The sequence below is a fragment of the Myiozetetes cayanensis genome, unplaced genomic scaffold, assembly GCF_022539395.1.
Source record: "Myiozetetes cayanensis isolate MyiCay16 unplaced genomic scaffold, myiCay2020 scf4, whole genome shotgun sequence".
Lineage (NCBI taxonomy): Eukaryota > Metazoa > Chordata > Aves > Passeriformes > Tyrannidae > Myiozetetes > Myiozetetes cayanensis.
In genome coordinates, this window is record NW_026087631.1 from 1,404,560 (window position 1) to 1,548,738 (window position 144,179).

At 40.5% G+C, this 144,179-nt stretch overlaps 2 protein-coding genes across 2 annotated transcripts; one reads left to right on the forward strand and one right to left on the reverse strand.

Moving 5' to 3' along the window:
• Positions 1-9,010: 9,010 nt before the first annotated feature.
• On the reverse strand, positions 9,011-13,775 carry LOC126647029 (cryptic protein-like). Its single transcript, XM_050328880.1, is given in 8 exon segments — positions 9,011-9,417; positions 11,246-11,355; positions 11,469-11,583; positions 12,432-12,608; positions 12,723-12,772; positions 12,960-13,015; positions 13,018-13,250; positions 13,679-13,775. Coding segments are annotated over 8 exon segments (963 nt in total). The 3' UTR covers positions 9,011-9,292.
• Positions 13,776-60,175: 46,400 nt separating this feature from the next.
• LRRC2 (leucine rich repeat containing 2) lies at positions 60,176-114,496 on the forward strand. Its single transcript, XM_050329163.1, has 8 exons — positions 60,176-60,300; positions 70,599-70,809; positions 80,989-81,145; positions 92,756-92,892; positions 108,811-108,956; positions 111,070-111,225; positions 112,870-113,006; positions 114,447-114,496. The coding sequence occupies exons 1-8, from the start codon at positions 60,176-60,178 to the stop codon at positions 114,494-114,496; spliced, it is 1,119 nt and encodes a 372-aa protein (XP_050185120.1).
• Positions 114,497-144,179: the final 29,683 nt, after the last annotated feature.

Below are 144,179 nucleotides of genomic sequence, written 5' to 3' on the forward strand. Positions count from 1 at the left end.
CTTCAAGTAACACAGTCCCTGTACCCTGTGACTTCACATCTGTACCCATGATATGCTCCATTGTGTTTTGTACATACCTCAGCATTCTTAAACCTCACTAAGCAACAAAAGGGATTCTTCAGGATCTCACCACATACTATAAAGAAACCAGCCTCTCTTTTACAGATTAATCTTCTGGAGTGAATTTCCGGTCTTGTGGTCACTGTACAGCCACTTCTGCTGGAGAAATCTGGGGTGATTTGATTTTTTAACCAATAATTGCAAAAATGGTTAAAAATGTATTAGGTTCTGTGTTGTCATTCCTCACTGAAACACAAATGCTGGTAGAGAATAAGAAGAGGACCAAGGAAGTGTGCTGCAATCCACTGTATGGAGAAGCATAGACCCTTCAACCAAAACCAAGTCCTACCCACTGTCTATAAAATCATCTGTTACAATTTTCAACCATAGCTGAAAAATTCTTCCTGTCATGTTATGTTATGTTTCTGTTGACTGGATTAAGGATGGGGAGTAGCATTTACCAGGCTTTGAAGTATGATAACTGCTCCTGCATTTTTTTTCTTTCCCTAAACTGATCCTTAAATCTGCCCTTAGAAGAAAAGTTACTCAAACTCCTTTTTCGATCAGCTGGCTCTCAGAGCTGATCTTTGCCTGCCTCATCTTCAGGATGTTCCAGAAATCCATCTCCCTTGGCTCTTCTTTGTGTCTTTTCATTACAGAAGAGATAGAAATCAGATCTTGGGTCTTTTGAGTTTAATCTGAATTTGTAGTGGAGGGCAGACTCTGTAGGAGGTTTGTGAGTGTGTGTCAGCTCCATGTGCCAGCTGACAGCATTTTGGGCAGGAAACACTTTTACATACCAAGAATGAAGATGAGCTGAAGATGGTATTTGGAAATGACTTGTGGAATGTGTATGGGTTTGCAGGGAGATTGTGGCAGGGAGAGAACAAACAGGGAGTGAGACAGTATTATGTCAATACACCGAAGGTTCTTGTCTGAAGAGGTAAAAACCTGTGGGGTTTTCGCTGCCTTCTGTTTAATGGGTGCATAGGTGTGATATTAGCTTAGCTGTACCCTTAAGGATATTGTATGAAGACAGAAAATGGGCATCCAGCATAGGCTTTTCCTCAAGTCATTAAAAGAAAGCAATTAACTGCCCAGAGCACCACACAGTTTTTCCTGACCTTTGTGTTTCTGTGATTTGGGGTATGCTGGCAGAAGTAAAGTGCTAGTCCCATTTTACTCTTAATTCCTGAGGGCGTTATCACAGGCTGAGCCGTTTGCTCACACCTTTCTATAAGGTTAAAGCAGCCCTCTGGTTTTCCTATCAGCAGTGCTCACCAGTGTTCAGGAGCAGAAAGATACAGTGAAGGAGACCAGGTAGCATATACGACAGCTCCTGTCTCAATACAGTTTGAACCATTAAAGAAATATTTTTATTGTAGCTAAGATAATCACATATGCAGAATATCAAGGTCAGTGCATGAGAGTGTTAAGGAAAAAACAGTATGTGCAGCAGATAACTAATTTATCTCTTGGGAATGTTATTTCACGCACTGACACATTTTCCTCTTTATCATCCATCTATAGGGCTGAGTTCTGTGAAGTGCTTTAATTAACCTATCATGCTGTACTTATTTATGGTGTCTCCAAATGATATTATCAAAATACAATAGTCTTTTTTTTTTCCACCTCCACTCTATAAAACGCTCCAAGATCCGAATATTTATACGAAGTAGTGATTTTGCAAACAAATATTTTCAAGCCTATTTTATATGTTTGTCTTGACAAGCTGTCAAACTTTAATTGCCAGCAGTCGGGCAAAGCATATACTCTTGAAAAGTAACAGGTCCCTGTTACTTCTTTTCATCTGGCTATCTGATAAAATTCCTTCAAAATTAGTATTCAACACCTCAGAATCCATGCACACAGGGCTGGTTTAATTTGTCTTTCTGACACACTTAACCCAGCAAGTGGGTTCCTTGGTCTCTTTGATAGAGCAGTAAGATTAAAGGTAATTATTTCACTTTCTCTAACTCTTTGCACAGTGATACAAGAATCACTACTCATCCATGCACTAGGTCAGACTGAGCTTATTCACTCACTGCAAGTTTGATTTAATATGAGTAGAATGGTGATATGAAAGCCACTTGAAAAAAAAAATGCATATTATTGTGCATAACCTCAGTTCTGTGATAACATTTCTATAATTGTATGCTCCTTTTACCAGCCTAGGATTTTTCTTTCTCCTAATTGCCTCAGAAAAACTCTCTCTCATTGATTCCACAGTAACTGTAAGAACAGTCTTTGCTAAGTGTGGACAATATGTCCAGCCTTAGTACATAAAGGGAGTTACATAGTTAGCAGACAAAGCAGAAGATAACAGCAGCTTCATCTTTTGAAAATTATGTTTAAAGAATTCACACCTTGCATTCAAATACTTGCTGTGGTTTGCTTTGGTTTTGTCAGGTTTTATCAGTGCTGTGAGGCTCAGGAAGGCATTCATTAGTGCTGTATTCAGTCTCACACTTGTATCTGACTGCAAAGTTTGAGAGTCAGTGTTATTATCTTCTAATGATGCCATCTCCTGGTGAGTGGCGCCTGTGCTGATGGTGTGATCTGGGAGCAGTGCAGAGGAGATGGAAAATAGACCTCAAAACCAACAGGGCAGATAAAGTCATGACTGAAGTAAGAGTGTGTGCACACTGAGGGTTTTGCCTCGGAGTGTGGAGCCAGACTGTGTGGTGGTAGATCCTTGTTAGCTGTCAGAAAACAATCCATCAATGTGTCAGCTGCTGAGGGCACTTCATTCTTCCTGTGCACTTGTACAGCGCCCACCACAGCGAAACCTCAGCCTTGTAGGCACAATACAAACTGCACAGTACCAGTGACACAGCTGCCTTTTAACAGAGAGGTGCTGATTGCAGTTCACAAAAGTGACTTTTCGTGTTATCGTCTGCAGCGAATCACTGCGAACCTCGCTAATAATGCCTCATCTTCTTTGCTCCGTTTCTGTGGGATTTCTCCTTCTCCACCTGTGGAACCTTCAGTGGTTGTGGCATCACAGCCTGCTTTTCACTGTAGTGTATATTTTCATATCTTAAATGATGCCTATACCTTTTTTCCCAAAACCTCTACAAATTTCAATATCCTTTACGAAGTGAAGATGACAAAACACTATGTAGTAATCCATTATGGTGTCACTACTGCCAAGTAAATAATTGTCTTTTTCTCTTGTTCCCGTGGGGTGTTGTACTGCTCACACACTGTAATGGAAACTCACAAGCAGATTTTCTGCCTATTGGAATTTAATTTTTCCCATTGCCTCTGTGTTTCAGGATCAGATAACCTACAATCTTTCTAACTAATTAAGCTATTAACAATAAAGCAGTGATTGTTTAACCAGTTTTGGTTTGTCTGACTGTGGGCTCTCCTTCACCTTTGCTGCATGTCTCAGCTACATCCCTCTGTCAGCAAAGATGGTCCATGTGGAAACTAGGCAAATAGAAACAGAAAAGAAAGTTTTGGGTGGGTGACTGGACCTCCATGGCTGTGTCTGATACAGGTACAAAGGGGACAGCAGACAAATGCCTTCCTGGTCTTATTATCGACTCAAACTACTTGAGAAAGTTGTGACACTGGGTGTATACTTGACTCCTGGAATTCATATTTCTCACTTAGTTTTACCTGTACAGGTGATCCCCTGCTCTGGCTGTTGGACTGGAATTTGGTCTACATCTATTCCAGGACTGTGGAACTTCTCCAGTTGTTTTTGGTTAGCATGGCTAATGACAGGCATGTCATATGTGCTCAGATAAAACAAGAACACAGCATAGAAATGTTCTTGATTGGCTTTTGTTGTGTGTTATTATGCTGCTGGAGATGTTGTAATGCACACTGTTTCTGCACAAGCCTTTTTTTCCACAGAATCACTTCCCACATGTCCACACAGACAAGTGCTGGGGTTCTGTGAAGAAGCCTGTGTGGAGCTCAGGGGAGGGCAGAGACACAGAGCAGGAAGCCGTGGTTCTATATTTCTTTTTTCCCCTAAAGAACAATGTTTGAAGGCAATAGGAAATTCCCAGCTGTGTTACCAAAACACATCAGAAATGCTACTGACTTAGTCTGACAAACCAACACCAGCCTAGGAAAACAGAGCTCAATTCAGTTTAACATCACATAGTGTCCATGTACCTTCAGAGCTAATTAAGGTGTATACTGGCACTTTGCTTTCCAGCAGGGATTTCCTCCCTGTACAAGAAGCAGCTTTGGTACTGGTGCTGTATAATACAGGCTTGAGGGGAGGGAGCATAATGTAGAGACTGAAAGAACAAGGCTAACATGTAAGCATGGGATTGCCAGGTCTGTTAATCTTCCTTCTTTTTTTAAAGCTTTTGGTCCAAAAGTCCTTAGAAGAGTTCATGTACAAAGTCAGGTGGGAAGGACATTTGACACCTGTTCTTCTTTTTGTTCCTGGCTCTCTCCTTGTTCTGCTTTAAAGTGCTCTTGCAAAGATTGTCTTTCCAACATGGTACCACTTCTTCATCTTTAATTAAATTTTTCATGGAACTGCTTTCTATACTTTTTGTATAATCTTGTCTATGTGAAAACCAGAGACACAACTTTCCCCACAGAACTTTCTAGGCTTGGACTAGAGATTTTACAACAGTACAGGAGACAGAACTGTCTGTTTCTCTGGCCTATATAAGTAAGTGACTTTTTTCTTACTTAGAAATTTTGTAATGATTTATAAGTTGTATGAGTCATATGAAGCTTTCTGTTTAGTTGGGCAGACATCATATTGTAGACAAGAGGCAAAAGAATGCATTGCTGGTAAGAGATGCAGGATGTTATGTACCATTCCTACAAGGGAAGTCAATGTTCAGCACTGTTATGCTGTCCAGAAAACTCTTTATGGATGGGCTGAAAATGCCTCTCATAGTCCTACCAAACCCGGTCTTGTGATTTGAAGCATCGCAGGTTGTGTGTCTATTTCTGCTCCCAAACCTCTGTGCCCAGTGAAAGGTGACCAGCTGTGCCCCAGACAACATGCGAAGCTCAGAGAATTATCTCAGCTGGCAGAGAAAGAAACCTGAGTCCACAGGACCAGCTGCTGGAGGCTCAGCTGGAAAATGTGCTTCCTCTACCTGCAGCTGTAATGCCAATGCCCTCCTGACTGTTTGGTTTTGAGCCTTTCTTTACCAGTGCTTCTGCCCAGGCAGTACATCCCCAGCACTTCATCCCAACGTTGTCAAGCAAATAACACCTGAACTGAAGCCTTGCAGGCTGGATTATGAATCGTGGTTTTGTAAGGATGTGGTTGGGCTGCTGAAGAGGAAGACAGCTGCTAAGGAAGGCTATTGCTGTGCCAGCATGTACCTGAAGACAAATGCTGGGCCCAGCATGCATTAGGCATCTGGTTTTATTCCAGTGGCGTATGGCTTCACACCCTTATCAAGAAGACACCCTGACAGCAGCATCAGCCAAGGGCAAGGCCAATCAGCCAAATATGGAGGGAATTACATGTTTTAATATCTTCTCTGGCCAAGAATGTGCTTTGCAGTCACAAGGATAAGCCACAATGCTTGGGTAGTTTTGGATAACGCTCTTAAATATTGGATTTAAATTTTAGGTTCCCCTGTGTGGGTACAGGAGTCAGTCTTGGTGATCCTCATGGGCACCTTCCAGCTCAGGATATTCTATGATGATTCTGTGACTCACAGGGCTACTCAGTGCATGAGCCAGCTTGCTGTAATATATCACCCTTCCAATGGATGGAAGACAAAATATAAAGGTGTTGAGTATGTTCTCATACATATATATATATATTTGTATATATGAAACTGGTGGGTGTGATGGTCTGGACATATAGCCTGCTGACACACTGTTAGAGTCAATGAAAGATTAGTAGTGAAATATGTAGGGGTAAACAGCCATCACACATATACCAGTTAAAAAACAAAACAAAACAAAAAAACCACAAAACAACTCTGGATAAACCATTCTGGGAATTACTTCTAATTCTCTTTTGGCTGGCTGGGAAAAATAGGCCTTTTCCACTAGACTAGGGAAGGTTGCTGGCACCTTTGGCAGCTACTGGTACCATTAACACTTCGCAGGGGCAAGAGAAATCCATGCCTTCTTGCTAGGAGTGAAGTCACCTTGGGAGATAAGCTCAAAGAGGCAGATGAGTGACACTTTCTCAGCGTCTGGTACCTGCTAGTTAGCTTTCCAGGTTTGTAGGAGGAAACCTCGGTGCGATGCTCGGCATTTATGCAAAACAAATCACTTCCTTTAAGTGGGCAGCTCCTTAAGGGCAGATGGCAGAGTGCTCCTGGGGACATGTGCCTGGCACCAGAGCTCCAGCTCTAGGGGCTCTCGGCCATAGGGGAGCCCTCACACTGCTCCCAGGTGTGGGTCCTTATCAGCTGTGGGATGCCCCGGGGTGGTGGAGCCCGCAGCACTTGCAGGGGGCACAGCCTCAGGCTGCACCATTTGTTACAGACCCTACAGGTCTAGGGCTCTGGGGCCTGTGCATCATCTGATAAATATTTTCTCCTTGAGGGTCTTCCCCCTGCCCAAACGTGACTGCATGTGGAGAGGGCAATATGCATGAACCTGTAGCAACAGATGCCTACTTTGCTGGGACGTGCCGTGTTTGACAGAGTGGCCTGTGAGTTAGCGCGGGGCTGGAGAGCAAGCATTGCTGTTTGCTATAAACAAACCTCAGCAAAGTGCCTGTAATTGCAGTGTTAGAAGGCTGGCCAGGCCTAGATGGTAGCTGGGGAGGAAAATAATGCTTTCTTTTATCTGTTCTTGCAAACAGCTGGAGACAGATAAAAGCGGAGACAGTTTTAACCTAAGCAAAGATTGTGACTGTGTGCTTTCCTTTGTTCTCAGTTCTTTCTGTTTTCGTCCTTCTTAGTTACGTTTTTATTTGCAAACAACACTATGCATGGGACTGCTTCTGAATGCTTTTTCTTTCCCCCCTCCCTTCTTGTTTTTCTTTAACTTAAGGCGATAGCTGTTTCTCCTCAAACTCAACTCCTGTGGCTGCCTCTGCTTCAGAGGACAACAGACTCTGTGCTTCAAAATGCCTACTTCTCACAACTTCCAGAGCTCTGACACGAAGATGAGTCTCTGCCACAACTAACCATCACTGGGGGATTGTTTTGCCACAGTGTGGTTGATACAAAACCTTCCTGAAGCAGTAATTTTCAGATTTTTCCAGTGCAATGGCATAGGATAGGAAAAAAAGGAGATGTTATCTTAAGAACAAGCAAGGAAAAACCTTCTGTCACTACTTCTGGAGAACATTTTCAAAATGTAGGATGCAGTTAGTAGTAATTTGCACCAGTGTAATTAGAATTACTTACCCATCTAAGTTCCCCACACAGCGTTTTGCTGTAAGAACTGAACCACCCTGCATCCAGTTTGATGCCCTAGACGGGTGTTTTGGTGCAGCAGGAGAATGTTTCTTTGCTAGGCTTTTCGATTGCTCCAATTCTGCCAGAAAGACTGACCCAATAATAAATTAGCTCCATCAGAGTGACTGTTTGCAGGCACATAGGCTCATGTACATAAGGAGTTTTTCCAGACCAGCTTTTCCAGATTAAATCTTCTGTAGGTGTTCAATGCAACAGAAATAGCTGTTCTGTTGTAAAATCTGCATTTCCTTTTGCTAATTGCAGTCTTTAGTGGCTTTGTACATTTATCACATAGGGATAAAAATTTAAGTATTACTTCAGATTTATTTTCCCTGCAGTATGTATTTCCACATATCTTGCTGCTTTCCCTGAAAAAGTAAAGACAATTTGAAGCACATTACAAGCTGCATTGCCTACAGCTTCTCAGGTACCCTTGGTGGCAAGCCAAGACGTTTTCACAATGGCATTCCTGAAATTTCAACATCTGATAAATAAAGGCATGACTATTTTCCTCCAGCTGTTCTCTTTGATATTTAATTATCCTAAGCTGGTCCGTGGAAACACAGGCATACAGGTACACACCAGCTGAAGGGAAATGAGAATTTCTATTGCAGTGTACCCTATGTGAAGAGTCAGAAGCCTTCTCTTTCAACTCAAATCTAATGTGGAAAGGTGCAGTCTGAATCCTTTCCACTCTTCATTATGTTTTTACACACTGACTCCCTGTAAAAGTCTGTTTCTGAGTAGTCACAGATTTAAAGGCAGCCAGAATGTTATGTCATTTGTTGGTGATGATGTTGTTCTTTGCTTAATAACTGGAATGTCTTGATTTTTGGCACCCAATAAATAAATTAAAAATTTTAAGAATTAAATATATTGAACTTTTAAAAGACATTGAAGATTTTCTTCGTCAAAAATGTCTTCTTAGTCAACAAAATTATGAATTTGATTGTTTCTATGTGGTAGGTCCACTTTCAAAGCATAAAGGTACGTTTCAGGCTTCTCTTTCCAATTCTTTCAAAATAAACCCATTTCTGGTGTTTTATAAACTTGTATGAAGATGCATTTACATGCATTTTGTATTTTACAGCCATATTTAAATGATTCATAAATCGAAACAGCTTTGCTACAGAAAAAGTTAAATGATGTTGCTTTTTGCTGTCCTTTTAAAAAATAAAAGAGGTCATATTTCTAGCATGTGACATAAAATAAATCCCCAAAAAACAAATAACCATCAGCTATGTATTCTTAAGATACATGATTCCTTCCTAAGGTTGTGCATATGTACAATTTAGTTATAATAAATAATAATAAAACCTGAAAGACTATGTAACCTTTACAGTTCTTCTCTATATTAAGGTTTTATAGATATCTTTTCTTAAAACCCTCCTTATCTCTTCAAATTTTTGATTGTTCATTCTACCCTGGCATTTTCTTACAGGATATAATGACAAATGGTAGGTAAGACTTTCCAAGTTTAAATAAAATTAAACATATGGCTTATCAGGGATGAAATTAGCTTTATTTGTTAAAATACTTGTACTGTGTACAAAAGAAATTACTATAAGTTACAATACGTTGAGGGGGTGGTGGTGTTTGCTTCCACTGGAAGAACAGTATTTTAGAAATAGAGAATTGTTAGAATCAGACACTGACAGCAGTAATAATATAATAATATAATAATAAATACTTCACATTTATATAATCTGAATTTATAATATCCGAGCATTCCATCATTAACTAATACATCTTAATATGTCTCCAACTTGTAGGTAGAAGAGTCCTCTTTAGCTCATAGAAAAAGAAAAATGCATGACCCGTGGTGAGGGTTATATCAACCCTAATATATTTCCCCTTGTCCAGTTTCACAACTGCCAGCAGCAGAACTCCAGAAGCATGGTGAGCAGGCAAGCGACTGCAAACACTGTTTGCTGTAATCTTAACCCATTAGAATATAGTCTGGTAATTTCCTCCTTTTCTGATTTCAGTTCTGAAAAAAAAAAAAAATCGAGAACATAAGATGGTTAATAAATAAGTATGTAAATTTAAAAACAAAGACTTTCAACATTCTTGAGAAGTCCTCTGACATCTCACAGGTACTTAAGTTAAAGGTATCAGCTGTTAAAGCCAATCAAAGGGACTATTCTCAGGGGAGAGATGTAAATAGATGTCCCATCAATGATCGTTTGAGGAGCAACTGATAGCACTTATCAGCTCTTGCAGGCATTAATCTCAGAATAATCAAAAGTAAATACCGAGCAAAAGCAAGAGGAAGAACTTCACAAGGGGTATGCACTCGAGCCTGAATGTCGAATTTTAACCCTTCCCTTAACAGGAGGTGACTTCACTTGCGGCACAAGCGGAAAGCCAGACCCTCATTTACGTGGAAGCCACTGAGCTGCTGCTCAGAGGATTCTTCACTGACACCTTTTATTGTCTTTTTTAAGCTGAGTTCAAGAGCAGTAAGCAATAGACTGCTTTTACTGAGCATGGGGAGGCCCATTATGTCTTTTGCTCCTGTAATGGGAAACAATAGGGCTGATTCAAAGGTCAACAACCAAGCATTTAACTCTTTTGAAGAGTTTAATTAGCAAGCTGCATCCTTCGTATAATTGCTCAGAACAGAAATCTTCCGACGAAAAAGTGGTTCTGGTGGTAGGTTTTAATTTTTTTTTTTTTTTTTGGTTTGGGGTTGCAAGGATAGGAATGTCACCCGGGATTTTGCAATCTGCATTTACATATGAGCTCAGGAGTCATAGCTTCAAGTCATTGTTACTCAGTTAGGAATCTGGTCAGGAAACAAGAGGCTGCTAGTTCATCGGGGTGCAACTGAACCTTGAAACTCTTTAGGTCTGCTGTTTTCTTACCCTGCTAACTTACTGTGATATCGGCACAACTGAAGGAAAGCACAAGATGGCATTAAGACAAGTGGGAAAGGGCAAGAATATTTTATAATGATTTTGCCACTGAAGAGGAAATATTATTAAAGTCTTATTAGTCGTCTAAAGAGTGTTTAAAACAGTCTGGATCAAAGTAGCCAGTTCTCCATGCGAAATACCTGAAAAGCAAATCTTCAGGTCTTTATTCTAGCTGATTCAAAAATATTCAACCATTCATTCAAGGACTTTCACAGGCTGATGTAAAAACACTAGACTTAAATATAGTGCATTTCAGGAGACTGGATGACACCACTATACACTGATCAGGACATGGCTACAAGTTTTTTCTGTGATGTGTTCTCTGTCTTACAACTATGTATATGAACATTACGAAGATACAGATCTTAAAACAAGGTTCAGACTGGTTCTGTGTCTTTCTGTTATGACTGATCATTCTATGTTTGAAGTAGTTTATGTGAGAACATGAAAGTTTTCAGTACTTGTATCTCTAATATAATACGGTTTTTACTTACATCACCCCAGTTTACCCTACTGTCTTTTTTTTTTTTCCCCTTATCTAAGAAACATATTCTGTATACGTGGATGTATTTTAGTTGTACTGGTTACATGAGAAGTTATAGATGTGCAGATTTTGCAGAGCAGAGAAATGTTTAATCTCTGTAATTTTCAATTAGAACGGTGGGAAGGTTCCTACTGCACAGAATTATAAAGATGTGGGAGTATTTAATGGGATGCACTGTGCAGGCAACAGTAGTGTTATTTACTGTTTCACTGATGCATTCTCTGAAGCAAAACAGCCCGCTGTAGAAGCCTGAACAGGGCACACACAGCATCCTCCGAGTGCCCCACCGCTGGAGAAGGCAGTTCTGTCACCCACAGGACAAAAAAAACCATGTTTGATTTGGTGCCATTTCTTACCGCAGTTATCTTGCATTATTTGAGAGAGGCAGTTCAGGGTGCCGTAGCCGCACCGGCACAGCCAGCAGCCCTTCAGCACCCAGGCGCCGTGGGGGATGCTGCCGCAGTTGCTGTCAACGACAAGGGAGACAACATTTGGTACATCCCTGATCCCACCTCAGAAAATAACCATCCAGGCCGCACCACCCGCTTTTCCCCCGGCTTTGGTCTGCCTTGTTATTACCTTTGCCGCTCATCGTGTTCGCAGTATCTGCCAGTGAAATGCTTTAGGCAGGCACAGAAAGTCCCTAAGATGCAGGTCCCTCCGTTCTGGCAGCAGTGTCTGCTCAGCTTTTTGCCTGCAAGACAATATTACAGATGTTAACAAGCATCTCGGGGAGTTCCGGACCTCACCTTTTCCTCACTTCTCCCCTCGGGCCTCTTGCAGTTGCCAAAGTATCTTAAGGATATCTAGTTTTATTGTTTTCAGAGACAATAAAATTATATGCCTGTTAGGAGTGTTTGTTCAGCTAAACCCACTTTGTTTAGTTAAGGATTAGAAACAAACTACTAGGGATTACAGGACGGTGAAGAAGCAACGCCTGGCAATCCTGTAGCAGCAGCGGGTACTCAAGTGAAATATTTCACTTTGACAGACAGAGGTTTCAGTCACACTAAGAAATGAGGCAGTTACTGGAAAGTGATGCTTATTTTTGAATAAAGGATATTTTGTTACTGGGAAGAGTTACTTGGTTTTGAGAGTAGAGGGGAATACTCCCTTGAGCCTTCCTCAGACTCCTGGGATTGAACACCAATATAAAACTTTATATCTGTGGGAGAAAAAAGACTAATTTTTTTTTTCCTGTTAGTTACCGGTGCTTTCAGAAAGTTGCTTTCAAATCTTTTCCTTTTTTTAAAGGTAACTTTTTTATTGTCATGAATTATGGTTAATTTGAAAAAAAAATGAACAGAATGTTATGAAATATCAGAGAGGCTTTTGTAAATACAAGGGACCAAATCCTCCCTGATTCCTAGTATCACTCTCTTTTCATTAGCACATTTTGCAAGTGAGAAATCCCCAATTCTACTTTAAATTGTTATCACATTTCCTGAGTGGCCACGGAAAACCAACAGGCTGGAATCTTCTAGGACAACAGTTTTACAGAAAGCAATTTTGCGGATTGTTTACATAAATAATGTTACCTACTCTCTGTAATTCCAGTGAAAGGTACCAAAGACCTGGAACTCTGCTGCTTTCTGCTTTCATAACTCTGATTCATGTCACTGAGTCCATTTATAAAAGTCCCTTCGTTCTTGGGCTGCTGCTTTTGAGTTGTGGCATTGAGACTTTTCACATCTTCTTCAGGTTCTTCTTTCCCAAGGCCTTGACAAGAAGTGCAAATATGGAAGGGAACAGTAGTTTTTAAAGAAGAAATGTACACCCTAATTGTACAAGGGAAACACGACGGGGCGGCGAGAAACACTCAGCTTTCCTTACCTTTTCCTAGATGAACAGCCTGCCAGACCAGCGTCACGGTGAAAAGAATTCTACAAAAAAAACCAAAAAAAACCAAACCAAAACAAAACAAAAAAAACAAAAAACACATGAACAGAAATAAATTTGTGCCAATAAGACAAACCCTAAAAGGAAGGTGGGTGCCTGAACTTTCCCCAAGATTAAAGGGAAAGCATCCCTGCGCTAGAGCAGGTCCCCGGGCAGCTCAGGCAAACTTACCTGACGTGGTTTTCACAGTACATTTTCCTGCAGCCTGGAACGGCCGTGAGGAGCTCCAGGGAAGGTGGAGGACCCCCGAGGGAAGGTGTCCGGAGCCCCTCGGTGCTGCATGCGCAGCGCTCGCTCCCTGCCCGGCCACAGGAGGGGAGCGGGGCGGAGGGAGCTCTTCTCTGGCTACCCAGCTCCTACCAGGGTCCCAAAGGCACAGCCGGCAGCCTGCTGAGCCCTCACCGAGCCCTGGACCATCCCGGCCAGCCCCTGGAGGGTGGAGCAAAGTGGGGGCACCTCCAGCTGGGGGGAGAGTCAAGGAAGGGCCCGTGAGCGCACACAGCCAGCAGCCCAAGGCAGCAAGAACTCAGCTCCAGCCTGTTCCTTAACTAAAGGACTTAAATAAAGGACTTCGAACCACCTCATACTGCATGGGGAAAAAACCCCAAACAAACAAACAAACAAAACACCAAAAAACCCAACCAAAACAGGAAAACCACTGTTCTGCAAAACTGCAGTAGGTATATAAGAAACTGCGGGAGGCATATATAATGAAGGTTAAAAAAGCCTCAGCTCTACCTATGTGCCTTGTCTTCACCAGGGTTCTCCACCGGGGGCCTGCTTTATGAGATTGTACCACTCTGCAGCACAGATCCTTAGAGCCTAGTACTGCAGAAAGCAATATAAGGTTCTTGACAGAAGTTTGCTGTCTCACATGAGCTGTTAATAACCTTCTGAGACATCTTTTGAAACTTTTTTACTGTTAGTAAAATTGTACCCGTGAGTGAGCATTCCTAGTCTGAGTTCATGCAGCATCAGCAGGTACATCTGTATATGATGTAATTTGCCTTGCGTACTGAAATGGGCTGGGACCACTCACTCGACTTTACTATGACTCAGAAGCATCACGAAAAGACCTGCCTCTGGGCAGTGCTAAAAAAGCAGCTCTGGGCCATTTTTTCTCAGATGGCCTGTACCCCGAAGTGCACATGGCCTTCACTTAAGTTGTGGCTGGGAAATGCACCAATACAGCTTATTTTAGGTTTTTTTTGGTGTGTGGGGGAAGGGCATGTGAAGGAGAGATGCTTGCAGTGTGCCAGTGCAAAGGAAGCTGGTACAAGTAACGTCTTGGCTAGATACATGATCACATCAGACGTATGGATCAGACCTTCACTGAAGAAATGGCTGCACTGGCCAAAGACATTATCATCTCCTGTTTTGTAACTCCCTGTGGCTGTCATTTGTCAGATTTGCCCCATCTGAACTGTGATCATTTCTCATCCAATTTGGTACAAAGGCTGGCTTAATTTACAAAGAGAGCTGTCCTAATTAAAGTCAACCCTCCCTGGCACTGAAGCAGATGAAGGGTGTTTCGAGAACATACTCTCTTGCACCACTGCATGCAGCATGGGCAACAATCAAGAGAAGCTGGAAACCATGCAATTAGAAACCTATGACCTAACTGCTATCATGGAAACATGGTGGGACACACAACTGGAGCACTGCAATCAAGAGCTGTAAGTTTCCAGAAGAGAAAGGCTGGGAAGAAGGAGTAGAGGCATGCTCTGTGTAAAGGAACAGATTGTGAAGAGCTGTCTCTGAGAAACAGCCATGAGCAGGTTGAGAGCCTGTGTGTAAAAACCAAGGACAGGACCAGCAAAACACACCGTGTGGCTGTGGTCTGGTGCAGGCTGCCTGAGCAGGGGGAGCCTGCTGATGAGGCCTCTTGCTTCAGCTCCAGGATTATTGTGCTTGCAAGGGCCCATCCTGATGGACTGGCATGGATGTCTCCTGGGAGAGCAATATAGCCAGGCAGCAGGCAATCCAGGAGCTCCCTGGACTGCATCTGGGACCACTCCCTGGTCCAAGTACTGGGCAAACCATCCAGAAGACAAGTGTTGCTGGATCTGGTGCTCACCAGTGTGGATGAGCTCATTAGGAGGGTTAAGGTTGGAGCAGCCTGAGCTGTAGTGACTGGACCCTGACTGAGTTCATGATCTCAAGGAACAGGGGCCTGGCAAAGGGCTAGGTCAGGACCCTGAACTTTTAAAAAGATGAATTCCAACTGTTGAAAGAATTACTGGATGAGATTCCCGGGGAAACTGGGAGCACAGGAGCTGGCCAGAGGTGGCATCTGCTTAAGGCCACATTTCTTAGCATAGGAAATCAAGCAAGACAGCCTGGAAACTGGCATGGCTAAGCCAAGATTTGCTCCTGAAACTGAGGAGTGAGAAGGAAATGCACAGCTGGTAGCAGCAGGGACAGGTGACCTGAGAGTACAGGGTGTGTAGGGCTGGACTCAGAAAAGCTAAAGTCCTTTGAAAGTGAAGAGAAACAAACAGGTATTCTATAAGTACATAGGTCAAAAATGAAAGGCCAGTGAGAGTGTACCCCCCCTCTGATAAATGAGAAGGGAGAACTGTTGACCATGGATATAGGGAGGGTGAGGTACTCAACAAATTCTGCAGGGTACATCAGAATTAGTGGATAAGACATTCCCAGTGCTGGTAGAACTATTGACTCCAACTGATCTAAGCTTGCCCTTTTTCTTGGCATCTTGTTTCTTGCTGTATTTCATGTTTGCCTCTAATTTAAACTCATTTAGATGAAGCCATTCTTGTCCCAGACTCATACCATGTGTTTTAGGACTGAGTGTCTGTGATGCAAATTCGTGTGCAGTTCAGCTAAATCAGCACTAGGAGAACTTTCAAGCTAACACTTGTGGCTGAGATATTTAATAGACAAGTTGTTGTCATAAAAATCATGACATGTTAGTTCATGAAGGGATTTTGGTTTTCCTATCTTAAATAGCAACAATGCTGAAGAGATAGATTACTCCCACCATTATGCTGACTGCCTCAACCAGCTGTGATTGACGAGGACTTCTAAACTGAATGTGTTAGGGTTTAGGTCATTGCTTGAAAACTATCACATTTTTTAAAGTACTGCCGTAACAACAGATGATGTTCTGAATTAAGACTGAAAAATGTTTCAGACAAATAAAAGACAATGCCATTTTTGCATGTATTGACCAAACGTGTAGGTTATCAACATACGAAAAATGCTTACTTCTGGAAAATGCTTGCAATCCAAATAAACATTGTTTTCATTCATGTTCTCTAACTATAATGGGGCTAGTATCTGGAGTTTAAAAAGAACAGCTGTAGTTACAATTGTTCTATTTTTTTTTTTTTTTGGATAGTATATTGGGAACAAAATATTAATTTTTAGTCTGGTCTAACTGGTAGTATCACTTTAAGTTACAATATTCAAATGCTGAAATGCTGTCATTTAGTATTTAGCATGTTGTTTTTCCCCTTTCCATAAATCAAAGGTAGAAAGAAATTAAACAGAGATAAGTAAACACAGGAACATCACACTTAATGTTGGCTTTTTTTTTTTTTACTAAATGCAGTGTGACTGTTGTTCTCCTGGAGATCTTCTCCGGGGTATCAAATTCCCAGCCCTGTACTGGAGGTAATTTTCAAAACGGGGATACTGGCAAAGAAATACTGATCAATTTTCACACCCTGTGCCATTTGTTTAAGATCAGAAGCCATCCTGTAACTGCAAGACCTAACAACCTGGGGAACCGTAAAGCAGTTGGTAAACATTTCTCGCTTTTTATACCTTGTTTCTTCCTTCTCCCTGTAGCCTCAGCATCAAGGCACGCATGGGAATGGGAGCAGAGTAAATTGCTCAGATGCTGCTGATGCCTGGCTGCGCTATAGAGGTGAGATTGGTGTGACACTGCGGAAAAGTGCTGTTGTTTGTTGTTGACAGAATCTGCCAGAAAGCGATTGCTTCTGCCCAGGGATCTGTGAGGAGCTGCAGTAAGGATAGAAGCACTCCCTTTTATCAGCCTGGGGTAAGATAAGAGTGGAGCCAACAAAAGTGCTGGTCCTGAGCATTTCAATCAAGCCCTGTGTACACAGGGGATGGCTAACCATTAATTAGGGGTCTTCAGTGCTGTGAGTTCTGACAGCAGATCAAGCAGCCTGCGTGGGTAAGTGTGGTAGGAAAATGTGGTGCTGTTTTATGACTTCTCATAATTCCTCTTATGCTCACCCAGGGGACTGCAGGTCTGTGGCAGCTCTGCCAACATCCGAGTGAACCACTGCACTCAAGAGATGAAGTGAGGATCAACAGAGGCCTAAGGACTGGAGGTAGCATTGGAAAAATCAGAAGCAAGGATGAAGAAAATGTGAACGTCTTTAGCTTTCTGGGAACTGCTCTGAAAGCCTCTTCAGGGTTAGCTCCTCTGAGGTCAGTGCAGCTGAAAAATCTGCTGACTAGAAAGCCTTGGGTTCCAAAATTCCACCTTAGGGTTAGGACCAGCTCTCTAACCATACCGAGGCAGTGTTAAATCAGTTGTGCAGAACATTATGGAAAACCATGAAAAACAATGAACTTTATTGAAATATTGGAAATAAAGAATTCTATGAAAAAAATCCTCTCAGTCAGGGTGACCTGGAGTTTTCTGAGGAAAGGGCTGAGCCCAGGCAATCTAGAGTGGGACCTCTCGGAGTATGCTGACTCAAACTGACTTGAGGAAGTGATATACAGGAAAATAAGATATACAGGATAAGTGATATACAGGAAAATGAGAGAATCCAGATAGTGACTGCCACCATTTTAACTAATGCCACAGCTCCATGATCAGCTTAAGCAGGATAAATGGCTGCTGCTGCTGAAAGGGTGAGTCCCAGGCTGTCTTACACCATGGGTTATCTGTTTGTGTTGTCTCCCTCACACTGACATTACTGCTTGTGCAGCCATGAATGAGCTGGAGCAGGGAGTTTATCTGAATGAAAACTCGGCTTGGAAAAAAAAAGAAAAAATTAGTTTTCAGCTGAATTAGTTCCCTGATGTGGTTTGCCTCACGAGCACTAGGGCTGGCAGAAACAGAAGGCAGGGATAAGCAGCCATGGCTGTGTGACAAGCAGCCCACATTCTGTAGCAGAGCTAATTTATACCAGATTAAATTGACTGTGGAATCTGTAAATAGATTTCAGTCCCTGTATTGATACTGTTCTTCCCTTCCTGAGGAAACAAACCACAGGTAATATATCCACATGGTAATGACGCCACCTTCAATGCTCTCGTCCTGTTAGTGTTATATACAGTGGAGTAGAGCAGTCATCCTGCATCTCTCTGACAACATATGGATGAAGTTTAGTACAAATGAGATGGGAGCAGTATTACCAAATGGAAGGAAACAGCTACAACACTCCCTTGGAAAGGGAACCTTACACAGATGTCGTACAAAGATGTAATGCTCTGTTACAGCCCAACACGAATTTATAGAATAAACCCAGCCTCATAACAGAGCATTCTGAGGGTTTTCCTTTCTCTGAGTCTGATGGTTAGCCATTAAATATGATTCGAAAAATCAATATGGTAATGTGAATGTTTTGTAATGAAAATGAAATTGGTACATATGTTCGGAAAAAAAATGAAAATTAAAAAAAAAATCTGCCAATGTACAAGGGAATTGATAAAATCCCCATTATCTTCCTTTGAGGGAAAAGTCCTTTGGCAAATGGATAAATACTACACCAAAAGACTTCAAGGCTGAGACGTTTATGCTTCTTCTTCAAACATTTTTTTTTTAGTATTTTATTGAAGAAAAAAAAAGTACTGAGGGAAGAGAAACTTTGCACAACTATTTATTTTGAAGTTTGAAAAAGATGAATCTTTTAACTACCTTGGGCTCTGCAGGGAGCCAGAAATTATTTTTGGGATGTTGGTAGTGCTGTGCTCCACACTTTTGGCTGAATGCACTTCTTTTCCATATGCTATCAGGTGCATGTCTTTGTCTTGTCCACCACTCAGAAAGTTGTCTCAACACTTCAGGCTTTAGAATGAGCTCTTTTTGGCTGCATCAGGTCTTGCAGTGTCTTATTAGGAGGGCCATTTGTGGGCACGGTATTAGTGCAGTCATGCACTTAAGCTACACTTCTCTTGCAAAATTACCTTAGGTGTCCACCTGAAAACCTACCTTCACCATACACAAAACACGATTGCTGGAGTTTAATGGCTTGTTTTGACCTGGCTCAGCCATCTTGTTTGGTGCTGTCAGCTGAAACTAGAGAGAAATTTTTAACCCAGCCAAGTGATTCACCCCAGCAGTAAAGACAGAAGCAATTCAGACCCTGAACAGCTGTCAGGTGTTCCCCCACTGTTCTCCTTTGGAAGCGCTGCAGCGTGGCTCAGTCTGCTGTTAGCAACTGCTGCAGCAGGATGTGACCCCACAAAGTTCTCTGGGTTTATACGACAGGATACAAATCAGGGCTTTCATAGCAGGTCTTGAGGGAGTCCCAGCAGAAGAAGTGGGGATCCCACAGCCTAATTCAGGGATGGGGATGCATATCCCCAGGGGGCTGTGAATGGAAACCCCTGCACAGACCTTGCCTTTGGCCTTCTATCCAGCCAAGGATGCTGGCACTTCTTTAAGATGAAGTTACATGTTAGAGCTGGGCCAGTGTTAGAAGGCTAATTCCCAAGTCAAGCATATGCTGGGATTTGCGTTGGCTTTAGTGGCATTTGACCTCTGATGGAGACGAATCCGTTTGTTAACCTGGAATAAACCTATCTGTCTTTCCTGACTTAGTTCTCTGGCTTATGAATTGAAGCACCTGAGGAAGAGGTCCAGTGGGGGTTGAGGGGGTGAGGGGATGTGTGGCTAAGAACAAGACACTGAAGGGAGGACACCTTTTCGTGTCTGTACACCAGGAAAATTACATATGTCATGATGCTTGGGAAAAGATGAAAAGCCAAATTTTAATGTCTTCATCCAGGCATTCAGAGTGGCTTACCGTATCAAGAGGCAATTTTGATAGTTTCTAGACTGTGGGTGTTAAGGACAACCTGTGAACTAACTACTGAGAGTGCAAAAATCCCATGACAAGGAACAAACTAGAAATCCCATGAGCAAAGTCTAGAATACAAGGGTAATTTTAAGGTCCCTTATGGAATTCCAGAAGGAAGTGAGCCATCTCTCTTTCAGCAGTGATTGACTCCAATGTGCTGGAAGGCTCTGTGCTGGCAGTGGAATTAACTGGGGGAAAGCAAAAGCAAAAGTGGGATCTGTTCTCTTAAATACAGAGCACATCTCCCTGTACGGTTGACTTGAGGATTAGCCTTCTGGCATCATTTTGCCCTTTTGGTTTGGGAAGAGTGGTTACAGGTTTAAAGAAAAGTGACTGGTGTAGTTCCATAGTCTGTCACTAAATGCAAATAGTAAAGCTTTATCTTTTTTTTTTTATCTTTTTTTTTTTTTTCCCCCAAGCACAGCTACATGGTGAGAGGAAAGAGCTATGAGTGACATAGTTAATGATGACAAACTCTGCTTGGTGGCGTTTATTGAGAGTGGATAGATGCATTGTTTCTGCCTCCTCTTCAGGTTAGGAATGTAACACTGGCATGGTGGTGCAGTCACTCTGCCACAGGAACCAGCGGTTGTGGCACGACCATTGTCAGTGTAATTCCCTGATGGCAAGGGGGTAGAAATTGTCTGAGTCACCTAACAGGGCATATTGTGTGCACTTCTTACATTAATGATGTCACTGCTGTGACATCAAATGTTCTGAGGAGGTGTTTCTGGAACCCAGGAACGGCAAATTGAGAGAAGACTTTTCTGGAACACAGTTTTTCTTGGCAATGAGGACTGTGAAGGGTACGAGACAGGATGCCAGCTGCAGCTTCATGCTGTGATGTACACATGTATATTAGTGCAAATGTAACCTTTCTTTTTCTTTTTTTTTTTTTCCAGAAATGCTGATTTTTATAGCTTCCTGCCTTACTTCTCTCACAGAATCGTTTCCTCAGTTGTGCTGCCTGAATCATTCAGATCATCATTCACAGAAGAGAAAAGATTGAAGTTTCCAATCACTTAATTTATGTTTGATCCTTTTACAGATCAAACATAGAGGGCAGCATTGCAAAAAGGTTGAATTAATATGACTATTTAAATGAAACCTTCATCCGTGTGCTCAGTTAGTCTGAATATGGCATACCTGCATGACTGAAGAAAAAAACAAAACTTCCATAAATACGGTGATTTTTCAGTAGTATTTGCTTGTGAACACCTTTAGGGGTAAAAAAAAAAAAAAAAAGATTTAGCCAGTTTTGTAGATTACCACAGTGTCCTAGGTCTTCAAGAGGCACAGAGACCTGAAATGAGAACACAACGTGTGTGCATTTTGTTAATGTGGTTTTGTGTGGCTAAAGGTGAAAAAGAAATAGCTGGGGAATTCCAGTGAGCAGTAAACTTTATCCCAGGCAATGACAGTGAGAAAATATCTGTGAATTTGGGGTGACTTTACATCTTGAGATGAGTACGTGTTTAACATTTATGGTGAAACTTGGCCTGGCTTAATTCATTTCTACTGGTGCATAATGGTTGCCCTGGGAACACTTATAAACTTCCTCTTTAAGTGAAAATCTGCCATCTTCTCTGTTAAATCTTCCTGTTTTTACAGGAGCACAGATTTCTAGGAGCCTGTGATAGTTTATCTTTTGGAAAACTGCCCTTTGTTTCTACACATAAAAATTGGCAAGACAAAAATGCTTTCTTCTCTTAGTAAGCTGTGCTGATGTTCCTCTAGTGGTACAACATTTCTTCCTCAGTCCCTCCTCTGGTTATGTGTGTATTTGTAATAGATTAAATCTATTCAGCACAACAGATTCTGCTCACAAGAATAAAGCCACAAACATTTGTGGGAGAGAAACACAATGCCTGATCTAGGTGAAGGAACTGTATCATCCAGATACATCCTCTGATGTATGGAAGAGTTGTGTTAGCTGGGGATAGTGCTTGGGCAGCTGGGGCTAATCCCACTGAAGTACCCCTGCCCACCAGTCCCACAGTGATAAATCTGTATTGCATGTGTGTGTGTCTGATGTGCTCGTATAAAAATCATGGTTGCCATCTATAAACCGCAGCAAAACATCTGGCAAGAGGATTTGCAGCTTAGGTGCAGAGCTGCAGTGAGGAATATTTACTCTAGTATTCCTTTCTGGCATGTATTTTAGCACCCACATAATGGTCTGATCCGCTGGGCACATACACACGCCTGATCTTGAGTGATTACATCACCGTAATTTTTATGTGTCTTCACTACCATTTTATTCTGAAGGAGCTGCCTCCAGTTAAGCTTTTGTTTTCCCTAAAAAATACCACAACTAGGTATGTACATACCTGTTGAGGTGAAGCCACACTGCTGTGTTAACTCCTTAGGCACTGGCTGGAGTTCTGCAGAGCTCAGTTTGAATCGCGAGGGTGGGACAGTTCTCTTCTTTAGGCCCGTGTTGGGATCAGAGTTAGTGTGTGTGTCTTCCTGCACACACTAAAGGATCAAAGTGAGTTGTTCTGCTTTTTCAGCCCTTTCTGCAGTGACTGAGCTGTCAGACTGGAAGGAATTTATCACAGTAGATGAAGGTTCATGAGGATGTCCCGAGGTCAGCCTCCCGCCAATCAATATAGTTTGCATTTTATGTTTCTGCTGGGCATCACCACTGCTCAGTTTGGCTGCTGTCAGCCAGGGCCTGTCATTCTCTAGGACTCTGTTGGGATAGGTGCAGACAGCTGTTGACAAGTAAGAAAGTGTCTGCTCTGTAAAGCTTATAGGTCACTAGGTGCTTAGAGTAACTCCTGGCTTCACGGTTTACCAGGGAGAAGGGGGGAAGTGAATAGCCACTTTACAAAGCACTGAACTACCAGCTGCCTCTGCTTGACAGGCCTGATCTTCAGTGTGGTTGTTCTTCTTTCTCTGGGACTGAATCTCTCCATTCTCTCTCTCCCAGTCTTGCCCCAGTGCTAACATTTTAACGTCGTGCACCCCTCATCCCAGTTGTCCCCTCCTGGATGTTCCCACATTTCCTGGGCTTGTGCATGGGAAGGGAGATGCTGGTGAGTGCCTATGCCTGCCTTGCTGTGGTCTGAGCAGGGGAGCTCAGGAGGTTCTCAAAGCACAGGATTACCCTGTGCAGTGTCACTCCAGCTCTTTATTAGCAGCTGACAGTTCTGCAGCGTTAGGAGCTTTGGGGAAGCATCCATAACCCTCTGCAGATCAGAGGACCAGAGCAATATCTCATTTTATGTGAAACAGCTCTTTCAATGATCCGTGCCACATCTGTTCCCTTACATCCACTCTGTCACTTTCCAGCTAACAGGAGACTTTTACATATATTTACTTTAACGAGACAGAATACCAAGCATACTCGGAAAATATTTTGAGGGATTTGGTACTGCAGTGTTCCCCTGAAGGGTTTTTTCCTTCTACTTTACTGACTTTGCATATCTCCCTTCTCCTCCAGCTGTGAGAAGACTCCCTGTGCATAGATTGCCATCTCAGAAAGCCTCAGCCTAGCAGCTCCTAGTACTGGGTTGCAGTATTAGGCAACAAGAGCTGCCTGATGAAGAAACTGCACTTAAAAAAAACAGAAAAAAGGCAAATCACAGGGTCTACTGGACTACTTTAGTGAGGAATAGAAAGAAAATGGAAAATAGTACCTGTTCTGAGGTGACAAAAACAAGTAGCCTGTATGCAGTACTATCACATTCATCAGGTGTAGTTCCTTTGTCTGTTGTAGGTAAGTGATGCTTGATGCTCAGACCACACTGGGCAATGTCTACTCCAGCTTAACTTTCTATCTTGAAGAGAAAGACCTGCCTGTTAATTTTTTACCAAAAAAAAAAAAAAAAAAAAAAGGAGGCAGATGCATAAAAGATTTGGCAACGGAGTTTATTTTTCAGTTTGATCACTTTCTCCCATCTGGTTTACAGCATAGCTTCCCAAATACTTGAGTAGCCTGAGAGGAAGGTGAAGTATGCTGTGGAGATTGGAGGAAGGAGAAGGGGATATGGGAATATTGTTAGTTGTTATTGCTCCTGAAAGAAAAATTGAACTTCTAGTAGGGAGTAGAGGACAGAAAAATCACAACCATGCAGAAAAATGGTCTATTGTCAAAAAATAAAGAAAAGGGGTGATTTTATTTTTTTAAAACCAGAGTCCCACTGTCAGTGTAGCTTACTCTGTGTTAAGTTTTCATTCTCTCAGAAATTATGTCAATTCCCAAGTGCCCATTTAGCAAAAAGGAAGACTCATTTTTGGAAAGAAAGGAAGAAAAATAAAATGCTCTGTGTTTATGCCAGGTTGAATTTCTGGGCTTGCATAGAGATAGCTTCAGGCAACCATTCCAGGAGCCTGACAATAAGCATGCAATCCTGTAACTATGGCTTTTTGGAAATGTGACAAATTGGAGAGGGCCTGATTTCCAAATGAGATGCTGTGGAAATGTATTGTTTTGACAGAGTATTGTTCAGGAACAGGGACTCACCTTCAAAAAAGGAAAATAACTTGACAGTTATAGCTCTCAGTGGGGATTTTTGAGACCTAGGTTTGAATTCCTACTTCTTTGGATTTGCCAGAGGAATGGACTGGGACCTTCACAAAAATCTAATTGTAGTGACCTAACCAAAAGACTATTGGTTATTTCAAAACCTGTCCCTGTTCATCTCTTTCTGCTTTATTCTGTCTTTTGTTTTTCAGATTATTTTTCCTCTTTTTTTTTTTTTTTAACAGTAATAATAATAATAATAATAAAAAAGAAAGTAGAGCCTTAGCTTTGTTCCGATGCAAAGCAGGAATGTGTTTTACATCTCAACATTTGCAGGACAGGGAATCAATTTTCTGCACAGCCCTGTCTGGAATGTAATTATGGCAATTTTAATATCTTTAATTCTTACTATTGATCCTGTTATTGACCAATGACTGCTTTTTATTGTGTAAATGCTGACAAAGAAACTGGTAAAAAATAACAATTACCCAGTGGCATAAAGTAATTTTTTAAATTTTCTGAGTGTGGAAGGGAAGAAAGTTTTCAGTGTTTTTGCAGTGAAAATCCAATCCTCTCCCATTCTCTTCAGAGTTCCCACTGCAATCTTACCCTTTCACTTGTCTGCAACTATTTTCTAACTCTCCACTCTCACATTCACACTGGTGGCTAAGAAATCTGCCATGGCTTAAAAAGTGAGAACTGGGGATAGCATAAAGAAAAAAATGAGTCCTATGCGCATTTTGGGATCAGAATGTAGGGAAAAAAGCCTGTAAAGGACACTGCTCTGACTGCAATGATTTCCATAATGAGTTTGGGTTTGTTTTTCATATATTGCAACAGAATATGTTTGACTGGAAGGCTGCAGAAGTCAGGGGTGGAAAGGAGGTAGGATGCTGCCTTTCAGACTGTGTGTTTACACCTGACATAAGTTCTAGGCAGCATCTGGGCCATTTCTGAGCTTCTTCATCTCTGATGTCAGAGCATATCTGCCATCCAGGGCACACATATCACAGTCCTGGGGTTCAGTCTGTTCCAGCCTGCTTTGTGCACAATTAAATGGGTCGTGGGAAGGCTGTCTTTGTCAAGCAGCTCGTCAGGTTGGTTCTGCTGCACGATCAGGGTGAGAGAGAAATTTTCTGTGCCCAAGTATGCAGTGATACAGACACTTGTTTGACAGAAAGGCAGAGCCTTTTAGCTGGGTGAGTCAAAGCCCGTTCTTTCCACAGAAATTTAACTGCAAGTTAAATTAAACTGCTGGTTTGGATTTTTTTTTTTTAAATCATTTTATTCTAGCAGAACTACCCAATGCAGGCAAAAGGTCTTTTCTCCTTAGCAGCTAGCACTGCAACCTGTTTGTATCCATGGGTGGAAGGGAAGGGCTTTGGTGCAAGCAGTGTGTTGCAATCACAATGAATCAAACAGATGGAGGCTAGGTCACATCCAGGGGCAGATTTCCACAAAGGGTCTTTTTTTGTTGTTGTTGTTGTTGTTCTTAGCTTGTTGCTGCTGCCAGTTCTCTCCTGTGGTTGCCATATGCAGGTGTGGGCAGATGGAGGGAGGCAAAGCAGGTAAAAGGTGTGCAGTTCTGTGGTGTAATTGGCAGGCTTGAAGAAGACTCTGTCCTCTTTATGCTGGCACCTCATGTGTCCTTGGGGTTATACTGGGCAGTGGTTTTGGGGAAAGCCAAGAAAGATGCTTCAGCTGGGGGTGCTGAGACAGCCACAGCCTGCAGCTCAAATGGGTGTCTGTAGCCAGTACAGCTTATTTTTACTTACTGTACCCTGAAGATGACAAATTGCAAAAATAAAAGAGGCTCTGAACTTTTGTGGTTCAGAAATGTGGCGTTTTTTTCTGAAACCACGTGATAAATATAGCATGAAATAATAATGAAAACCCACAGAAGTTTTCGGGGGGAAAAAAGGGATGGTGTTTGGTCGGAAGTTTATCAAAAAGAGGCTTGAAGGAAAGCCCACAGGCAACGAAATGAAACCTCGTGAGTTCCCCTTCCTGTAGAACCTCTGGATCAGAGTTTCATTGTAGTGCTTTCCAAAGATGGAATTTTGAAACTAACTCCTTAATTATTTTGCAGGCTTCTGCTTCTTCTCTCCCATCATGAAGGGTTTGTCAGTTGTGCAGTGTGGTGACTGTTCTTGCACATATGTTCACTGAGATTTGCATTATTGACACTAAAATAGTTTTGAAATCCAGGTTCAACTCATTTTTGCACTTAAGATATTTGAAAGAGAGTGGAACAAAAAAAAGGCTTAAAGTTAGCACTTTTCATTTAATTTTTTTAATCCTTTTGAAAGTGTTGTTTGGACAAAACAAAAGATGACAAATACCATGAGGGCAGGGGGAAGAAGAAAATTTAAATATCTTGTTAGAAATTTGAAAAGCTTATGTCTGAGTCCAGCCATGAAACTTTACTTTCACAGTGTATGCATTACTTGGATGTGCCCAGGGATATTTTCTTTCTCCCCATCAGTGAAATGAAGAGTGCAATAGAAACAAATTACAAAGCCCTGGGGCTTCTTTGAGACCAGGTTGCTGTTTTCTAGGCAATTGTGTTAGTGAAAAGTGAGCACAAAGTCCAGGACAAAGAGAGGTGTAGTTTGTACTTTCTCCTTGTCCCTTCATCTGTGAGTCCATTTCTCGTAAGTGACGGTCTGAGCTGAGAGGGCCCCATCATGAACACAAAGACAGGAGGAAGGTAAGAGAGCTGTTGACCCTTGCACACCTTGCAAATGCCTTTCTTAGACCTTGAACCTCATCTGTCCTGCCAAATCTTATCTGTAGAACTTGTCATTTATTGTAATAAACTTCACACTCAGTTTAAAAACCTGAATTCACCAGGTTGTCAGGTTCTCCACCCAACACAGCTCCATACAGACAATGCCTTGTAAAGCATTTTACTCTAAGCCACGGCTTCCCTGAAAGTGGGAACACCAAAAACTTCAGGCTTGATTAATAATATCTTCTTTTCCTAAATGAGTTCAAATTAGAGGGATATAAAACGCACATTGCCTTGGGTAACCTAGTATTTATTGTGAGGTACAGACAGGGTCACAAAAAAATTATTACCTTATGGAATTGAAAATGTCTCTTTTTTTTTTTTCATCAGAGGGCAGTGGATTTCATATTCACTGCATAATCAGGACAAGTATCTGTTCAATTACAGTGAAAGATCTACCATGTGAATACTTATTACATGGCTTTCAGGACCCGACCTTGGTGTGGGAAATCACTGCCCAAAACGTAAGCACAGTGAGCATGAAATGATTGGGACACGCTGAACAACCTGTTCTTTTTATTTCAGTAGGAATAGGATGAGACCCTGAACAACTGCGAGACTAAAGGATAAATACCTTTAAATAGCAGCTGGTACTGAGGGACTTTTAACACTCTACTTAATTTGCTCTTTTAAGAGACAGATTTCAGAGTGCCTTCCCAGCTTAAATCTGCTTTTGTCTCATGGGCTGTCAGATTCAACATACTTGATCTGTGGGACTTTTGTGCACCACCTCCTTTCATAACGTTTGATTGATAAGAATTATGCTAGAATTTTAGACAGCAGGTGGCTGGAGACATGTATTCTATCCCAAGGCAATTTAAACTCGTGCCTTCTGTGTTTGGGGAGAATGTCCTTACCCCATAACTAAAGACTAAATTCAGAGAGTGGGTTTATACTTGTAAACCAATATTTTGAAGCAATATTCCTACGTACCAAAAAGTCCCATGGGCTATAGAGAACTGGGGGCATAACTCTGTACTTGCTGTGTGGTGACAAATGTACACATTTTTATCTCAGCTGTCTCTAAGTAACTGAGAATGAAATCTGTAAATGGATACTGGCAGCCCAGTTCTCTGTGCTGTGTTGTCTAGATTGTGTTGTCCTTGTCCTGTCTCAGAAAAATCGAATTTTTGAATTTCTCATGCATTCATTTTGGTGGACTCACTTTACCTTTTTGGGTATCTCACTTAGTACTTGCTTTTTAAAATAAGCATCAAACTTCTTGTAGAAGTAAACCCTTGGGCTGTCCTTGAGATATGAAAAAATATCATAGAAACTAGGAATTTATGAAACACTTGTTAATTCTGTGAGTGTAAGTATTCAGTGTTTCAAAAGGTCAAAGACTTAAGATTGTAATCAGTGTAAATTTTGTATATTTTAAGACCCAAATTCTGCTTCCTTTTCTGAATTTTCAGCCTTAGTGCTGAAATTAATGACATCTGTCTGGATTTATTACTTTGGTGTAATAGCTCAAATCTCTGAAAAAGTAATTGGAAGGGTGATGAAGATAACCAGTTTGTTATTTATAACCAGCTTAAATTTATACGTTCTATAGGAAGGGTTTTTAGTTGCAGTAGAATTCAGCATTTGAGTCTTTGCCATTTTCAGTTCATTGCCTAAGAGGGAAAAGGACTGAATTAATTATGATATGAATTATAGTATACAAAATTCAGAAGATGAAAAGGAAGAAAAGGCAGTTTTAGCTGAAAAATGTTAGTGTTTAACTACTAACTATTTAAAAAAAGGTAAGATGCATCACTGTGAAGCTGTCACAGTTCTTGAAAGTCATTTTAAGGACAAAGCAATCATCAGGCACAATCAGCATGGGTTCACAAAGGGAAAGTCCTGCCTAAATAATTTGATATCCTTCTACAACAAGGTCACTCACCTAATGGGTGAAAGGAAGGTGGTGGATGTAGATTGTCATGGTTTTAGTAAGGGTTTTGATACTGTCCCTCACAGCACCCTTCTGGACAGGCTGTGCAGCTGTGAGATGATCAGGTACAGAGTGTGCTCATGAACAGTCCCCAGGGGTGTTCCCTGGGACTTGATTCCAAGGCCAGTTGTGTTCAACACGTTTATCCAGGAGCTGGAGGCAGGAGCTGAGTGCATTAGAAGGGTGCTGATGGTACCAAACTGGAAGGTGCTGGGGACTCTCCTGAGGGACAAGAACCTTGCAGAGGGACCTGGATAGGTTGGAGCACGGGACAATTGTCAGTGGCATGAAATGCAACAAGGGCAGTGCTGGGTCCTGCCCCTGGGATGGAGCTGCTGCTGGACAGAGGTTCAGGCTGGGAGAGCAGAGTGTGGGAGCAGCCCCAGAGGGGTGTGGGGGTGCTGTGGGAGCAGCTCAGGGTGGGTCAGGGGGTACCCGGGCAGCCAGGAGGGCAAACCCCATCCTGGGGGATCAGACACAGAACCACATACATATTTGTGTCCAAACTGATGGAAATATACAGTGAATTTTGTTTTCAGTCTCTGAAGATCCTGACTGGGTCATATTGACTTAAAAGTACCGGTAGAAGCAGGTATTTAAGAGTAGATCTCTCAGGTTTTAGGGGGAGGGTCTTTGGCCCTCAACCTCTCCCTATTCAAACTTTTAAAACCTCATTAATGACCAGAATGAAATAGAATATGGATGAGCAATAAGACTACTGATATGGTTTTAGACAACATTTTTCCCAGTCTAAGAACAGATGAGGTATTCCTGGCAAGTTCAAGTGTTCTTCCTGAACTGAAATCTGACATGCACTCTGGGTCTAGTAAAATAACATAAAATGTGTAGCTCTGAGGCAGAGAATAAGTGCATCCACCTTCCCCTTCCCTCAAGAAAGTGTGAAAGACCTTAAGGAAAAGAACAATGCAGCTTTTATCAGCCTCAGTGAGTGGGGTGTAGCATTTTCACATTGGGGTTGCTACTACACGGGATAAGGTAGCCTGGTGAATCCCAACTCCATTATACATAATTACCCAATAAAAGCCTGCAGTCCTTGAGAAAACCTAGCTACAGAGAAAAAAATATACATCTCAGCAAGATAATTTTACCTGGCCTAAACTTTTAAGAACATTCTTGTTACAATCACGTGGGTGAGGGGTGTGATTGCCTCATATAAATCCTTATGTGCTTGTGCACTTACAGTGCAGTAAAGATATTCATGCTATAGAATTGTTCAGGAAGAATTATAAATGCTTTTTTTACTGCTGTAACTTGATCTGCTTTAAGTCACTGGTACTTTGCTTTAGCCTACCCGACTAGGTAACACATAAATATTAATATGACACTTCTTTCAAAACTGGAGGATAAATTATAATGACTTCCATAAGAAGGATTACATTTTTGGAAAGCCTGAACCAATCCATAAAGAGGTATTTAGAGTGATATAACTTGCAAAAATCTCAGCATATAACCCTTTTTCTCATTCTGGAGCAAAGGGTGAATGGGAGAGGAAGCCTCTTCTCTACTTATAAAATAAATCTATTGCTATGAGCTAAAAAAAACACCAACAAAACAAACTTTCAGTCTTAAAAAGGTCAAACAAACAGTTTATGTAAAGCCTTTAGACCAGCATCAGCAGTTCAAGATGATCACTCAGTTTTTTCAAAGAGACAATCAGTTGATGGATGATATTATCTGTAGGTTGACTTTAGAAAAAGATGCCACTCATTAACAGAACAACAACAACAACAACAAATTGTAACTGACCAGCAGAAAGAAAAATCACCCCAATCACACAACAAATAAGTACATCAACATATCACTCAGTTACAACGAAAGATTGAAAACGATGGAGGCAGTTGCCAAGGTTTTGCAGGGAGGGGGTTAATTTTAAACACATGGGGAAAAAAAAAAACGAACTTGGTCACAAAAAAATCCTGTGAGCTTGCAGCCTGGCACCAGCTCCTGCTGTGCACAGCAGGCATTTCCCCTCCAAACTAGAGCATATACTCACAAGACACTAAAGAGGATCAGAATTTCTCCTGATCCTTCTTTGAGGAACACGTATTACCTCTGGCTTTGTCAGGAGGATATAGATTCATCCTGAAATGGGATTGAAAAAAAAGCAGATATAAGCAACAACACAGACACAGATTCAATGCTAAAGGTGCTGTTCTCGAGTTTTGCTAGCAAAAAAGCTTCCCCCAGAAATTCAAGTGAACACAAGAAAAACAATCAAAGCACTGTGAAGTTGTTTTCCTCTCTTTCTGTCTTTCTTTCTCTCTTTCTGTATGGCTAAAAGTTCTGCTGATACAGAGATTTTTCTTAGAAATGTGGAAAGGAGAAAAATCCACTGTAGTTGTAATCATACCGGCAAAATGCTCTATTTTTTTTTCCCTTGAGAGTCAGTAAAATCCATACCTGTATTTTCAGCTACCTCAGAGGGAGACGAAGCAATACAGAATCCAGGCTGTGGTCAGAGCTGCAGTGAAAAAGTTCACAGACACTGCTGAAGGTAATTTTGTCAGGCAGCAAAACTCACAGGTCAGAATGAGAAATATCTGAGAGAGTTTTTTCAGCTGGACCTGTGCTACCAAAATTCCCTCAGATCAGCTTTGTGTTGCTTTGGGATGTCTTTGCAGTCACTTATCCATGCTCAGAGTGGGGTTGCTGCTGGCTTTCTAGCTGCTTCTTGATATTATGTGTCCCAGTGGTGCTTTTTGGAGAAGCACAAGGGGAATGGCTGAGTTTTGGCCCAGACTTTGGCTTTAAACCATTTTTGTACCCTTCAGGTGTGGGACTCTCAAAGGGTAGATTGGGTGTGGAGCATTAATTTGGGGTCCTCTGGGTTCTGTTCTACTTCATCACAACCTAATGAGGACTCTTACGAGGTACATCATAGTCAGAATCTCCTGCTACAGCTATATGTCCTGGAAGAAATTGCTGAAGAAAGGCTTACCATCACACTGTCTGTGGAAACCTCTTTGTTCTGGTTTAAATCAGGGATGCTGTTAAATATTGGGTCATTTCCCATAAAGCTTTCAAATCCCTCAGTGTTCAGTGTAAGGGTGCGTAGAAAATGGTGTTGTGGTTTCCTCCTGTTACCAAGGGACATCTGCAAACTAAGCCTAAACACACAGTGATATCTGAATGCCTTTGTGCCAGTGTCTCTGCTTCTTTTCCAGGGGTGCCCACCACTAAAAGGTCTCTCTGGGGACAACTGGGGATGCAAAGCCCCTTTTCGTTTCACGTTTTTTGGCTTGCTGCATTCCTTGACGTGATTTGTGGGGTCATCCAAAGGCATGCATATGCCTTTCTTTTCCACCTGAACTGAAAGGGGACCAAAGCCTAACCAACCCCTGAAGAGCATTTGGACCTATATCCATGTGATGCATAGGTAGGCTGTTGAAACTTTCAGTTCACCTACTTGAAAAGATTAAGTCTGACATTAATTAATAAGCAGTGGTCATTTCTTTTAATATGCCTCCACCTGAATACTTGTTTGTTTGTTTGTTTTTTCCTGTTAGAAACACTGGAACAGCAAACAAGAACCCCCTATTGCTGGCTGTGAGGCAAGATGACAGAACAGCTCAGAAAAGGGCCACAAAGCACGACCCTGTGTCCAGCCTGTCCCACTGGGTAAAGGTGCTTAGACCTATCATTTCGATTCAGGTCCCATCTTTAATTTAAACCTTCACTTGACTGCTTTAAACAGAAGGCTGATGCCTAGACCGATTTTCAGTGCTCCACAGCAGCAGCCTATTAACCTATTTAGATGGTATCTAAGGTAGTAATGAGATTAGACACTAGAAAGAAAACTGGGAGACAGAGAAGTCAAGAAACTCAAAAGCAGGTTAAAATTTTGGTAGTTTTTTGATGAAAGAACCCCAAATGAGGGTCAAATTGTCCCAGAGTGAGTCTGGCCAGCTGATATGAGGTAATCCTTTAGAGACAGTCATGTTCTAGCTAGATTCTAAATGAGGCCAATGCCAAGATAACACAAAACTATTAGAAGCTGTTTCGTGTTTCTCCCTGGTGACATCTCCTCACAGGATAACTGCAGCTCTTGGGAGCATTGTGTTTGCAATAAAACTAGTTTTTCTGGATTACAAAGATCTGAAAGCTGTACTTCCCAAACTTTCACTGAGGACATTTAGTGCAAACTTGTTTCAGCAATTAAATTTCCATCGGGCTCTTAATTTGACAGCCACTGCTCTAGGGCACAGCCACTGTTCTGGGTTTATAAAATCTAGTGCTACTTTCTCCTTTTATTTCAGAGCCATGTTGGATCTAAATCTTGCAGCTTTTAAACAGTGGTGATTTTAAATTTATCCCTAATTTCTTAATTTATCCCTAATTCCTATCTTTTATCCGTTTTGCCAGATAGAAGTTGTCATCTTCACAACAGCAGTACCTGTTTCTCCCTCTCTTTGCGCTGGACCAATCCTCGTGGGATCTTAATGCCGTTTGTAAGCAAAGTTATTGCAAAGCATGTATGTGAAATTTGTAGTTGCTAATTTGTAGGGAATTCCTTCAGGCCAGCAGTTGGGGACCTTACTGGAAGCCGGGGATCAGAGGGCTTCCACAATAGGTCTTTGTGGCTATATTTTGCCATTGCTTTGTTTGAAACAAAGGCAGACCTATCTAGAGCCCTGCAGCAGGAGGGAGTTTGTTTTTCATGGAAAACCACAGCCTATTAGCAGTTGTGAGCACAAGCTATTGCCCATTACAGCCATTCTTAGGAGAGGCTGCCTGTGTACACACATGGAAAATTCTGATTCACCGGACTATGCAAATCGCAAATCGGGGATGGCCGCGCAGAGATCAAAATCGACCGAGTTTAAAAATCTGCCGCTCAGCCAAAAATCCAGCAAGTGTTGCGCCGGAAAAATGCAGAGAAGATATTCTTGAAACACAAAGTAGGTATCAAGTGCAGACAAATGTGAGGTCTGAAAACTGTAAACAGCTCAAGGAGTAGCAGGGGAAACTGAAGCCTGTAAAAATGCTAAGCCTTTTTTATATTGGAAGTGCAAGCTTCCAGTAAGAGGTAAATGATTTAAGAGAGGGCCTGGGACAGGGTTTGAGCCTCGTTTATTTTGCCATGATTGAAGCTCAGACACTGAGGTGGCTACAGGAGCAGGTTACAACACAATTAGATTTGTGATTCTTCCACCACATTTGCACATGCATGGGCAGGAACGTTTCTAACCACAGAAGGAGACTTATACACATAAATATCTAAAGTAGGCATTCAAATTAAAGTTCTTGATGAGACAGAAAAAGTAAAATTTCCAAGGTGAGAAATAGTCCCCTCAGTTATCTGATGAAGAGTGGTAAGGAAAGTCACCTAGTTTCCTAGGGAAAAGAGGTCTAATAACTAGTTATTTGAGCTCTGTAAGTGGGTATTGCATTATTTAATTTGCCGTTTTATGTTTCATGTCAGTCATTGACACCAATATACTATACCCCTAGTATATTTCCTAAATACAATGTATTCTCCTTTACCTTGCAGTACTCGGGAGGAAAAACAGTGCTTTAAGAATTCCATTCCTCTCGGGGAAGATAATTTGGGAAACTGGAGACATACTAGCAGACTTGTCAGATGTCCATGAAAAAAAAAAACCCTATAGATAGTCAAGGAAACAAATATCTTCTGTAGCAAATGACATCCTGTGTAAAAATCTCTATTTGTGAATCTCCTCACCCCCTCCCCGCCCTCACAGAAGAGTGTGAAGATCCCCGGATAGTGACTTGAGATACACTGACAATCGGCTTGATCCCTCTGTTACACCTTCCACGGCGCCAGAAGCGGATCCCTGCAGGTACAGAAAACCACAGCTTCGGAAAGAACACCTCCTTCAGTTTCTCAGGGCTGTTAAAACACCCGGCAGAAGCCCGATATTGCCAGTTAGGTACCGCAAAAAGTGGTTTTTGCGAAAGCAAGCCCTGCTCCGAAATCGCACTTTTTAAGCCCAAAGGCGAGTGGGAAATTTCTGTCCTGCTTCCGTGCTGGAAGGCAGAGTGCAAGCAGCGTGAAAATAACCACGGATGGTTATTTTTCTGGTGGTAACACACTGGGAAAGTACTTTGAGAATCTCCTCTTCATCCTTGCTTTCCTCGGCAAGCCTAACTCCAAAGGAGGAATTCCAACATGCACATTTTCTCCTGCTATTGACAAAACTCTTTTGAGCCATTGGAATGCATTTCTGGCGGGCACTCAGGAGCACAGGAAATCTGAAAGGAGCTGTGAATAGCTGTTAACAGTTGCATTCAGAAGACAGAAGATAGTGGAAGCTAGAAAAGCTAGAGCAGCAGTTTGTTCCTTGCCCAGTTAGTCAAAAGATAGATTCTTGGATTTCTAGGTGGCTTCCCAAAATAATCTTTATATAAACCTAGATTTTTTTGCTTTTTCGTTGTTTTATAACCACAGGCCTTTGATTTATCTTTTCCCTCCTCAATTAACTAGGCAGTTGTCCTGTGGCATCAGGTTCCTCCAAGACGCTCTTTGGCATGTTTGTTGTTGTAGTTGTAGCGTTGATGTCAGCAACCTTCTGCAACCCAGCAGTTTAAAATCCTGCCTAGTGAGAAAAAGCGCTGTATATATCTGCTGTCTCAGGCTCTGAAGCTAATTTATTTACCACAGTCATTTTGAAATATGTGCTGTGCTATTCTGTGCACACCTGTATGGAGAGGAACCAATTCCTTTCTGCCAGGGATAGCAGCATCACAGACTCTGTTAAGCACAGAAAAATACAGTGTTGATTTAAAAACGAGCCTATTGGTAAACCAGTAGAATATAGCCTTCTTTTAAAAATTTCCTTTACGTTTTCTGTTCCTCAGTTACAGTACCAGCAACGGAAGTGTTTAGGACACTTAAAAAAAACCCCAAACAAACAAAACCCCAAGCTCCCCAAGGTACAAGTTCTTCATTTTTTGCAGCAAAGTTTAGCAAATTTAACAACTTGCTGGTGAAGTTTTGTTAAAAGCCATTCTCCACCCCAAAATCTTACTGTCACACATGCACGTGGTTTTTTTTTTCGTGTTTCATTGCATGAGAGTTACAAATAGTGACGTTCCTCCAACCATATTGAAAAAGCAAAGGAAAAAAAGAAGTAATAAATATTTTAAAATACAGAAATATTGGAAATGTCTGTTTTACAGGGACTATATTGCTTTTAGGTATTTTTCACCTTGTCCTGGACCACAGGGCAGGATGATAAGATAACCCCTTGGTGCCTTGCCTTCCCTGTTTTTTTTTGTGGCTGTGTAAAAAATTGCTTGATATTCTTTCAGCAGAAACTGAGAAACAGGATTGATCTTCAATACTATATTTTCCTCATCTTATTGCCTAACACAGGCTGAAGTCAGGCTGACAGGAGGAAATGGTTCTGTAACACCATTTTTAGTAAAGAAATCACCTGTCTGCAGTGGTCAGGGAGCTGTATTAATGTATTGCCAGCAACACTTTGGCAACGATACAGAGAAAACTAATGAGTCTTTTTTCAAATAAGAGTGAACCTTAAAAAAAAAGAAAAATTAGTTTAAGGGATTTGGGATATTGTGGAAGTTTTAAAATATGATTATAAAAGGCTAAGTTGGTTCCCTCACCCATTACTGGCTTTTTCCTATCAGGACCAAGTCTCTTCTAACATAGAAAAGGATATATTTCAAAGAACAGCATGTATGTTTCATTTCCCAAGTGACTTCTCCCCTTTAAAAAATATTTGCTTCAAGTGATCAGAAAATGGGTTCTTTGAAAACAGCAAGCTCTACTTGGCTTCCAGCATGGAAGGCTTTTAACAGCTTCAAGTAGAGACATGGCAAGGTTACACGTTTGAATTGCCATAACTGGTGGTCCTCCTTTATTGTAAGCTTTGCAAAGTGAGAAAACTTACTGTCAGCAGAAATACTTTCCAACAAGAAAGAAAACCCGAGAATTTTTGTTAGAATTATCTTAAATTAAGAACAAGTCGTCTAAATTAAGGACTAGGAACATGCAGAGAATTAGGGTGGTCAAATAAAACTTTAGAAATTAAATAGAGGTGGAGAGCTCAGCTTTTTTAATAACAAGTTGAGGAGTAATGAAATCTGTTCACAGACAATTAGCAAAAGAAGAGGGAGAGGAAAAGTCACCAAGGTAGTTAGTGTGAGTTACTCAGCCATGTTGCCACAATTCCTATAGCAGAAAGATTGCTCCAGTGCATAATTTTTAATTATAGGATGGCACAGGAACTTACTGTCTGTGAGGCCAAGGAGAGGTAGCCGAGTATACACCTTTTAAGATATGTTTGTTCCATTAATTGACTGCGGGGAGAATCCAGTGTTTCCCAGGTGTGGTTGTGTCCCTGTGCAACTGTCTGTCCATTTCTGTGGGTGTCTTCTGTTGTGCTCTTAATTTAAAAGAGTGAAAATATCGTATAAATAAAGACAAAGGGAAGATATTTTCAAATCTTCCCTAGATTGCTCGCAGGCTCTTGCCAAATACCAGGCCCAGCTTCACTGTGTCAGAGAACAGAAGCAGAGCACAAATGAATGCAAGGCACAAAAGGGAGCTCAGCAGAGGCATGAAAGGCAAGGCTAAGTTGCAGCATAGGTGAAAAAGGTGGAGGAATCCCTCCAAAATATAAGATTAATATATGATTAAAAGAAAAATTTAGAGAATGTTCACTTTAACTAAATTCATTCCACTGGAAAAGCAGAGAAATCTTTCCCTTTCAGTTACTAAAAAAATCAGTCAAGAGCACTAACAGCTGTAAAGAGGATCTTGACCTTTCCAGCCTAGTAGGGAAGCTCTTTACTCATTATCCTTCTGTACACTTTCAAAAGCAAGGAAGAAATAACAGCGTATTCTGTTATCAAGTTCGCCTAGCTATTGCTTACCGTCGTCTGTTTCAAGAACAGCTCACGGTGAGAGCTTGAAGCAGCTTTCCAAGTTATGTCATGTAAGGCTTAAATGCTGCTACCCCTGCTCTCCCGCCTAGCAAGCCAGTCAATAAGCAATTGAACGGCAATTATCGCCTGTCTGCCCCCCACTCCCGGCGCGGGTATCTCGGCTGCATCTCACCTGAGCGAACATATGTCACAGCAGATACAGCCTGACAGCGTTTCTGGCACATCCAGCCCCGGTGCTGCACACGTTTTGCAGCAGGTGTCAGAGGCAGATGTATTTTCACTGATACACGTGTGGGATGAGGATTTATTTATACCTACGGAAGGCCTAATTGCCCCAGGAACGCTTTGGAAAGCCAGCAGGTAGCACAGAAAGGTTTTTTGTAAATGAAAAAAAAAAAAAAACAAAACACCATCTCTAACACATTCAAGGAAATATCTGATTAAAAACTGAAACACTGCTGTAATTAGTTGAGTGATTTCTCATATATGAAAGAATTCCTAACTACATTAAGCCTAGGATGCCTAGTAAGGTTAAGTCATGCAGTAGCAGACAATTTTGATCCAATCCCTTCCTTTCCAAACAGGGGCCCTAGCCATTACTTTGGCATGAAAGCTGCAACCAACTGAGTCTTTAGTCCTGCCAAAGCCTCGTGAAATCACACCATCTCTAGGTAGGCTTAAGGATCTGCCAAGCCAGCACAAAACAGAGAGCCTTGTGTGCTAACCTTGCCTTGTATGCAGATGGTGCCTGCCTCGAGGAAATTTGCACCTGTAAAGTTTAAATGTGAACAAATCATCAGGTGAATGTCAGGCAGGTGGTCAAGGCTCTTTAAGTCTAACACAAGGTAATCAAAGCTTTGTGGGCATTGTAAATTATACAGAAATTGCCATGTCAAAGGGCCCAGCCCTTTGGGAGAAGTGGTTTGATGATATGGATTTATGCACTCATTTTGCAACAGGAGTGCACAGCACAAGGTCAAGGCAATAGAGAATAAAGAATTAGAAGCCATTCCCCCATTACATTAAAGAAAATTTCAGTCGGGGACTAATGATCAGTCAATTCCAGCACTGCTGAAATTAGTGGTGGCCCCCTGGGTAACCACTGCTTGTGCTTTGACTGCACCGTCGTCGGCAGCTATTTGGGATGGATCTCACAGGCTCTGTGCAGTTTCCTACAACAGAGTGATTGTAACTGCTGTCTTTGAGCAAAAAAAAAAAGCATCTGGTTTTTCTCACATCCAAAGCTATGTGAGAAAAATGTGTAATGGCTTGCTAGGTAACTTGGGGAAATGGTACTCAAAGGCCAAATATATAAATAGATGATTACTAAAATTTTACCCTGGGGTACTAACATTCCTGGGATGCTTATGCATGCAAGCACATACACATATACATTTTTATATATCAGATACATATATGAATATAAAACAAAAGGAGAAATCTACAGAAAGGGAGCAGCAATGTCTCTTCCAGGAAGTACTATCTTAAAGTCAGAGATTCCCTTGTAGCACTTGCATAGTTTATTCCCTACCTGTTTTTTTACTAGCTTCAGCTTCTTGGTGTTAAATTGAGCTGGCAGTGTTGCAGGCCACTTTAAACTGATGCTTGCAGAACAGCAAGAAGTGTGAAGCTGCCAATGAAGAGTCAATGAGGAGGCAGTGATAGCAGTTATCAGCTCCTCTTTCCAGATGTGCGAGCCTTCCCAAGTTTGATGAAAAAGGGATTAATGTTCTTTATATCTATCTATCTATCTCTATATATATTTATGAACCAGTGTGTGTTACAACCCTTCAGACAGGTATGCATTTGCATGTACCCCTTTTCCCTTGGTGAACTGTGATTTCAAACGGCTGTGAAAATTTTGGACCGGACATGCTCTTACTATTTTACAAGCAGTTTGCATCATTTCACTGTTGAGCCAGAACTGGAAGAGGCTGTGCTTCAGCAGTGAAGCCAGTGTGTTGGTTATGACATCATTCCTATCGTGCTGAAAGCCTATGAGGTCTCTCATGTGTGAGTCGGGGCAGATATTTGTGTTTCCCTTTGTATTCCTCACTATTGATGTGATGCAGTTCTTTCTGGATTAGGGAGGGCAGGTCATGCTGTTTAAGAGGGAATGTATGAGCTGCTCCAGTGAACTGCTCTGAGTCATTGGCTGATCACATCCTCTCATCCCTTCATAGAGAAAACTCATTGAATAACAAGACAAAATGTTTTGTTCTCTCTTTGGTCTGTGACTTAAATTGGCCCATCTGATAGAGCATTAGGTGTTTCTTGGTCATAAGCTGGAGAAATGGGAAGGGGATTTGGAAAAGAAGGCACAGCTTCTGTTGCCATCTTACCACCAACTCAGCAATCCCACTGAAATTAACCTTGGGAATCGAATTGACTAAATGTGTAAAGAAATTTGATCATAAAAACTGGGTCAGACACCACAACCTCTCTCATCTGCAATGGGATGAGAATACACAATTAATAAGACCTCCATGTGAACATGCTGGTACAAGGACTGCCCAGCAGGCCAACAGCTCCTTTTTAATGGATTGTATCTGCCAAAGTGTGTTACCATTTTGCACTAGACTGGTTAGACATTATAGATGATGGGTGTGTGCTGAGATTGATGGAAGTACATAAGTTAAGTCCCCAGCTATGTAAACTGGAATATAATAGAGTATGTTTTTCTCTGCATGCTTTCTGTATTCTTCAGGAAGCAGATTAAGGATGCCATGAATGTATCAAACATCAGCAGAAACTTACAGAGCCTTCAAATCTGTTTCTTCTCTTAGCTACAGTTATATTTAAAATTGCCAAGATATAAATCCAAGCAAAATAACCTGTCCCAGCAAATGGACTGTGAGTTTTCCCCTTATGTAATTGTAAATACGTTTAAATCCTAGGGAATGATGTGTACATGGAGTGTTAAATGATTCTGAGTTAGGTAGTAAAGTAACATGACTCCAGAGGAGAAACTGCATACACTTTCTTCCAAGAAGGTCCCAAGCATTTATGACTAAAGACAAAAGTAGTAGTGCAATGACATTCTTTGTCACCTCCCAGCCCTGTCCCCTCACCTCCCATTATCCAGCTCCTTCCCTTATTTTAAAGTAGTTTTGCACCCTGAAGAACTGGGTATGAAAACTTGCTTCCACTGATGGAAAATCACAGGGTGTGAATCTTGGGGTTGTTCTCTACAGGGCCAGAAGTTGGACTTTGATCATCCCTGTGGGTCCCTTCCAACTCAGGATATTTCTATTCTATTCTATTCTATTCTATTCTATTCTATTCTATTCTATTCTATTCTATTCTATTCTATTCTATTCTATTCTATTCTATTCTATTCTATTCTATTCTATTCTACCTGCCCCCTCTGCTGGTTTTAGTTTTCACTCCCTTCTGAGCAGCCCACTTGTAATGGTATGTGTTAGATCCAGAAACCCTTTTCTAAACTACTTTCTTTTTAATAAAATTTCCAATATATTTTGCTGGAACAGTTTCTTCTGAGTTATTTACAAGTTCACAGAGAGGAACTGGTTATTGGCAGAGCTGGTACAAGGTAAAGGATGGAAATATTCATCTCTGAGCAGAGAAGGAACAAAAACTTTCCTGGGATTTTCATATAGTTTGGTGTGCTCTTCAACTGAGTTGTCTCCAGGCTGAAATTTGCCTCTCCTCATCTCTTGCTTTGGACCTGAACATGTAAGGTAAAAATGAGCACAAAAACTTTCCCTTTGTAATGAAATTGAGCTCAAATCACCCTGTCTCATGAAATAATACCTTAAATGGTGTATTTGGGCTTGGGCTACGTGCCATTATAGAGAAATAAGGCCTGCAGACACCTGTATATGCTGCTCAGACCTTAGGTCTGCAGGCAAAAACTGCTGTGGTGTACCTTGTTCTCTTCCAGAACAGGTCACTGAAGACACAGAAAAAATTTTGGATTTGGCTCCCCAAAAAATAGGTTTTCTTCTTTTTCTAGCAGGTTTTATCTCATCTTCTTCTGCCTCCTATTCAGGGGCCTCATGTAGCCCTCCAATAGATTAAAACCAGGCTCTCCAGACTTGAATCAGTCACAGAGTGTCTCTTCACCTTTTAAAAAGCATTTATCTCAATTTCCATGCTCCTTCATTGCTTGCAGGTCTCAGATCTCTGAAATATGGTCTTCCACTTAGCCTTATCACATCAAATGAAAATCCATTTAAAACACAAGCTGCTTAAGAATCAGTGACAGTCAGAAAACAACTTATCATTTCCCATTTTTTTTTGCACCCACTGCTTTTGGATACAGAATAAAGTGCTTCTGAAATTCTTTTTTTTTCTTCTCCTGTACTGAGAAAAGCAGATTTTAATTGCTCTGTTTTTCTCACAGTGTGTATTTTCCCAGGTTCATTTAGTCCTGGCATCCTGTGTGTTTGTTAATTATCACAGGGGCAAGAAATCTGACTGAGGTGTCCTTTATTCATCTCCTGTGCTGTTGTGGGTCAAGGCTGTGCAAGCCTTTGCACAACCAGCACAAACTCTCTGTGAGTAATTACGGATAGGACACAAGGAGAGGGCTACTGACCTCCAAATGAATGAGATGTGGGAGCCTCTTTTTCAATAGCACTGGAGGAGCTTCATCAGCCAGTGAAAAACACAGTCTGACTAGTGCCTGCAGTAGTAGTGGACCTAATTCAAAAGACCCTGAAGTTAAAAGGGCCTTCTTAAAAGATGTTTTCACCACAGTGACTATCTATACAATGCCATTTCAATAATGCCTCTCCTTTTCAGGGTGTTTTGTTATTCCCCTTGTAGTACCTAAGCACTTTATATGATTTTATAAATCTGTGTTAGATACTTGTGCCCTACTATAAATGTACATTTATCTTTTGTTGGAAATAGTTAAAACCATAGAAAATATTTCCATCAAAATTTTTCTGTATGTCCCTGATTTTAAACTTTCTGAGAAATGGCTACCAGCCCTACTTATTAGTTCATGGTAATAGGATCTGTTCCACCCCAGACATTCATCTATAAATCTGTAATAGAATTATTAAAGCTGAGCTAAAGGTTGGGCTTATTAACGCTTCCCTTCCAAATCAAAATGATGAATTTGGCTCTTAATGGGATAGCTCATTTAAACAAATTAAACACCATTTAAACTCTTTTAAAAAATCCTTACATTCTACTAGGTTAATTATTTTAAAGTTATTTTTTAATATGTATGAATTGCCCAGAGAGAACAAGGGCCCTTCATCCTTTCTTGCAATTCATCATCTGCTGTGATAAACTGCTTTGTCTTCACCTGTAATTACCTTCTGTAATTGCCACTGCCCCCTCTTCTAATGTTTGCATGACAGACAGAAAGGTAATATATATTTAATGGTTGTAGCACCTTTAATATCTGCAGTTGTTGACAGTACAAAGCCCAACTACATAAAGCTGTACTGGGACCCAGAAAGGGCTGCTACAACCAGTGCCAGCAGCCACAACCCTTGGAACAAGGCACCTGCCACAGTCAGACCCTCTGTGGCAGGGGAGTGGTGAGACTTCTGGAACTGGGTGTCACCCACGTCCTGTGTGTTGTTCACAGAGCTCCCCAGGCCCCCCAGCCCTCCGTGGCACGGGGATATTTATCTTGTGGCTTCTGGCAGCGTGAAGATTTATAGGCTGCAGGGTCAGCAGACTTGGGCTCTTGTCCTTGCAGCGTAGAGGTTCTTTTGCAAAGAGCTCGTGCTCCTCTCTGGCTAAATATTTGATTCAGTGATTCAGCAGCATCCACCTCCCGAAAACTGTCCCCATGAGCTATGTGTAGAGGAGATGCCCGACTGTTTCTGCGTGAATCACCTTATCAATATTAATGTGTGCTAAGAATGTTCATAAAATTAAAGCTTCTCCTTGTCCACCTTCAGGACACCCCTCTTGTTCTTCGTGTTTGTCTCCTGTAAAGTTAAAACCTGGTACTCCATGTGAATGGAAACCATTAACAACCCATCAGACTGGCACAGTGAAGTTATTTCTTGTCCTTTCTGGGCTCTTCCTGAACTCTTTACAACTGCAGTTTTAAAATGGTGTCTTTTGAGACTGAGCTTTCATTTAGTGTAATCTCTTTCAGCTCTGTTTGCAGTATAGAGAATAAAATAAATTACAGAGAGAAGCCCTACAAAACTAGCTTAATTGTGATGGGACGAGATCTGCAGTGACCACAAACTTTTCATTACTACCCTAGATCGAGCTTTTTTGCCCTAGTTTGACCCAGCTTCTTATGTGTCGCTGTGAAACTAGAAATTATCCTCCTCTGATGGGTCACTCAGATGGGTTGAAAGAGAATGAAATTCACTCCAATATTGTAATGCTGATTAGGTCATGCCAATGTGGCCTCAATTTAATCTGTAATCAGTAGCATGAGTTGAGACTTCACTCAGTGATTTTTTTTTTGATGTGTTTCTCTGAAAGATACTTCTCTTGAAGAAGGTCAGTCCATATTTACATTTCCTCTGCTCAGAATTTGTAGGTATGGACCAAAACTGTTTTTCCCATGGCTCTGTCTTACATTGCAACATTATGATAAGAATCTGGCAAAAACTCAAAAGTATCGAGCAGGAAGGGGCAGAAGAGGTGGCTGGCAGCACATGAGCAAGAAACAGGTTTCAAAAACTCTCAAGGAAAATTTTCTGTTTAAGTCACCTGGCTTACACCTTTATTGTAATTAACTCTTTCTTTTGGCTCATGGGCCCCTCAAGAGGTGTCTCCTGAGTCAGCAAAACATTAAAACTTCCTGGTTTTTTTTAGGTAAAAGCAAAACTGGTGCCAGTCAACCTCAAAATACTGCTGCAAACATGCCTCAGAGACCCTTTGTGGTCTACTCTTACATCAACACAGCTGTGGGAAGCAGGCAATGGGCAGTGTCAGGGTGTTTGCTATTCTGGTAGGCAATCCATGGTCATGAGTCAGAATCCCAAAGTTCCTGTGAACTTTGAGTTCAGTCTGCTTTGGTTATCCGTGTGTCAGAATGGTGATATGAGGTCAGTTTACACTTCTTCCCTCTAAAGACAGGAGTGGGCACCTGGCACTGCAGGCCAAATTTGTTTTCTGATGTCACAGTTTTTCCTCACTTGCTGGCCTGACCCATGTGACAGTGTCATGAGTTCTCACTGATCTTTTGTTTGCTGCCTTTTTTTTTTTTTTTAATCCTTTGGTGACTCTGTTCCTATATTTCATCAAATTCAGGTTCATTCCCGGGGGCTCTGAAAAGGTCAGTCCTATTTTGTTGTTTTCTTTTGTGTTTTCTTGTGACAATTAATTCCAAGCATGAGATATTTCAGGAATGCTTACAAGGCACGGGGGCTACCAAAAAAAAAAAAAAAAAGTTAAATATCAAATGTTGTTTATTAGTGAACTTTTTAGCTTACTAGCAGCAGGTCATAAATTAAAAATAAACCACTTCTGGATTAGTAGACAGAAGGAGCTTCTCCTCTCTCTCTTTTCTATCTGTAGCTGGTACTCTTACATGCTGTTCATCTAGGAAAATTACTGTCTATAGCCCAGTAATAGAGACATAGAGCCCTGTGAGCTGCATGCTATGTGTGGATGGCACTACAGTGGGTCTCCTGGGACGAGGCAGTCATGCCAGAGCTCTACATGTTCTAGTAACATATCCTTGCACTCTGTAAGATAGACTGCCAAAGCAGGTTTACCTCTGAGGCTCCGTGTGACACGTGGGAATAAAGGAAAAAGCACATATTTGTGTTCATCTCCCTGTAGGAGTACAGTCAAGGGCAGAAAACCCCCAGGATTCAATGCTGCAAAAGCCAGAAGGTGGCTGTCCCTATAATTTGGACAGTAGGTGATATACCCTTTGTTTCACTCTTTAAAACATCCTGTTCTGCTGTGGTTTTGCAAAGCAGCAGCTCTGCACAACGGTGTGCGTGCTTCTTCAGAGCTGGCTCAGAGCAGGAGCACTGCTTTGTTTTCCTTAGTGTACCACAGCAGAGTGCAATGAGGCATGAGCCACAAGTCTGTGGTGATCTCTGCTGTGGTTTTCACAGCATGGAGAGAGAGTTGTCTCATCCTCTCAGACGCGTTGAATCGATAGGCTGCGTGTGCAGGGTGTTGCATTTGATAGCCCACTGCTCTGTTTGCTCCAGAGCTCCAGGCAGGCAAAAGTGGCTGTAAAGGGAACTGAGCTTCTTTCTGTTTCCCCTCCTTCTTCTAGGTTTAGTTGTCCTTGGAAAACTCTGAGTTTTGTCCCTCGGTAGTGCCTTATTACACCCTGATGAGGATATGCAGCCCTGGAAACAGCTTGTGCTGCTTCACTGACTGGGTCAGGGTGGAGGGATAGCTATGGCTGGCTCCCCTTAATGACACATCTAATGGGGCTGTCTGCTGAGCCTGGCTCCTACCAAAAAGCCCCCTGCTCTCAGCAATTGCTGGTCAATCAAACGTAACACACAACTCGTTTCTGTCCATTCACACCAGTGGGTCTGATGCCTTTAATTTGTGGCACAATTAAATGTAATGAGAGAGATCAATAGATAACATGCCCATTATTTAGTTCAGAAAATGCCTCTTCAATAAGGTGATTCAGTTCAAATCAGCTACAAGTGTAAGTAGCTCTAAGAGGAACCTGGGTTTGAGTAAAGCTGTGCTTTCCACTTACAAATGCGTGCATCTTTCACATGTAGGGCTGATCATCAAATGCTAATTCTGATATAAGTGCTGAGATGTTTTCACCTAGGGAACCCTTATAACCTTGTTAACAATCTCCTGGGAGGAACTCAACCAGTCACAGTCTCTTTGTCTACCTGAAGTCTGTGGTGTTTTGTAGAACTCTTTAGTGTAAGTGCTATATTTCTTCCTCACAGTGCCTCCACAACCCTTAATGAACTCTTAGACATTCCTTCTGTCAGGATTTGAAAGTCCTTGCACATTTACTGGAGATCAGCTTAGCTCTGGACAAACAGTCTCAGTGAGTTGAAATTATTTTCAAGACATTTATTAAATGCTGGGGGCAAATATTTAAGGACCTTGTGGTCCTTTGAGAGTTGCTTATTCCCAGATCTCTTGGGAGCTCTGACTCTTGAGGACTTATGTATGAAGTTAACAGGGCCTCTGACGAAGTTTCTAAACAGCAGCAGAAGAGGGATTTGTTTTCAGCAGAGCTGTGCAACCTCAACCCAAAAATACAAGATGAGCCATAAACTGAAGCACTTGTGTGCTGGCAGAGTGAAGTCTGCATGAAAAGCCTCCCAGCACAGGTAGGACAGCAACACAGTGTGACTCAGAGCCCAGAATTATGAACCTTGACTGAGACTTTGCCCATCAAACTAATGCTCCAGGCACATTTCACAGCGCTCATCTCTGGGCTGTGGCTCTGTCATGAGTTATAAATTGGATCTTTCTTTGGTGCATACATACTTAGATTGCAGCAGACAGGACTGACCCTTTAAGACCGAAAAGTCACAGATACAAGAATCTGACCTGCTGAAGTGATTTCCAGTGTGACTTATGGATTCTGCAATATTATTACAGCTATTCTGCAGCTCTGACAAATCAGGACTGAACGCCATAGGGGTAATGTGAAAACAAAGAAGAAAGCAAATGTTTTATTTTTGTTGAGCAGTTTTGTTCAGTACACAATAAATTTGTCTAGCAAGTTCTATCCTCCTTCAGCCTGACTTTGTGTAAGCCCTGGCATAGATTTTGCTTCGTTGTGTGTTTATAGGAAATGCATCCCTAAAAAGCTGTTAATTGTCATGTGTGTCCTTCTAGTAGGTGTTTTGATGACAGATGTGCTAGAACCACTTCTCTTGTCTTTTAGGTCTGAAGTATTGGTGTGAAGGTGCCCTACCTACACTAAATGCCCTTCCCACTTCTATCCATGCTAGGTCTTGGCAGCAGCTCGTGTTACCCAGACACTGGCTTGAATGTCCAAAGTCTTCTACACAGCCTAATTTAATTGCATATTATTATCTCTAGTAGAATAAACAGTGAAGATAGACCAGAAAAACAAGCATATTACTGCAATTGGTTATCTGAGGCAATAATTTATATGGTAGATTGTGGTGTTAGTGTCTTTGTTGCTTTTATTTTGGGAGTTTTCTATAAAATGGAACACCAGAAGAGATTGTTTAATTAGAGAAGATGTGCTCCAGCTAAAGCACAAGTGGAAAAATGTAATATCCTTGGTTTTGTTTGTTAGTAGTCAACTCTCACTGACCCCTGTTGGATAATTTGAGTTGAGGGTTTGTCATGTATCCTGGCAGAGGATCTGCTACCCTGTGGCAGAAGCAGGGCTGGGTGAGTACTCTGCTTCCTGCTGGAGGCTTTGCTTTCAGAAGGACCTCATCACTGGAAGCAGTGCAGCTGCTGCCTCCTGGAGCAGCTGGCTGCACTCTGACAGCCTGGGCACTTCTGCAGGCTGTTCCCAAGGCTGGGATGTCAGGGATTCCAGTGCTGGCTCCGCAGCCACTGGGCTTGGCTGTTTGCAAACAAGCCTTCTGCCTCTTCACTGGCCTGAGCAGTATCCTGTCTGCTGTTCCCTTGCTTGTGGTACTATCCTACCACAGATTTTCCTGCTGTTTGCTGGGATAGCAGCACCCCTGTTAGCTCCAGGAATGGACTGAGCTTCGACTGGATTTGTGAGACCATAAATGCAAGATACTCTTTGAATTAAGCTGATTTTGGAGACACACTTAGGTATCCATTTTTCATAATTACAATTTTTCTTATCCTTACTTTTTTTTTTTTTTTTTTTGGGTCAAGTACACTGAGATCTACAAGTAAACAATATTACGTATTCTGTTTTTCTTCTCTCTCTTCCCATGTTTTCAGGCACTTTTTATACCTCCTCTAAATCTTTCATGTCCTTCCTCATTTTTTTTCCCATCCTTAATGCCTTCTCCTTAATAGGACAGCCTTTTATTTTTTTGCTTTAATTAAGCCTATTTCACCAACTGATCCTTTTTTTTTTTTTCTCATTCCCTTCCCAGCAAACATCTCCCAGATCTCTCCTTCACATGGGCAGGCTATGACTGTAGTTTGAGGGATAGGGCATCTATGAGTCCTTGGCTAGGGGCAGGGAATTAACTGCAAGGTCAGCTTTCTCTTACTGAAACACACCTTGGTATTTCAGTGTTTAAAGAACAATGGTGGATCCTGAAAAAGTGGGATGGAGATCACATGTTTCTTAATATGATTGCTAGTTAAGCATTATTTCATGTTGTTGTGTTCTGAACAAACATGTAGGAACAGGTTTACCCAGGCACTGTGTGAGAAAGCAGAAATATGGACTGTGCTTTTGAACACTCTTTCCCTGCTCCAAAGTGTTGTCTCCATCACTGATTGCTTTGTCAGCTCTTGCAGCTGAAGTCTGATTAAGGCTCACTGCTGCAGGAAACTCAGACAGCTTTTTGGCAAAAATATGCAAATTTGTGGGTAGTTGGATCAGGAGATAAAAATGTGTTAGACAGCCTGGATGTGGTGATTCTTTTTTATCACTGGTGTTTGTGAAGAATAAGATGACTGAAGGGATTTTCCAATTCTGTTGGTATCAATGTAATATGATTTCAGCAAGGGCACTGAAGATGCAGCAATGTAAAACTGATACCTGAAGTTTCAACCAAATGCAGTTGTAGTAATTAATGGTTATTATTACTTGCAGTGATGAAAAATAAACAGGAATTGTTGAAAAATACCAGGTTTTTTTTTAATTTCAGAAAATTAAATAATATTTTCTTTGAAAATCTGAAATTTAGAAGGAAATTTAATCAAAAGTGATTTTGAAAACGTCAGACCCAAACTCTTCACTAAAAACACTTTAAGTGCTTTCTCTGGTTAGGTGCAAATCAGTTATTTTTTGACTAAGAAAGATTTTCTGTCTATAAATGAATGGGCTTATTTCATCAAAGGCACAACCAGAGAACTACAACCACTTGTGCTGAGTTGTCAGCGAGGGCCATGAGGGCACTGATGGACCTCTCTGCCCATGTCTGCATCTTCTCCACTGCACTCCTTCCCCCTGGAACCTCCCATCTGCCCGCGGCTCAGGATCCTCCTTCAGCCCCCCTGGCCCTGGCAACGCCAGCTGTGCAGCAGGGATGGATTCTGGCTGCCTCAGCCCTGCCCTGCAGGCCCAATAACAGCGTAAAAGCAGAATTTGCAGTGGGTCAGTCGCTCATGGTAGCTGCATGGGGATTGCCTGCATGTATATTTATCTCAGAATTGTATGGACATGGGAACGAAGAGATAATCTGTACCAGGGGAATGCACACTATATATGTACCTTTTTCCTTATTCTCCTTGTGCCTTCTCCAAAGAAAATACCTAAGTATGAGGAGCATTATCTCTGTCACACTTTCCTTGGGGCAAATGAGATGCTGCCCTAGCACTGCTGTTTCTCATCCTGTGTCGAGTCATGCACTGCAGACACTTTATCCTGCCCGTGCCTCTGCTGCAAGACCACAGATCATGTTATCACTTTACAAATATAGCATATTAGTACATCTGGAAGGCCAGTCACGCTGAGGGGTTGAAGCAGGTCTGGCTGGCCATGAGCTGTGCTGCTGCTATAAACAACCTCAGTGTCCCAAATTGAATAACCACAGAGCGCACTCAGGAGCTCTGGACGCTCGTGTTCCTTAGGAGTAGGTAAGTGACAGTTTTGCTGATTACTGTGTTTCTTCAGGCTGTGTGGGGTCAGGGTGGAAAATGGCAGGACAAGTAGCTATCATGCCTTTGTTGCTGCTTCTGAGCTGTGGATTTTTGCATGCTAATGCATAAGGGAAAAACTATTGGAACGTGGAGCGTTTAGTCCAGGGTAGTATGTTTGGTGGATACCTTTAAAGAGACTAAGATTCACCCCATACATAGTTTCTCTAAGTAGTTTTACACTTGTGACAAATCCAAACTTTATAATTTAGGAAAGCTTTCAAGACTCACTCTGTGACTCAGTATAATAAACCCTTGCTATTACATCTCAAGGACATGTGCTGGTGTGAGAATGATTTTCAATAAAAAAATAGCTGGAGATGTTGGTCATTTATCTTGGCTGTCTGTCAGAATTTATGGTGGAATTTAAAGGGAGAAATAGAACTTCAGTTTCTGTAGGCTATTTACAGCTAATCTGACTGGCATAGGAGATATAGCCTGCTAAATCTTTTGTGAGCAAAGCCTATCATTTAAAGTCAAATGTTGTCATTGTTGTTGTTGTTGTTGCTGCCATATGTATTTATGTGCTATCACTGACATGTTGCTTTCTGAAGGCTAAAAAGAGCTGACCATTGCTCTTCCTCTCAACAGTAGTTAACTGAGCACCATTTCGAGGATCAGGGGTGGATGATAATGTTTATTGACCAGAGGTAGATCCTAAAAGAGAGTTTTATTCACTTTGCTCTTCTGAGGCAGAAAGTGAAGGTGGAGAATTATTCCAAAGGAGGATGTCCATCTGTCCATCCATGCCACCTGTGTCTCCTATCCTCAGGCAGGAGAAGGTCTTGTAGGAAAGAATAAAGACACAGATGTGGTGAGAGGAGAGAGCTGATAAAATCCAGCTGCCACCTCATGACTTTGTGGTGGTGTTTGGACCATTTGAGCTAAAATATTTTGGCTGCTGGAGTAGCTGAAAGCGGCACTGTCTCTTGTTTATCTAAAGTAACTACCGTATCTTCTTAAATCACAGACTTTAACAGCTTGGGAACTGGCTGTGAGCATTTTACTCTATATACAATTAATGATCTTGTGTCTAACACTGCAAATAGGACTGCTTTAGGTCAGACTTAGGTTTTGCTCTCCTTCTGCACCAGAAGTAGATAATATGATTGGATATTTAAATTAATATATGGAAAATTGCCCCTGGGAGCTGAAGGAAATGGTCAAAAATTTGAGGGTCTTCAATTATTCACAATTACGACAGGGAGCCTAAAATTTTGATGCTGTCATCCACATAGATAAGGTCAGAGACCAGACCCTCTGAAGGGACACAAAAGGTAATAGTTAGTAATAGCCTTGCTTTCTAGGGATGGCTCAGTATCCTTAAGACAAATAAGAAAAGTCAATGAGACACTGTGTTAAAAAACTGGAGGGCATGAACAGGTTTGAGAAACCTGAAACTGTAGTGTTATGCTCAATTAATATAATCTAATTGCGTATGGAAGTCTTCATGTTTTGTTCAGTGGCAACGAGTGCAAATTGATTTGCCACGGGCCCATGTATGAGTAGTCAAGTGGAGTCTCTCTAATCAGTTCTTAGCACGTGGTCTGCATGTCCCAGGACCCTGTTGCACACTACCTAAGACAATTGTTTAGACCTGCTGACACTCATGCATTCAGCACCTTAAGAAACACGTAATAAGCTTTCGAGCTTACTGTTTTCCCTTTGACAAGAAACAACCTTAAAATACATGCCCATTTCAAATACATAATTTTCTTCTCAGTCTTCAGAGAATTAGACCCCTCTCAGCAATACCCAGTGAAAAGGAAAAAAAAAAAAAGGAATGCATTTCTGTCACAGATATCAGTCCAGTGTTTCATTACCTTTACTGTCAGTGGAAGAATAATTAGTAGCTCACTGAAGTACTAGGGGAATACAACTGTAATAAATCCCCTTGCATATGTAACATCTATCATGCTTGATGGCAAACATATTACTGCTACAAGAGTTGAGGAAGTAGAGGAATATTGTAATTCAGCTGCTAATTAATCCATAATTAAAGACCTAATTAATGAATAGCCCTGTGAAAAATTGTCTAAAAAATCAAAATGTGAAGACTGCAGTGCTAAAGAGGAATCTTGTTTGTGAGACTGGTTAATTTACATCTAGAATAGGAACTGATTAATGAAAACTGTCAGTAAAACATTGTGCTGCAGCACTGGACAGAGAGAAAAATGCACATAAAAATACGTGGAAACCAGGCTTAGCCTTTGCCTATCTCTTTTTAATTTTATGGTGTTCATAGTTATTTCTACCTGAAGCATAAGGAGTACGTCAAGAAAATACATATTTGCTCTTATTTGTGTTGTGTAAACTATGCAAATGTTATTTATTTGTGTATGGCAGAGGTTAGGATCAGGTTCTGGTCTTAAATTCCTCTTAAGTCAGAAAACTAAAAAAGATCTTGATTCACCAGAGCGTTCAGGATTAAGCTCCACGATATGCAAAGACACTAATTTCTGAAATTACCTTCAGTGAAAGTTGGACTAATTAATAGCTTGAAAGTGTCACTGCCTGCCTGTGTTTGTTTATTTAGGAGCCAGCTGGATGAGACTGCGCTCTTGAGAGAGCAAAAGAGAACATTTCCAATTCCCAAAACATCTGGGCTCACGTCCAGGTGTCGGGACTGCTTTCTCCAGCCCTGGAGCAGCTTGTCCCTTTCTCCTTCTATTTATTCCGTGGTGTAGCCCCAGCAGTTGGGTCTCTGTGGACCCAGGCCTTTGTGGGACTCCCACTGTCATCCCTTGCACTGCCCCATGTTCCCCAGGACCCAGCCTGCATGCATATAAGATCTGAGGCACAATCTGTCTTGGATCCCCGACCCGAAACCGTGACTGTCAAATCTGCACATTTGGCAGGCTTAGTGACAGATAAACCATCCAAATTAGTGGGGAGTATAATTCCCTGCTGGTGTAGAACAGAAAGAGACTGTTACCAGCAGCAAGACCAGGCAGGGAAGAGCAGCTTCCTACTTTGTGGGCCTCTCCTACTCCCCAAGTGGCCCAGGGAAGCTCCACCTCACTTACAAGCTGTGCACAGTTAGCACAATATACTCATATATGATGAACATTGCCACAATCTCTATTGCTCTTTCAGTCACAGCATGTTTCTGTAATTTAATCTTTTCCTGATAACACAAAAAATGTGTTCAGTTGCTATCCAAATGTCTGGTTTCCCTTGAATTATTTAAAGACTTGCGAGATAAACGACTTGATCATTCTGAGCCACAGTGTGAGTGAGCTTATTTCCTAAGAAATTATTTGCAGGATTGGTAGGAAATATTTCACTCACATTTTCCCCTATGTAATCCTGCCAGTAATATTCATTAGACTGCAGCAGATCTCCCACAGTGATTATCTGAAAGAAAAAGGGCCCAAATGAACCAGGCCGTTAAGCAAATCGAAGAAACCAAGCCATTAATAATTTAGTGACTCATGTAAAACAGCAAAGGAGAGTATACACAGTGCTATTATTGAGGGCAACCAGGCACTGTATGAAATCATGGGGGCTGTTAACCCAGACTAATATTGGCTGCATTTGTAGCAGCAAAATTATATTAGGGTCTTTCCAGGCTCAAGAGAAGACGGAGGCCTTGCTTTGCAGAATGCGCTGTGCACAAAGTTGGCCAGCATTAACACCTGTGTTCAGAGGAGGTTAAGGTGTGGTGTGACAAAGCCAGTGTAATTTTGGTTTATGAGTGGCTGCAGGCAAGGCAGATAATGTTGGTAAACAGGGAGAAGCTGTAGAAGAGTTGGTTGAGTTAATCCTGGCAGGCCACACAGTCATCACATCCAGGAATGAGAACCTTCTCCTGTGCTCCACTACTCTTCTGTCCAAAGGGGACATTGCTTGTCCTTTTTTTTTTTCTTTCTCTAGTATGGTCCTCGGTGCATCTACACATTGATATATCTCAGATGCATCTGAAGCACGCATGTATTTGTAGCAACAACATGAAAAACAATGATGAAAAATTAAAAAAAGGTTACAGACATTACAAGGCGTGTATCTTCTTTTCCATTCTGAACATTTTCAACACCTTTTTGAAAAGATTCTGGTTATAGGGCTCCTGAGTACTACTAGTATTTATAAAAGAAAGTCTGAAGTAGATGCTAGAGAACAGTCTGCATACCTTCAGGTGAATTTATATGATAAAATAAAATAGATGTTAAAATAAATGATAAAATAAAAATAATCCATGCAGATACTTAGGTAGATGCTTTTACTAGCAATAACACTTAGCATTAATGTTATAGTATTTAAATAAAACATATGAGTATCATCACTAAGGTTTTGGGGTTTTTGCCACTTAATCCTCCGAATGTTTCAGAGTATCATTATCCTTATGCAAGTGAGGGCTGTGTTTGATTTTAATAGACCTGTTTATACATCCAGTTAAATGAATACAGTTTCTGTAAGACTGTTTAGGAAAGACGTTTTATTCTTTCTAAAACCAGAAATTAGACCCACTTGGTAAGAAGAAGGGTCTCAGTGTTGAGATGGGGCCTGCAGTGGGACAAGTCTGAGAGAGTTGATTGGTAGGAGAGGGGTGTGAGGTGCTCCAGGGAAGGCACAGAACTCTGGAACGCTGAAATTGAGAAAATCTTGTTGATTGTAGTATTTTGGACTGAAAGTGCCACCCCAGGCTAGAGAAAGATCAGTTTTTGGTTCAGAACGTAGAGAGGGAAAATTCTAGTTATAAAGTTTCCTATGAGCTCCTTCTTCATGAAAACTGGACAAAGTGGCAAACGACACAGCCTCCTGGTTGAGGAAGGGAAGATGTTGCAAAGGCCATGGTGTTCAGAGAGATTTTTTCTTCTCTCTCTTCTTAAAAATAAGCATGAAGAATGGAAAGAGTGTAAAAAAAGGAAATTTCTTTCCTCTGCCACTAGTACAAGTTTCTCTAGTTACAAACTGTTTTATCACATTGCCAAATAATGAAATACTTATTAAAAAAGAACAGTTTTTAAAATTTTAAATTAATTATTTGAATTATATTTTGCTTTGAAATATTTCCTTAAAAGTAATGTGTAGCTGCTTATAAAGGGAAAATATTGCAATAATTAAAAGAAAAAAAAAAAGCATCCTGAATGACCGGCTTTGTTTCTGAGCTAATCATAACTTGGAAGATAAGATTAGTTTGACTGTCCAGTATGTTGCCTTTTAAGGAAATTGGTTGAGGCCTTGTAGGTTATTTCTTGGGAGGTGTAAATGGCTAGGGATAAGATTGTTTGCTTTCATAGACAAACACAGAGAACTAGTTTCTCCACAGTAGTTTCTCTTGTAAGTGATACTCTTGCCTTCTTTTTATGTTTCTGAATCCCTTTTCCCCAGGAAAGCACTGTACCTAAATTGAATACATTACTGAATAGCCTTGCTTTTGTGATCTATCTCACTAATAACTCTAAAAGACTGATAATGTTATAACCATCCTATTCAATTTGAAGGGAAGAAGTCAGAAAGGAGTATATAATGAGATGCTTCTCTACCCAAATTTAACTTCCAACCTGTAATCACCACAACAACAGTGGTAGCAATAACAATAACAGCAACAACAACAATAATGGATTAAAGCAACCACTGTATGTGATGTTGAACACGTACATCTCTGTGTATTTCTAGAAATGGACATCGTTATTGGTAGTTGCTTCTTCTGTCACGAGTTCTTGCCATGCATAAATAGGTGCCCTGAAGAATCTGCATTTAGGATCAGAGTAGTCTAGTTTTGGCCAGTTTGCCAGGCTCTCTTCTCTGGCCAGCATCTCATCATCAGGAGAATGGTAGTGTCTGAGCTTTGGCAAATGCATGCTCTGCCATCGTGCTTGGTACTTCATGCCCATTTTTTAGGCAAGGATATAGGGTAAAGCAACAGCTCTGTGAAGATTGTTAGGTGACCTTTCCAGAGTTGTAGATAGCAAAAAGTGCTCTCTGTTTGTCCTGATGAATATTTCTAAAGCTTGTCACTCCGTAGTCTGACCAGGGTTTGTGGATTTGCTCCTTCTGAAGAGATTAGTCCTGAGGAGTTATGATGGACACCTCTCACCTCCCACCCAATCCTCCTCTGCTCGTTTTACCATTGAAGAGACCCCCCCCATGCACTGCAGCCTAGAGCAATATGTGGATAAAAGCTATATGAACTTTTCCAACCTGAGTGTCTAATAAATCAGTGCCTCCATAAAGAACAGATGACTTAACCTGTGAGACAGGGAGGTGGGGAAAAAGTCAAGGAAAAAGGGCACTTTCTCAGTCTGCTCAGACTCTGTGTTGATTAAGGCCATCTAGTTTCAGTAGAGGTCAAGTGTCCAGCTGCAACTTCACTGTCTGGCAACAAATCAGCTCCTGCAATAGTTCTTCTACCAAAACACACTGCTGTGAACTGGTCTGTTAGAATGAATCAGACCTCACAGCGTGGCTGCAGTTACCACGAGGGGGGAAGGCCTTGTCACTGGGTTTCTTTCTCTGGTAAGCAGAGGTGAACGTTTTATTTGATGTGGTAAACAGTTCCTGTAAATTATTGGTGAGTATGTTTTAGAAGGGTCAGCTGATTACAGATGAACCTTTCTGCAGAGAATAAGGTCACCGTTGCAATTACACTGCTTTAATGGGGTTTTGGCTTGGCTGTTGTCAGCAGTTGGTTCCAGATAGGTTGGGAACTATTTTTGCCACATTCTTAGTGCTTTGAAAGATAAGGAAGGGGAGCTGCTTTGTGAACAGCAAGGGTAACATTTTATATAAACATCCTAAGATACAGAAAGATATGTAAATAGAAAGATACTGTTCTCTGACCAGTCTCTGTGCCAGTACCTGTGGCTGTTTGTAAGAGACTTTTTTACTGAGATGACTAATAAGGCAAATAGGTAAGAAACTTTCCTGTGGGGGTACCTATGCATAATCCTTTTGTGTCCATGCTGTGCATCTTGCAGAGGACAGGGGGGTGTTTTGCTGGCTCAGAGGAAATTATTCTTTATGTGTTACGTACTACAGAGAGATGTACAGGTGAAAGAGGGTGAAAGAGAAAAGGACGTTTACAAAGCTACAAGAGAAAAAAATGCAAAGGGGAGAGTAATTTCCCATTCCTCCTCAGTTTTATAACAGAATGACAGATAATAAATAGCCCCAGCTGAAGAATGATGGGTTTTGAAAAAATGATCACAATAAAGTGAAAAAGATATAGATGCGAGCTTGAAAACGCCAAGGAAAGGAAGGGACAGATTGTTCTTTAACTGATCAGTAGTAAGTACAGCAGGGTTTTCCTCCTTTCTTTCTTTATTTTTTTAATACACTTAGAAATGGTATAATAAATGTGTTCTCTAATCAAACCTCACACAGAGTTTAAATAAGTGACTCTTCTCTGTAGGCAGTCTAGTTACATTTCATGAAAGCCAGTATATTGTGACGATAGCACCTTCACCAGTGGCTCCAAGAAAAAAATGTAAAGCCTTATGTCCTTTATCAAGATTTGTATGTGTGCTTGCATTAGGGATTTAGCAGGTGATTTGTTTCCTTTGTTGGTCCTGAGACACTGCCACAGTTCAGTAAGGAACACCACGTTAAGTAATGCTGTGTTTTACACATAGAATTATAGAAGGACTTGGGTTGGAAGTGACCTTAAAGATCACCTAGTTCCAACTCTCCTGCTATGAGTAGGGTCACCTTCCAGCAGACCAGGTTGCTCAGAGCCCCATTCAAATTGGCCTTGGACACTGCCAGGGATGGGGCACCCACAGCTTCTCTGGGCAATCTGTTCCAGTGCCTCACCAGCCTCACAGCAAAGAATTTCTGCTGAATATCTAATCTAAACCTACCCTTTCAGTTTGAACACATTCCCCCCTTGTCCTACTAATACATACTCTTTTAAATAGTCTCTCCATGTTTCTTGGAGTCTGCCTACAGGTACTGGAGGACCACGCTTAGGTCATCCCGAAGCCTTCCTTTTCCCAGGCTGAACAATCCCAGTTGTCTCAGCTTTTTCTCATAGGGGAGGTGTTCCATCCCTCTAGTCATCTTGGTGACCCTCCTCTGGACTCACTCCAGCAGGTCTACGTCCTTCCTGTGTTGAGGATCCCAGAGCTGGACACAGCACTGCCAGGGGTCTCTTGAGGGAGGGACAGAACCCCCTCCCTCGACCTGCTGCCCACCCTTCTGCACACTGCTGGTCATGTCCAGCCTCTCATCCATCCACCAGCACCGCCAAGTCCCTCTTGGCAGGGCAGCTCTTGATCTGTTCATCCTCCAGCCTGCACCAGGAGTTGCCCTGACCCAGGTGCAGCACCAGCATATGGGTGACCTCAGGGGCAGCAAGTGCACACTGCTGGTCACGTCCAGCCTCCCATCCATCCACCAGCACCCCCAAACCCCTCTTGGCAGGGCAGCTCTTGATCTGTTCATCCTCCAGCCTGCACCAGGAGTTACCCTTACCCAGATGCAGCACCAGCACTTGGCCTTTTAAACTGCATGAGATTCCCACGGGCCCAGTTCTCAAGCTTGTCCATGTCCCTCCATGGTTGCCCTGCCCCAGTGATGCAGTGCTGTCCAGAGGCACCTGATCTTTGTTCATTTGCAGGGCAGGGCGTTTGCTCCTCCAGTCCACATTCCTGCTGTCCATCTACTCCAGACTTGTGGGAAGAGAGGTTGCCATCAAAGATTGAGTCATAGAAGTTGTTGAGTATCTCAGCCTTCTCCTCTTCCATTGTTATCAGTTTTCCAGCATTGTTTATCAGAGGGGCTACACCTTCTCTGACCTTCCTTTTCTAGCTGATCATATGCGTAGATACATTCTTGTTATTCTTTGCATCCCTTGACAGGTTCAGTTCCAGCTTTGCCTGGACCTTCCTCACCCCATCCCTGCACAGCCAAATTTCATCTCAATACTCTTCCCAGTATAGAGAAAGCTTGATGAACTAGGGTCCAGTTCAGCTCAGTCCTTAACTGCACAGGACCTGATATAGTGGCACCAAGTCTTCAACTGTTGGAATGTGCTCCTATACGTATGCCATGGTTTAGGAATTGTATCCCACAGTTTGGTGTTCCCACTGAAAACAAACGTGCTGCCTGATCACTCCCCACTCTCCCCCTGCAAAGGCATAGGCAGTAGACTGGCACAGAATACACAAGAGCTCAAGATGAATTTGCATGATTTAAAATCAATAAATTTTTTATGAGCTCCCATTTTAATATTACAGAAATTGTTAAAAATGCAAAGTCTTTAAAGCTATTTTCATCAGTGTTACTTAATCAAGGCAGTATTCCTTTGCATCTCTGTCTTTATCTTGGAAAGGAAAAAGTGTAAAGAATACAAAAAATTTAACGTGTAGCTGTTGCCATAGATTTTATGTAGAAGTCGATTGTAAGCTACATTGATTACTGCCAGCACAAAACCCCTAGACAAACTGAGTGAGATGGAAAGCATACTGTGTTATGAAGTATAACATAATGATGCTTATGAAGGCATAAGCATCCTCATGCCTTCAACTCTTCTCCCCAGACTATTTTAATGAAACATGATAGTTTAGTTCCTTGTTTTTGTCATTATTTTTTTCCTGACGTGTCGGCTTGTTCTTGCAGGAGAAGCTTAATGTCGACAGCATGGGGCATCAGGTGATAATATTTGACTTTTCTGTCATAAGAGGACTGTGGGAAACTCGAGTTAAGAAGAACAAAGAACGACAGAGGAAGGAGAAAGAAAGATTAGAAAAAAGTGCATTGGAGAAGTAAGCCAACTTTTGTGCTGTTCATTTTAACTGAATTTGTTCTTATTGTCCACTAACACTGTCATATACTAAGCATTACTACATGATTAAGATTTTGCTTTTTGGGTTCAGTTTCAGTGATTTCTCACCTCCTTTCCTCAGATGATTGTAAGGGAACTGCAGCACAAACTGTGCTTGTATTTCTTCAAGTCCCTGCTGTTGTCTATGTGGATTGTGATTTACTAATCATGTGTTTTATTGTTTAGGTGACTTAAACTGAAGAGAAAAATAACGCATTTTGTGCCTTTCTATTTCTTATCTGCTGTATAAAGGTATGGCTTATTAATTATGGAATTCATGAAAACATGCCCATAAGTTTCAGTACCAGGAAATACTTGAAGTCTTTTTGTTGAGTTGACAGGAGAAACAAAAGGAATTAAATTAATGGGCATATTCAGTTGCTTCTGAATAGGAGATAAAGAATAGAATAAAATAATTGTTAGGGTTTTTTTTTTTTTAGGTATTAAAGATGTCCTTGATTATAATGTTTATGTCCACTAATATTTTCATTGCTTTTATTATATTTAATTTGTAATTTCCTTAAGAAATATTTTACTTCTCATAAGACACTGTTAAATATTACACTGTGCTGGCAATGTTGGAAACTTTTGACTTATTTTTCTCTTTCCAAGAAGAGAGAAAAATAACTGGTAACTGGTACAGTGCTGTGTTTTGGATTTAGTATGAGAATAATGTTGATAGCACAATGATGTTTTGCTTGTTGCTAAGTAGTGCTTATGCTATGTCAAGGACTTTCCAGTGGCTTATTCTCTGCCAGTGAGGAGCAGCACAAAGAGCTGTCAGGGAGCACAGCCAGGACAGCTGACCCAAGCAGGATACTCCATACTATAGAACTCAGCATATAAACTGGTGGAGTTGGCTGGAAGTGACTGACTGTTTCTCAGGGATGGTTTGGGAACTGTTCAACAGGTTGTGAACAGTTGCACTGGACACCACGTGTTTCTCTTGGGTTTTATTTCTCTCTCTCCTCTTCATTATTGTTATTGCCATTAATATTAGTAATATTATTATACTTTACTTTGTTTCTATTATTAAATTGTTCTTATCTCAACCAAACTTTTACTTTTTTCTCCCCTGATTCTTTTTCCCATCCCACCAGCGGGCTAGGGAGTGTCTGTTGGGTTTAACTCCAGATGGTACTGCAGTTACCATGAAGTTTGATCAAACCTTATTTCTGTCTCACTGTGGACAACATGTCAGCATCCCCTTCCACGTTTTTTTTTTTTGTTTGTTTTTGTTTTGGTTGTCTGTGGTGCAGAAGATAACCTCTGAGTTATCTTTCTGGTATGAAAGTAGATCAGGATCCAGGAATGGGCAACTTTTCACGTAAGAGGGAAAGAGGGCAACCTCATGTGCTCTGAGGCAGTTAATCTGAACTCCCAGGATTTTAGTCAGTAGCATAGGTTAAGACTAATTTCTTACTGTGACTTGTCTTTTCCATGAAAACAACACATTCTCCCTGCCTTTTCTGCCTGTGGTTATTTGTCTGTAGCCACCCTTCCAACTGAAAGAAGGGAGCTTGACCACCTGCTCTGATCTTTTCTGCTAATGGGGTCCAAAGTCATTCTGATATCTTGCTGTGCCAACTGGGGACGAGGAACTTGAGATATAATGCACAGAAGTAAAAGGGCTCAAGTGCACTTGCAGCACTCAAGAAGGATCTTTTGTTTTCTGCCTTTAAATTGCATTTTGCATACTGTACTCTGGGAGTCTTCACGCTCTCAGGTTGCTGTCCTGTTAGTTTTATTCTAAAGCTCCTGGAAAAAAAGGAGGAAATACATTAGGTTTTGTCTTCCAAGTATAAGTGATCAGTATTTCATCCCCTGTAACGAATGGCAAAGTCCACATTCATTCTTACGATTAAGCCTCATAGAATAGACAAAGCTGGTAGAATAATAGGCAAAGTAACGTGGATATTAGTGATAAAATGCTAAATTCAGTTAAAAGAAAATTCTCCTTTTTTTTTTTTTTTTCAAGGCATGCAGTGACCACTGGCATTTAGGTCCCAAATGTCAGATCACAAGTTATTTCTTAGGTGCTTTTCAGTGCTCTCAAGTGTTGGGCCAAAAATATGACAAGACTTTGCTTGCTGTTATCTTGAAAGCATAGATAAAATTTTAATTACTATTAAATGCCTAATAGAAATAACGTTTCCCTGTAGAAATAAATTTAATTATTTTATGGAGTTCTGTGTGTGACTAAATTCTGGTATAACACTCAGAGATTAAAATTCTACTATTATCAGGTGGGCACACTGAAATCAATGTTATTACACACTGTGTCAGAGTAAGAAAGTATTTTGTAAAGGATTTTTATCCAAAATGATAACTCCAAAAAGACATTCAAAGAAGGCAGCTAGTTCCCCCAGATGAGGACTGCATTCTAGCATTTAAGATTCTAGATATCCACTTTTGCCAGCAGCCAGAGTGAATTCCTAAGTAGGGCCGAAGTTAATAGACTTTCTCTGCAAATACACTCATGTAACAGATGAGTTTGGAATCTTGGCCGCCTGAGGCTGCTTCGTTTTCCTTCTTTTTCTTTTTTTAAACAACTTTTTTCTGAAAGAAGTTCCAATTTGCTAACGCCCTTGAGATTGCACAGGTCCTTTATAGCCGTGTTGCTGTGTAAAATGACCTAATAATTTGTAGTGCAATGTAACAAGCATTATTCGAGGACAAACTCCCAGATAACCTCCAGGGAACTCTGCTTGCCTTGGGGCAAGGCAATTTGGCTCATGCAGAATCAGTAAACAGCCACATGCAAGATATTTTTTTGACTGGAGATTTTCTTAAGAGAAAAATCTCACAAATGAATAAAAAAGCTTAAACTCTGTTTGCATTAACAATGAGCTCTTGTAAAAACTTTGGGAATTTACAGGTTTAGAGCAGAGGTTTGAGCAACTGTCCAGTGAAAGTTGATTCTGGAGAACCAACAACTGGGAATGCTGTGAGAGGTTCATATCTGGCCTTCTGAGGCACTGGTATCAGACAATTTTGTGTAGAATTAATTCATTCCTCTGTTTCCTCTTTGGTTTTGTGGGACTGGGGGGGTATGGCAATGTAAAGAATACACACAAACCAGCAACTGGATATAAAAGAAAAAGAAATAGTGTTGTGCAGGTTTAATTTCTTTTTGCTTCATGTTCTTGATCCATCAGAAGAAGCTCATTCTGAATCACCCACAGGATATGAAACACAAACTGTTCCAAAAAATGTGCACTGTACTGAGGTTATCTACGTGTTTATGAAAGTGCACATTACTGAAGGAAGTTTGTGTTTATCACAGTGTTTTATATTTAATCTTCTAGATTCTGGTAGTGGGGAACAGTCTTATATTGTACCCCGAAATACTCAATGTCGTCACGTTAACTTGATGTGGTATGATGATTTTCCTCAATAAGTTTTCCTTTCTACATTTTTTTTTTTTCCAAGGGAGTGAGAGTGAAAGTTTACAGTTAGAATTTTTTTTTTTTTTTTGGTAAGGATTGTGACATGTTTGTCTTCTGTGTGAAAGCAGGTAAGATAAAACTGAAGGCTAACAAATTAAGCATTCAAGCGAGGAAATGCCAGAGCTGTTTGCCCAGATTAGCTATCTATATCTTTGCTGTGAAATGGCACAGCCTCTTCTGTCCACTAATAAACATGCAGCAAAGATAAAAGTTTGTTCAGCTACCTCTTCCAGTGTTTCTCTTCTCCAAAAACTTCCTCTAGAAGCCCGGCTAGCTAAATGTGCATGTATTATTTTTCTGAGTTATGCACTTTCTGAATGTTGAAAGCAAAAACCAAAAAGCAAAAACCAAAAAGCAAAAACCAAAAAAGTAAACTACTCTCTACAGGCAGTGACTTTTTTTCCCTGAGAGGCTACACATTTATTTAGTAAAAAAGGTTTTTCTTTATCTCTCTGCCAAACTTCAGTTTGTACCTGAAATAAGATTTTATTTGTGACATTTATCTTTATTCTCCTACCCAACCAGAAATTTTTTCCCAGCAAGTCTAAAACTCAAGCTGGGAATCTCTTGGCCCCAAACACAAATTGTAGGCAACAATTGGGATTATATATGAAGCACTAATATATGCTTTGTTTTTAGGCACCCGTGCATACAGACCTGGCAGGTAAAATAATGCACAGAAGTGTGTTGTAAGATAAAAGCTCTGCCCCAACCCTTTACAACCCATGGAGAAGCCTGGCCATGGGACCGAAATTAGATCAATTCAATTGAATTTGAAGCAAATGTTACTCATCCATCGAGAGTACCATTTTGGGCTGGGCTCCAGTTTGACTGTAACGTTCTTATAAAAATTCCATGGGTTTATTTGATGACCATGCATGGCTAGTGATTCCTAGACTGGTGCCACCGAGTAGTGTCCTGGTCAATTCTTCCACCCTGATTTAGAGTGAATAGTGCCATCTAACGAAACTTCCTTTCTTTACCTGAGAGCCACAGCTTTTCCTCAAGACCTCCCAGTCAGACTCTGAGCAGGGGGTAACTGCAGGAGGTGCAGCAGTTGAGAGAAACCCAGTTACTCTTTGTTTGCTTTGGTGGCTCTGAAATCCTCACCAACGCACACTTCTTGTTTTCCAAGCTGGTTGTTCCTCTGAAGGGTCCAGTCACTGAATTTGTTGTGTAGTAACTCTTTGCATCAGGTGGATTAGATTCATAATTTTGTTGGAGGAACTAAAATGTCAGGCAAGGAACTGCCCTATTATTGACAGGTAATATGTATAAAAATAATAATAGTAATAGAAAGGTTATATGTTGTGAAATCTCATTTCTGCAGGTACGCTGCAGTAGTGAAATAGCATTTGGGGAATGATTACCTGATAAGAAATTCAGCACTAACCAAAATGGAAATACTAGAATCTTCTATTTCCCCGGTGTTCCCGTTTCATATCTGTAGTGCATGGTCCTGAAAGCTTACTGGAAAAAGACAGTGTATTGGGAAATAACTTGCCCAAGTAAAATTTGCTCTACACCACATACAGTCTGCCTCAGTGACAGGTGTGCTTTTGTGTTACAGATATATGGGTATAGAACTTAACTTTCTTTTCTTTTTTTTTTTGACAAACATAGGCTGCATGCAACCAGACTTTTCAAAAATTACTTGGACTATTTATATGATTGAAGTGGAAACACTGGGGTGGTTTGCTGAGTTGGAACCTTTAGTTCTCATCTGGATCTTTCACTGAGGAGAAATATTTTTCTATGTTCCTACTCCCACCTAAATTAGGCTTGACTAACTCCAGCTTTTTAAATACTGAAAATGACTGTTGCTTCTTTAATCTGACTGAAACTGTTTGATCAAGTCCTAGAGGAAGACCAAAACATTTTATTGCTGAGTAGTGTTAAAAAGACATAAACTTTAGTAACCAACTCATTTCTCACATATGAAAATGTGTTTCTGCAATATCAGGAGCCTTTAAAGTGTCAAGACCAGAGATCTAATTTCTCTAAAAGTGTACTAGAGTATTTAAAAGATGATTTTATTTCTGTGGAGATTTGTTGTGTCTGTTTGTCACGCTGCTTTAGAAGCCTTTTCTTTCTGATGTCGTTCCTGAATTTTCATGCAATAGCCTTCAGATATGACAAACATGGCAGAAATTCTGTCTTATTTGAGGGTTGTCACCAAAGAAAGACTTAAAATGGTCTTTATTTTTATAGAGATCCCTTAAGAAGTACCATCACCTCAATTTTTTTTCGATGACAGAGCAGAATGACAACGTTGTAGCTGGATAGATCCCTTTGTTCTCATCTCAGCTGAACCTGCACATTTACAGCTTTGTAGTCTTTGCTTCACGAGACATATGGCTTGATGCAAGCCACAGCTCCAGGCCAGGAAGGCTCCTAGGGATTCACTTGGCTGGTGTGTAACCCCAGAGTACGGGCTGGGGCTGTAAATCATTAGAACCTCTGACGGTGGGAAATAAAATGTTTTCGTTCTGAGATGTACTGCACAAAGTTAGGCACTTTTGTTGCTCCGTTATTAATTCACTTTCCATCTGTTCACAAGGTGATTGTAAGTGGTGCTTAGTCTGGTGACTGCAAGTGGGCATTCTTGCATTCTTTAAAAGGTTAACAGAGCATGTTGCCATAATTTAAAGTAGGACTAAAGAAGGAGTTTGACACAGGATTTCCATACTGGTGTGTAACATCCATATTGAATTCCCTACCAGATTTAATTTTCAATGCCTCCCCTTCTTCTGAGGTCAATATTTCAGTGACTGATTTGCTTAACAGCCATTTTTGTTGTGTGCATTTTGTTTCATTTGGCTGGCAACGACCTCCTGTGTTTTGTGTTTTGTACAGGTTGTCAACGAAGTGTCAGAGGGCAGCTTATCCTTTCAGCTTTAATGTAGCTCCTTTCTTGCCATTTTCTATATTCCTTGTTGTGAGAGAGTGAAATTTTAGATCTGAGCCCTCTGCTATAGTGTTCCTGGAGCCCACAAGACAGAGCCAGCTCTGAGGTGTAGTAGTGCAGCTCAGTGCCTTACTTCTTATTGAGTTAGACTTTTTGACCTCTTCTGTCTGGTTTTTTTTATGAAGTTTCTAACATTCTTAGAATTTATACTGGGAGGAATTAATCATTCATTTTTTTTTTGTGATTGAATGAAGAGCAAGGAATTGAAAAAAACCCCTATTTTGGGGGTAAGTTTTTTCAGTGCATTGAGTTATGCACTGGGATCAAATGTTTATTGCTCTGATAGAAGATGAAGGAATTCCATGGAAATGAGAGAATAGTAGTGCAGAGTAAAGCTTCACAGAGGGACAGAAAAGCTGTATGTGGAGGACTGGAGGAGAATGTGAGAAGCAGCAGTACAGTGGTGGTAAGTAAAACTAAGATTAGAATATTTTAGGGAAAAAAATGAATTCTGGGGTTTTGGTCTCCTGGTCCTGAGGTTTCTGCCTCTTAATGGTTCAGATAATTACAACACCTGCCCTTTCTTGTGCTGGTGGTTTCTGTGGTTCAAATGGCAGATTGAATAGCTAAGATCAACACTAAAAATTGATTTGGCTCACTTGTCAAAGCATCTGAAAAAGGTGTTTGAACTTTCATGTCTGATATGGATGGCTGATAGAGAAAATATCAACTGATATGGAAAATTCTGTCATCTGAGCCCTTGCAAACTGCAGCTGGAGGGGATACCCTTGGTAGGGCCGCCTAGTGCAATCCAGTGTTTGGGTATCTCTCCCTCTGTCACCAGAAATATCATCTGCAGCTTGTTGAAGTATCACAGTGTGGGCTAAGGAGCTGTGTGTTTGTCATATCAAGTAGCTTCAGAAGAGATCTGGAGGTGTGCATAGTTGGTGGACTCTTCCTGGACTGTACCAGCAGCTTCTGCCCACTCCAGGGACTCTCTGAACTCAACACGTTGCTGGGCACATTTTCTGCCAGTCCAGTCTTTCTCTTCCTGACTCATATCACAGCTTGCTGTGGCATGAAGCAGTCCACAATGCAGTAGACACTGGGAGAAATTGGGAGATTTATTTCAAATATATCTTTTAGCACTCTCACACCTTCTCTGTTGACACTTTAAATACCAGAAAGTCCTCCAGGTGTCTACACATAAAGTACACCCTGATCTCTCTAATGAAAACTGAACCCAATTCTGCAGCTCTCAATAACTTCTTTAACTGTTCCTTCACTGCTCCTTTCATACCTTGATAAGTTATTGTTCCCATCACCTCTCTGAGAGGCCTCCTGCTTTTGATATGCTGCAAATCCTTTTCCTAGTTGTTTGTGTACCTGCAGGAAGGAACTTCACTTGTTTTTATGTGTTTATCAGAGCTTATACTGCCTTGTAATTTCTCAGTTTGAAGAAAAATACCACTTTATCATTTTTTAAGATATTTTTGTATTTTTTGCAATGAGGGGAGAAAGACATCCTTACTCTCTCTTCTTTAGAATGTGCTTTGAATTCGTGCTGTCCTCACGTAGTCTGACAAGATTTTATCCAGTGAGCTACACTTTTAACCAACTTCACTGTTAATTCACCTTCTGAAATATCTTAAAAGGTGCTTTCCTGTATTTTCTCCTTACAAAGGCATCACTTGGGAGCCCATTGCAGTCATTATTACTGAAGGGGCTTTTTGCAGTTCTCTGATGTCCCATGCGTAGTGTGTTACTCCTTCAAACTGTCCTCCAGTGGTCTCTCAGGCTCGTTTCCCTGACAAACAGTCATATGGATTTTCTAAAACTGTACAAAGTGTCTGCAACACATCCCCGTGCTGTGTGTGTGTCTCTGCTGTTGCTGTGCTCTTTGTTTTCAAGTCTCTCTAATGTCCCCTGAGGTTTCTGTAAGTGCCACAGTGTATACAGCTGTCTCAATAACACCTCTCCTATTTAGGCATGCAGTTTTGATCCCTTAAGATTTATTTAGATAGCATTGAGACAAATATGACTTGTAACCTATGCTATCATATTCCTGTAAGTGTATTCTGCACTGCAGTCTCTGTCTCACACCTAGCTGTGAGGGTCCAAAAATTATTTATTTCCACAAAAGTTTTGGAGACGCTTCTTGTACCTGAGTTTGTGACTGATTTATTTCTTGTGTGTGACTTAAAAACCAGACATTTTGGTTTCAGGCCTGAAAGATGTGGTGGCCTTTTGTGGTGGGGCTGCAGCACTGGTGGGCAGGGGCAAAGCAATTGCCCTGGAAATGTGCAAAGTGTTTGCCGCGGCCCTGCACAACAACCTCTTCTCTAAATAGTGGTCATGGATCCGATGGGTGGACCACCCTGTGGATAAAGAACTGGCTGGCTGGAGCAAGGCCATGACATTGATAAGGGAACTGGAGCACCTTCCCTAAGTAGACAGGCTGAGAAAGTCTTGGCTGTTCAGCCTGGAGAAGAGAAGGTTGTGCGGAGACCTCATGGCAACCTTCCAGAGTCTGAAGGGTGCCCAGAGGAAAGACGGGAGAGGGACTCTTTGCCAGGAACTGTAGTGGTAGGACAAGGGAGAATGTCTTCAAACTGAAAGACAGCAGGTTTAGATTAGATGTGAGGAAGAAATTCTTTGCTGTGAGGGAGGTGAGGCCCTGGCACAGGGTGCCCAGGGAAGGTGTGGGTGCCCCAACCCTGGAAGTGTCCAAGGCCAGGTTGGGGGGGGTGCTTTGACCCTCCCCATGGCACAGGGTTTGGAACTTGAAGATAGTTAATGTCCTTTACAACCCAAACCATTCTATGACTCTGGGGTTCTGTTTCATGTGTCATTTTTTCACATCTTAACACTGTAGTGAGAAATCCCGTGATTGTCTGGGAATACGGCTACAATTTCTGTTACTTCCTAACTTGAACTTTACAAACTTGCGTGTGATTCTCTTTCTAGGACATGATATTTTTTACCTTCTCTAAGGGCACTTTGTCCTGAGCTTTGTGTCCTTCTTCAGCTGTCAGTTTTGTTCAGTCCTTTAGCTTAAAATTTCTGCCAGAGGGTGGATATTTTCTGCCAGAGTCTCATGTACGACAGGGATCTAGCATTCATTGTGCAAGGGGCTCTGCAGAGTCTTATTTTGGTGTAAGGAAGGCTTGCTTCACTTAATCAACCTGTTCTTTAATTGACTAAGCTGAAATAAATCTCTCCTAACTAAAAGCATGTGCTTTTGACAATGCTTAATTATATCAAATTGACTTTGCACCTGAACTTATATGAGAAAAAAGTTTGCCTTGGAGGTGAACCTTAAGTTATACTGAAATTGAATCTGAAATTAGTTGGCATGTGATAACATTGACCTTTACCTTCTAAGAAGATGTTGGTGTAAAAATGAAAATAAATCATTATGCTGGAACAAAAAAGGGCAGGGAAAAAGGTACTTCTTACTTTCTAAAATGACTTTTTTTTTTTCCCCCCAAGTAGAATTTTTACATACATCACCAGGTTCATTTTGTTTATGCATATAACTTGTTCTGTGAGAACATATTTCCTATCCTATGAAAAAAAAGGGTACGTTCTTTTTCATGGCAGTATGCTCAGTTCCCCACTTTTCTGTTATTCTCTGGGTGTCACTGTTTTATAGCCAGTGAACGACATCCTGCTCATTTGAAATCCAGATGTATGTCTACAAAATCTTTGCATGACTCCAGGAATATGCCTTTTTTTTTTTTTTTTTTTTTAATGGTCAATATTTTAGATAAAAAATTATATTTTGTGAAGTACTTATGGAAATGAAGATCAAGCTTTAAGACTTATCTGTTATATTTTTTTCCAGCTGATTCACATAAACCCTTTTTGGCACTATTTCAGGATAAAACAGGAATGGACTTTGATACTAGAGTGCCGTAAGAAAGGTATTCCTCAATCAAAATACCTCAAAAATGGCTTTGTAGACATCAGTGAGAAGAACCTGGACACTTTTGGAAAGAATCCTCAGCTCCAGAAAAGGCGTGCTTTGTCAGATGAAGTGAAAAAGGAGAGAAACAAGTTTATTTTCCAGCTTTCTGGAGAGCAGTGGAAGGTAAATATAATGGAAGACGTTTCTGTTGTTAAAGGGTTTGGGTAGCTTAACCCTCTGTTTTTTAATCCTCCCCATTTTATTTCTCTCAATGCATATCAAGCTGATGTTTTTCCACAGTGTTAGAAGTGACAAAAGCTTTTCCTATCTCAGCCTGAACGAGTGGTTTAGTTTTCAGATATGCATATTTTAAGTTCTCTACTGATACATGTAATTTATCCCTCTCAAAAATTTTGGTGTGAGCAATCATATTCCAATAAGGTGTCTTTATCTGACATTCCCCAGTGGGTGGAAAGAGATGAAAATAATATTCAGCTTTGTTGGCTTGTTGATGTCTACTGATGATCAGAGATCTGCATTCTTGCTCTAATTCTGTGATAACACTTTCTCAAGCTCTGATCAATTCAAAACTAATATTGGCATCAGTCCACAATGGTCTTGCTGAAAAAAACCCCCCACTTTTTACTTGCAGTTTTGTTTGATGTAAAATAGCAATTTGCAAGTAAGCTCCGAATTAGTGCTAGTTTGAAATTGAGCAAATGGTGGATTAACATTGGTCTGGAGTTTTCTAGAGCTGTAAAAGCTTTGATTGAAATGTAGTTTGAAGAAACACTACTATATTAACAATAAAGTTAAATTATAATTTTGGTTTTCGTGTAGTTTATAATTTTGAAACGTGTCTTTGAAATTTTCATTACAGAAAGTGTAAGTTAAAAGGTTAATTGATTAAATGGTTATATTTTACTAGAACAATTTTTTTTTGGTTGACCTGAAAAGTAACTTTATCCTAGATTTGATCTTGAATATGAACGTGTTTTCTTTTTCAGTTTTTTTTTTTTTTTTTTTTTTTTTTTTTTTTTTTTGGCTTAAATTTCCTTGTCACTTAAACATCAAATACTTGGAACTTCTCGAATATAGAAAAGGAGGAGACTGAGGGGAGACCTCCCTGCAGTCCCAACTGCCTGGGCAGGGGCAGAGGAGGGGCAGGACTGAGCTCTGCTCTGGGGGGAGCAGGGACAGCCCCCAGGGAATGGCTGGAGCTGTGTCAGGGCAGGCTCAGGGTGGATCTCAGGGAAAGGTTCTTCCCCCAGAGGGTGGTTGGCACTGAACAGGCTCCCCAGGGCAGTGGGCACAGCCCCAAGGCTGCCAGAGCTGCAGGAGGGTTTGGATGATCCCCTGGGGCACAGGGGGTGACTCCTGGGGATGGGGCTGTGCAGGGCTGAGGGTTGGACTCCATGATCCCTGTCGGTCCCTTCCAGCTCAGCATATTCTGTGATTCTGTGAAAAGCCTGGTTCCCATTCAGCTCTAGTGTGGAGACTATTTCTCTCTTCAGCTGATGCCCATCGTTGATGTGGTAGGATTGGCTGCTGGAGAGCCCATCACATCTCTTCAGTCAAGAACTTTGGATTTTGAAAATGATGTTAAAGTTGTGTGGTCTAATATTGCACACTGTCCCCTGCTGTAAACATTAGGTGAAAAGATGGAGAGCTCACAGCTCCTTAGGCACTGGTGTGGTACCAACTGCAGGTACATCAGGGAGCAGAGAGCTGCATAAATAAACTTTCATGTTGCTTATTCCCTTTTGGCAAACCACTAAAATTTTGCTTTGCCACCACAAACAAGGCTTTACATTGGGAAGCAAAACCAAACGTGCGTGTTTTCTTCTGTTTTCCAGAGCATTTAGTTTTAACTTGACGTTCTGAAAAAATCACATTTAAGAGGAGTTGGTGTACTGTTATGTGCGTTATGCCACCTTGAGCAGTACATTCCTAACCACCATTGGCTTTGATATCTCCTTATCAAGTGCTCATGTGGCCATACCACACAGCCATCAGGCCTCAGTGCTCAGCTCTAGCCTGGTTAAAGTGGGTGTCCTGTTTGAACAACATAATCTGTCATGGCTCAGGTGCCTGCAGACAAAATCAAAGCTGCTTTATTTGGAGATCAACGCTCCTTCAAAATCAAGGAACAATGTCACTCTGTAACAGCTGAAAATTTTTTAGAAATTGTGAAAATTCACTTGACAAAGGTCTGAAAAAAGTGTATACTCCCTTACTGCAGGAATTTCATAAGATTTATTTCTGTTATACAAGTTATAGCACTTACTTTGCTCTTTAAAATCTCAACTTCTGCTTCTAAACCGAAAGCAGGCTCAGGCACGATACTCTTTCCCCCTATTACTTTCTCACAACAAAGTGCATTTAGGCAAAAAGAACTTTCAGATTGTAAAACCGGTGCTGTCAATCTGTATATGAAAAAAAAAAAAATCCGTGAACTTAGGACAGTTTTCTCAGAGAAGCCTGTACATTACATAGCTGAGAGCTGTGGTGTCAACTGGGGTTTAGGTTTTTTGGATGTGTTTTGCACATATAAACACATCTGTGAGATGAAAGTTTGGGTGACTTAAGCACTCAGAGATGGGGAGAAGTCGGAGTTGGGATTGCCTGTGCAGATTTATGGATGCATGATCAGCTGGGTTTGCTGTTGACTGGCCACTCGCCACTGGCAGCAACAAACATCACAGCGCTGTAAATTGTCCTTCTGGGGACTAGCTGCTGAATCCTCTATCTCACTTTCAGCTGATAAGTATTTCTATTATGTTTCCCCTTTCCTCTCATCAATGAAGCAGTAATATATCCTCTGGATAGCTGATAGCTAAATCTGAGCAGATTACCGGTATGACTTACAGATTTAATTTTGAGAACAGGGCTTGCTTCTGGGCTATACCAGTTCTTTTTCTGGATGCTGCGAGGCTAAGTCTCAGAGGGGTAATCCCCAGCACAGGGATTTTTCAAGATCAAAGCAAGTGGCTTTAGCACATTCTTCCCACGGGTCTCAGTGTGAGAGTGCCCAGGCTGGTAAAAAAATGCAAATGGTAGAGGGTAAAAATGTAGACACACTAGGAAGAAGCTGCTGCTTCACACTCCATATCCACATAGCATAGCAGTGCATCCGTCCCACTGTTCTACACTGTTGACTAGAAGGTTATAAGAGGGTTTTGTAAACACTCCATGATGGAATCATGGGATTGTTCGGGCTGGAAAAGACCTTGTAAGTTTGCTGAGACCAATCATAAACCTAGCAGCTGAGGGATGCACCCAGTGCCTCTGGCAGTGCTTCAGCCACGTGGCTAGCTGGCACCTGCAGAACACGGTCTCTTTATCTCTGAGGATAAGAGATTGGGGTAGCTTGGACAAAGATTTTCAAAATAATCTGGAAAATGCACGTTTGAAAATAATATCAGACCTCCTTCTGAGAACATTTGTGAGGAAGAAAATCAGAGCAAATCACATGTTTTAAATTACTAATAGGAGCTCCTTGCTTCAGGACCTCTTGCCAATTTTTTTCCCTCCTCTCAAATTGTCATTGAGATGGTAATGTATTTTCATTATGTGGAGACCCATTGTTCCTTGTACTTGTAATGTAATTATCTTAACATACCTGAGGAAAGATAAACCTCTTTAGGAGTAACAAAATAGTGGGGGAAAAAGGGTAATAATTTCATGATTATTAGTCCTAAACACTTTCTGGTAAGCATTTCAGTTTTAAGTGTATGGATATGTTAGTGATTATAGGCCTCCTTAGATATATGTATTTACGTGAAGAGGATGAATAGTGAGTGATTTCTGAATTAAAAGCCCAGGAATTATGGCACAGTGTTCTAGGAGGCAAGGGAACAGTTCAGTTTGGACTTTTAACAGGGTTACAGTGGAAGGGAGATCAGTGAAAAGAGAGTGGAAAGAAGATACAAGTATAAATCAGGTTGTCTTAGAAAAAAGAAGAACAGTCTTGAACAGGATACAGCTAGCACTGGGCCTGTCTTGTGAGTGATGAGTATGGAAATTAAAATCATTTTGATGCCAGGAAAGCAGAAGGAGAACATGTTAGATTGCAGCAGTGAACTACACACTGCAATGCTCTGTGCAGTTCACACAAGTTCAAAGCCCACACAACAAATATTAGGCCAGACAAATGGGCACAGAGTAGTAGCTAAAGAGACTGGGGCTTAATTTTACAGTATGTGAATTCTGAGGAATTGTATTCTGTTTGTGCAGATCCATATTTCGTTATAGATCAGCAGCACTGTAAGCAGAATTAGTATCAACTCTTTGTGCTTGAAGAACAGGTACTCATCAAGTCCCTCTGAATCTGAAGGTCCTTCTGTAACCTGGGTACTGGTTTCCCCATACCTGTCTGTGTGGCTGGTGGGCAGTGGTTGATAACTTTGTCTTACCTTTGTCTCTCAGAGCTCCATCAGGATGGGGCTGTGTGACAACATCCTGAAGGTTCAGGGGTCCTTGCTTCCCTTTCACCTATCAGACAAATATTTATGACTCAAGCATCGACCTCCCTGGGTGATGCATTTCTGACAGCTGGGAGCAGTAATGAATTAACAGTTAGGAAAGAAAAGGGCATGTAACAGCAAATGGGCTAGCCTTACAATCACAGAGTCTCAATCTGATGTTTGAATGCTATCAGTGAATGAAAGTGAACGAAATCAGACAGGCTCTTCTTTTCTTTGTCTCTTTTTATAAAAAGTGGTCGGAGCCCAGTTGTATTGCCCCAGTAGTGAGTCCTAAATCCTCTATTTGCAAAACACTTGTGTCTTGACAGCACAAGAATGGTGTAATGTGCCACATGTAATTTGTGTTCCCAAGGTATGTTTCAGAAAAAAAAAAAAATTATTATCTGAGAGTTTTCCAGACAAACCCACTGTGAAAAACAACTGTATAAGGACTATGGACCTTTGAATTGTGTGTTTGGAAGCAGATGCCTGGGAAAGAATGAAGCAGAGTTGATGAAACATGTAATTGAGAACCTTTGTACACATAAACATGTATCTACTCAATTAAATTAGTTCTTCAGAGAAACAGCACTGCTACTAGAACTAGAAACTGAGGCAAAATAATGCCATGAATATTCATATGAACTTTTAAATGAAATCACTTTAACTCTGTTTTTCCCCTCTGAGTGTTTACTTTCTGCTACTAACTAATGAATGTTTATTCTCTAGTGAATCAGTGAATTTTAAATGCTTTTCAGAAAATATTCAGGATAAACAAATTTTTTTAATGTGTGATATCAGTATTGGCAGAGGAAAGCTGATGATGCTCCTCCAATGCAGAGGAGGACTGTTCTTGGCCAGGCTACATTACCAAAGTAGAAGGTCTGGATGCATACCCACTTTAAAAAAATTTTAATGTCAAATGTACAAAAGTAAATGAGTGATGGTAAAAGTCTTTACTCGTAAGCCATGATCTTCTGGTACACCATTTCCTCACAGAAAAAGGCAGCAAATTGCTACATTTGTGTTTATTCTCCCAGTTTTGTTGTCTAGCACAGAATGTATTTTCACAGAGAACAAAGAATTTCCATTTGTTATTCCTGACTGTTTGTGACAGTGATGCATTTATTTCCTAGGATGGGTCAAGTAGGATTGCTGCATTGAATGGACAGAGAAAATCTCTCTTGTGCTTATGTATCCAGAGATTCCTCCCTCCTGCCCCCCAAGTATAAAATTCCTGACCCAGTCAGGACCACCTTTGTTGCCAAAAGTGATCCTGAGCCATGCTAAATTTCATAGAATCATGGAATCAATTATCCTGCTTTATGGATGTGTCCATGACAAAGCCACCCCGTGTGGCTCCCTTGGGACTGTGGCATCCCACACTTACGGGGAAGGAAACACCTGAGATTTGTAAATGTTTGTGGTTGAAAGAACTATAAAAATCAGAGGGTCCACAAAAGCTCACAAAGCTCTATTAGTAAATTACTGTCACTGTCTGATGTTAAAGTCCTCTGCCCAAATTAAGGTGCAAATGAGACCAAATGCCAGTTCAACAATACAAACTTTATTTTGTAGCATAAGTGTATAGGGAAAAGAGAGAAAGGGGGCAGAGAGAGAGAGAAGGAGAGTACAAACAGAAGATAGAAATGATTGGACAGGTGTTTTAGGCCTATGCTGCAAATATTATTAACCCTTTCCTTACACCACCCCATGACTTAAAACCTTGATCAGTGGTTTGAGAACTCAACCTTTGACAACTATCAAAAACAAGGACAATTGTCTTCATCCTCATTCATGCACATAGTGAACAGAGGGAGAAAAGAGGGATGAAGCAGAAGAGATAACGTGAGAAATCATATATCAAAAAAGGCCATTCCAATCCTTAAGAGAAGAAAACCAATCAACAACTTCATTCCAATTTATATTGGAATGAAAGAGCCCCACCCTGGGAGTCCTAGTGGCTGGAGCATAGTCATCAGCCAGGAGCTGGAGATCCAGCCTTCAAACCATTCATGGATTGGAACAATTCTGCAGTTTCATCAGTTATTCTTATATATATATATAGATATATATATATATCCCCAGAGCTTGTTCTTTGCCATGGCATGTTGTTACCAACAATCCCTGCTTATTACAGACAATTCTTGCCTGTTACTACTAACAATCCTTTTTTGGCCCCACAGCCATTTGGATATCAGTGTTTGAGACGTATAAATTAGTCCCTTATCTTCTGGGATTCTAGGGATGCTGCACAGGCTCAGGGCCAGCTGCCATCCCCGGGGACCTGCCTGGCACTGGCGTCAGGACACCACTGCTCTGGCAGTGCCACAGAATGCCCTGTGCAGGGTCCTGAGCCCCCTCCTGAAGAGGGAGAGTCATTGCACAGGGACAGCTACAGGTGAGGGCTTGCACTGTAAATGCTCAACCAGCTGCCTGTCCCATGCCAGCAAGTTGTCCTCCCAGCAAGTGGCATTTGTGAGACAATCCACTTCCCTAACTTCCCTCTTCATATCTTCTCCAGCTTGGTAAAAATCCTTCTTCCACTGACTCCATGCCTGTGCCCAAGTAAAACACCAGTGAGTTCAAGTTGTCAAGAGAAGTGTTCCTGGACTGCCCCTGGCAGATCCAGTTCCTTGGCCGTGGGTGTGAGTGCTTGAGGGTCTGAGTACTCTGCCCATGCCTCATGTGGCAGAACCACACTCTGTCCCAGCACCCCAGTACTGGTCTGTGTTTTCTTCTTCTGGGGCCAGCTCTGTGAGGCTGTAGAGGCCCCAGAGTTCTTCTTCCTCAGACCACTGCCTGCTGAGGGCAGGAGAAAGTGATGCCTTGGCTGCCTCTTGTGCCTTAGCAGCAAGAGGCACGTGATACTCCTCTTCCTCAGGAGCTCCAGCCAGGGCAGTGCTGCTGGCTGGGTGTCCGTGGGACCTGCTGGGGCAGGGGATATGCTGTGCAAGTTGCCATCTGCCTCTGCTGCTGCCTTTCTGCCCACACTGCTGGGACAGCTGGGCCTCTCCTGGCAAGCAGTGTGGGAGACCTGCGAGAGCGCTGGGTGCCAGGGATGGACCCCCAGTTCTCCTGCGACAGCGCTGTGCTCTTGTCCTCTCTACGGAATACAGGCTGCTCTCTGTTTTCTTCCTCTTGGGAGAGCCCTGTCATCTTTCCTCTTGGCCAAGGTCCTTGCCTCAGTCTCAGGATTGCCCCCTCTGCCTCTCCCGCTTGGTACACGCTGAGGGCAACAGGGGGACTTGGTGCCAGTGCCAGTGCCCTGCCAGGGAGCTGGGACAGTGCTGGTGCCCTGCTGGGGAACTGCAGCAGACAGCTCCTGGAGGAAGCTTCAGACCTCACTAGAGATGTGGGAAATTTGGATCCAAACCGCGACGGATGAAACTGCAGAGCTGGAAAACAAACAGAATTTAAACTTCTCAGAACTTTGATCACAGTTTTAGTTCAGGCCGAACGTCTAGCAGGCAAATTCTCTCCTAATTAGGAATAGTACAATCAGCAATTGTTGTAGGCTCGCTATTTATTCCCTTTTAAGACTTTCTTTTCCTCTCCCAAAAATCAAACAAGTTTGGGGCTATTGTTTTGCTGTTAAAGGCAAAAGACTGGCTATCCTCCAAGTGTCAGTCTTCATGAAGCAATTTATCAGCAGGCTGCCAGCTTTAGCGTGGCAGCAGAAGATTACAAAAGAACACAAGGGAATCAGAGAGTAAAGCAAACCCAAAGCTTGTGCAAATTCCAGCTCCCGTCCCTATCTATTTGTAAATGAAGCAAAATATCACATCAATTTATGTTTTAGCAACACAAATATAAATGTATTGCAAAATGGAGAACGTTGAAAAACCACGTAATAGCCAAGTATTTTCACGCTTGCGTTTGCAAGTTGTAAACATGGCCACATGATATAAAGAAATAATCTCAGGAAAGAAAAGTAAGTTGGCAATTGGTAGAAGAAAGGAACCTCTTTCCATTGTTTTGAAATTGTGTCTGAATGTACTTGGTTGCTGCAAAGGATATCTTAAACTACCCTTAATGCTGACATAAAGGTTTTTAAAAAATGTTTTAGGAGGAACAGAGTGGAAAATAGTGTCTGTTAATGCAAACATCCCTTTCCCTCCAGTAGGATTATTCTACTTTCTCTCTAAATCAGGGTTTTTCCCTACACTGACATCTATGACACTCCAACTAAATGCTCTTCCCTATGTATTGAATTTTCCATTCCTTACAGGTGGGAAAGACAATACTAATTGAATTTGCAGGTGGTATCATTTTATTTTGCTGAAGAAAGATGTGCAGCAACGAAAGAGGTGAAATGGAAACTGACTCGAGAAAGTTGGAGAGATTTCTCATTACCAGTCCTGGGGCATTTCAGGCATTTTACTTTTTTAATTGCCATAAACTGTCAAATATAGAAGATGGATGACAATGCAATATGCACCTAGTGGGAAAATGAAGCAAGACGTGAGATGATTCATATCAAGTATAGAAGGGCAGGTAGCAAGACAGAACTACATTAACATAGGCTAAGGGTCTGCATGTGTAAATTTGGAAAGAGCTGAAATGAGAGGCAGCAACCACCAAACAAAACTATTCCTAGTTCAGAAGTTCAGCATTAATAAAGAAGAAGAAAAAAAACCACAATTAAAATGTATCACTCTTGTTAATGTTTTGGGGGATCTATGAAATCTAGAAGACAAGAAAAAGCAGGCAATATCCTTTGTATAAAACTCAGCAATTCCTAATGTGTCATATTCTTCATGCACAGGAAACAAGTCTGGAAGTCATAAAGGAATCAAAGGCTGAAACTCTCCCATTCTTCTTACGGAGCATAGTTAATGGTAGAACCTCTTCCAGAATATTTGTTGCAGATGTTGCCAGTGCACAGTGTTTTAAAACCCAGGACAGACTGGTAAATCATGTGATGCTTCAGAAAGTGGAGTGTAAAATGATCTGACCTTCAGCTTTGGGAGTTGATTTTTGTCTTTTTCAAGTTCAAGGAGTTTGGCGACATAATTCAAACAAATGCATGCACGTCTGAAGTGAATACCAATTAACTAAAGCAATTTTGTGAACACTAAAGGCTTTATGAGTTTTGGTTTCAGCTATACATTGAAGATTTTTTGACAAATAGAATAGTCTGAAAATTACTCAGAAGCATATTTTTCCTGTGTATTTGGAAAACATTGGAATTCTGAAAGCAAAGCGTGACTAAATCAAGAATTACTTGCAATTGTGGACTGACTCAAAAATCAAGTATTTCTATTCTTCCTAAAGAAATCTAGTAAAATTTTTTTGAACCTTGCTGTAACAACTTAAGAAGTTAAGTAACTTTTTTTCAGAAAAAAGGCTTTTAGAAGGTGGTATGTGTGTATCCTGTCTTGAGATGGTTCTGTTCCATCTTGCCAAACAAATTTGAAACATTGGCAGGTATTCAGAGCATAATCACACCTTTCTTTTTTTTTTTTTTCTTTTATGCTGACAAACCCTATTTAAATATTCTCTATACGCTCTCTCTTCTGTTCTGTGTTACATTTTACTACATCTTGATGTGTGAATTAAAGCACTGAAATGTGTTTTAAAAAAAAATCCTCCATCTGGAAAAAGGAGATAATGTGTGAGACACCAAACAGGTTGAGTGCTTTGGATAGGTTTCTGTTTCAGAGCAAATGATTGCATTAGAAGTTAGAAAATGAATACGTGGTGAAGACAGCTGCAGCGCTCTTCAAACGCAGACAGCTCCTGTGAGGCTTTGGCAAACCGCTATTCTACTCAAGATAATTAAGGCAAAGTGTTGAGGTTTGGCTGTGGCATTTCCCCCCCTGTATTTAGGAACATGGGAGAGCAGAAGTCGAACTTCACGGTTTCTGTTTTTCTGTTTTTATTTCACTTACAGGAACTCCCAGATTCTCTGAGAGAACAAACCTATCTGAAAGAATGGCACGTGAACAATACATTGATACAAACCATTCCAGCCTACATTGCATTATTTCAAGATCTGAGAGTACTGGAATTGTCAAAAAATCAAATCAATGATCTCCCAGTGGAGATTGGTAAGTCAGTTCAAGATATTCAGATATTTATAGTCATGCCATTTAAGTCTATTGCAGGGAAATGAGTATCAATGGATTTTCATATTAATTTGCTGGTATTTGTCTTCCTTGTTTACAGTGAACAGTCCCCTCTACATCTTTGTGGCTCTCTGGCTTTAATTATCCTTGCCAAATTGTATGCAAAACCATGCATGTAGCATGGCTCAAACATGGGAAAAAGTTAAGATGTGTTTGTTATCTGACTCTGAGGCTTGCATTTGAGTAGATGGAAAATTGCTCCTGAGAACAATTGGCATTTCATGTTCCTTACAGGTTAAGAAAAATAGAAGTATTACAGAATTGTAAGCCTCAAACAAGATGAATTGAAACATAAGATTGTGGTAAAACAGAATCAAAAATACAATCTTGCACAAAATCTGTCTTCTGAATCTTTTAAAGACTTCAGTAATCATCTTCATTTAATAAAGTAGTATGTCATAGAGTCATCAAATCATAGAATAATTTGGATTGGAAGGGACTTCAAAGATCATCTAGTCCCAACCCCTCTGTGATAGGCAGGGACACCTTCCACTGTTCCAGGTTACTCAAAGCCCCATCCAACCTGGCCTTGAGCACTTTCAGAGATGAAGCATCCACAGCTTCTCTGGGCAACCTGTGCCAGGGCCTCACCACCCTCACAGTGAAGGATTTCTTCGTAGTGTCTAACCTAAATCTACCCAACACGACATGAGGGGTTTTAGAGAAACAATTTCTTTCTGCCTCCATGCTTTGGCCTTTGTTGTTTTAGGCCGCGTACAAGGATTGCAATGTTTGGCTCTCCTGCGATTTTGGATCTTACAATATAAAAGCTTGTTTGACAGATTGCGTTGATATTGAGGGGGATTTACTGCCCTTACAAGGAAAAAAGTTGCTGTAACTGGTGGTGTCTTTGGGAATTGAGGAAACTGGGTCCACCATGATTTCACCATTGTTGAGCCCATGGACCAAGTGTACTCATACCTCAGCTTTCCAGAAGTCCTAAGCCTTCCCCATGAATGGCATTCCTTGTGCACACTAAGAGGTAACAACTTAAAGGCTAAACCCTCCACCTCCCTAGGTCTAACTACAAAAAACCAAGAAGAGAGAGCATCCTGAAACACAGAAATCAGTTCTAAAACTTTCTGCTTTTTCTCTACTCTATCAGAGTAACACTCATGCTTTCAATTTATTTACTCACACTATATTTCATAAAGAAAATTTTACACAGACATTGAGATATATTTTATAGTTTCAACCTGGCATCTAAAGACACTAACAGATCATAAACAAGACACAAGCAGGAGATAATGGACATAAAATGAACGCTGTTTTGTCAGCACTTTGACTGAGGAACTTGAACAGGCCAGTGAATTTAATGGACAAACACCTTGTAAGACGTGGTTTGAAAGAAAGGGGACATAATATGGAAGGAAGGGGAGAGGATATAGCCTCCTTCCATTAAACAGAAGGTTTTAAGGGATTGTTGTTTAACAGTTGAGGCAGGTAGAGGCAGACAGTTTTTTCTTTCTTCTTGAAATATTATGCACTCTTAATGAAAGTGATCCCCCCCAAAAAAATTATTATTAATCCTATTAAAATCTGTTTCCACAATAAAGGCACAAACACAGATCACAGAACCATAGAATTAAGATTGCAAAAGACCTCTAAGATCAAGTCCAACCATTAACCTAGCTCCACCATGTCCTAAACCATGTCCCTTAATGCCAAGTTTCTTTTTTTAAAATTTCAAGGGATGGTAATTCCACCAGTTTCCTGGGCAGCCTGTTCCAACACCTGACCAACCTTTCAGTGAAGAATTTTGTTCTAGTATCAAATCTAGACCTCCTCTTGTACAACTTGAGGTCATTTCCTCTCGCCCTGTCACTTGTTATCCACAAGAAGAGATAAAACCTCACCTTGGTACAACCTTTTTTCACGTGGTTGTACAGACCAATAAAGCTTCCCCTCAGCTGCCTTTTCTCCAGGCTAAACAACCCCAGCTCTCTCAGCTGTTCCCCACAAGACTTGTGCTTCAGGCCCTTCACCAGTTCTGTTGCACTTCTCTGGACATGCCCCAGCATCTCGATGTCCTTCTTGTCATGAGGGGCTGTCGTGGCTCAGGAATGATATTCCCCAATATTCCTCACCATTTTTGGTACAGGCCAGGATGCCACTGGCCTTCTAGGCTACCTGGGCACACTGCTGGCTCATGTTCAGCACCCCCAGGCCCCTCTCTGCCAGGCAGCTTTCTGGCCAACCTTCCCCAAGCCTGTAGCACTGCTTGGGGCTGTTGTGACCCCAGGGCAGGACCTGGTTCTTGGTGTAGCTGAACCCTGTGCAGTTAACCTCATTGAGCCATTGGTTCATAACAAATGCAAACCCAAATTCCTCTGAACATCCTTCCTGCCCTCCAGTGGATCAATACTCCCACCCAACTTAGTGTCATCTGCAAACTGACTAAGGGGACACTCTTGATCCAGAACAACACTAAAAATTTTAAACAGGGCTGTCCCCAACACTGGGCCCTGGGGAACTCCACTGGTGACTGGGGGCAAAGCAGATTGTTCTAGTATAACCAACTCACTGTAGAGAGTAAGGTAGAGGCCATATCAGACCTTTCTTGAGAAACAAAGAAGTAGTTTCACTTTCTAGTTAAACCTTCTAGTTTCTAGTAGCAATCGCTGATCTTTCAATTGTGTAAAAATGATATGTTTTCTGCTTCTCAGCAGCTTTTATGTTACTCCCATTCACTCACTTTCACTCCAACATGCTTGTCCTACTAGCTTATACCCAAAGTGTTGCTTTCTTCTTTTCAATGTTTCTGTTCCTTTTTTTTTTTTTTTTTTTCCACGTAAATGTTTGCCTGGAAGAGCTGGAGAATGTAAGAAAACTGTTTTGCTGTAGCCACCCCCCCTCAGTCACAGTAATGTGTCACTCACCATCACACCCTTCTTACCTGTGAACTCATGCTCAGAATTTTATTTTTTGAGATTCATTAAATCTAAACACTCATCTGCAGAAACACAGGTTTGAACATTAGACACTGCATAACCAAATTAGCAAATTTTCTAAGCTGTAGGTGTTACTTACACAAGAGCTCTACATCACAGCAGTAATTCTGGCCTATGCAGACAAAGACACATAATCACTGATGTACTTTAAAACAAAATAATACAAAAAAACCACTCCAGGGACTGTGCAAGTGAACTGTTCAGCACTTGTTTTGCCAAATCTTACTAATGGTTTTCAGTCCTACTGAATGTCAGTGTTGATGGATCACCTGCTAGTAATGCAGTGACACTGCCCTTGCTGTTGATGGCATAAATTACAGAGAAGTTTAGTCTCATTTTGTGTGATGCTCTATTTGTTGATGCGTAAGGGGGTATTCTTGCAAATGGTCATACTTTTATTTCGTGTACTGTATGTGCATACAGAGGCAGGCACTGGAAATGTAAATTATTTTCATAAGACCATATTATGAAAGGTCTTGGGATATTTTTTAAGTTTTTGGGTACTGCTTCAGAATGAAACCTTTCATACTTCAGTCAACTTAGCTACTAAATTAGCAGAAGGAAAATAATCAGTGTGGGTTTGATTTGGGAGCTCTACCTAGGAATGGAGTGAAGACTGGGTGCTAAATCAGAAGATAAGGTAAGGTGTGTGGAAAGGTTAAGGTGTTCATCATTTTGCTTTCTGTTTACAAAACAGCAGCAAGCAGATAAATATCACAGACAAAATGTACTTGAGAGTAATGACAGATGGTTGATGCTGGCCGTGACACCCATCTTGTTGATTCTTTAATCTTCAGGCAGAATTGAAGCCAAATTTAGGTCAGCAAAACATCCAGAGGAGCCATGGTGAGCCACGTTAGGGCTACTTCTGATTCTCACAAGAGGGCTGTAAAGGCATGAAAAAAACAGGAGGTGATACGAATATTTTCAGTGCAAAAAAAGTGTTGTTGGAACAGCAGTGTCTGGACTAAAATGCCTGCAGGAACTGAACTTCATGTCCCTATTTTAGTAGGTTTAGAAGATGGTGCTCCACTCTGAATCAGAGAGAAGAAAGACTCAAATCCATTCTCAGATATTTCAAATCACACTTTTAGTTATAGTCATCTAGGTACTTGAACAGATCAAATTTGTACCAGAAGACATATGAGAACACTATTGATTTGATTCTTATTGAGTAATACTCAATATTTTAATGGGAAGCATGTAAAAAAAAAAGAAAAAAAAGGAGAAAACTGCAGAATGGAGCTGTCTGCCTTAGAGTGGTCAGGTCTGGTTTGCCCAGGAATAACAGAAAAATTCATGAACAGCGTTCTAGCTGGGAGATTTTATTTGTCTTCTTTGTGAGACTGCAGTTCTGTCTCTGACTACATGGCTGCAGTGCAGTTCCTGTGTATAAATTAGTGACAGGGTATTAGTAATTGCCAACAGAATGTATTCTCATGTTCACACAGGAAGTAGTGAACTGCATTTTCATGTGATCCCAAAGCTTTTGTGCTGGAATGGGATTGTAAGGCTGTATCAGGACTTTTTGTCACACAAATTTTTCATGAATGATCTTAAAGAGCTGTTAATAAAATATCTGTACCTCATTATGTTCTCTCACATTTTTGGTTTGCCAGACATTTAAGATTAAAAATAACTGTGCTTCTGAGACACATTTTAATAAGAAATCACAGAGATTTTTTTGTTTCCTCTCTACCTCACAGCATAAAATATCATTTGCGCATATCATTAATCCAATTTTCTAGAACTCAAAAGGGAAAACTATTAGTAATAGAGTTTTAAATGATTTCTAGACACCTAAAATAGCTTTTTTCATTAATAGGATTCCCAATGTTCAAATGTGTAAGTTTCAGAGAAGAAAATACATAATCTTGGTGTAAATGCAGTCTAGTTCTGAGGAATTGCAAACCTTTGTTATTCATTCAGTATTGAATGTCCCTTGTCCAATAGCTCAGTCTTGCATACAACTGAGGAAAATTTTGTTTATATCCCCCATTTGAAGAGGGAGTATTAGACACTGGTGTTGTAAGTTGACCGTTTTAATGTGGACTTTTTTGACTCAGTCTTCAAAGGCAACCTCTCCTATCGTGTCTCAAGTGGATGGAACTCAAGGCAGGGACTGGGGGAGCACAGTCCCTCCCACTCTGAGTAAAGATCTGGTTCATGACCACCTGAGCCACCCAAAAATAGGTACATCTGTGGAACCTGAAGAGGTGCACCCCTGAGTCCCGAGGGAACTGGCTGATGTAGCCCCCAAGCCACTCCCCAGGATGTTCAAGAAGTCACAGCAGTCAGGTGAAGTGCCAGCTGACTGAAGAAGGGAAAAATTACACTGATTTATAAACAAAGTGGAAAAGGGGACCCTGGGATTTGCTGACATGTCAGCCTCACCTCTGTGCCTGGGAATGTCATGGAACAGATCCTTCTGGAAGCTGTACTGAGGCACAGAGAGGTGATCTGAGATAGACTTGGCTTCACCAAGTGCTGCCTGACACCTCAGTGCCCTTGCAGACTGAAGTGACTGCACCAGGGGACTCGGGAGGGGCTGCTCATGTCATCTGCATGGGCTTCCCTAAGGCCTTTGCCGTGGTCCATCACAACACCCTTCTGCTGATGTGGAGGGACAAGGATTGGACGGCTGGAGTGTTCAGGGGATGAGGAATTGGCTGGGTGGTCTCATCCAGACTGTGCTGGTCGACAGCTGAGTGTCTGAATGGACCCCAGGGAGCAGTGGTGTCCCCCAGGGGTCCGTCCTGGGACCAGTGTCACTCAGTGTCTTCTCCACGGTGGTGCAGAGGGTGGGATCAGGTGCACACTCAGCCAAGCTGCAGGTGACTCCAGGCTGAGTGGTGCAGTCGAGCTGTCTGAGTGAGGCAGTGCCATCCAGAGAAACTGCACAAGCTTGAGAACTTGGCCCATGTGAACCTTATGAGGTTTAACAGGACCAAGTGCAGGGGGCTGTACCTGGGACTGGGGCAATCCTGGGCATCAGTGCAGCCTGGGGGATGATCAGACCCGGAGCAGCCCTGCTGACCTGGGGGTGCTGGTGGATGAGAGGCTGGATATGAACCAGCAATGTTCACTTGCAGACCAGAAGGACAGTGTCACCCTGGGCTGCATCAAGAGCATCACGGGCAGCAGGTCCCTCTGCTGTTGTGAGCATTCCACCTGGAATGCCGTGCCCAGCACTGGGGCCCCAAGAGTTAGAAAGGCACTGACCTGTTGGAGAGTCCAGAGGGGGAGACAGGAGGATAGTTAGAGGGATGGAGCACCTCTCCTGAGAGAAATGGGATTGCTCAGCCTGTAGCAAAGAAGGCTCTTTGGGTGACCTCACTGTGGCCTTCCAGTACCTGAAGGGGGCCTATAAGAAAGCTGGGGGGGAGCTTTTTACAGGAGTGTGTAGTAACAAGACAAATGGCTGTAGACCTAAACAAGGTAGATTTAGGTCAAATATTAACTAGAAGTTCTTCACTCTGAGTGTGATGAGGCCCTGGCACAGGTTGCCCAGAGAAGCTGTGACTGCCCCATCCCTGGAAGTGTCCGGGGCCAGGTTGGATGGGGCTTGGAGCAACCTGGGATAGTGAGAGGTGTTCTTGCCCATGGCAGGGGGGTTGGAATTAGAAGATCTTTAAAGTCCTCTCCAGCCCAAACCATTCCATAATTCACTGATTCTGTGATTGAAGCTCAATATAAAAATTTTTCCAGTGTTTTGCTCCAGTTTAAACAGGTGTATCTGCACTTGCATTGAATGTGGTCCTCAGGCAATCCCTATTTTTATTCTGACACCTTGTTAGGATTGCTAATGTAGGCTTTTGTAAAAGGTGAAGTTGTATCACCATTATTACTATGCTGCATTGCCTATATGAAATTACTGAGTTTAATTACTAGTTTAGCTTTTTAAAATAAATTAAAACTTTAGTTTGTGAATAAATGCAATTGTAGGCAACAACTATGGAACTGCAGCTCCCATTAAAAAAAAAACAAAAAACAACCTTAACAACCTTAATATGCCAGGGAAGCCATGGATTTCATTGCAGCCTTTACTGCCTTTCCATGGAAAACACAGAGATGTTAGCTGTTTAACTCCCAAATTTGCATATTTTATAGAAATGAAAATTCAGTGCCATTAAGCCATAGTTAACAACAGTATTGTAGTAGCAGTGATTTTACTATTGCTACTTTTAACTGGGAAATTGTGCTTGAATGTTATCTGAGTGTGCATGTAGCAGGTGGGGGAGTCAAATCCTGCTCTACATTTGTGCAGTCCTGGAGGGGTGTCACCTCCTCTGTCCCCACCTAAAGCCACCTCAACTGCTGTATTACATGCTCATCAAGCCTGGTGGTGACTGGGCAGCACACCAAAGACAGTGGAGAACTTCTACACTAAGAAGAATACAAATAAGACCCTAAATACAGATTTCAGGGTAGTGATAGTACCTTACCACCCTTATCCCCCCTCCTCCCACTGACAGTGTCTATGATGATAGAAGAGTACTTTGGGATTCGTTGCTCCCCAGTTTTTCACCCCTTCAGTCATGAAACTGGATTTGAGGATCTTTAATTTTCATGAATGTTGTCTTTTACATTTTTACTCTTTGACAAAACTAACCTAGCAGACAGGTCTATGGGAAAAGGAGAGTAGTGTTCTTACTCCTTTTGCCTGAGAAATGAACAGATCTCAGTCTGTAACCTGGATAACCATTCTGGCAGCCTAATTCTACCCCTGTGCAGATTGTGGCTGGTAAGAATTTTAAACAGCTATTTAGAGGAAGGAGTAATTGCAGATGTGGTGCAGAATGGAAACTAGGTTGAAAAAAAAATGTGTAAAGGAAAAGCAAGTTGTTCCCAACTCATTTTGGTTTATATCTTTTGAGATGATTGAGCTTCAAGTAGTAGATCTCGTCCATCTGGTATCCCATAAAGACTTTGATATGGAGAACTATGGAAAATGAATGTTTGTATCTAAGAAAATGGACTTTAAGGAAACAATTGTAAAAATGAGGAAAAGATTAGTTAAACCAGAGGCAACAAGGCACTTGTTTGGAAAGGAAAGGTCATGGTCATGAGGAAGATAATTTTTGGGGTTTCTCAAGGAGCAGTCTTGACTTTATTCCTTAATTATTTTGCAAAACTGGACTACTGAAATATTTTGCTGACACAGTTTGGCTGTTGTTGTCACTGCAAAACAGGTAGAAATATGGAAGGCCTGATAAGCAGGTAGGCTTCCAGAAAAATTGGGAGATAAAATTCACAATTGCAGAGTTCAAAGTCATGTGTTCAGGAGATTTTGTGCAGCAAGTCAGAGATCATTAAATGCAAAATAACTGATGAAATTAAATTCCAAAATCTAACAGTCAGAGGAGGACTATCCAGTAATTTTAGGTGTTTTTAGGGTTTTGCCCACCTCTAGCTGACTCACTGGGGCAGCAGAGTGAGAAACAGAAGATGACCTTTATGCTGTGTAAGGCTGTTAATTTATTACCATTGCTTGGTCACAAATCCAAAACATAGCAAAATGTACAAGCTGCTATGAGAAACACTAACTCCATTCCAGATGGAAACAGTACAGCATCCCAGTGCTAAAAGAAAAAACTTTCCAGCGCTAGAGAAAAAAATAGATCCTTTTTCTCATTCCAGTGGGATTTCGTCTCCTTCAACAAGGGATTAATTGATTGAGGAAATAAATTCAGGTTCTCTGATTGTCTATTTTATTTTAAGGTGTTTCTGTTTCAGTGATTATTTTGTTGCAATGAGGTGATAAATTGATGTTTATAACACTTAGCATGTGATATAATGCCTTCACCTACATCATGATAACAAACCTGGTGAGGCTTCCTCATGGGTAGGCTATACTTCTATTATTTATGTGTTTAAAAATAGAGAAATAAGGTAGTTCACAACTGACACCACTAAGTTAGGTTTATTAGTCTCTTGCACCAGCTCCAATGACCCTTGTCATACAATAATGTGCTGGTAAAATAATGCTCTTACAGAAAATTTTGCTCCTACTATTTTAACTAAAACAGCAGTTTACAGTGAATAGGAAAGACAAGGTTACCTTCCTAAAAGGACAGCCAAATTTTTGAAATGCACCTCAGATTCTGTTTTTGGCAGAGCTAAAACGGGGAGGAAGCTGGGTGGAAGAGTCCATATTTTTCTCTATTGTAACCTGTAGATATTAAAATGACTGACTTTTCATAATATATGCCTTGTCTGTCACATGTGGGAGGACTTGTGTGGTCCAGCCACCATTCGAAAACAATGCTGTGTCCTAGGGAAACTATGGGGTTTATATAAAATGCTGTGTGATGGCTCGTTTTGGCCTGTGTGCCTCTGCCCCTGACAGCTGCCATTTCTCAGGTTAAAATACGGGGTTTTCAATTCTCTGTGTTTCTACTCTATCTTTTTCCATGGAAGCACCCTCTAGCATCTGGTAAGGATTGCCACACACTGAGAAAGGGGCTATAAACCCACTTTTGCTTTGGAAGGGGTTTAACTAAGCATTAGTGTCTTAAGGATAATCTCATTATTACGATATTGGCTTGAGGACTTGTGCTGTAGAGAGATCTCTCCAGTGTCATCAAAATGCCCTGAAACACCAGAATTCTTTTTAAGAACTTGATTATAAATAGAGGACTGATTGTTGTGGTTTAGGAATGGTATTCCCTAGTTCAGTGCCCCCACCAAGACTCTCTGAACCATGTGCCGCTCTATCTTGCTCCTCAGCTTTCCCCTTCCCTTCCCCACAGGGGGCTGGAGGGGAGAACTGAAGGCACAAAAGGCAAAGAGAGAAAAACAATTTACTGGAAACATCAATGAGATAAGAAAACAAACAGCAACAGCAACAATACTAATGACAGTAAAAGAAAATAGATGATTTACTTGCAAAAAGACTCCAATAATAGGCAGTATTGGATGTCTCTCTCTGCTATGTTTACTCTACCAGATGAGCAGCCCTTCTCCCTGGAAGAGATTGCCTTTCCCTCACCCCCAACAAGGATGTGAATTGGTACAGAATGGCCTTTGGGACTGGCCTTGTTCCCTCCTGGCCACTGCAAAAATTAGCTGATATCCTCACAGCGGGGGATGCCACTGAGGCCAACCTTGACAGGCTGGAGAGATGGATTCATGGGAGTCAGCAAGGACAAGTGCAAAATCCTGAACATGGGCTAGGACAATTTCCAATGTCAGTGCAGACTGGAGGATGAGGGGATTGAGAGCAGCCCCACAGAGAAGGACTAGAGGATACTGCTGGGTGGGAAACTGGGCATGAGCTGGCAAAGTGCATTTGCAGTCCAGAAAGCCAACAGTACCCTGAGCCACATCAACAGAATGTTAAAGGGAGGGATTTTCTCCCTGTCCTCCACACTTATGAGTCTCCACCTGGAATATTTTATCCAGTTCTGGGGTCTCCAGTACAAGAAAGAGGGGCTTCAGTGGAGGGCCGTGAGATTAGTCAGAGGTTTGGAACACTTCTCCTGTGAAGAACAACTGAGAGAGTTGGGATTTTTTTTTCACCTTATTGTCACCTTTCAATAGATAAAGCAGCTTTTGGAGAAAGGTGGAGGGAGACTTTCTACCAGGACCTGAGTGGCAGGACAAGGAACAATCATTTTAGACTGAAAAACAGTAGATGTAGATGGGACATAGGAAGTTTTTCATGATGAAGGTGGTGAAACACTGGAACAGTATGCCCAGAGAAATTGTGGATGACTCATCACGGGAGGTGTTCAAGGTTGGGTTGAATGGGGTTTTGGGCTAGATGACCTTTGCAGGGTCCTTCCAACTGAAACTGTTCTGTGATTCTGCAAATTCTGTGATCATCCATGTAATAAAGCAACAGGTCTTTCCATAGAATGTTATCCCTTTGTTATGTATTTAATTATTCCTTTGCTAACACATCAGCAGTTTGATACATTCAAATTCCTTCCCCTTTGATATATCACAATATAACTTCCATTTTCTTCAGGATAATACAGTTTGAATTTTAGTGATGTTTCTAAACCTATTTGTACTGAAGATTATGTAATGCTATAATCTGAAGAAACAAGTACTTTGTGACTAAATGTAGCCCGGAATGTTATCATGGCCTTAAAATTAGGCCAACAGGGATGATACATTGCAATAAGGAGAATAATGAAATAAATGCACTCTTCCATTACTTTTTATGATCAAGAGTATGCAACGCTGGGTAGCAGTGACAGAATTCTTCATGTAGAAAGTTTAGCAGGACTGATTGTTCCTAATGAACAGGCAATATAAAACTTGCTAAGATGCTTTTCAGTTAGCAGGCAAAACCAAAAGCCAACTTCCCTATTTTCAACCGAGGTTAATAGGCATCTCATTAATGGAAGAATCAAGATCTTTGCAAGACTTTGCTGCCTCCTTTCAAGCTCTCTCAAAAGCCATTGATGATTAAGGGGCTCTATTGCCACCCACAAAGTTAGAGATCACTGCAGAAATATTTATTAATCTTACTCATCGCCACAATAATGAGTTTTTTCTTTGCTAAACTGAGAATGCCTTTTTTTTTTTTTTTTTTTTTAATGCACTGATTTGAATTATCTTACCCTCACAGGCTGCTTAAAAAACCTCAAAGTGCTCAATGTGAGTTTCAATAATTTGAAGTCAGTCCCTCCTGAACTGGGTGATTGTGAGAGTCTAGAAAAACTGGATTTGTCTGGAAATATGGAAATAACAGATCTCCCATTTGAAGTAAGATAACACTCAATTTTTTTTTTTAATTTTATCTGGCTTTCAAGGTATTTTATTACAGTCTTAAAATCTTTCCTTGACAGATTAAATCACATTCTTTTCACTTTCTAGCAATAATGATTTAGTAGTAGTATCACTGAAAATGCCTTAGCAGCTGTTAAATGGGACCAAGCTACTTTGTTTTGGTTTTCAAGGGACTAAACTTTGCTTGTATGTGTTCTGATATATGAAGGAGGACATGATCCTCAAAAGGATTTGGCTAGTGGCTGCTTATCCTTCTGACAATCTGCTGTTCAATGAGATTGAAAGCCACTAAAACTGAGTGTAGGTTACTGGGTAATGGTTCGCTTTAAACCTGTGGAAAAAAATTGGGTCTGTGCAAATGGCTTTATCTAACAGCAAACACTGGAAGCAACATCATGTTAGCACGATATAAAAGGTCACGAAGGAGAACCTTGGGATTATCTATTGTGTTTCCATGTTTCTCTGGAGGCTGGAACTCGATTTGTATTTGCAGTTATCTGGGTGGTAAGCTACACAGGCTCTTCTGACTTAGTTTGTAGAATTACTTTTCCAGAATCAACGTGGCAAGGGCAGCTTTGGAAGCTGAACATGCAATTTAAAGGAACACTTGTCAAATGATTTAAAGCGCTGCAAAGTGTTTGGCCTTCGGTGTACTCAACATGGCTCATGCTATTTGGAACAATTGCATCAGCATCCTTGCTAACATAACGGGTGTCTGGTGTTTGAATCTCAGATGGACTAATGGCTACAGTAATTGGCAGGTAACTCTTTAATGAATTAAAATATTGAATTGGCCTGAGCTGTATAAAGAGGCAAAACAGAAAGTGGTGGGCACCCACACAGCTGCTCACTCCATTCCGCTGAGCTACATGATACTGGGACAAAACAGGTCAAGAAAGCTCATGGTTTGAGATGAAATACAGTGAGATTGTTTGCCATTGACTTTTGTGGGCAAAACAGATTATACTATGGGAAGATTAATGTATGTCAGTATGTATTTGAGTAGTGAGAAACAAATACACTAAAACATCCTCTTTCATCCCCTTTCTCCCACGGGATTCCTGTACCATTCTTGAGCGGTGCAGGGAGGCAGGGGAAGTTGCAGCCAGCACACAGTGGTTGCTAGCTGCTCCTCCTTCCTCCTCTCACTTTTGCCATTCCCCGGTGTGGCTTCTCCCAGGGCTGCACTTTTTTTCAGGAATATCCATCTGCAGCAGTGTGGGTCTGTAGTGTGGAGAGTTACTCAACCGTGGAGCATCTCCTCCTCCTCTTGCTCTGACTTCCTATTCCCTCTGTTCTTTCTCACTCTTTTTATTCTCCCCTTTCTCTGGTGTGTTTTTCCCCTTTCTTCTACTAATATTTAGAGTAACATCACACAGTGGGCTGAGGAGCTTGGCTGTGTCCTGTGCTGTGTCTGTTGGGACCACCTGGAATAGTTTGTGTCCAGTCTGGGGCAGCCCCTGGTCTCTTCCCACAGAGACCACCCTGCACTCCCTGTGCTTCCAGCACCCTGCCTTGAACAACAAATACAAGTATTTATGACCCCAAGTTAGAATAGATGATTCATTACCTAATGAAATTGTTGTTAACCTCCATTAATCCCACGAAATGTTCATAAGGGCTGGCCATCAGTCTCTTGTGAGGTGTTAGTAATGGGAACAGGAGATTTTAAGTGAGCAAGTATGTGCAAGATCTGTTTTGGCAGGAAAGCGAATTCCCTTTACAATATTAGGAAAAAACCAGAACTTGGCAACTGGTATAAAAAGTAACATAAATAGTTGATAAAAGCGTTTCCTGTTTATCATCTGTTATGAAGTTAAATTTTTATTTGACTTTCAAATCCTTAAAAGTTTCTTCTGTGAAGATTAAAGAAGTGTATGAGAGCAACATCAGTATTCTCCAGTGTAAAACTTACTCAAAAGAAATAAAGTTCTGTTTAATATCTTTATTGATGATTTAGATGAGGGGACTGAGTCCACCATCAGCAAATTTGCAGCTGACACCAAGCTGGGGGTGTGTTGATCTACTGGAAGGCAGGAGGGCTCTGCAGAGGGACCTGGACAAGCTGGATCCATGGGCTGATTCCAAGGGGATGAGGCTCAACCAGGCCAAGTGCTGGGTCCTGCCCTTTGGCCACAACAACCCCGGCAGCCCCAGGGCTGGGGACAGAGTGGCTGGAGAGCAGCCAGGCAGGAAGGGAGCTGGGAGTGTGGAGGGACAGGAGCTGAACAGGAGCCAGAGTGTGCCCAGGGGGACAAGAGGGCCGAGGGCTCCTGGCCTGCCTCAGGATCAGTGGCAGCAGGAGCAGGGCAGGGATTCTGTCCCTGTGAGGCCACCCTGGAGTGCTGTGTCCAGCTCTGGCCCCTCAGGGCAGGAAGGACATGGAGGGGCTGGAGCAGGGGCAGAGAAGAGCAGCGAGGCTGGGGAAGGGACTGGAGCACAAGTGCTGTGAGGAGAGGCTGAGGGAGCTGGGGATGTTGAGCCTGGAGAGGAGGAGGCTCAGGGGAGACCTCAGCACTCTCTGCAACTCCCTGAGGGGAGTGGGGAGCCAGGTGGGGGTTTGGTCTCCTCTCCCAGGAACCAGCAGCAGGACAAGAGGCCTCGGTCTCAGTTGTACCAGGGGAGGTTGAGGTTGGATATGAGGAAGAAATTCTTTCCAGGGAGGGTAATCAGGCACTGGAATGGGCTGCCCAGGGAGGGGGTGGATTCTCCATCCCTGTAGGTGTTTAAGAACAGACTGGATGTGGCATCAGTGCCATGGGCTGGGAACCACGGGGTTGGATCAAGGGTTACACTTGATGATCTCAGAGGTCCTTTCCCACTTGTCTGATTCTCTGATTCTATGAAAGACAAACTGCAGTCCAGCCAGAATTATCTAAGTCTAATTCTGCCGTGGTTTTTTTTTACCTAGAATAATGGCCAGACAGACATATATGATAACATATATGAAAATTAATTCAAAGATATATGAAAATGAATTCAAACATGCATGTTAACCTAACTGTGCATATAAGTCTTTCCAGGTCTGAGTAATAAGAAACCACCAAGAAACCATGAATTCAAAACACGTCTTAATTCCATCAACAATTTTTGACACACCCATAAAGGATTATGAAATCATCAGAGCTCTGAAATTGAATTACATCTCATTAATCAGTTTCCCTGTTCCTTTTCAATCTATTTTCTTTATGACAGTTGCAAAAAATAGAGATGTCTCGAAGCCCTTATTTTTTTTGATTATTCAGTGTTTTGTTTTCTTAGGAAAAGATTTTAGGTGGTTTAAGGTTTTTTTGTTTTTTTTTTTTTTAATATAAACACAAAATATTACGTGATGAGCTAATTTAGGGGGAGATATTTTAATGAGATCATGTAAAACAAGACTGTAGTTGCTACTTGGAAATGGTAGAGGGTGAACATGGGCTATTGCACAAACCTGTGCAGTGCCACCAAATACCCATTTAGAACTGAAGTTCCTAATGGTGAAGACAGATACCATATAGGTATATAATTTTTTTCTGGCATATGGGTTGCTTCTGAGCCCAGATTTTTCAGTCAGCTACATAAGAAAATCACAGGCTGTTATGATGTCTGTTAAGTCTGTGAATTTGTTTTATAAATAAGGGAAACTTCAGGAAAGACAAGATGCTAAACACCTCTATCTTGTGGTGCTTTTCAGGTAACTGCAGTTGTTAAGGAGGTTTCCAGCATGTAAACATTAGAAAAGGCAACCTGCATGACATTACACTTGTACATCCAGTTTCCAGTAGATGCTTCTAGACCTCAGTAACCTCGTTTAGCAGAGGTACACTGTGAAGCTTAGGGCACAATCCTCCCTGATAGGACACATAGCTCATAAGATTCTTCTTAGATGGAGATGCATTTGCTCTTCTGGCTAAGATGCTCCTGAGGGTCATGCCTTGCATGTCATCCAGTTCACCTCCTAGCACTGTGATTGTACTGAATACCACATATCAGTAGCTGCATAGAGAAGGGGGTTGATGGATAGATTTATTTGCATACTTCTTGTATGTTTTGTGTGTGAATTTAAGAATTAGTATGATGCTGGTGTCTGTATTTTAGCTGTTGGACCGAGTTCCTGCTGCTGTGTTCGTGCATGTTATGCAATAAATTTGCTTTTCCAGGAATAAAAGCTGTATTATAAATAATGTATTTTCTGATACAGGTATGTAGAAATACTGCTCTGACCTTACTTTTAGGTGTGCTTTCTTTAGAAAGTAGTACTTTCTACACTTATTTACTGAATCATCCAATTAAATTTTCCTGTGCATGATATTTCAAAGAGTCATTTTTGCTGTGGTTTTGTTTTTCTGCCAACAATGTTGCTGCAGCCAAGAGTATCTATAGATGTCACCCAAAGGAACTTGAATGAGAAGAGAGGGAAGATGAAGAAGTTTTCATTTCTTCTGTCTGTTCCATCTGGTGTGGCACGTGCTGTCAGTCACAGGACACACAAGCCATTCCACACTACCAGCAACAAGACAGAAATGCTTAGAGGTTCTGATACAGAAAATAAATTAAAAAGGGCTTTTTTTCAAAGTTATTCTTCTTTGAACAGTGTTCAGTACCACATCTGAGCGGTTCCAGTGAGTGACCTGAATGTTTTCTGTGTCATCTGTGAGATCTGGGTAGTGCACGGTGAAGGAATTAGAGGCTGTTACAGCATATGAATACTTTGTCAGTCAACCTGTATATGTATGTATACTTGCATTTTCCTGTCAGTCTTATCTAAACTGATCTTTGAAGTTCAGAGAAAAGAGAAGGTTATACTTTTTGGCTATTTTAGCCCACACTGTTTCCAAAAGATTGAATTAAATCTTGTTTTGTATTTCTGATGCATAGAAAGTTTCAGCTAAGCCCTGATACAAGCAAGCACAGACTTGGGGACCCTTTGAAATCATAGAATCACAGAATAGTTTGGGTTGGAAATGATCTGTAAAGATCATGTAGACCAATTATATGATCCAATATTTGGACCCAACCATGTACCTGTTTTTGGGTGGCTCAGGTGGTCATGAACTAGATCTTTACTCAGAGTGGGAGGAACTTTTCTCCCCCATTCCCTGCCTTGAGTTCTATTTACTTGAGAGGTGTGGGAAGAGAGGTCACCGTTGAAGAGTGAGGTAATAAAGTTGTTGAGTGCCTCAGCTTCTTCTCACCTGTTGTTACCAATTTGCCAGCCTTGCTCATCAGCGGGGTACCCTCTTTCATTGACCTTCCTTTTCTGGGTGACACACCTGTAGAAGCCTTTCTTGTCATTCTTTTCATCCCTTGCCAAGTTCAGCTGCAGCTTCACCTTGGCCTTCCTCACAACACCTCACCTCACCTCACCTCACCTCACCTCACCTCACCTCACCTCACCTCACCTCACCTCACCTCACCTCACCTCACCTCACTAAACAACTGTACTGTGTCCCTACACTCTTCCCAGGTTACCTGTCCTTGCTTCCACTGCCTGCGCATTTGCTTCTTTCCCTTTAGTTTGACAGCAGTTCTTTACTCAGTCATGTCCTTACTCAAAGACAATTCCTTTGCCCTTGAGGTCAGTTTCCCATTGAGGTCTTCGGTAATTCCTTGAAGAGCTGAAAATTTTCTGTCCAAAAGTTCAGGATCCTGGCTTTACTTTTCAGCTGACCCTTATCCCCCAGGGCTGTGAATTCCAGTGTGATGGCTGCAGGTTGCCTCTAATCTTTATGTCACCAATTAGCTTTCTCACACTGAAGGACAACAGGTCCAGGAATGCATCCTCTCTGGAAAGGCTTTCTAGGGTCACAGGAGTTTATAGATGGTGCTTTTCCTCTGCTTTGTTTACCTGAAATACATAACTATAAATAGTTGTCTCTTAAATCTTTCAATAATGCTGGCAGGTGTGATCCTAAAAAAAAAAGCTGGTGTGATTAGAGGTTCATTAAGCACTAACATTAGTCTGGTATGGTTTTCAAACACAGCAGTATCTAGAATAGACATAAATAACTTTTTATACATTATTAAAATTTCAACAGATATTTTAAAACTGAGGTTTAACAGCTGGAAATTTTCAGGTCTCTTTTGCTCTGTTTCTGTTTGTCTGTCCAGTCCTATTCATCAAAGCAAAACATTTAGCAGGAAGAACAGAGGCACAGACTCTATGTAGGTGTAGGGAGACTTCAAATAAATTCCCCTGGGCATTTTCTGGTAACTTCTTGTCATTGTGATCCATGACAAGACCTCCCAAAGGCAGGACAGGAGCAGTCTCTACAAATGCAAAATATCAGATTGTTTTACCAGTGCATCATTCTTCAAATCTGTAAAATTCCAAACTTGTTTCTTTCTTTACTTTTTTTTTTTTTTTTTTTAATATGTGAGACAATTATAAAATGAAAGATACAATCAGGGGTATGTACATTTTCGTATGACATTAATTTCCCAACAGTTTCACTATCCAGCCAGGCACTGGAAGAACTCACCCTTAGCTCCTCCCTGTCATATTCAAAGGTGCCATAAGGAACCTGTAAAAATCTTTACTTCTGTAACATTGTTTTGTAAGTTGCAAAGGAGTCACGTATCAGATTGTTAAAAAGGGAATTTTATTTGTGGGCATTTCTTGGGACCCTGAAGCAGAGAGAAGTGGTGTAATAAGGGACTTAACGTGGTACTGGGAAACCAACAGCATTAAGCCAACCTCTGGTGAAAATTTTTACTTTAAATCACTGGGAAAAGTCCAGCTGACTTTAATTGGACCAACACTTCTGTGCACACATTTCTCAGTCTCAGAAATGGGTTTCCAATTGCTTGGCTTGGTTTCGCCTCCGTTAGGCAGGATTTCATCTTGCCCTTCCTTGCTCAGGGCTTGCACCCGCTCTGCATGTGCTTAGCGCTTACGGTGAGCTGCTCTCCCATGCAGCCAGCCAAAGTGTCAATCCATGCAAAGCAGCAGCTGCTTCGTGGAACTGGCATGAGACAGAATGCCAAGCTTTAGCAGGAGGGGTGTGAAACCCAAGAGAGCAGGTGCAAAGGTGTTAGGTGTCAGAGGAGATTCACGGGGGCCTTGCTGCTGCGGGAGCTCTCATAAATGTTTTAACAGACAAGGAGGCTAAAGAAGGATATGGTTCTATGTTAGGATAGGATTATGCAGTTGGGGAGAGGAAAGTGTGTCAGTTGATCCTGCTTTTGACACTGTGCTTCCAAAGCTTACTAATTAATATAGCATCATTTCAAACCTACTTCATTATCAGAACAAGTCAGCAGCTAATAATAGCAGTCCACTTCACTGGAGATCTGACCCGTGCTACCTCTGTGCTGTGGCGGCAGTGACCTTTCATTTAGCTTTCACATGACTTCAACAAAAGAAACATCACCGTTCACAGTCTGATTTTTTTTTTTTATAATAGGAAATGACAGAGAAGTAGTTTTACAGCATAAGGGAAGACTTAACGGTGACCAAAGGGGCACGTTGTGAACACTCCGACATGGCTGTGTTGTTACAAAAGAATGGATCTAATTGTAAAAGAATTGAGTGGTAGCAAAGAGCATTTGGTACTGTTCTAGCCCTGCTTTCCCTCAAAACAGTTTGTAATCTCTTTGAGTCTAACAGCAAAGTAGGCTTTCAAAATATACTTGAATATAACTGAAGTTAATGGATTTTATTCATTAGTAGAACATATTCCTATCAGTAGTTACATAATTATAACTAGGCACATGATTGATCAACTTCACAGCTGTAAAAAACACTTCGTAAAAGCCTGACTGTGATTTTTATTCATCATCACTGGTCGGTGGGAAAGGCACAAAGACAAGGGACAGCCAGATCAGCTGAAAGCAGACATCATCCCATTTTTTTTTTCTCACATTAAACTCAGGTAAGTTCTCTGCCTTGCTAGCACTGGGCAAAAGAGCATAGAATTATACCCAGTGTTAAGTGGAAGTGATGCTGAGGGTGCAAGGGAACTCAGAGGGGGTTATGTCCCAGTGGCTCCTGCTTTTCTTGTTGAAGAGGTGCCAGCTGACAAACCTGGGCCTCTGTCATTCTTTCAGACTTCAGTACGAAGTGTGATGAGTTTCAGGTTAAGAAGTGAATGCCTGGAAAACTCAGAACAAATGATAAAAAACAGAGATGTTTCTTCAGCTGCTGTGAAGCCATCAAATTCACTACTTTTATGACTTGTCACAGAGCTAGCTGTCTACTACTGATGGAGTTTAGGAGATGTGTAATAAAAACAAAATTGACAAAGGGTATAGAAAGGTTAAAGTAACTTCATGGTTTGTGATGTAAACACAACTTTGCAAGAATAAGATTTTCAGACTTCCCCTATCTTTTGCTTTGTAAAAGTGATCCTGGTCTTTTTTGTTTCTTCCTATCTATTTTTAAATGGGATAAGTTTTATTTGATTCCCCATCACCTGCATTACTCTAGCCACATCAGACCATTGCTTTCAGGGCTGCCAAATTCTGTGACTCAAAGTTTGATGCTCCATGCATCAGTTTACATGTGCAGTGTGGATGTTTGGGATATGTGGCCAGTGCCATATTTTTTCACCTTATTTGGTGATTTTCTGTGTTTCTGTTCACTTTCTCCCATTTGCTTGTGTTGACTATTAATGGTGCTGAAACTGCACAGCAGAGCTCTCTTAATGTGGTTTTTTTACAGCACAGCATTACAGAGATTTGTTTGCAGCACTATGTGCTCTGGTAAGATAATGTTAGTACAGTAATACCCTGCTAAATTGCAGATCTGCTTTATAAAAAATGCAACTTTTAGAAGCTTTCACATTTGAAAGCTGAACAAGCAAGCTGAACGTAGCGTTCAGTATTATTCTGCTAGAACATCAGTGAGGTGTTTGTGTCCTCTTCTGAGGCTGAAAGAATTTGAGCTGTGCTTGTTTGAACTTTGGCCATAGAAATAGAGATTTTCATTATTTGTCTAAATGTCAGGTTCCTCAGAACTCTTTGGAGTTCTTAAATTGAAAAAACATACTATTGAAAATTCTCTGGTCTAATCGTGTAGAAGTTTCACCGTATTGAGAGTTGCAGTCCTTTTTGGTTATGTTGCTTTTGTGAGCAACATTATAAAGGAAGAATGCAACATGAATTTATTATTTCTTGCTCAATTGTTAATCTGTACAGTTTTCCCTAATCTTGATTTAGGTCCTTCAAAACTACTGCAATACTATCCCCCCCCCCCCCGAAAAAAAGTAAAAAACGTAACAAAATTAATAAAATCTTTCCATTCTGTTATTGTCCATTATTCTCATCTGAATCTCATGTGCTGTTATAATTTACCTTGAGAAAAACTGGCAAGAATGGTGTTTTTTATGTAGTGCACAATTGTTTTATTTACTAATTTGGTGTTAATTATTGCATACCACATATAACCAACTATTTATTTGCTTTTTTTGACCACTGGTGCATACTGAACACAAGACTTTCATGGATTTATTTTTTCATCTTTCCCTCTTTTGCCTGGTTTCTGTCTGTTTAAGAAGTGTGGTTTAGTTGACTTGCATTAGTTCTTGCATTAGCTTGTACTTCTCCATATTAGATTTTATTTGCACTTGTGAAAATCTTCACAGTTTTAGACACATGCTATTAATGACAAATGTTACTCCTTCTCTGTTTTCGTTCAGTAGTCATATTTTCCTTAGTCATGGTAATATTTGTATATGCTCAAAGCATTACACAGGTATTTGTAAAATGTCATGGCCACAGAAAATTTTACCTGACATTGCACACGATATACACAAATATGCACAAGATTTTTGTTGTTTACTATTAAAAATTACTATGGCAATATATGTCTCCAGCAGCAATGTGCAGCTAAGCAAAGATAAGTTACTTGGACTCAGTCAGAAGGGAACTGAGTAGTAAACCAGCTATTTGTAACCTATTTATTTTGATAAAGGGCATAAAAGTAAAAGTGTCTGAGCTTACACTGTTTCACTACAGTGAAACCTCTTTCTACACAATTTATCTTCTGAGCAACTGTGCTGGGACAGTCCAGATGACTGATTTTGTTAGACATATTTTTCCTGATGTTTGAGGGACATGGGACAACATTTAGCATTCCAAGGAGCATTGTGGAAATTTGTGCCTACCTCTTCCTGGGCTACTCTGAGTTGATGGAAGAGCTGCTGACATAATTTAGACCTAGGAGCTTCCCAGAAATATAGGAGCCTGGCAGACATATTCTATGCAGGCATTTCTTTTTGTTTTCTTAAAAAGAACATTTCAGCAAGTGCTTCATTAGTGTACAGCGGAAAAAAAACCCAACAAAACAAAAAACCCAAGAAAGGAAAATTTGAGGGCGTTCCAGTAAAAAAGCAGGTGAGGTTTGTAGGCTTGCTGTGGGGGAGCACCATAGACCACGTGCCTGGGTGGTATTCCTGGAGGGCTCCAATGTGCCTGTGCCGGATCTCCACAAATTTCACAGTAGGGGAATTCTTCCTTTAAAATCCCTCTTGAAAGCCCAGCTGCCTTGCAAGCTTCCTTAAGTATGTGTATGAATAAGTATTCAGTTATAATTTTATTAGCAGACACAAAAAGAACAGCAATAATTTATTTAATAGCTTAAATTATTTGGATGCTCTAAGGTTTCACTTGGTCACAAAATAGCAACGAAACACTAAAACCTGTAATAACTCATAGCCTCGTGCTCTTAACTGCACCAAGAAGTTCTTAGAAGGTAGTCAGAGGTCTATTCTTGTCCAGATCAGGAAAAGACCTCTTGCATGTCTGATTATTTTACTAATACTAGTTTTATTTCCATTTTTTTTTTCACATTTGTGTCAAAGCAAGACATAAAACTTCCTAGAAATACTGTTACAACATAGGGAGAAAAACATCCCTTGGGAAAAGATGGAAATTTTGCAACAATTTTCTCTGCTAGAAAAGGTCCAATTCCAGACCAGGTATGTCAAGGTGTGCAGAGCAGTCTTATCTCCACTTCGAATTTCCAGGATCTAATATTTTCTTTATGAAACTCCTGCTTCAAGAAAAGACAAATCCAGCTCCAAGTTGCAGAGTTCTGCTGGTAGACAATTGTAGTATTTGTCACACTCCTCTAGTTCACAGCTCCACAACAGGCATTTTGTGTTGAATTTCAGTGAAGTTGCTCTGTGCGAAGACAAAAAGAATTTCTACCATTTCTGTTTGCAAACAAACAAAAAATCCCATGGAGATGCTTATTCCTGGTATCTTCTCATCACAAGCCTTCTGACCCCTGCTGCTGGAGTCAAAATGTCCTCTTTTCCCCTTAATATTTTGTCTTCCATCTTATTTATAAGCAAGCTGATTTCTGGCTGGCATTACATGAAAATCTTGTTTCTAAGTTTATCAGGCTATCTCTGTTCAATCTGGTGTAGAATGTAGATTGTTGTCAGCCTCCATATACATGTGGTAAAATAATCCCATCATCAACCATAAAAATTGGGTTATTTTAGCCATAGGACCACATTCTTAATTTTACTGGAATGATTTTCTTGCACATTTTTTCCAATTATTTATTTTGCATCTGTCAGTCTTATATCATTACCTGGTCCCCTTCTGCTGATTTTACCTCTTCAAACATACTTGACAATTTTTTCCTTTCAAGTGAATGTTTACTATTTTATCAATGTAAAACAAAAACAAGAGTCAGTGTGTTATAATTCTTTATTTTAGCTGTCATCTTTGCTTATAATATCTTTTTTAAGTTGCTACAGAATAAACATCCTTATCTTTTGGGTGTTTTTCCCATGCCACATTTTGGAAAACAGTGATTTATTCTGGGTTTCAGAATAAGCTTAAATGAACATACTCAGTTTTTTAAATCAGGAAGGTAACTTCACAGGCTGCAATGTTCTGTCATGGCAAACCAGAATTGTTGTACATACTGAAGTGGTAATTAGGATGGCACCATCTGAATAGCATCCCTTCAATTGCTATGCATTTTGGAGCAGAAATTAAAAGTGGTTTTGGCTTTGTCTATATTCTGTTGCGAAAGTGAGCAGTTTTGGTCATCCCATGGTAAGGAACAGGATGTACCTTAAAAAAGGTTTTTTTGACAGATTCAAGGACAGTTTGTCTCAAAACAGTCTGGAGAGGTCAGTTGATGCCCATTGCTCCTAACATTGCTGTTCTTCCTCTCGTGGTGGTTTTAATTAAAACAAATGATGAGTATGTTCCCAAAGTGAGCTACTGGATCTGTTTAAGTTGATGTGGAATGTGTAACTGACTTCTGGGGGAGCCTAGTTTTCATTTCTAATGCGTGTCCTTAATTTACAAGTTTTGGAGATTTGGAGATGAGACGATTTCATGATGGTGAAATGCAATAATGTATGCAGACCGTGTGTAGCTGCAGCAGTAATGCTATGAAAATTTAATGTAACTAATCAACATAAATTTATTTTTTTTAGACAGCAGTCTCGTTTTGGTTTCAGCCCAGGAAATCATTAATTGGGTACTTAATTTCATGCACTTGCCTGTTGGCTTGGAACAACGGCTATACTTAGATTTAAACACATGATCCACATTCTTATGGATTTTAACTGTGTGATGACAGTCCTGCTCTCATTGCTCTATGATCACCTGTGATCACCTGTGATCACCTTGTCACTGTGTTCAGTGAGCTAATGAGATGCTGGGTCCCAAACTATGTTGTTTGGGAGGCAACACACGTTTTGGAAGGCAGTATAAGTGATAACCTATACTACTGAAGTGGTACAAATTGTCTTTGACTTCACTGAGTTTGAAATTTCAGGGCGAAAGCAGATTTGTAGTGCATGGACAGACATTTCTGGGTCAATCCTTTGTAGGTCTTGTCATAATTAACTTCATTGGGTTGCGGTTTCTATTGCAGAGTGTTTAAATGTAACTGAAAAATATGGTATTTGACACAACTTTATTCCTCTTAATTTGTTGGTGCTAGGTAGAAGGCAACCTGTGAGAAACTGTCATCCAACCTTATCAGTAAATTCCTTTCATAGCAAAAAAGCAGAACAAAAATAAAATCACACCTGTTAATCCAATAGTTGTTCAGCCCAGGACATGGTGTCCTTTTCTTTCAACTGAAGGTTTAAACTGCCAGAGGGAAGGAAAAGCAGAGGAGCTTTACAAGTTATCTGAATTATTTCTACAAACAAAACTATGAGGATAGGTAAAACAGGCGAGTTTGTCAAATAAAAATGGCAAGAATGATTAAACATAAGTACCACAATAAGTGTGCCCAGGTAGCTAGACGATTAAATATAGTTTTTAGGAGGGAGACATGCTTGTTTGAAAATGAAATGCTATAAAAAGTGCAAGAATCAATCAGTTCTTCAAGAAGAAATGGAACACACGGGGTTTTCCTTTAGGAAATTTAATACACAGCTGCCATAATTTCCAATACCCTATCACAGGTACTTGTTGGTAACACCTCAGAAACAGACTAAATTAAAAACTCCATTAAGTTTCAACATACTCTGCAAGATGGACAGGTTTTATTAAATATTACCCCAAAAGAACAGGTACTGAGGTCTTGCAGCATACACAGTGCAATCATGGCTCCATGTATTCTGTGGCATGGTGAACCAAAATTTGCATCAGTGGAGTCCATGACCTTATATTTTGTTGGTACGTCTTTACGGGAATACAAACTCCTGAAATACGTATGTTTTAATCTAATCAATATTAAAGTATTAAAATAATATCTTTTCCCTATTAAACCAAAAATGGAAGAAACAGCTGTGTTTCTTACAAAAAAATATTGCTGTGTTAGTATTGCTTATAACATTTAATTCAATAAAGCAGTGTTAGGAAAATGTGTAAGACTAGTTACTGCTGCTGAAAAAATATAATATTACCATCTAGAGTTAATGTTAGCAAGTTGTTTGTGTGACAGGTGACTGCATGTGAAAGCAAAGTGTTTAGGAACTTGGGTGAACAGTAATGCCAGTTTATTTCACCAAGCATCTGCTGCTTTGTGTCTAGAGAAGGTGGCTTTTCTTCTTTGGGGATGGTTTCAGAGCACTTTGGTGTTTAAGCCCCTGGGATATTGCTTTAATTCTGTGCCTGCAATATTTTTTTGTGGGGAGACCTTGTTCAAAAAATGTACCAACAGCTTTAGCAAATTGTTCTGAGTTCAAATCGTTCAGGGAAACTTGAAATATTTGCTTGGGATTTAAAACTGTGGTGGTAATTTGAAACCACAAAGTATAAATTATTTTCTATGCCACTTATTTTCTATGTTCTTTTGCTGCTACGATCTAGAACAGTCACTGTGCTTTCCCTGTTCAAAAGGAGGTTCTGTTTTGTTGGGAAAAAGATTCAGTATGGAAAATTTACATTTTTAGTAAGTGTTCATTGCTAGGAGTCAGTCCTCAAAAAGACAAAATGGTTTGGAAGTGAGAAGTGGGCTTGCTTGCTTGCTCTGAATCCACAGTGAGACATGCTCAGAGTGGTGCCTCACCTGCTCCAGGGCTGTTTTAAGATGGTGGGGGGAGATTCTGAAATTATACCTTTAATTTGAGGAACTCTGAACCCCTATTACGTTTCCAAAAGACAAACTTAACCACGTAGCCACCTGTAACAGAATAGCTCCAGAAAAAGTCCCTGAAAATATTTCTCCACATGTTAAGATTTTGCAGTTACGTGAGGTTATAACTGGAGAAAACAAGCAAGCAAGTAAAGCCCACAAAGCCCCAAAGAATCCAATAACCTACACCCCACAAACAAAAAAAATACAAAGAACCTCAAACCAAACTGGCTCTGACACAACACCAACTCTGAATGAGAAAGTGTTACATAGCAATGGTCAAACTAAGATGAAAGTCTCCCAATACTACAGTAAGAAGGAGTTTGAACAGAAAATATAAAAAACAATTAGTAAATACTAATAAAGAAAATAATTTTCAATTATTTGGGATGTTTTTCATTACTTTTTGATTTTTTTCCCTTAACTTCTGCTGTTGCATGCATTCTGCTTACTCTGGAAGTGGAAAATGTATTTGTTTTGGGGCTTTTGTTCCTCCTTATTTTCTACATTCTAAGATACCTTCAGCAAAGGACAAGGAATTTTTTTTGCTACTTTTTCTTCTGTGTCAGGATCTGTAGAGCTGGGTGGTGATGGTGACATATGATTAGAAACTCAGAAATATAATTTCCGTCATAAACTAGTGTTTTTGGTTAACATTTATACTCCTTTGATATTCACTTTAGCTATCTGCATGGTTTTATGAACACTGATAATGTGAATAATTGATTTGGTACAGAGAGAACTTCATTTAACACATTAATTTCTTAACCAGGTATATTTTACATTTGTAGTTAACCTTTATGGCACTAAAGGTTCATTACTTAAAAATGTAATTCCTTTGAAAAGTACTCAAATAGAAAGCTCTTATTATATATTTAGTTTGCAGTATGGAAGATGTATTGTTAAAGATCTTTGAAAAATAGTGAACCAAATTTTCTGTTGCATTAAATTGGTAGTTTCATTTTCTAATGGTGTCCTAGCAATGCACTCTCAGTGCATAATAGAGTTATGGCAATGGGAATTTATGTAATTTTGATAGGATTTATCAAATCTCTGATTTTAGGAATGGTAACTTGTATTAGTCATATAAATTGTGTTTTGTCACTTCAAAACCAAGTAATTTTCTGGTTCAACTTGTCATCTGAAACTGTAGGGTTTTAAAGAATGAAAATTTCATTGAACCCCCTGGTGATATTAGAAAGGGGATGAACATTTTGGGAAGTAGCAATTTCTGAATCCCTTTCTCCTATAAAATGATGACTAACAGATTAGGCTGGTAAAACATTGAGTAAAAAAATAATAAACTCTTATCTTCCTTAGTGCTTTGAGGGGAATAGAAATGGTTGATGAGTGAAATGTCTTTTTGTATTTGCAAAATTTGGCTAACACAGAGCACTGCTTCGTTCTAGCTAAGTAACCTGAAACAAGTGACAGTTGTGGATGTGTCAGCAAACAAGTTCCATTCTATTCCAATTTGTGTGCTCCGGATGTCGAATTTGCAGTGCTTGGATATCAGCAGCAACAACCTGAAAGACCTCCCAGAAGACATAGACAGGTAGTTTATGTTTTAATTCACTGACAGGTTTATGAACTAATCAGTCATTTAGAAATTAATAAGCTTCCAGGAAACACATTTATTGAAAAACCACGTGAAAAAAACCCCCACATGTGGAAATGTATCGGATGTTTTTGCATGTCAACATTCCATTAGTATTGATGGGCTATGTCAGACAACAGAAACTACTTTTTCTATCTCATTGATGGTAATCAGTGAACTGGATGAATTTTCTGCTGCTTTCATGGTAATTTATTGTTGTATCTGAGCACTGGTTTTCGGTAAGTTAATGGGGTGTGCTCTTCCCCAGGTCCAGCAAAGGGGACTCACCACGGGGAGCTGGCAGCAGTAACCCTCTGGAGTGTAGGTGGGGAGGAGGAAAAGATAAACTAAAACATATTCAGGTTACTGAGACAACCTGTCAAGTTTCCTTAGTAAAGTAGAAAAATATTGGTAAGATTGAAAAAATCACTGACAATCCTCCCCTTCTCCTGTGAAGCATACATGCTTGTGCACACACATACTCACTCTTCCAGTTTAGGGACCCACTAGAACTAGTTTTAAGCCAAACCACACTGATCCTTTCAATGGGACTTGTTAGCCTAAGATAGCTCTTTTCTTATTCTTGGGCCTATTTATTCACTCTGGAGTCCCGTGGTGACTTGATTTACAAAACTTTGTATGGCCGTAAGTAAACGAAAAAACTTATTAACTAAAACTTATTAAAAAAATACTCTGGGTTATTTGTTGATCTGGGAATAGAAATCCCTGAGGCAGAAGAAATTTCACAGAAAACTCGTTCAGTCCTAACTTTCTCAAGGCCTTTGTTGCTGGGCAAAAAGGCTTTTCTCGGACATTGTGTAATCACAGATTATTCTGAGGGCAGGGCTGAGGTCTTAATTTGTGTTAGTAATTCCCGTGCACTAGCTACAAACAGAATAAACCTGCCACTGTTCTCCAGGGGGACTGACCAGAGATTTCATCAACTTCAAAGAGCTTTTAAGAGGGTATTTTTCTTTTATGGAAGGACACCCACTCAACCTAAGGATCATTTTTCCCCTGAGTTGCAGACCTGATACTAAAATACCATAATCAGACACGAAAAAAATAAGGTTTTCTTTGCTTGACTTTGGGTTTTGATTTTTGAGATTCCTTGGGCTCATTTGCATTCCAAAGACTACGAAGTGTCAGGATATGCCCCCTGTCCCAGTAAACTGATACTCTTATTTGGACTCATGACTGCAGTGCCTGTAGTGCCAAGGAACCTCAGCGAACTACCACAAAAGTAATGTGATTAATAGCGATGTCTGTGACTAATAACAATGTCTGTGATTAATAACTATGATGCCTTACTTAATATCTTCCTCTGAGTTCAAATGGACCACGTGGACCAGACAAGCAATAGCCTGCAGCAGTGTTTGAGGAACGGACCCTTGCAGTCCAAAGAGACAAACCTTTTTCATCAATTTGCTATGCTTTTTGTCTTCTGCCTACTCCAAGGAATAGATGCAGAGCCACAAATTTCTATCACATTAGGAGAAGCTAGGGGAAAATAAAGCAAAAATTCCTCCATGAAACACTGTCTTTGAATTGATTTCAGTGGGACAGCTTGGAAGAGTCTTATGACTAGGAGCTAGTCTTTCTCTTGCTCCCCACAGTACTAATTACTGAAAAACAATAGATGGGGACTTACTGCCTGGCACAGACATACCTGGTTCACAGAAACCAGCACATGGACAAAGCTGTGAGCTGATGAGCTATATTTTTCATTACTTCCAGGGTGCACATGATGAGGTTTTATATCATGTTCTGTCAACATCTTCTGTATGAAAGCACAGTAAATTTTGTAACCTTTTATCTTCAGTATGCTCTTGATTACTTGTCAGAGGTGTACTATTAATATCTATAATGCTGAACCATGACTGGAGATTTCCATTAAAGTTGATGAAAATCTGTGAAAGTGGGGTTTGAGTGATTTTTTTTTGAGAAGTCAAAGACGTTGCACGTAATTGATCCTATTATACACAAGATTAAGTCAGTATTGCTGTTTTGGATAGATGTTCCTGTCTGAAAAAAGTATTTTAAGTCATCTTTATCTTTTATATCTTTACAGGTTAGATCAATTGCAGACACTTCTCTTACAGAAAAACAAGCTGACTTATCTTCCACGAGCTCTTGTCAATATGCCAAAGCTCAGTTTGCTGGTTGTCAGTGGTGATGACCTGGTCGAGGTACCCACAGCCATCTGTGAGTCTACCACAGGCTTGAAGTAAGTAAAAGTGAGAGAGAAAGGGAAAATGTTCTTAAGAAAATTAGGTACAGGCAACCAAGATAAATACTCTCGTGGGCATCAGTTTCCACAAATTCTGACCCAGTTAATATCAGAGTGGCAAAGGGGGCACTACAAAAATTGGAAATTATTAAAGGATCTGCACCTTTCTGATTTTCACCTGCTGGTTACCTGCATTGTAAACCTGCCTAAACTGCTATTCCTGGGTAGATGGGGTCATAGCAGCTGTCTCAGAGGAGGGCCAGTAGCCTGGCAGTTAGCTGTTGATAAGCTCAGTGCTGCCCAAAGCATCTTGCTGGGAGAGGGACACGTGGATAGTAAAAGGTTAAATAAGGTCCCGTGATTTTAGAAGTTCTTTGCTGTGAAATGCCACCTTATTGCTGCACACAGGATAAGACTAGGAGGCCTTTTACTCTGCAGTTGTGGTGGTCACGCTTGGGAAGGGACACAGCTGGAGCAGTTGACCCCAGCTGACCCATAGGGTGTCATACTCAAAGCCAGGAGAAAGGAGAGTGAAGGTTGGTCACTTGTTATTAAGGTTTTTTTGTCTTCCAAGGAAACCAGCTATGTAAACTGAGCCTCTGCTTCCCAGGAAGTGGCTAGACATGACCTGTTGAGAAGTAGGGAATTGGGTTTTTGCTTTGCTTTGCTTTGCTCTAGTGCATAGCTTTTATTTTTCTCGTTAAGCTCTCTCAACTTACAACTTTTTCATCTGCTGTTTTCCACTTGTCTTGCTGAGAAGTGGGAGAGAGAGAGAGCTTCTTGGTGGGCACTTGGCCAGCCAAAGTCAGCTGATCACAGACTCACAGCAATTCATGAGCTTTTGGAAAGCCGTATGATTTGCTGAAACATTTGTTCATTTGAAAGCAACAATTTTGTTGATGTTTTTTCCTTTCTTGGAGTGAAAATTAGAGATTTTCAGAATGCAGTGCACTTAAGTTGGACATTAAGCAAGTTGTTTATGTAACCACCTAGTTTTTCATATGCAACATGCACCTTCAGGAAGCTTGCAAATGCAATGTAATGCAAGTCCAGGCATGCGTTGTAAAAGAGAATTATTAACTATTAATGTAATCACAACAAAAAATAATTATTGTTAACAACCAAATTATTAATAACAAGCAAAAAATAATTATTATTAATGTATAACAACAAAAAAAATGGAAGTATGTACTGTTGCCTAAGTGATACCAGCAAAATTCCAGATTGCCAGGCAATGTTGTTAGGATGGAGTTTGTATTGCTTATCAACAGATGTGAGATTACAGTGTAGTCTGTCAGAAATTCCATAATAAAGAAATGTACCTATTGTTACAAAGAATGATTTATGTAGATAGACAGAAAGAGATAAATCTGATCATATTTATATGGAAAGTGGAGTATAGAGAAGGTACCATTTGAAATCTGTGTTTCCAATAGTAGGTGTATCCTAACAGTGCCATAATGCCAATTTGAGCCGATGTTCTTTACAGTTCTCCTTCTGGCTCCAGCAGCAATTTCTTCAATGTCATTCATGTCGACCAGTGACGTTCAGCAGCCTGTAGCATATTTTCTTCTGCTAATCTCTGTCTAGATTCTAAATCAGCAGTCTGTAGCATATTTTCTTCTGCTAATCTCTGTCTAGATTCGTAAGTCTCAGGAGTGGTCCAGCTGAAACGATTGTATGCGAGGACACTGAAGAAATTATAGAAAGTGAACGTGAACGTGAGCAAGTTGACAAAGAGTTTATGAAGGCGTACATTGACGACCTAAAGGAAAGGGGTATGTGTTAACTTGCAGTAAGCTTCCTGCTCCCTTGGATATAAGTGCAGGCACCTGCTGGGAACATTTATTTTTGAGAGTACAAGCCATAACTCCTTAAACTGCAGTTGTCCATTATGGTGTTGAATAAGACTGATAGTGAAAATGCCAGGTGTGTTTTGTTAAAAGATTGGGCTCTAACTAGGAAACTTGATATTGAAGTAATGTGTAGAAACTTAATTGTGTGTTTGTACATGCATTAACCTTAATTCACCAGTAATGTATACAAAGTTTATTCTCATTCCCTAGATTTAATTACCTCACTTGGGATTAGCATTAGTGATGTCAAATTCCTGGAGTGCTTCTCCTCCTCAAAGAGAAGCATATTATATATATGAAAGGGTCTTTGTACTAGCAGAACATTCTTTAACAATATTATCTGTGTCAGGGCAATGATTGTTTAACTGCTGTACAATCAGAGTAAAATCTCTGCTTTTTTCTTTATTGCACATCACCTGAAGCTTTGCATATTGCTTCACTTTGCTACTTTGTCTTACATTTACCATCATTAAGAAACTGTTGATTTACTGAGCCTTTAGTAAAATGTTAGGAGACAAAGGGGAAGTTTCCTGTGAGCCAGAATACCCCGTAGACTCTGCTTTAATCCCTTTGAGAGTTTGTGTGTAGAAATGACGTTTGTGGAATGAATATTTTGATATCTTTTCATTCCTTGCAGATCATTTAAGTGATCTGTGCAGTGGTCCCATGAGACCTGGTAAAAGAGAAATATGAAGAAAGGCCATAGGATGTGGCTTCAGAATTGTTTTCATGTTCTGATACTGGACTTTTTCCCCCTTAATGTCCATGATCTGAGCACTGGAGTATTCATGCTGTTTCTAAAGTGAAATCTGCTATAAAGGCGCCAGATTCCAACACTGGTGACAGTGGTGGTTAAAAATGTAGGGAAGGAAAGAATGGAGGAAAAACTGAGGTCATAATTTGGGCTTTAGAGATAGTCATAAAACATGTAGTGGTGGAGTTGTGTTTACATGCTTATGACATGTGAAGTTCTCCTGGCTGCCTGAAACTTGCATTTGGACCTACGGAGAACAGTCCAGTCCATGTTCCTTTGGGGCAAGGCAGCTCAGGGACACACAGGACAAAACTTACCTCCATGCTTTTTATGATGCGTTTGGATCATGGATCACTCTTGTATTTCGTGCTTCTGAACTTCTCTGCCATGGATTAAGCCAACACCTGCTTTTGAAAAACAGACTGGAGAAGGAATAGCTCGTGCAAAATACAAACCAGCAGAATTTCTGAGAGATAGCACAGAGATCACTTGTAGAGTACCTTTGAAGTAAAACCAAGCCCAGCTGTTTCTAGTTAAGGGTTTCATTAATTTGTGCTGGATTACACAGCTAAAATCTGAGATGTATTTCTTTTTTCTCTTTTTCACAGAGTCTGCTCCTTCCTACACTACGAAAGTGTTACTCAGTCTTCAGCTCTGAAGATCAAAAACCTCTAAATCACTAGTGAATGTCTGAAAAATCCTCTTTTTATCCACCTGAATAGTAAACACTGGAAAATATAGATGATCAGAATTACATCAAAATCATAACGAATCATTTATTTGTTACTGTAGTTGTTTCCACTAAATACAGGTAAAAACAAGGGGCAGCAGAGCCTTCATTAGATGCTGTTTCACATTTTAAGTCAACATATTTATTTTCAAGTTCAACAGCATTAGTCGCTAATTTGCATACAGACCTGCTGAAAGCAAATATTCACCCAAACAAAATATAAACAGGCAAAGATGAAAGATGGAGACATTTTATGTTGTAGCTGAAGCAGTGGAACATAAAACATGATCTTAAAAAGAGATCTGATTTTGTAAGAGGGGATAATTTAGAAAATTATTTTCTAATTCCGAAAAATGAATGTAATCTGTTGTTTTTTTTAAGACCAAATAACACATTTACTCATTTTCAATACTCAAAGTGAGAACACACCCACAGTTATTTGCATTTACTTTCTGTTCTGCAAGAAAATTGTCCTTCTTGGGATTTTCAGTTAACTTTTTTAAGCTTAAACAACTTTTTGTATAGAAGGTTGTAGCAGTTTTCCTGCCTTTTTTTTTTTTTCCCAGCATACTATAAGATTTTACCTGCTTGCAAATTCAAGTACTAATGTAATCGAAACTTCTGTGCTAAGCAGTCTTATACTAGTGTATTAAATAAGATTTTAAGGACTAAGCAGTATGAGCTAATGCTATCACTAAAATGATGATAAAGGTCTTCTATTAATGGTTTCAGATTACAGGATTTTGTGGACATTTATTGGAATTTTTCAAGTTGTGTAAAAATAAGTTTGCTGGTAAAAAGTTATGTTGCTTGCTGTTTAATAATCTGTTTATATATAATTATCTAAGTGTATATAGTGTAGGCCTTCAGAAACCTAGTTTTACATGTACTTTTTGTTTAATAAATCAATACTTTTTAATCTGAGAATTTACATGGTCCTAAGCTTATGAGTGCAGTTAAGTAAAATGATATTTACATCTTGTGGTTTTTTTTTTTTTGTTATAGATGAGGTGTTTTCAGCTTTGAGCAGTAGAATGTCACTTAAGTCAGTCCTATTTAAAAAACAAAGCAGTGAAGGATATGCTCGTCAGACTTCCACTTAGAAAAAAAAAATATACTGATTTTGATGTTTTCTTTTTAACATTCTAGCATTCAATCTTTTAGAAGAAGAGAATAGGTTTGTTGTTTATTCCAGTTGCAAACTTCTGCAGTTATATTACTATCTAAACGAAACCCACTCAAACTGGTCTCTAGGTGTTACAGCAGATCTTAAACAAGTTCTGATTAAAGGCAAAGTTAAAAAACTCTAAGAAAAATTGAAATTGGTCTTAAAATCAGAGAGGACAACTCTTTAAATTATTATTAGATAATGAAATAGGATAAAATAGTAGCAATTAAAGTGGGCTTAGAGAAATCAGGCTATGTGAAACTACCCTACCAAATTTTTTTCTATTGAAATTATACATTTGGTTGGTCAAGTATGGATATTTGTGTAATAAACTTCTGTAAGACATCTGTTTTGACATTGTTTGAAATTCTATTTCTAGAATTCTGTCATAGTCTAATATTCACTAAAAATTGTAGGAATGGAAATCACAAGCTCTGTGCTTATAGAATTGGGATGGACATTATGAGAGTTCCAACTTTACAAACAGCTAGGGATGCAGACACAGTTAACAACCAAAAATGTTAGTGCAAACTCTAGCATCAGAAGTGTTGGATATTTAAACAGAAAGTACTTGAATAGAGACACTGTGTAAGTACTTATTTAGCATTGCAGATAGTCTTACTGAAGAGATTTTTCTTGTTCACAGGTAAGAGTGGTGCAGATAAACTGGGGGGCAGTCAGAAGAAACAAATAACATAAACCCCACACATTTTTTACTCGATTGGACAGTGTTGTTCACAAGTCCATTTGCTTGTCAATATTTACCCATGCAAAATCATTCTCTAAACCCAGGATATTTTAATGCTGCAGCAAACTTAAGGCAGAAGGCTAAAACTTGAACTGACATATCTGAACTAGAAACAGAAGCTCTGTTTTTCAGGAAAAGTAACCATGAGACAACTTACAAAAGACTCATAAATTCTCAGCCACTAGCAACCTTTAAGTTCAGCTTAGCACTTCCCTAAAAAAAGATTCTGTAACATTTAAGTCATGTAAAATACAAGGCCAGTGGTGCACAGGGGATCCAGATAGTGCTCTCCAACTTGACTTTGGACACCTGTGAATCTAATTTTCATGGAATAACACATCAGTTTCAGTTGGAAGAGACCCCAACCCCTCTGTCACAGGCAGGGACATCTTTTACTGGGCCAGGTTTTTCCAAGTCCAGTCCAAGCTGACCATTCACACTTCCCATGATGGGACATCCACAGCTCGCTAATCTTGTAAAGGATTCCTTCCTTAGATCCAATCTAGAACTAATTCTACCCTCCTTCAGTTTCAAACTGTTACCCTTTGTCCTGTCACTACAAAACGGAGAGCTTATATTCCAAGCTCTTGTAGAACAATACTACCTCAGTTCTTACCCACAGAAGGAAAAGGGTATTTTTATCACAGAATTTGTTAAATGCCTCTGTTTAAGGGGAAGATGAACTGTCTCTATTACACCTAAGATGTCCAGTGGGTACTGCCAGCTATTACTGAAAGTCCTAATTTCAATATAATTGCCTTTGAGTTCTACTTCTGTGTCCTTTACAATGAAAATACTATAAGAACATACTTGTAACATAATTTTAAATATAACTGTATTAGTGTCATTCACCACAGTAAGAAATCTGTATGTCAAAAGATACCTCATTTTGAATTAGATCTAATTTTATTGCTTTTCTATGCAACCTCTGTTTTACTAGCAATTGTGTTTTAAACCATTATCTTTCACTAGAAAACAACACCACCAGAGAAGAGATTTCTGTTATTGGCATGATTCATACTTTCTTTTTTGATTTTTGAAAATGAACGATCTTATGAATGAGAGGAATTTTGTGTGCCAATGGAAATTTCTGCTGTTTACAAATTTATGATGTCAAATACTTACATTCCTAAAGGAAAGCAATAGGTTTTTTAGTTCTGCAAGGCATTGTCTACAGCAGTTCAAATACTACACTTCCTAAAACTCAATACTTTTTTCTGGTTTGCAAGTAGCTGCTATTTCAAAGCGGAAAGATTGTGAGCTATTGAAATATGTCTTCTAGAATACACGTCAGCTCAATGTGCAAAAGTAAATCCAATAATTGCTTTTAATGGTGTTCCTTTTCCTTGTTCTACATTGTGCCCTTATTTTTAAGAACAGCCAAGTATAGTCTAGGAAAACAAATTTATAAAGACAGGAAATAACTGGAAATTTAATTAATGAACGCCTAAGAATAACATAATCTTCCAATAGATATTGGTTTAAAATTTACAGTTAACAGTGGACAAAATATTCTTTTCAATATGGCCTTGAACATTTTCAGGGATGAGGCATCCAGAGCTTCTCTGGGCAAGCTGCTGCAGTGCCTCACTACACTCTGAGCAAAGAATTTCTTATAATACCTAATTTAAATTATTCTAAAGATTAAAATGCTTCCCCCCCCCTTGACCTATCACTATCAGTCTGCATAAAAAGTAGCTCTCCTTTTTTTCCTATAGATATTGGAAGGCTGCAATAAGATCTGCCCAGAGTCTTCTCTGCTCTAGGCTGCACAACCCCAGCTTTCTCAGTAGGAGAGGTGCTCCAGCCCTCTGCTTGTTCTCACAGCCCTCTCTAACAGGTCCATGTCTTTCCTGTGCTGAAGATGCCAGAGCTGGTTGCAGCACTCCGGGTGGGGTCTCACCAGGACAAAGCTGAGGGACACCACTTGTCACCAGCTCCACCTGGACACTGACTACATCTCTCTGGCTGCATCCATCAGCCAGTTGCTTACAAACCAAAAATCCATGTCCAATTTGAAGACAATTAGTTCAGTTTTTCTCCAGTCTGGAGGCAAGGATGTTGTGTGGGACTTTGTCAAGGGGCTTGGAGAAGTCTAGACAGACGACATTGGTTGGTCTTTGCTTGTTGACTGTTGCAGCCACTCCATCCTAGAAGCCCACCAGATTGGCCAAACATGATGTGCCCTTAGTAAAGCCCTGCTGGCTGTCTCAGAACATGTCTTTTATGTGCCTTAGCATAGCTTCAAGGAGAGTTTGCTCCAGGATCTTCCCAGAGAGAAGTGAGGTTCATCAGTCTACAGTTCCCTGGGTCTCCCTTTCTCCCCTTTTTAAAAATAGTAGTCATGTTTCCTTTTTTCCAGTCATTGGAGACTTCACCTGACCACCATGACTTTTCAAATATGATGGGGAAGTGCCTGCCAGCAACACCAGAATGTATCCTCAGGATCCCTGGATGCATCTCACCAGGTCCCACAGACTCATGGCTATTCAGCCTCACCAAGTGGTCTCAAAGCTGCTTTTCACTGGCCAGTGTGAAGGACTTCACTCCCTCAAATCCACCTAGATGGTTGGGGACTTCAGAGACATGGGAAGCCTGGTGATCAGTGAAGACTGAGGTGAAGAACTCATCGAATACTCCGTCCTTCCCCATATCTGTTGATATCAATTCTCCCTTCTCATTTGTGATAGCAGCTAGGTCACAGTCTTCTGATTTCACCATGATCTCCAACTCCTCATGCTTGTTACCCGTGCTGCATGCAGTGGTGTAGAGACACTTCATCTGGGCTACTGACCTCTTCACCTTTTGGGAGGAGCCCTCCCTAACTCCTTGGGGATGATTTACGGGTGTTTCCTTGCTGCTTCCTGGAAGTGCTCTTGTTTCCTTGTCCCTCTCTGACACTTGGAAATACATCCCCTTCCCCTGCTGAACGCAGTTTAGAGCTCTGCTAAGAAGTCCAACCATCTTCCTTCCCAGAACATGCTCACAGCCAGGCAGGTGATCCCCACCTAGAATCAATGCCTGGTCTTTTGAAGGTGCACCCCAGACTGCAGAACCCCAAACTCTGAGCATGGCACGAGCCATGCAGTCAATAATTCACTTGATCCATTCCTCCCCTTCTTCCTTGGTTCCAGCCCCCAGCTGGGAGCATAGAGGATACAATACCTCTGTTTCCAACCCCTTCAACACCTTCCTGAGGGATGTGAAGCCCCTTTTGATATTTTGCAGCCTCCTTCTTGCAGCATCATTCAACTCTGTGTGAAAGAGCAGGAGTGGATAAAAGTCCTCTGGTTTTACCTGGCTTGGCAGCCTCTTTGTGACTTTGCAAATGTGAGCCCCCAGTACGCAGCAAACCTCTCCAGAGAGGTTGTCCAGATGGCAAATGGGTGCTTCAGTGTCTCTGTGAGAAGTCACCAATTGCTAACAACATTAATGCTTTTTTGGTGCCACTCCTTCAGAGCAGATTAGCTCCTGCCTCACAGTGGGCGGGAGGAGGTTGGAAAGTGGGGTTTTTCCCCTGTTTTCAAGACCTCACTTGAACCAATCTTAATAAACTGAAGAACTATAAGTCAGCATAACTCTGGTTTTGTACCACTTGAGTGACACTGAGCAGTTCAGGAAGAGTCTCCTCTCTTTTCAGTGGCTGAATCTGCTACTTGGGCTGACTCCAGCTGTGACTGTATTCGCCCTCTTCTTCACTCCACTGGTCTATTAACAGCCATGGTATTGCTTAGTGTGAGGAGGGTATCTGCATGGTGTTTTCATTATCTGCCAACTGGTATTAATAGGAAAATATCATTACTGTCTCTTACTGCTCCCTGGGACTTTCAGTTTTCTTGTTGCCAGCTGCAACATAACTACTTCAGGTTCAGGAAAATCTTTGTAAAGATGCATTTTATATCTAAAATGCAATTACATCTTAGACATATTGCCTTGGCTATGTTCAGAGTTTCTATTTTCCATTAATGCTTCCAGCCTTTTCCTAAAATCAATAGTGACATTTATAAAGTAATTAAATTAGCTGTCAAATCCTGGTGAATAGATCTGTAAGGAAGAACATCAGCTTACAGGACTGAAAATCATTTTTAGACTATAAAAAAAATCAACGTTTAAGTTCAAATTTAGATATACAGCATTGCATCTTCTTTTTCATTTTTTACAAAGATTCAGACAATTTGAGGCTCAGTCAGCCTTAGGGCCTGTGTATTGTGTAATGACATAAAATAATACATTTACAAAAAACAATATGTTATACTGTAGGGCTTTAAGCTGATAAAATGTTATTCAGCGTTTCATTCTTACTCTGTGTTTGCTGATTTAAAAAACTGAAACGATATCTCAGCTGTGGGTTCTATATAACTTTCTGTCAAGATAAATATTCGAAAATAAGTTGATGCCAAGTTTGTTGTGGTGCTGCCCTGGCCCCAGAGAGATGGAGCAGGTCATATGTCTGCCCTCTATTCAGAGAAGGTGAGTTAAGTTGTTAGATATTGGTATCTGCAGGAGCCACTACTGATGGTTCCACTTGATGCCACCAGGTAAGGAAAGGAGATTGAGCCTTTAATTTATTTTTAAAATGCAGTTGTGTTTTTACTTCTTTGAAGTGCTTGCACGCTAATGCACACAGCATGAGGAGTAAACACGAGGAATTAGAGAACTGTGTGCAGTTGCAGGACTGTGACCTTGTGGGGATCAGGAGGATGTGAATGGAGTGTTGTGACTCAGGCTCTTTGGGAAGGACAGCCTGAAAGCATGAACAGGTTGGGCTGTCCCCTTATGTGACAGAATAGATGGAATGCACTAAGCATTCTGCTGGAAGGACAAGACATCAGGGTGTTTCTTGGGGAAAATAAATGGAAAATTCCTGCTGGAAATTACAGAGGATCCAGCTAGGAGAGTTATTCTGCTGTACCTTGTATTCACAAAACAGCAAGGGACTGTGAAAGTCAAAGGCAGCTTTGGCTGCAGGAACTATAAGATGGTGGAAACTGGGATTCTGAGACAAGAGGGAACAGAATAAGAACACAGCTCTGGGTTTAAGAGAGCAGATTTTGGTGTCTTCAGGAACATACATGAAAGTGTCCCGTGGGGTAAGAGCTTAGAAGAAATAAGGGGCCAAGAAAGCTGATTGGTACCTTCTCTAAGCTCAAGAGCAGTTTGTGCCAGTGTGCAAGAAGTCAAGTAAAAATTCAGAGAGGCCTGTGGGGATGAACAATGAGCTCCTGTAAAAACTGTAAGAGTAAAAAAAAAACCTACAAAAGGTATAGTTGCAGGGGAAGGTAACCTGGGAGGAATAATGAAGCACTGTCCAAGTGTGCAGAAGAAAGCATGGCTAGGAAAGAAAAAGTCCATTTGGAGTTGAAACCTGTGGAGAATGTCAAGGATAAGAGGAAGTGCTTCTATAAATATGTTAATGGCAAAGGAAAGACCAGGGAATATGTGGTCCTGCTGCTGAATGTGGTGGGGACCTGGTTCCACAGGACATGGAAGTGCTGACCACTGTCATTGCATTAGTCATTGCAAGGCTACTCCCAATATTCTCTGACTGATCATGGTGACTGGGAGAAATGCCTGAAGACTGGCAGAGAGCAAATGCCACTCTCATTTTCAAGGAGGGCAAGAAGGAGAACTCAGAATCCCTGGAAACCATTTCTAGGTACATTGACAAGAAAATCATGAGGAGCTGCTAGCATGGCTTTACCAAGGGGATTTCACACTTGACCAACTGGATAAACTTCCACACTGAAATGACTGGCCTGGTAGATGAATGGCCAGGCCTAGAGGGTGGTGATCAGTGGCTAGAAGTCTAACTCCAGGCCAGTATCAAGCAGGTGTCAAAACTAAGTCTGGTCCTGTTTAATATTAGAAGAAAAGCCTCAGAGGCACCTTATCAATGTATATAAATACCTGAATGAAGGGTGCAAAGAAGGTGCACCCAGGTTGTCTCCAGTGGTGCCCAGTGACAGGACAGCAAGTCTTGGGCATAAACTCAAACACAGAAGGTTCCTCCTGAACATCAGGGATCATATTTTTACTATGAGAGTTACTGGGAACTGGCACATGTTTTCAGGGAAGTGATGAATTCTCCATCCTTGGAGAATAAAAAAATATAAAAGCTTTCTCTACATAGCCCAGGGCCCTCTACTCTAGATGACCCTCTCTGAATATGGGTATTAGACCAGGTGATGCCTAGAGGTACCTTATCTTCCACAGCTCTGTGACCCAGGAACAGGACAGCTGTCCTGAAAACTGTTTTACTTCATGTGGTTAATTCCATCTGTAATGTTTCAACACTACTGAAAGTTTGTATGGCCTGTGTGCAGGTTCAGTGGGGCAGATTTAGTGGAATAGTGTTATCTTCTGTGTTGTCAACTCTGACAACCAGAGCATAAATCCTGAATGAATATTTATCTAATGCAGTAATGTTCAGGAGAGCTAAAACGAAATATCTTAAGTCGTGAGCGAATACTGCCTGACACCCATCATCATTTGCAGCTATTCCAAGCTGCTTCAATAAACACAGAAATTTGGTCTGTGCTGGAACTGCTTCCCTCCACGTCTGCTGGAACCAGCACCACTACACCGTGTATCAGATCTATGGATTAATACCTGTGAGTATTGTAAGGAAATTCAGCAGATGTTTGCAATGGTGTTGCCATTTTGCACACTTGTGGAAATGTTTCAGGCCCCTCTTGCCTATCTCTTGGTGCTGAGTGGTGAGAATCACAGAATAGTTTGCCTTTAGTGCCACAGGGCTTCACACTAAAGCTAGACGCTTGTCAGCTAACTGGACAACTGTGTGCATGGATGCTACAGCTCTTGTTAGAGGTGTCTTGTTTTTGGTGTTAAAAAAACCCACAACAAAACAGTGAAGAAAAAGCAGTTCCTTTGCCGTGTTTAAAATCAAGTCTGAAATATGGGGAGGTCTGAGAAGCTCTGGTCGGTAAGCAAAATAGTTTTAAATATAAAAGAACAAGTGAAGGTGAGAATAATTTCAGAGGAAGTCTCTGAAGTCACTAATAAGATATCCTGGTCAGAGTTTGACAGTCATTTCTTTTTGGTATGTCAGCATAATTAGTTTTTCAGATTGCTTTCTGCCACCTCAGGGAACTGATGTGAATTAAGTTTTTTGAGGGTTATTTTTAATTTAGATCGAATCCTCAGTCTGTTTGACTGTATCTACTATAATAGAGGGGTTTAAGAGAGCATTTCCTCTGAAAACACCCTCTAGCACGACCTGAAATTAATGTTCAGCAAACTACAGCCTTGACTCATTAGCAAACAGGTAGTGAAGGAGTTGTAGGTTATCCGGCTAGACCTGGCTCCTGACATTTTGTGATCTATTTAAAATCAATGCAGCAGATACACATGGGAAGTGCCAATGTGAACTATCAGAATAACAACTGTAATTGTAAAATCAAGATAGGTATGAACTCTGAAAGCCATATCTGTGATACTTAAGTATTGCATTTTACGTGCAGTCTTCTGGGAATGGTTGCCCATCCCTCATGCTCTGTGCAGTTACTGATTTCAAGCACATTCATATCTGGCTGATGGTTTCTCTTTCTTTCCTCCAAAACTCACAGAAGCTCATAATGAATTCTTTATGGGCTTCTTGAAAACCATATAGACATAAAAATATAAGAAACAAGAAAACCCAAGGCAAACTAACCAGAGTCCAAATGAGGGCAATGAGGATGGGAAAGGCCTTGATTTGAAGCGTGTTTGGACACTGAGGGCACTTGGTGTGTTCAGCTGGAGCAGAGGAGACTGAGGGGAGACCTCCCTGCAGTTCCAACTGCCTGGGCAGGGGCAGAGGAGGGGCAGGACTGAGCTCTGCTCTGGGGGGACCAGGGACAGCCCCCAGGGAATGGCTGGAGCTGTGCCAGGGCAGGCTCAGGGTGGATCTCAGGGAAAGGTTCTTCCCCCAGAGGGTGGTGGGCACTGAACAGGCTCCCCAGGGCAGTGGGCACAGCCTCAAGGCTGCAGAGTTCAAGAAGCATTTGGACAATGCTCTCAAGCACAAGGCGTGACTCTTGGGAGTGCTCCTGTGCAGGGTCAGAGGTTGGACTGGGTGATCCTTGTGGGTCCCTTCCACCTTGGCATATTCTGTGATTCTGTGTGTGGGAGGCAGGTATAAACCTTCAGACCCTTCTCCCCACTTCTACTCTATACCTCCATTTGTCTCCTTTGCTGTGGGATGCTGGAGAACTGTCCCTGGACACCTCCCACATTCACAAAGCACAGCTCCAACCCTGCTTGCTGTGGCTCTGCAACGAGCACTGGTGGCAGTACAGGCTGGGGAGAGCAGGTGGCCAGCTCTCCCCAGGTTCACAGACATTTCATGTCCTTTCCTTGCCTGGCTTGAGAGAAGATGTATGCCCAGGACTGGGACACAGGTGCTGGAAGTGGCTTGTGCAGCACAAAACTCGGGTGTATCACTGTTTGCCTCATCCTTGGGACTTGTGTTATGGCCTGGAGGTGTACGAATATATGTTGCATACTTCACTACTCCTATTTCACAGCTACTTCAAACAGGTTTTGATCAAATTATTAGGAATCACGTTTAATAAGTACACTTTAGAACATGGAGATTTTTCTCCCCGGTATTATTGCTACGGAAGATTTTTGTAATGTCTAGCACTTTAATTTAAAACCTTGTCATACTTTAGATGTAGAAAGACTTATCAGAAGGTAAGAATCTTTAGTTCCATATAATTCATACCCAGAAATCAGTGGCATTTTTCCAAAGGAAAGGTATTCCCAAGATCTGTTTTAACTTTTGAAGTCATAGTAGACATCTGTGGTAACTTTTCTTCCTTGAGGTTTCTGAAACTTGCTGATTCAACTTGAAAGCTGAGATTTGTTTTCAGAAGTCTGAGTAATCCCCTCTTCCCCCTCCCTTAACTGCCCCAATTATATGGAAAGTTTTGCAGAAATTATCATGTGACAGCAAAAAGACAGAGGAGTACAGTGTGATAATTACTACTGCTTTGATGTCACATAGGATGTAAACTGACTTATGTAATTGGTGTATAAATTTCACAAGGTTATTGTATTGCTTTTCTTGACAGAAAAGAACATTTTCTTTTTTCTCTCATGTCTTTTAGACCAGATCTATTTTCCTTTTTTTTTTTTTTCCTGTTTGCAGATACTTTCAGCATATTTTAGCTGTTTTAGAAATCTATTATTTTCTTACCATTTTTGGCGTTGAAAATGTAGTTTTCCCTCACAAAAGAAATTATAGTATGGTATTATTAATTGCTCAGTGAAAGATTTCAGCACCCTCTAAAGCCATTACAAGTTCCTTGTACTCTGGAGACCAACAAATTATCCATGACACACATATGTGGAGCTGTGCACTGCACTTGTGCAGCTGCCTCCAGCTCTTTACACTGAATTACCCTGTCATGTTTAATGTAGTTTGCCTTGCCTTTGCCTGAACGTGGTCTAGTATTTATTTTATAAGTCTGAAGAAACATTTCTGGTTACTAAAGCAAGGCCTGCAAATTCATACTTAAAGTTATGCTTTCATTATCCAATGCTCTGCAGGGGTCAAATGTTAGCTCAGAGGATATTAGCTAGGTAAAGCTGTCTTTACTCAGCATTTGTTTTTCATGTAGTCAGGCCCCTTTTGAATTAATTGCTTTACAGAAGCATCAGACTGTCCTGCTCTGCTCAGTAAAATGCTTTCTGCAAAAAGAGTCCTATTGATAAAGAGGGGTTCTTGCAATCTGGCTTCTTCTCCACGTAGAACCCATTTTGTGCAAACTGTAACTAATGCAGAGTATTTGCAGGTGAGGACTGAGAGGTATTGTGTGAGGCTTCAGACACTGATCCTGCAGATTCCTCTGCTTGATTGTTTAAAAAAGAGACATTCTCTCTCCAGAGAGTTTTCAAATACCTTTAAGTGCTTTTAATAATGTGCTCTTAATTCTGAGCTTTTATTTCTCCACTTATAACACCTTACAACACCAGCTGTTTGAGTAACATAAGCTTGTTTAAACACAGTGAAACCCAATCACACATTTTGCTTGCCTTTAAAAGTTTAGCCAGGAAGGCACCACGAAGGAAAAACCAGCTCGCCCTTTTAATTAAAAAAACTTACAAGGTGTGATTTAAAGTCCCTCTCTCAGTGTTATTTTCCAGTTCTTTCACTGGCTTTGCCATAAAGTTGCTGTCAAGGTCTGGATTGCTGCTGTTGTGGTAGCTGGGGAGGTTTTCTCTTTCCTCTGGTGCAGCAGCCTGGTCCTGCCACCAGTGCTGTGTACTGACTAAGGGGGTGTGCAAAGTCAGCAGCAATACCAAAAGCAAAAAAGGAAAAGGTTTCCAGCTCTTAATTCTTGTAGCAGACAGGTCATGTTGTTGTTTTGCTTTTGTTACTGCGAATATCAGAAATAGCATGTCCAGCAGGACCAGAAAGGGATCCTTCTGCTCTCCTTGGCACTGGTGAGGCTGCACCTCAAATCCTGTGTTCAGTTTTGGTCCCCTCACTACAAGGAAGACATTGATATGCTGGAGCAAGTTCAAAGAAGGGCAGCAGAGCTGGTGAAGGGCCTGGAGCACAAGTGGTGTGGGAGCAACCGAGGGAGCTAAAACAAAGAATATTTTCTGCTAAATTTATTGTAGAATCTTTCCACTTAGCAAGATTAATTAGTGTAATGAAAATAGGAGTTGGATAATGATAGTATAAGGCCAGTGGGAAAAGAAGTCACTGAATAACAGGGTTCAAAATACCTTTCTTATACTTAAATTCTTCTGTTTTTTAAAAAATAAAGCTGTTTCTATTTAAAAAGAGAAAATATTTTCCTTTTAAAATCAGTGGTGATATAAAGTGTAACTCATGCAGAATGGCATAAATTCTGTGTTTTAATGTAGCACTTTCTATAATTCCTTTGCTGTATGTTTGTTACAATTTCTGAATCTGCCTTACACAAGTATTTTGATGTAGCAGATTTTGTATCACAACCAGTAGTTTATAATTATGAAGTACATGTTTCATATCTCGACAAATTAGAAGACTCACACATTTCGATTGAATTGTTTTACAAATGTTGTTTCTGTGATGTTTTTGTGTAGTGTGCTTTTAATTGCTTGTGAAATAACAACATATTGGAGGAAAAACTGCACAGAGGAAAAGAAAGATTTAAAAAAAAATCTATCTAATCTATCTATCTATCTATCTATCTATCTATCTATCTATCTATCTATCTATCTATCTATTTGTCTGTCAGTCTGTCTGTCTTATAACCCTATGGGTAGGAAACAGTCCTCATAAAGCAAATAAATAAGACGAACCCAACACTACATTGATAATTGACATGACAGTGTTATTTCAGTTGGCCTTAGACATATTTCAGCTACCTAAACAGAAATCATCCTGTGGGTTTGCTTAGGCTTTTACAAAACAAACAAAAAAATCAAGCAAACGAATGAAAGGATAGATCTCTTTTGGCTAAATATGTGGGAGAAATTTCAGGAAAAAAATTAAAGGTGCCAATGGTAAGGACAAAGATACTTTTCTTGTGTTGGGAATCCCTACATCTTCTATGATATAATGTATGAGGTGCCACCAAGGGTTAATTGTCATCTTTCACTCAGGGAAATCTTTCCCTCTCCCCCCAGCTCCCTGTGCTAAGGAACAAATACAGACTATACCTGTGTTTTTTTTAATCTTGTTTCTATCTTGAGCCTGGCATGCTTTCCTTTCTTTTTACTAGATAGTTTGAGAAATGTCTGTAACATCTGACATGTTTACAAGACTTCATTAATTCCCTTTTCCTGCTTGACATTTAAGGGAGGCATTGATTCCAGCACAAGCAGCAAAAGAGAGGTGGAAAGCAATGTTTGGCAAGAAGCTAAATAATTTAGAAAGTAGAATATTTGAGCTGGAAAACCTTAATGAAGTTCTTACTTGAGGAAAAGACAAATCCGAACATCATGAACAGGAATAGAGGGGGCCAGACTTTCAGGGTCTGAAGAGATACAGAGAAGGTCATGCAATCTTTCAGTATTTAGCTGAAAATTAGCTCATTCTCTGTTATGAAACCTGTACCAAGGTCTTTACTCTTTTTGAAAGAAGTATTTTTGGGACAGGTGTGACGAGTCTATTGTGCTATTTCCACTTTTTCTGCAGGAAATATATATGCATTTGTGAAATTTAAAAGCAAACTAAATAGGCCAGGCACTTATCCCGTTGCAAGTGGAAAAAGGTTATACCAGAAGGCATTACTAAATTATTGAATCCCATCTGTGGACCAAAATGCTTTGTCCAAACATCTGCCACTAAGCCTAAACCTTAAAAGTCCTGTGGATGCTGGTGTGGAGCACCAGCAGAGCAATGGTGAGGGCACGACACTGCCTCCACTTGCACCTTCAATAGTGGTGGGGAATCGATCGGGTCTCCACAACATCAGAGGTAATCCTGATCCCAAACCACGTTTCATGGTGCAGGGGAAACTGAAAAATAAAAGCTGTAATTCTCTAAGGGGTTTTTTATTGGCTCTGTGTCTTTATCCTGACTGCACAGCACACTGACTTCAGCGCTCTGTTTCTGGCTATTGAAATTGATGCAGTTCCATTTCAGTCAGTGAAACTGTGCAGGCCTCCAGCAGCTGAGGATTGGTACTTCATTCTGATGCACAGAATGAGATTTTTCATAGGTTTCATGTTTCTGTAGACTTAGGCTTAACAAGCTGCATCTATTCCCCTTCATTTACTCCACATTTTTGGTTTAAACACAGTGGTACTGAAACATTTCCCCTCAAGTACCGTGGTGCTGTGCCATCACTGACCCATAATTGTATGTTTATTTCTCAATTATGCAAATCCTTGCACTCTGACTGAGGAGGATTTGATTTGCATAATTATTAGACTGCTATTTCTGAATAACCATGAGGTGTCTATCAGGTATTTTCATGTTAACTTGATGTAGACATCAGACTGTCATTCCCCTAAAGCCAGGACAGAACTTTTTCTTTCCATGCCTACTGTGTCATTTTTTTTGCCTCAGAAATTTAAATGCAACTTATCTTCAAGAAGAAATCACTATCTCGGAAGAGGAAGAAGGAATAAAGACTTGACAGTAACCTAATCAATTAAGACTGACTGGGTGATGAATTAATGTGTCCTTCTCTCTATTCCCTTTCTTTCCTTTCTCCCTCCCTTCAGCCCTCTGGTCTAGAGGACCATGTTCTGCATTTGAAGAATGCACCTGGTTTGTCTATCAGAGGTCTCAAACAAAGAAAACTTAAACCAAACCAAAACAAAAAAGAGGTAATAAGAAAAAAAAAGGAATTAGTTTTTTTCTAGAACCCATATTATCTAAGGCCTCAAGAAATTAGAGAGGATGGACATTAAGGAAGAAAATATCATGGTGCTCAGGCTTAATGGCATAGAATACATGATCACACTAGTCAGGTAACCAGATACTGAGGAATGAGATGCTCATGATGATTGCCCATTAATTTTACAGTGAGTATCATTTCACAGCATTCTAATGGACAAGAAACTGAAGCCTTTTTCTTGGGAAGTGAACTGCCAACATTTGCAAAACATGCTGGCAATTTTGATATAGCTACTGATGCTCCAAATAACCAAAAATATAGTATTAATCTGTGGCAGAATTACAGAATCTTTACTAGCCGGTCAGCAAGAATCACAATTATGTCTGATGTCAGATTTTCGTGAACAGCCGTTTTATATTATGTATCCTTTAATCACAGAGCTGATGACTTTCAGTGTAATCTGATGTGACTCAAAATTTGCAGTTCTTTCCTGCGTTCTGAAGGTCTTGAATTCATGAAGCTTAGAAATCTGTCGCTGTTGCAGTTGGGTCTTGTACCCTCTCTGTTGGGAGAAGTTTGTTGCTTACACCAGGAAAACAAGGTCTCTGTGATGAAGGTTGTCCTTTGCTAAACCCTCTTCCATCTTGCAGTCACAAACTTATTTTCTGAGGTCCTGTCAGGTAATGATTTTTTGATTGCATAAGGCTTCTTAAGGGACCATATTTTTTACCTGTTATTTCATTCAATTCTTTTAATTTGGTGCTACTATATACCATTAGCAGCAGGAGAAGATTTCCATTACAGTGAATTGAACAGGATGTTATTGCTGTTGTTATTATGCATGCCATATGTACAATTATTCCACTTAGTTTCAATTTTAATTGAGCAGAGAGAGAGACTTGTTTGCAATTAGTAAGACGATTTTTTTTTCTCCCTACTTTTTCCGCTTTCAAAAGACTAACCAAAGACATGAGAGAGGACAAGTCTACATTTATTATGAAGCTGACAGAAATGTTTCCTGCTTTAATTATCACTTTTTTTAAAAGTAGAATTCATTCATAACAAGAATTGGTTACTCTATAGGTGCCCATTGTTACTCTATAGGTGGCCATTTGCCATCTTGGCAAAGATTTTTGTATTTTTAACTTGGTGAAAAAGAAATTAAAGAAGGGAATTGATGTTGTTGAGCATTAAATGTAATCCAGGTTTAACTTAGATTGTTTTGGTTTGGGGTTTTGTTTGTTTGCTTGTTTTCCACATGTTCTTCAATCTCTTCTGTGGAATTCTCTCCATCTTGTATCCACCTCCTGTGTTCTCCATCAGTGCAGTGACAAGACTGGGGCTTTACAAATGTGATGATTTGCCTTATTGTGTTCAGTATTCTGTATGTACCTGTTCTGCATTCATGCAAGCCTGCTTGTGACTTCTGATGTCAGGGAGAACCAACACCCTAAACATAACTCTTTCAATTTATAAAGAGATTAAAAGACTAGCACATGTTCAACTCCAGATTAATACCAATTTACTTTAATACGTTCTTTGCTTTAAACAGTGGCTTTCAGATACTAAGTGTGAGAATAAGAGTTCCAGTGAAGCTTTGTGCAACAAGTTTGTTTATTGCTTTAAAGTGTTGTGTAGTTCCTGCTAAGGCTCTGCTTAGGAGGCATAATATATATACAAAAAACTTATGGTGTTAATGCAGTTACAAAGTCATAGAGCAGAAGCATCCCATGTTTCTTTATGCACTGTGGCTAAAACAAGATGCATTTTTATAGAGTTTCCACTGAACCAGATGAATCTTAGTAGGTTATGAATTAATTCAAGCTAAAAGAGTGTAACACAGAAATTTAAAAAAAGGTTCACTCTTTGCATAAAGAAGACCAAAATGTCTCCTTTTTAATTCCCTTCCTGCCTTCTATTCTGAATGCTTTTGTCTGCAGTCATCAAGGAGAATTTTTTTTGTTTCTGATCCCAATATACAGTTTCCTGTTCCTCTGCTATCTCCTGCTGTGTTTTCATTTAATAAGAATATCAGATTCTTAAACAAGAAATATTTATTCCCAGACAAAAAATTTTACTCAAGACATGAGAAGAAAGAATGACTGAAGCTACACAGGATGCTTATTACTGCCCTGAAACAAGAGGTGAAAGATAAAGAGCAAATGATGTTAAGGGCCACAGATGACTAGGAAGTTGCTCAAGAGGACCAGACTGCAACTTATTTCAAAAGCATGAGGTAGCAGCTTTCTTTCTCAAAAGTCTTTAAATTAAATGGTGAACTGCTAAGGCCCAAAACTTTGTAAAACACTCACTGCTGAAGGGAAAATAGTTTTGAAAAGTCATGATATATAAGCACTTAATTCAGTTTTTCAGCACTACTGTCAAGCATGAAATACACATATGCAAGTGGAAATTCTATTTCATTAACACTGAATTATCAAATTCAAAAGGCTTGAGCTATGGTGTTCAGATTCCTACTGAGGCTTCAGGAAGAAAACTCTGCAGACACTTGTAACAGCTTTCTAATACTCAAAGGAGGCCTTCAAGAAAGATGGGGAAGGACCTTCTGTCAGGAGGTCTAGGATGAGGCATAGTGGCTTTGTACTACTGAAAGAGAGTAGTTCTAGATCAGCTAAGATATCAGGTAAGAAATTCTTTACTGTGAGGGTGGTGGAACAGGCTGCCCAAAGAAGCTGTGGAGTCCCAGTCCCTGTGAGTGTTCCAGGCTAGACTGGACGGGGCTCGGAACAACCTGTTCAGGTGGGAGTGTCCCTGCCCATGGCAGGGGTGATGGAACTGCGTGATGTTTAAGGTTCTTTCCAACCCAAGCCATTCTGTAATCCTAAGTTTATGATTCTTGTACAGACTTACCATCCTGTGACACGCCACAGATCATGTTGAGGTACGAAACTTTCAGTTCTGTGTTGTAGTAGAGTTGTGTAACGACAAACCCACCAATAAACCAGTCAACAAAACAGCCAAGCAATTAACCAAGCAATCAAAAGAGAAAAGTAAGATTAAATACCTTTGCTATTTCTGCACCATGACAGCTGGGGAAATCCAGAGCAGTCATTTCAAACAGAGATAATTTTATGTTTCATCTCATGCTAGCTGTTTGACCTTATTGCAGGTTTCAAGAACTGTGCAGTGATCCCTGGAATTTTATTTAATTGGCTTTTTTAGTCAAACTGGAGTCCTCTATAATAGCTGTAAAAAATTTTCAAAAACCCCAGCCTGATGGGCATTATGCTAGTATAATTTTATGTGTGTTGTGTCTGAATACACCTGACTACTGCTGGCTTTTTGTAAGTAAGTTTGCTGGACCATAACCACAGTTCTGGTTATTTTCAAGTACACAGGGTCAGCTAAGCCACTCATAACTCCTCAAACAATGCAGTCATTCATAAGGTTGTTATGCTGTTTTCTTTTTGTAATAACAAAGAGCATAGTGTATTTTCAGCCAGAAATTTACAAAACAGTTGGGAAACCACATATGTATATTTAGCAGACCTGGAGTAAATTTTAATTTAATTTTTCCTTTAATATTTTCCTTCATAAATAAGCAAAAAAAAAAAAAATATATAAAATGTTTTGTGCATGAGGGATATTTGAAGTGCCGTGTGCTGGCAACACTCCTAATTATACAGCAGCAGTGCAGTCTGGTCTAGTGAGCATTTGTGCTCTGTGATGCTGAGCTGTGGAACACAAAAAGCTCAGTATGCACAACACAGTTACAAAGCTAGGATACACCTTGGATACTAATGAAACCAAGCAAAACTCTCAACTACTTGGTTTGTTGGTTGTTGTCTTCAAACCAGTTGCCACTGCAGCATTGGAATTTACCCTTACCTCCTTCCTTGTCTTTAAGAACTATAAAACTGATGACAAAGGTGTCCAGAAAGGTGTAAACATCTGAACAACAGAGTATCACAGTACAGAAAATTCAGCATGCTGCCTCTTCTTCGTGTTTTATCACTTTCAAATCAGCAGGAAAAGAGAGAACAATTCCATCTAGCATGCTTTGGCTCAAAATACTAATAAAAAATGTGGGAAAAGAAGTAAGTAAAATAGTCAGTAGAGAAACATTAAATGAAATTTGTGATTGTGTGATGGTTCCCAAATTATGCCAACACAGTAGGGGATTTTATGACTCTGAATGATTGCTGTTTTGAAGGAAAAGGCTGTTGTTTGGGAGTCCTAAGGTATACAGCAGATGGTACTGGGCTGAAACTGTGGATGATATTCACAGGAGAAAGAAAAAAGCCTTAAGATGGAATTGGCAGGTTGTGTAGAAGTAAAAATGCACCCTTAGTATCTCACTAAAGGATGTAGGGACATAGCAACAGGATGGAGTATTATAAAAAAAACTAGGCTAGAAGGGCATGTTGATGTAGACTTATTAACTATTGTTTCATTAACTTTGAGACTATCTGGAATATGTCTTCTCACAAACATGTAAGAGTGTGATTGCTGTGTTTATTAATTATAGGACTGGCTACTCTTAACCTTTCCATCCTACTCATGAGGTGTGAATAGGCACCTTGTGGATGTTAAAGTCAATGCTTTTCCTTTGGTGTGATCTGCTTTTGTGTTGGGGGAATTCCTACGAGTTAAAGAGAAAATACAAGTAAAGGAACTATTTTAGCTTTTAGTTTATCTGTGTTCTGCTTGAAGTCTAGCAACTAAAAAAAAACCCCACAAAAAAACCTGGGAATGCCCTTAAAAATGTGTCTGATATCTATACATTTGACATCCTGATCTCTCTTGAAGACACCTGGACAGTTTTGAACTTCACTTCCATCTGTGTCCCCTCGCCCCTGCTGCTGCTATGCTCTGTGAATCCACTTTAGAAGTAATAATGCAAAGATAATTTTTTTTTTTAATATAAATGTATGATTTGTGATAAAGTGCTCTGAAAGGATTTGTTTTACCTAGTTCCTTGGCCACAGTTCCAGGAGCAAAAACTGTTGTCTGTGTAGATCCAGACTTATTCACATTCCAGCACAATGTTAAGGGTTCAAGGCCCAAAAACTGGCTCTCTAGATCTGAAGCCAAGGAATTTGGTCAGCATTCTACAGGCATGCTGGGAGTGGCACTAGTTAGCTGTATTTTTTTAAAAGGGTATTATTTCATTGCTGTTCTTTTTTTTTTTTTTCTTCCCCCTCCTCCCCCCTCCAAATTTCCATATTATAATTGGTCATATTCTCCACTGATGAATCTAAAATATAGCATATGAGTGGGCATTCCTTCAGTAGGATTATGGCCGTCAAAATGTCTTCAGAGAAATCTTCTGCATAAAACTCTTTATGCTCCTCTGATGACAGGCGCAGATGTACCAATATATTATCTTTTATCTGTCCTTTTTTATGGTTGGCAAGAATTTGCACTCCTAGCCACTAAGCTGCAGGGCACTACATGGGGTAAGATGTTTTGCAGAATGTGTTCTAAGATGCTACTGGAATTGAGAGTGAATCTAGAAGCATTTTTATAGATCATGTAAATATTTATGAGGCCTGAAGGTCATCCTAGGTAAAAGTGGCCCAGGTTGCAAGAGGGTGCAGATGTTCAGTAAAAGATTCTATTTCTGTGTAAGATTTTTCATCACCAGTGAAATTTTCCATGAAACTAGAGGACTACAGATTTTAATTTCCTGTAGGCACCTTTCATATGATTGTTATAAACAGAATCATGGAATAATTGCATCCTGTGATACAAATGGGCCTTCCATGAAGTAATACTGAGATAAAGATGTGCCACTCTGTCTGGGAAAGGAAAAGGAAGCTATCCAGAGCTTTAGTCAGTTTATTTGTTTTCCTTAATGTGTCTCCTCTTCTCTAGCAAAAAAAGAGAGTCCCTAAATTCAGGCTGACCAAGCAATTTATGTTTGTTTCCTGTGGCAGGCTGAGTTTTTTGGGTAGCTTGTGGGAAGACGATTCTCATCTGCCACTCTCCAGTGGCCCAAGTGCCACGTGGTGCCTTCACAGCTCAGAGGCCAAGTCCTGCCAACCCTGAAAGAATGAAAAGAAATAAATTTCCTTAAGGGTGAAGAGGAGGCTTTGCAAGCTTGGAGATCTTTGCAAGCCTGGAAATCTAGGCAGAATGTGCTTCTCCTTGGCACACAGGCCAGAATATGCTGCATAAGAAGCTCTGACCTCTTTTGACCAGGGTTATACTTTGAATGTTTTCCTTCAAGCTGACAAATTTCATATTGCAGAGAAGAGGAAGAGTAAGAGAAACTTGGAATAGTACAGATTTTGGCAGTTCCCCTAACTGATTGGCAAATTACTAATTTTAGAGTTTTTGAACTTCAGATGTCTTTCTCAAGGGTCTGCTTTTGCAGAACCACAAAATCACAGATTGGTTTGCAACCACCCTAGTGGCATCTGGTGACACGGGTCAGTAGATCAGCTTCCTAAGGAGAGGAAGTGGAGAGGAGTTTGCTGATCTCTTCTCCCTGAGATCCAGCAACAGAATCTGTAGGAAAGGTTCAAAGCTGCAGCAGGGAAAGTTCAGACTGGGACAGGCTTCCCTGGGAGGTGGTTGATGTCCTGTGCCTGTCAGTGTCCCGAAAAGAGGCATCTGGACAATGACCTTCTTAATTGGCTTTAACTTCTGGTCAGCCCTGAAGGGTTAGGCAGCTAACTTAGGTGATTGTTGCAGGTCCCTGTCAACTATTTCTGTTTCTATTCTATTCTATTCTATTCTATTCTATTCTATTCTATTCTATTCTATTCTATTCTATTCTATTCTATTCTATTCTATTCTATTCTACTCTACTCTACTCTACTCTACTCTGTGTCTGATTTCACACAAGATAAAGCCTAGGAAGGTTTTGTAGGAATTTTATAGAAGGCTGTTGAACCAGGAAGATGACAGGCATCTTGAATCCCCACTGAAGTTTAAAAAACCTCACCAACCCCAAGCATCTGCATTTAGTGATTTCTGTGCACATAAATGTGAGAGATAGTGTACCTATACACACACCTGTTTATGGATATATGTAAAATCTCCTCTTCTGGATATATTATAAATGTGTGTACACATACACACACAATCCCACGTTCACAACTATATATTTATTTAAAAACATTTATATCTATTCAAGCTTGGAGATTTTTTTGACTGAACTGGAAGGAGTGTAGCTTGTATTGTAAATAAATTTCTGAATTAATATTTCACAAACTCTTGTAAGCAGTTAAAGCTCTAGCTTATCCAGCTGCTCAACCTGATGCTGTGTTGTATTTCATATAAAAAAATCAAAGCTGCCATATTCAATTTAGAAAAGGTTTGCAAGAGTAACAATGATATTTACAGCTCCATAAGATGAAGCAGCAGCTTCATAATACCAAAGTATTGGACTGTCTTTACAGACAGAGGCTTTGCTGACCAATAAAAGTGTAGTTGGCACATCTGATACTGAAATGTTGAACTCTCGAAAGTGTTTGAGAACAAGACAGGCAAACTGGCTGGGAAGAGGCATTTTCATTCTTTTCCCTTCTCTCTATCACTCTAAAGACTCCAAAAATATTTCACTGGCAAAGTTGACGCAGAAATACCTGTCATTTGTCTGATCTGGACATGATATGGAGCCACCAGGGGCTCTCTCTGTAAACACTAATTGGGTGGCCAGAAGTGAAACAGTAATGGTCTATTTCAGAGCTGTCCAGAGCAAATGTCAAGCTGATTCACACGTGGGCTCTGCCTGCTGCTGCTACTGCAGCTGGTTCTGTCCTGAATCTCAACCTTTTTGTCCTGCACGTTAAAAACATGTTGTGGAAAAGGCATTCTCTCGCCTAAAGAACTTGGAATTGAGTTTCTGTCAGTGCCAAGTTTATTAGTTGTAAGCAAACTGTAACCATTAAATTAAGCTGGATTTATTACCTGGTTGCATCACGGAATAGCTCAGTGCAGCCTAGTCACAAGTGTGATTCTTTTAATGTCCTAACTGGCATTAAGATCAATGTTGGGAGGGCAGAGAGTCCTCTTACCCTGCTGCAGGACAACTGAAGTCTTGCACAAAAACAAATAAGATTGGCCAAGAGCTCATTTTTTTTTTTTTCATTCCCAGGATTTTACAGTAGTCTTTGAGTTGGACTACACTTTTAGAAACACTGGGTTCAAATGTTTGTCACCAAGTAGAAGGCGGTGTGATTTAAATCAGAAATTGAGTTCCTAACGCTAAAATCCATGTAGAAGGGAGAAAAGCCACTTCATCGTGAAGTATGATGACAAAATCACCTGTTGTCACTGATGTTGAAGCAAACACGTGTTCAGGTGCATTAACATAAAGCAAACACAGATGAGTGTTTGCAGCTTGAAATACATCTGCTGTCTTCAGACATGTTGACAGGAGGGGTGTGTTTTGTCAGTCTCAGAGAAATTGCTCTTCACCAGAAGATTTACTCTTCACTGACAAAACAGAAGACCTTCTAATAATCTGAGTGGAGTCTGTGGAACCTATCTCATGAAATCAAATATTCATGAGTTTGGGGAAGATCTTTTAGGTATGCATTTCTGAATGTGAGGAGGCTATAATTGCTGTAAGATCCTCTGTGGATCTGATGTTTAATCTCCTGGAGGCATATTTTTGAAACAATTATCCTCAGGAGTTAGTGACCATCACCACTGCACTTGACTGGTTTGTATTTTTCTGAATTTTTGTTTCTGAATTTGTTACAAATTTGTTTCTAGCACTATGAGTGGCTGTATCCCCAGCTTGAATGTACTACACTTCAGCCAAAATTTTAGTTTGGATTTTGGTATATTGTTTTATATAGATACCTTTTTTTCAAGCAACTCAAATGGTTACAATTCATTCAAGTTCCCTGCAGTTCTTTTACCTGTTAAGTCTCATTACCTATCCCAGGTGTGATTCTTCCTGCTCAGTTTCAAACTTTTTAGATCCTTCCTGGGCTGCTGGCAGTCACTAGTACACTATCTGCTTCAGAAACCACTTAAGTCCCTAAATCTGTAAGATTTTAAAGGTAGCAGATGCTTTTAGATACCAGGAGTCATGGCCTTGGTGGGGAAGGGGTAAAAATGACACAAGAATCTTCTGACACAAAGCCTTGGAAAAGTGGCTATCAGAAGTGTTCTCAGCAAGCACCGTGTTCTGGTTAATGCCTCTTGCTGTTCAACATGTTTAAATGAACCTGAAAGAAGGAGCGTGTGAAGAGATTTTATTTTCTGGGAGGACTATTATGTTATAGACATAAAACAGATAAACAACAGTGGTGTCTCAGATGGAAATCTGTGACAATTTTATGAATGATTTGCTTATTGCAATCCTCTGATTGATGTCTGTGACCCTGAAATTATTTTTTATCTATTTTAAAAGGAAATTCATCCTAGAACCACAACCCTGGAAAAAGTTGTATGGGAACTATTAACAACATTACCAGTGTGGGAGTTTTTGGCTGTTTTGGTTGGAGAATCATTTTTCTTGGAGAGAATTTAAAAAAGAATATCTGTGTTACCTTCTTGCACGTATGTAGCATCAATTAATAAAAGAAGTTCCCCCAGCGTATCTTACTCAAGTGAAAAAAAGCACATCCCAAAATGTTAAAGAGTATAAGGCCTAGAGATATATGTGGGTTTGGTGAGATTTTTGATTGTTGAGTATAAATGCCTTTTCTTTCTGATTTAGTATTCCTAAAACTCCTACCAAAATATGCTTTAAAGCAAAAGACATTTAAGAAGATTTGGCTTTGATCTCCTATTTTTGGACAATTTTTTTTGTTTGTAACTGTGGTTTCCACTTCATAGTGATTTTTCTGCTGTTTCTGTAACACCTTAGTCAATTACCTTTGTTTCTATCTCCAGTTATCCTGAAGTCTCAGCTTTTTTGTAAATGACTTTTCTGTCTGAAATCTCCAGTGCTGCCAGCTGTGGCACTTCATACATAAATGTATATTTCAATTGTGAATCCAGCCTGCACTATTGCCCAGTTCTGTAAGTTGCCATTGCCTATTAAACAGCTTTGTTCCCTGTACTAATTTATAAGTTGATACATGCATTTAGATGTATGTGAGCACACGAAATGTGTGCCAGTAAAGGCTGTCCAATGTCTGTGTTGGCAGAATTATTGCTTGGAAACAGTCAGTATTCACACCTAATGTTTTCTGCTTGTTAAATTTTCCTCCTTCCCTAATTGTGGGATGACTTCCAGTTTACCACGAATTTTTTCGCAAGCTTTTTTGCTGGATGTCGTTGCTTGACTGAACTGTAAGAACTGGATACTTGTTAAATACAAATGATTTTTTCCCTCAGCCCCCATGGGCATTTAGAAAGCATCCAATTTATGTGTTTCTCTGGGAAAGCCTTATTTGTACTTACAGTACAATTTGCAAAACCATGCAGCCAGTTTAATTCATGTTGTCCCTTTCTATGTCTTTCTGGAAGTTGCTCATAACTACATTTCTGCTTGTAGACACACACAGAAAAGAGAAAACCTCTGAACTACTTTTAATTTGTTTGTTTGTTTGTTTGTTTTTTCTTTCTAACATAGGCGATGTTAGAAAGACATGAAAAGAACGATCTCTGAAAGTCACTGAAAATATCAGTCCTACTTTGTGCAGAGCAGAACTTGCTCTAGAATGGCTTTTATCTGATGTTAAAGGAGTGATCAGTGTTAGAAACATTTGCAATGGAAAATTAGGATCTGGCTTTTCCTGGTGTTGGTGATGTGTGTTTCTGGCATTTGTTACGATGTACTGGACCACTTTGATCCCTTTATTACAAAAGCTTGTGTTTTAACAGTTCTAATACATCCCTATTTTTGGGATCATATTTCAAATCACAGGTTTAAAATATTACTTGATTACATAGATTTAAAAAAGCTTTATGTAGCTGGATTGAATGAGCATTAGTACTAATGGCATTTACTAACTAAACTTTTCCAAAACACAGCCTAAGCAAACAAAAAGCATGTGATCAGACATCTGTTAATTTCATATGTATATTGACATTTCTGTGAGATGCACAGAATACTCTTTTGCCTTTACCACATACAAATTAATTAATAATCCAAATCTTTCCCCCAGATATCTTCATTTTGCCCAGTCATTAAGTTAGATTCACTATTTAAATAATTTATTTACCTTGAGTCTATTAAAGATAATGAACCCTTTGTAATGTAACTAGATGATTAGGCCTTAGAAATAACATTAATATAAATTTTTTGTTATTGCAAATTGGTTACTTTAGATGTTCTCTGACATGGGTAATGTGTCTTGTTGCAGTGAAGAACACAGACTAACAGGCCTGATCTTCATACCACTACATTATCAAGCCCCAAATCATTATTATTCCCTGCACCAGTGTCCCCAAGATATATTTAAAATTAAAGAAATGCTATTTTTAAAAATGAAATCTCAGCTGAATCAGGCAAGCGTGTATGTTGGTATAAAGATGAAATTTTTCAAGTTATGTAGAAATTAGTTCAGAGAATGCAGTATCGTTGATTTTACTTTTGACATTGCACAGGAAAACTTGAGCTCGTCAGTCAGTGTCTCTACCACTCCACAAGGGAGCCCCACACAGTCATCTGAGTCATCTGCTCGCTCACCCTCAGGGGGATGCGGGCGGGAATCAGAAGAGGAGAAGACGGAAAACTCCTGGGTTGAGATAAAGACAGTTAAACAGGGAAAGCAAAGGCTGTGCACGCCAGCAGAGCCAAACATGGAATTCATTCACCGCTTGTCATGGGCAGCTGGGTGGTCTTAAGGAAAGAGAGACTTCACCACACTCAATAACAACTTGGGAAGGCAAGCTGATCAAGACAATGAACGCCTCCCAGGCAGTCCTGGGTGTGTGAGTTGCTGCCCTAATATAAAACACGTCACAAAAACATCAGCTGGCATGCTTGGAGGAGTATTTGTGGTCGAGTTTTCATGTCAGGTTAGTGACCCATTTTTCCGTGTTTGCTGGGAACAAGTCATTGGGTCCTAAATTACAGCGGTTGTCAAAAATTGAAACAAACAGCAGAATTCCATGCATTACATTTTCTGTTGTCATTAAAGAGAAGTATATATATATATATATATATATATATGTGCATGTATCTCACACATTTTCAGGAATGCTCGGAATGTATGATCTGTACTCAGTTCCTGACCTGTACTTTAGCATTTCAATGCATTGTCAGTATTTTATTAAAAAAAAACCCAAACAAACCAGGATTGTTTTTGTTCTGTACATGTTTTACTTAAACTATATCATACATTAAATATTTGAATGTGGGTAAGCTTTTGTTCTGTGAAAGACTAAAGAAGTAGGAGCTTTTTTGCAATAGGTGCTATCCCACTGGAAAACCTACGATGCAAAATAAAGTTTGCTTTAAACTGTTCTCTTACTCGAAGAATATGCAAAGGCATGGATGTGTGAGAGACTTCTTTTTTTTGTCAACAGCTGGACAAGCACAGTCATGCAGGGATCCTGTCAAACAGCTCCCACGGGAAAGGCTTGATCACTTCTGTGACTTTTGTTGCAAAGTTACTGTGCCTGGGCCTGTCCTTCGGAAACTCCTGAACACAGAAATTACTTTGTGCTTCTGTCACTTGGGAAAGGTCGGCCTCTCCTTACGGCCCTCACCTTGCAGGCTTGGCTGGTGTTTTTGCCTGAATTCTTAGGTTGTCAGCAGCCATGCTGGGAAGCTGGGAGCAGGGAAGGATTCAAACTGAAGTGAATATGATGTTACATTTCCTCTCAATGACATTTAACAGAAATACAAGATATTTCCTCTTCTATGTGGAGAATGAGTGTAAGGTAGAAATTTTGTTGTAGTATCCGCTTGTTATTGTTTGCTGCAGTTTCTAGGTGCTTCATGCAAGTGCAAGTGCTTTCCTTTCTCTGTGATGAGTGGGTTTTTTTTGTGTTTGTTTTTTTTTTTTTTTTGTTTTGTTTTGTTTTTTTTTTAAATATATCCCCTAGTCATTTTTTGGCATCTTACCAAATGTAATATGTACAGCTGCATCAGTGTATCTTCCAGCGCCTTGCTCCAGCACCCCCTCATCAGAAATCTAGACAGCTACTTTGTTTAGAGACTGGCCTTAAAAATTAAAAAATATTGCTGTTCTTTACAAAATATGACTCGTTATATTATCCAGCTCAAAGGAAGGTATCAGCTTTGCGAGAAGAGGAAGGAAGGCCCACTAAGAGAAAAAGCCTCTGATGGAGAACGAGCAGCAGCAGAAGAACAACCCGGTGAACCTATCTTTGGAGGTATAATTTACACTTGTGGTTTGAGATCCTGGGGAGGTTTTGCTGTTAAATACAGCAAAGGTGGGGTTTGTGACAATGCAGTAAATTTTTTTTTTTTTTTTTTTAGTTATACATTGGAAAGCTGCATTGTCTGCCCTTTCTCCTTAACTGAGAACACTTGGGATGAAGAAAATGTGAAAGGGTAGTCCTTGAGAAGAGATTGTTGTTTCAGTGTGTGCTCTTTTGTGCCTGTGCTTGTATATTTTTTTAGGAAAATAGAGTAATAAATTGAGATTCCTATGAATACTCAAGGCTGTTCTACTCCTGACCTGAAACACTAAGAGGGTTCCTGTGAAAGGAGACCCAGTAGTCAACAACAGATGGAGCTTGGAGAACTGAGGGGTAAGAATGATGTGGCTGGGCAACCAGGCACAAAAAGCAGCCTTGGCTTGACTACCCACAGCTAGGCACGTTTGTAGAGACATATGACCTGGGATGGGAATTTGATCCTGTATGGAAGAATTCATTTGTTCAAATCAAGATACCCTGTCCATTATAATCCTCTGTAAAATGATTTTCCTTTCTTTTATGTTGTGGCCTCCTAAACGATGTCATTCAGCATAGAAGCGTTACATTACATGGCCTGTAGTGTAATTTACACACTGGGAAATATCCCATGTTGTGTGGCTGTGGCTTTAACCACTGCTACTCACATAATTTAATAAGGAACCCTCGAAGTTAAGTAATCCTTTTTGTCAAGGTAGTGCTTGGCAAAAGGCCTACATTTATGGCACTTAGTTATTTGTGATGTTCAAATTAATATATAATCCCTTTTCAGTCATTTCACTTACATTTAAATTCTTGTCCTTTGCAACATGCTGTGTCATTAGCATTCAACAGCTAATTACAGGTCATGTTTTAAAAGCACTTCTTTTAAATGACTTTGTGAGCCATTTCAATATAAGAGCATGATATGCTTTATCACACTGTCACTCCATGTAGGCTAACATTGTATTAAGCTTTCACCTAACTCGGGTAAGGCTGTCCCTGGAGCTCCTCACGGCACCTTTTTTGTGATGAATCCAAATTGCTTTTTCTTACCTGCAGTTTCAAAGAAATCTCATGTGTCTCTGTTTCCAGACCCCTCAAAATCACAGGATTTCCTACAAGCTGTGAGGACAGCACACTGTTAACTTTCTACCATTTTAA

Excerpts from the sequence above, each read along its gene's own strand:
- LRRC2 (XM_050329163.1), top strand. The coding sequence starts at position 60,176 with ATGGGGCATCAGGTGATAATATTTGACTTTTCTGTCATAAGAGGACTG. Across the intron at positions 60,301-70,598 it reads GAAAAAAGTGCATTGGAGAA|GATAAAACAGGAATGGACTT; the intron begins GTAAGCCAACTT and ends GCACTATTTCAG. Across the intron at positions 111,226-112,869 it reads GAGTCTACCACAGGCTTGAA|ATTCGTAAGTCTCAGGAGTG; the intron begins GTAAGTAAAAGT and ends ATCTCTGTCTAG.